At 44.2% G+C, this 144179-nt stretch overlaps 1 protein-coding gene and 2 pseudogenes across 1 annotated transcript; all 3 read left to right on the top strand.

Annotated features, from left to right (window-relative positions):
• Window positions 1–38256: 38256 nt before the first annotated feature.
• Window positions 38257–76231, top strand: LOC121443196 (annotated as a pseudogene).
• Window positions 76232–92152: 15921 nt separating this feature from the next.
• Window positions 92153–103632, top strand: LOC121443177 (annotated as a pseudogene).
• Window positions 103633–118830: 15198 nt separating this feature from the next.
• Window positions 118831–122674, top strand: LOC121443197 (uncharacterized protein C2orf78 homolog; the record flags this gene model as incomplete). Its single annotated transcript, XM_041644870.1, has 2 exons — window positions 118831–119590; window positions 120807–122674. Coding segments are annotated over 2 exons (2628 nt in total), but the record flags the coding sequence as incomplete, so codon positions are not given.
• Between the last annotated feature and the right edge of the window lie 21505 nt (window positions 122675–144179).

Genomic DNA, 144179 nt, shown 5'->3' on the forward strand with positions numbered 1-144179 from the left:
ACATTTCCACTCATTCAGGGTCCCATTTCTCAACTTCTCTAACTTACTTTTGCTCTCCTTGGAGATGCAATCCATAATTTTCAGGCACTGTGACGATACCACGGTACCACCGACGATAAGAAATGTTTCGTACACATGTGAGCAGGCTCTGTGCAGACCTGCCAATGCCAATTCTATCAGGGGATAGCCTTTGTGCAAAGTCACACACTAAGCAGATTCTCTAAATAGGGAGGGCAGTCTATTCCACTGCAGCTTGCAAAGATCCCCTCTCATGGAATTTTGTAATCTAGATAATACAACAAGTCCCTTCAGCTCCTAGTTTTCAGGATTCTCATGGGGCCAGGGCACATCATAACAGCTCTTACGCATCTGGTAGTATCAAACCAATCTCTTTACACTGACTCAAAGACAAGAACATGGCCATCATATACCCATCCACATGAATGCAGTGTTGAATTTACTTGAGTGTATTATTGAACACAGCATGGTCTGTGTTTTAGTTTGCTCTCACCTATATACTTGGCACAACTAAGAGTTTTGTCATTTTGAGTTAAAGACTTCAGGAGTTCATTGACAGGGTATGTGGATTTTAGTTAATTTCTTTCATAAAATGCAGTCAGCGTGAGTAATGTCACCTAACAATGTACATTCCTACAGAATGGGAGAACAAACACCTTCTCACCCAAGTCAACAGTAATGATCTTGTGGGATTACCCACGTTACTTGAAAGTGAAGGAATGTTGGGTTACAAGCACTGGGCATCATTTTTATATGTAGATGTGTAAAATAAAGCAAAAACTCACATGGATATGGTATATGGGACAGGAAATCAAAGTCCCTAGGGCTCTTTCATTAATGGAAGCCAGCAACACAGCTATGTAAAGTGCTCCCCTAGTAATGGGGCAAGGCACAAGAAAGACATCAGAGATCACCCACAATGCACTATTCCATTGACACCTCTGGACCATGTTATTAATGGGAACCCCAAAATTGAATAATAATGAACAAATTGGTCAGAAAAATGCTTACTTTGCGATGCTACTTGGAGCACAACTGAGATACAACAGAGGGGCAATAGTGACGACTTCAAGTACCAATGCACACACTCCTATTTAGCTTATATAGCATAAAACAAACCAGGATCCGAAGGAAAGAGGATAGTTCAATTCAGTGGTTGCCTCCCGGAAGTAGCCTCTCAGACTGATTGTGAAACATGATCTTTTTTTTTGAATATTTATTTATTATGTATACAATATTCTGTCTGTGTGTATGCCTGCAGGCCAGAAGAGGGCACCAGACCCCATTACCCATGGTTTTGAGCCATCACGTGGTTGCTGGGAATTGAACTCAGGACCTTTGGAAGTCAGCAGGCAATGCTCTTAACCTCTGAGCCATCTCTCCAGCCCCTGGAACATGATCTTTATCATTAAATGACAGAGAAGGACCTAGTCTATGCTCGGCAATACTATACAAACACAGTGGAACTTGGAATATATAAGAATGTTGGCTGAGCAAATCTAAAGAGTGCCAGGAAGGAGAAATCCCCTGTGGTCTCTGATTTACCTCTTACCTCAATGTACTGCCTTGGTCTCCTGTTCTGGATTGCTTAAACAATGGTCTGTAAAGCATAACATGAAAGACACTTGATCCTGCACCAAGTTAGCTGAGATTTCTCTGTTTAGGTCTGTATCTCATTTTTTAATTGGGTTATTTGAAATGTTGATGTCTAATTTCTTGAGTTCTTTACATATTTTGGAGATCAGTCCTTTGTCTGATGTGGGGTTGGTGAAGATCTTTTCCCATTCAGTAGGCTGCCTTTTTCTCTTATTGACTGTGTCCTTTGCTTTACAGAAGTTTCTCAGTTTCAGGAAGTTCCATGTATTAATTGTTGCTCTCAGGGTCTGTGCTACTGGGGTAATATTTAGGAAGTGGTCTCACGTGTCCATGCATTGAAGACTACTTCCCACTTTCTCTTCTATTAGGTTCTGTGTGGTCAGATTTATATTAAGATCCATTTAGACTTGAGTTTTGTGCATGGGGATAGATATGAATGTTCAACATCCTTAGCAGTCAGGGAAATGAAGATCAAAATAACTCTGAGATACCATCTTACACCTGTCAGAATGACTAAGATCAAAAACTCCAACGATGCTTATGCTGGAGAGGATGTGGAATAAGGAGAATACTCATCCATTGCTGGTGGGAAAGAAAACTTGTACAACCACTTTGGAAATCAGTATGGTGGTTTCTCAGAAAATTGGCCATCAACCTACCTCAGAATCCAGCAATGCCACTCCTAGGCATATTCCCAAAAGATGTTCAATCATACTCTAAAGACGTTTGTTTGACTATATTCATAGCAGCATTATTTGTAACAGCCAGAACATGGAAACAACCTCAACCAATGAATGATATCTTGAAATTTGCGTGCAAAAGGGTGGAACTAGAAAACACCATCCTGAGTGAGGTAACCCAGACCCAAACAGATGAATATGGTATGTACTCACTATGTATGTATGTAAAAAAGTGGATACTAGCTATAAACAAAGGATATTGAGGCTATATTTCATAATCCTAGTGAAGTTAAGGAACAAGGTGAACCCTAAGAAAAACGTATATAGATCCACCTGGGAAGGGGAAAGAGCCAAGATCACCTGACAAAATTGGGAATATCGGTGTAGAGGGGAGAATGGAGGATGGAAGGGGAAGAGGAAAGTAGAAGGGGAGGGGTGAGGAGAACTTGAGGGAATAGGATAGTCTAGATGGAGGAAGGTCAGAGATGAGAGCAAGGAAAGAGATATTTTGATTGAGGGAGCCATTATGGGACTAGTATGAAACCTTCGCTCTAGAGAAATTCCCAGGAATCCAAAAGGATGACCCCAGCTAAGACTCTAAGCAACAGAGGAGAGGGTGCCCGAACTGGCCTTGCCCTGTGAACAAACTGATGAATATTTTAAATATCACCATAGAACCTTCATCCAGCAATTGATGGAAACAGAGGCAAAGACCTGCATCAGAGCACGGAACTGAGCTTCCAAAGTCCAGTTAAAGAATGGGAGGAGTAAGAATATGAGCAAAGAGGTCAAGACCATGATGGGGACACCCACTGAAACAGTCTACCTGAGCTAATGGGAGCTCACCAAATCCAGCCATACTGGGAAGGAACAAGAAGCTAAATAAGGTGAACCCAAAGAAAAACATATAGTTATCCTCCTGGATATTGGGAGTAGACAAGATTGCCGGGCAAAAAACTGGGATCTTGGGAGTAGGGTGGGATGGGGGTAAAGGGAGATGGGGAGAGAAAAGTGAGAAGGGGAGGATGGGGGGTACTTGGGGGAATGGGATGGTTGGTATACAGGAAGGGTGGATATGGGAGCAGGGAAGTATATATCTTAATTAAGGGAGGGATCTTAGGGTTGGCAAGAGACTTGAACTAAAGGGGCTCCCAGGTGCCCAGGGAAATGTCCCCCGATTAGTTCCTTGGGCAGCTGAGGATAGGGAACCTGAAATGGCCCTATCCTATAGCCATACTGATGAATATCTTGCATATCACCATAGAACCTTCTTCTGGCGATGGATGGAGATAGACACAGAGACCCACATTGGAGCACCGGAATGAGCTCCCAAGGTCCCAATGAGGAGCAGAAGGAGGGAGAACATGAGCAAGGAAGTCAGGACCGCGAGAAGTGCACCCACCCACTGAGACAGTGGGGCTGATCTATTGGGAGCTCACCAAGGCCAGCTGGACTGGGACTGAAAAAGCATGGGATAAAACCGGACTCTCTGAACATGGTGGACAATGAGGGCTGATGAAAAGCCAAGGACGATGGCACTGGGTTTTGATCCTACTGCATGTACTGGCTTTGTGGGAGCCTAGCCAGTTTGGATGCTCACCTTCCTAGACCTGGATGGATGGGGGAGACCTTGGACTTCCCACAGGGCAGGGAACCCTGACTGCTCTTCAGACTGGAGAGGGAGGGGGAGAGAAGTGGGGGGACTGGGAGGGAAATGGAAGGCTGGGAGGAGGCAGAAATGTTTTTTTTTCCATAAAGAAATAAATAAATAAAAAGAAAATGTAACACCCGATTTTGTGTTACACCCTCGGTACAGTTCGCGAGCCACTGTACCGAACGCGAGTCCAGCAAGAGCATGGAGATTGAAAAGAACAACACACAGAGACCAGTGTCATTCAAAGGAAGATCAGCCAAATGCCATTTATTCAGACTTGGGGAGATCTTTATGTTCCTAACTACTGCACAAGCATCTCTGCCCAGGCAGGTGGGAAATGACCATATTAACAAAGGAGTAAATGCCCTGCAGCTAATCACCAGGCAGGGCAGGGAGAGCACAGAAACACACAGGAAGCTTAGTTAGCTGATCATAAACTGTCCCCAGGAATAGGGGGACCAGGACCCTACAAGAAAAGCCAAAACAAAAAGAAAAATAATAAAAGAATAAAGAAAAGAAAAAAAAAGAATAGGACCAAACTAGTCCCTCTGAAAGTCGTTGCCAGTTGCATGGCTGGGGCAGACTGAGGGGCCACTGACAATAGCACCAGAATTTATCCCTACTGCTTGGGCTGGCATCTTGGGAACCCATTCTCTTTGGATGTATACCTTGCTCAGCTTAGATATAGTAGGGAGGGCCTTGGACTTTCCACAAACCAATGTGCATTACCCTCTCTGAGGACTGGATAAGGGTTGTGTGGGAGGATGTGAGGAGGGACTGGGAGAAGGGAAGAAGTGGTAACTTGGATTGGTAATTTTTTAAAACATAATCAATTAAAAACCATTCAGAGTAGCTGAGTCTAGGCAGCACAACAGCAACAAGAGACTGAAAAGGGGAACAGTTGTATCCATGCCCACCTTCAGCCATTATGTTGCCTGTTCCTACCAGCAGCATCCAAATAAAAGCATCTTCATGATACTCAGTGGACCACTGATCTGGAAGATCAAAGTGGCATCACCCATGAGTGTAATGATGAAGGGTCAGGCTGGTCCAAGAGTAAAAACATACAAAGAAGGGATGAAAGAATACGAGAGAGTTGTCAGTCCAGCATGGGCCAGCACAGAATAAGGAAGGACTGTAGGAGAAGCTGTTCTTCCTTTTGGAGACTACAGCTCCCAGCATCCCCCTGGACTGGAAGCCCCAAAGGCACAGGGCATTTCTCCCAGACGCCCCTGAGTTCCCCGTTAAAAACAGGGGTCACCACGAGCTCTCTCTCTCTCTCTCTCTCTCTCTCTCTCTCTCTCTCTGCCCTTCTCTCCTTTCATCTCTGCACACCTGTCCCTTACTTGTTGTTACCCCCCCATTAAAGTGCACCCACGTGGGACCGCCGCGTGTCTGTGTCTCCTTCCTAACCCCGCATCGCCCTGTGTCTCGCGTAATGTCTCCACTCTCTAACCCCACAGACAGACAAACAAGACAAAAAAGAATAACAGAAGCAACAAGAAGACAAGTGTCTTAGAGTTCATCAACATGCACGCAGCACACTGAGCCCTGACCTTGCACATAGTCACAAAGGAACACTTTGATCTCTTCCTTGGGTCATGGACAGATGCTGATGGCACAAAAGCCAGACGCACTGCAATGGCCTATCACCTGAGTTCCCTCAACAGCAGTTCTCCCTCCTGCCCAAGACTACTCACTGTATGTAAGTGTAGGCTGATGGGACACTTTCTGTTGGAAGGTGACGCATCATGTGTACATTACACACCGCTTCATCAGTGAACCTTATGAGAGCACTGCCATGATAGCCTAGGCTAAACGCCACGGGAAGTGGCACGTCCATGCCATGACTGCCTCTTTCACTAGCCCACACCTCAGCCTCCATGGCTACTGTTGGTCTCCTGGCATCTTCTCCAACCAATCCCATCTTCTAGTTAGGAATCGAACCTTCCCATTGGCTGTTGCCTCATTTATGACATCATTCTCCCTCCAACCCTACCAGCACCTGGTAGAATCTTGGTGTTTCCATGGTGATGACTGTAAACAACTTTGGATCATCACAGGTCCAGGTGACCAGTGACCAGTGAGTGCTGTCTGATACTGGACACACTTGCCACTGAGGTCAGCTGATCAGAAAAAGCCGACCGATTATCTTGCTCCATTGTACTTTGGATTGCTGATCCTCTCCCCTTGACCATGTCAGGTAAGGATAGAGACTTTAAAACATGTGATCTTCTCCATTGACTTTTACTATACTAGTAAATCTTTGCTGAATGTGGATAGTATTGATGTTGATATAGATATCTAGATTTGAATGTCACATTTAGCTTTGGTTCTTACTAAGTAGGTGATTTTAGACAAAAAGTTTATTCTCAAGTGTTTTCCATCCGCCTCAAGGAGTGAACAGTGTCACTATGCTTGGGTCCTGTACTGTTGGGTTTTCAGAAGAAAGTGAAGAGGGAATAAAATCAGGCTCTTTTGGATGGTATTAAACTACAGAGACACGGGAACATGAACAAGGCACGCAGAGATCTAGCACTCCACACCACTAATGAGACAGTCTCCCCCCACTACTGTTTCCAGTCTTAGTTTAAAATTCAGGGCGACTCTAACAGTATTGGTCACACCACGGATGGTGGCACACAACTATAATCACAACATAGAGAGAACTGGGTGGGATGGAGAACAGTTCAAGTCTGACATGCTCTACACTGGCTTCTCTCCATACTCACCAAATGAATATTGACTATGGACAAAATGGCGACTGCCATGTTGTGCAGTCACTTGGACTTCCCTGGATTAAACATGGAGAGTGGAAGAGAATAAGAGGACTGTGGAATCTGAGAAGGCAGTTGTTGTACTGAAATTAATATTGACAGTGTTGCTGGAAGGACAGACCCACAGGAAGTCAGGGAAGGGGGCAAACACAGTACGGGTCTAGAAAGTATATAAATATATGAAGGCACACTGCAGAGGGGACCCTGGTGGTCCACAATGGTAGTTTAGAACACAATGTTGAAGACGACCACAGATTATAATCAAAACAGACAAGGCATTGTCATTTCCCAAGCCATGTTTAACCAAACGTACTGTTCAGATTAGTCTGTACAAAGGTTCCCTGGCACATATAGAAAGAATATCCTGATCTGGTCCCTGGCTCTTACACTCCATCCAGACCACTTTCTGCCCAGTTCCCCATGTCTCATGTGCACTGGTGGTGTTGGATAGGACCAACTGGGGCTGAGAAGTCCAGTCAGTTAGAGTCTGACCATGGCAACTGACACGCTGTTGTGAGGGGGGATTCTCACAAGGATTACCCCTTAGAAGAGATATAAAAATTAACAGTTACTGAGGAGCTGTTAAGAAAACAATTTAATCAACAGATATTAAATTGAGAAGCAATCATATTCAGAGATGAACCCCATAAAACATTAGCAGTCTAAAGAGGACACACTAAACTGGTGCAATCACGAAGAAATGTTGTCAGTAGGTTGTATTTCTGAAATCATATTTGAATAATGCTTAAAAGTTATAAGATTATAAGAGATCCTCAATTATACAAGAAATGCAAGGGGAAAAAAGAGAGAGGGGGAAGGAATAATTACCGCAATTTGGTACACATTTGTTAAACATCATTTCAGAAAAAAACTCAATAAAATAGAGATTGGCCTGGTGGACATGGCAGGGGCTCCAGCACCAGCACTTTAGAGGCAGAAGCAGACCTGTCTGTGTGATTTCAAAGCCAGACTGATCAACGTAGAGTGAGTTTAGGTCACTCTATACTGTAAGATCTGCAGAGAACAGGACAAAGTTCCAGGTATGGAATATGCCTATGGGTCTCTTCCCAATAAAAACCTCTGTTGTAGAATATATTTGCGAGGAAGTGTCCCAACAGGCACTATTATATTACAATCAGGAAAAAGGAGCATCGTGTCTAGATCTGAGAGAGCATTAAGCCAGATTGACCAGGATTTCCATGCCCACACAGGAAAAAGCAGACAGTTCATCTAGTGATTGTCATCCTTCAAAGCCCCACCGATCAATCTTAACCCATTTGCTTGGCATATGTAAGGGAACATAGATGCTAGACTCTCCCACTCAGTACATACAACCTGGAGATAACACAGTCCCTCCCAGGGGGTAGAAAGCCTCCATCTCAACTTTTTCCAACTCTCTTCTTGCTTCCTACAGAAAATTGCCAAAGTGCACCTTTCACTGGGACAGAATGTGCTCTGCAACCCTCTGTGCCTGTGCTGAGGAATGCCACACCCTCAGCAGGAACTGTGTGCAATTTCTATGGGGTCTGCACCCCAGCTGTGAGCTCCGCATGGCTCCTGTCATCAGACTCCAGCACATGCTGCCAGCAGCTCATGGACAGTGCCTGTCTTTACCAACGAGCTGGCACGACCATGCTGACTGAGCCAACTGACCAGAACCAGATCTCTACTTCGACATTTTCCTATCCAGGTGTTCTCCACTGGGATCTCAGAGAAAGCACCACCAGAAGGGAAGCTCCATTCCTGGATGCCCCTGTAACTGTCATTGACCAGAATACCACCCCCTCGTCTAGGTCTATAACAGCCCAGTGTGACAATACTTTCCATATCAATGCATTACCGCCATCCTATCCAACACTGTCTGCCTGCCTTGTACAGGCAACGCCATCAAATCTACCAGATCAACGATATATCCTGGCACCTTGCTACCTGGATGGAAGTCAGGTCTATTACAATGACCAGAACAGCCTGGGTCCTCCGATGGCTGAAGAATTCTGGCAGTGCCTGCAGGCCTATGGCTCTGTGTCCTGCTCTGGGAATCAGGCTTCCTCTCTGCACCCAGGGATGGTGATGGCACTACAGGAGATTCAGCCAATGAACATCCAAACACCTTTCTCCACCTGTCCCATCTACTGGCCCACATCTGCTCAAACCATGCCAGACACCAGTCTTCAAGGTGAGTAAAGCCAGGAAGGGAGGTGTGAGATCAGCCCTCAGAGGAGACACAGCTCTACCTTTCAGAAGTGGATGTCCACACAGAGGAAGAATGGGAGTCCTGACATGTAGGCTGTGGCTCAGGCTCATTACCCCTAAATTCAGTCTCTATAATGAGAGAGAATACAGGAAAGTGAGTGACATTCAACCTTCATTAAGACATGTCCAAGGACCACACCACAGGAACGCATTTCACTGCCAAGGCTAATCAGGCCCATGCAGCAGCTCACTAAAATCACCTCCTTCCTAATCTATGTCTCCAGATTCTAGATGACATCGAGAATTTTATCTGTTTTTGTACAACTAAGTTTCCCCTGAGTTGAAACTAGTATCCAGAGAAATGGAACCCTGAATCTGACCTGGAGGAAGTCTTCTCCCACACTCCAAGTGTCTGCTGTGACATTCTCTAACACTTAAGCTCTAGTGACAGTCTGCTTTGACCTGTGTAATATTGATAAGCAGGGTTGAAGCATCTCACCCTATCTGTAACAGTCAACCTCTCTCTCTTTCTCTGTCTCTTTTCCTCCTCTACATCTCTCTTCCACTTTCTCTTTTTCTTTTACTCTTTCTTTCTGAATCTTCAGCAGTGACCCAAGGCCAAGACTATGTAGACATGTTCTCTGTTACAAAGTTGATGCTCAAAGCTTTCGCAGTCTTACATTTTGACATCACTAACAAAAATTCTGTGAAACGTGAACCTTAAGGAATGTCAGGGCTTTTGAACCGCTTGCCTTTCAGAATTGAGGAACTCATATGGATACCTAAACCCAAATAAAAATCCAGGCTTCAGGGGCCATATGAGTAATACAATGAACAGAAAGAAACTGGTGGAGATGAGTAAGATTAGGAAACAGTGAGCAACACAACCTGTCTCAGAGCAAACTCCCAAGGCAATGAGAGGCACTGTTTCAAAGGAAAATGGGGGAGAAAGGGAAGAGCGCACACCAAGGAATTCTGTCACCTCCCCATGATCACTAAGCATGTACACACCACACAAACACAAGAGAAAACGTGATCTCACACGGTCATGAGAAACAAATGAGTAGTTACTATGTGTCTCCAAAGAGGGCTGCTTTCCCTGCTCCTCCAGCAGAGCTCATAGCAATGCCTGCAACACTGCTGCAGGAGCCTCAGTGCTCAGGTGCACTGAAAGCGGGGGTAGCATCTCACTTACCAGGCACTGACTTCGAACTTCCTCTTTTTCAGTGGTGGAGAGGGAGACAACCCTGGGGTTGACACCTTCAGGGCAGACACTGTGTCTGCTGCAGAGTCCAGACCTCGGCAATGCCTGCACCCAGGATGCCCAGATGAAGACAGCACCTGTCAGTGGGAACAGGTCATTAATTGCCCTCATGCACAGTCCTTCTGAATTCCTGGCCTTGCCTCCAGCCGCAAGCCTGGAAAAGACACAGAAGAACAATGCAGATGAGATGAATGCTGAGCAATCAACACCTCTGGATTCCTATGAGGGCACAAAATGTAACCAAGACGCATCACCCCTCCCTTCAGCATACCCTGGCATGCAGCAGCCCTTGAACTACAGTGATGTTGGGAGCCTGAGGCAGAAGCTAGCTTCTCAAAATGTCACTTTGGGAAACAGTAGCCTTGGTCTGGAAGACCCTGAGGCTCTGCAGAGTGTCATGGAGTCTAGCAATGACTTTGCAGACATGACTACTCTGGTGGCAGATATTCACCTTCCCCAACTCTTAAACTTCAACACTGGCCTTGACCAAATGGAAGATCACACAGCAAGCCAAACCAAAGACTCCAAAGACATCAGGAGGGACCAGGCCCAGTCACGCACCAGCATCTTTAGTGGACTATCTGAACTGGGCATCAAGAAAAACCAGAAAGTCTCTGATGTGTTTCATGGAGCTCTTCAGGCCAGAACCCATCACGAGGATATGCTGAAGGAAGATGATCCTGGAACCATAGACAACACGGCCAACCACGTGCAGAGCAAATCTCAGATATTTGTACCCAAGAGGCCCAGCGTAGCAAGGGCACAGGGGAAAGAAAAGGCCAAGGACACCAGAGGAAACAGCTCCAAGAAAACAGAGGAGCTGGAGCCATCAAGTCACAGAGTCAAGGCAGAAGAGAAGCCCGCCATCCCAAAGACCAAGAGGAAGAGGAATCCACCTGAGCTCAGCCATGACAGCTTTAAGAAGCCTCGAACTCACCTCGGCATGCACATGCTGGCGTCTGTGCAGGTCTTTCACCCACTGGGGAAGAAGAGTGAGAGGAAAACTGGCGTCTCCTCCTCCCGGGCTCTGCTGAACTTGAGCAGCAACAAAGATCCCAGGACAGGCCCAACCGCCACATCCCTGGGAGATGCGCCCCGTGAGGGTCGAGGCCCTGGTAGAATCCCGGGCAATGCTCAGAGAACAGAGAGCAGTGCTCCCAAGCGGTGTCCATCTCTGTGCCTGGATGAGCTGTCCCCAGCTGGGAAGGTCAAATTAGTACCTCTGCCTTTCCTAGCCCTGGACAAGCCTCAAGACAGACCTGTTTCCAGAAAGCTTCACTGCCTGGCTTCGCACAGGCCCACTACAGCTTACCCAGTGAGGTCTCAATCCCACACTGCTAGGCAACCCAAACTCAAGTCATCCCAACCAGCTCCTGCCAGCACATCACTGATGGCCTCTGACAAGTCGGCTCTGCCAGTTGCCACCAGTGCCACACGTCCAATTAGAAGCAAGCCCATCCAGTCTTGCCCTGGGCCTCAACCGCCTGCCTCTTTGCCTGCACCCTACAGAGCATCATCTCACACTTCACTCCACAGGGAGCCTCTTTCTTTTGCCACAAACAAGACCCTAGATCCTCCCCAGCCTCAATCCCAATACCTGCGGCAAGATTTCAGCCACTTACCAATTCCTTGGAAGAAAGTCAACATTCCGGGGCCAGTCATCTCACAGCCTATCACTGAAGAGCAGAGGCCAGAGAGGGAGGCCATGAAGAGGCGGGCTCAACAGGAGAGAGAGAATGCTGCCAAGTGTACCTCTCTGGGAAAACCACAGCTTTTCCTTCAGAGGGAGAAAGATATGGAAATTTCGAGATATTATGGCTATGCAGTGTAAGTGCTGCCCAAACCTTTGGGACACAACGCTATTCATCACACACAGGTAAGATGTAGATACACATAGATATTCATGCATACATGAAGTTTAGAGGCTTAGCTGAATGTGTAGATATGTAGATACATACATAGTAATGCAGAATAATATTTAGATATATGCATATATGTGAAGGGAAAGAAATAGTTTATAAATTTATAAATACTTGAAGACATTATAAGTGACTGTAGAAACTTAAGACTGCGATTTTATCCATGAGTATATAGAGAGGGCTTTGATGTCTTCCTTAGAACTTTACTATTATTAATTTATGTTTCCTAATTATGTAATAATACATGTGACATAGATACAACATATGCTATAAGTCAGTGGTACTACTTATTTAATGTTATAGCTGTAGCAAAAAGCTCTAGTGGCAATAAGATTATTTTCCTGGAATTTAATTTTCAGGATTCTAGGATGATGTGGGAGTCCCCTCTGTATGCTGTGAATATGTTTTATTACCACTGGTCATTAATGAGTAAATCTGTTTCAGCCAATGACTGAGCAGGTCAAAGCCATGTAGGATATTCGAACTGAGATGTAGAGAGAAAGCAGGCAAACTCAAAGAGATGCCATGTAGCTGCCGAAGGAGAAAGATGCCTCAATGCCCGAACATTGCCAATAGGTCACAGACTCACGGTGATAACAGGTTAATATTACTTGGCTTTATTAAGATGTTAGAGTTAGCCAGGAATATGCTGGGGTCATTGGCCGAACAGTACTGTAATTAATGTGGTTTCTGTCTGATTATTCACGTCAGAGTTACTGAACATGGTAAGTTTCCTAGAGTGCATACTGTAAAGTGAACACACTACTGCTGTCGCCACATCTCCTCCCATTTCAAACCTCAAACACGAGCCCTTTAGACATCAGTACTCTGCCTGCATTTCATGATATGAAACATAGGGTCCATGTGTGCATAATCAAGATCCTACCTTGAAAGAAATTCTACAAGGCGGAGTATCTTTCTGAGATGGGTTGATTTGGATTACTGGGTTTGTCTCAAATTGTATCAATCTTTGAAATTATCCATTTAACATGTTTGTTTTTCGTGTGTGTGTGTGTGTGTGTGTGTGTGTGTGTGTGTGTTGTCCACATGAACTACTGCGTAACAAATGTATGGAGTGCCCAGAGAGGCCAAACCTGGGCATCAGTTCTCTGGAGTCTGTAATTAAGAGAGACTGAAAACCATCATGAGGTGCTCTGAATTCTACCTGGGGATTCTGCGAGAAAATCAAGTGTTCTTCTCTAAGGAGCCATCTCATCGAACCCGAGTTGAGTACACATAATGGACTGACATTTGATCGCCTGATATTTTCCTCCATCCTGACCTGTCCCTGAATCTTAACCTCCTTTCCCTATTCTGTGCTCTAACTGTTTCAGAGTTTGTAACACATTGTCCTCTGAGGCATATGGCATTAACCTTGTATGGGGTGGCACATAAGAAATAGAATTAATTTATATATAAGTTTAGTTTCTTGAGACAATGTTTCTCTTCATATCACTGAATATTTGGGAACTGACCTCGCTAATCAGGCTAGCCTTGAAATCACAAAGATCTGCCTGACACTGCCTTTGTAATGCCTTTGCCTGTGTCCCTGCCTCAAGAGTGCTGGGACTAAAGGAATGCACCAAAATCCCAGGTGAAAGCACCTTCCTTTCTGTATATGTGGGTCACCGATTTCCCCACCATGATTATGTGAGGATGTATGTTAGCAACAGTACATTTTTGATAGCTACCAAAAGTCACAGAGGCTGAACTGCTTGCGCTTACAACTGTAATTCAACACAGGTTCATTGTTCTGAAAAATTGCTACTCAAACAGAGATCATAGGAACGCCTTCCCCATCACTATAAGGGCCTAAGTGGAGAGGGCACAGAAGGAGGGGAGCATCTCACTTACCAGTCACTAACTTCTTCCTTGACTCTTTTTCAGTGTTGGAGAAGGGGGTGTCCCTGGGACTGATACCTCAGGACAGACAGTCCATCAGTTGCAGTCCACAATGTTGCTAGTATTCCACCCTGGATTCACAGATGAGGATGCCACCTGTTGATAGGGACAGGTCATTGACTGCCCCTATCCAAAGGTCTCCCAAATTCCTGGCCTTGCCAACAGCTCTCATCCTAGGCGGAAAAAAGGGAAAACAATGTGAATTAGACGACAGCCAATCTATCAATGCTTAAGGATCCCTTAAAGGCACACAGGAAACCTAGTCCCATCACTTCTCCCTTTAGCACAACCCAACTTGCAGCACACGCTGTGCTTTACTGACACTAACACCCTGAGGCAGAAGCGTGCTGTTGAACATGTCTCCTTGCTAAGCAGCACCTTTGGCCATCATGAGCCTGGCACATGCACACTGTGATGGTCTCCAGCATAGACTTTGCTGACATGACTACACCGGGGCCAGATATTCACCTTCCACAATTTTTCAAATAACTCAATGTATTAAACATATTCAGAGATGCACAGCATCCTTATCCAAAGACTCCATAGTCATCAGGAGGGAATAAGCTGGGGCTCATGAGCAAGACAAAACCAAGAGGACCAGAGGAAACAGCTTCAAGAAAACAGAGGAGCTGAAGCAGTTTAGGAAGAGTCAAGTCAGAAGAGAAGCACACCATCCCAGGACCAAAAGGAGGAGGAATCCACCTGTGCTCAGCCACCACAGCTTTAAGAAGCCTCGAACCCACCCCAGCATGCACACACGGGAGTCCGGGAAGGGCTTTCACCTCTTGTGGGGGAAGTGAGAGAAGAAAACTGGCCTCCCCTGAACTCTGTCAACTCTTCCTGCTTCTCTGTACTCTATTATTACAAGAGTTTATTGAACTTTGATCTCTGGGGAAGTGGCATTGGATATTCGCAGGGTGACCTTTATTCACTTTCTTTTAGTTCCTTGAGAGAGACTTCTCTCCAAAGCACTATATGTCCTGGCAATAACATCATAGACCAGGTTAGCCTTGAACTCAGTGATCTGCTAGACTCTGCCTCTGCCGCTTCCTCTGTCTTTTGAGTCCCTGCCTCAAGAGTGCTGCGACTAAAGATGTGCTTCAACAATGCAGGTAGAATCAAGATTCTTTCTGTACATGTGGATCACCAGGTTTCCCAGCATGATTTGATGAAGAGTCCATGTGTAGGCAAGGCGAGTCTTGCTACTGACCTAAAATCACAAGAGACTTAACTGAATGTATTGACTTAGCTGTATGTATTTACAACTGCAACTCAACTCAGATTCTTTTTTCTGACAGTACCTTTGTTTCACTTGTAGGCTGGACTTCTGACAATGCCTATCTACTTCCAGATAGTACAACATCTGGATTTGACTCAAGGAATGTATTCAACCTGTCCCTAGATATTTATGGTGTTTGTATTTTCTCAATAGGTAATCCCCAGCTACTGTGTAGACACAATACTGTCCATTCTAACAAAGCCTATTTGCTGTCCAGAGTCACTGGTCTAGATAAATATAACACAGCCAGCCGGAAAGGATCCCACAACCTGTATCCAAGCATCCTGACAGGGGCACGAATAACTACAAGAGAATGAAGGAAAGCAATAGTTTAGGGAGGTCTCTGGTTTGATCACTCTCTCTGTGTTTTTTAACTACAGAATTTGGGACTCCGTGATTCTACTGGGCTTCACTGTACTCCTCAGAAAAAGAGAAAGGCATTTGAATGGATATACATTCATGTTAAGATGATTATTTTAATCTTTATGTTTTCAAATTAAGTGTCTTGTAGAATAACACTTGTTGAACAAAGCTCAGGAATTATTTTACATATTAAAGCAATTAACAAAAAGATGTACTGAATTCTTCTCATGGACTTTAAGTCTCATTGTACTATTTATTCAATGAACAGATTTTATTCTGTATATTGTATACTGACAACAGCACTCAGTTCCCACCACCTGGCCATTCCTTAGCTCTCACCAAATATCTTAGGCAATGTTCTTCTGCTTTATACTACTGCTTACAATTTCATGAATGTCTATATGTAGAGATGTGTCACCAAGGAACCTCATAGTGAGACAGGATAAGAAGATGTTTCTGTGGGACTGGATACATTTGGTACAATATAATTATCTCGAGTTCCAAGGATTCTCCTGCAATCACCTTGACTGCATTCATTGTTTTTACTGTAACCAGTTCCACTGTGTGCAGACGTCACGTATTTCTTATCATTTGCTCTGCTACTGGACACCAAGTTCAGGCCCTAACACAGGTATCCGAATCCTGAACAAACTGCAATGTACAGCAATGTGCAGAGCAATAACCCATCCAACGCCTTGGAACAGCATGGACAGGAGGAGTGGTAGACCTGGTTTGGTGTTTAAAGACACTGTATACTGAAATACACAGAGGGTACAATACTTCACATTACACCCACCAACTGACCCTACGGAAGCAATACTTGCAAGTCCCCAACTTTCAGATAACTCTCCACTTCTTATATTCTGTACCATCTAGAAAGATCAAGTCCAACTGATCTTAGCTAAAATATCTCGATGGGATAGTCATTTTATTCTAGGGTAAAACACCAGGCTACACTACTCTACCTGACTGCATTAGCTCTTACACTGCATTCCTGCTTGCATGACAGCCCCTGATATTTGGATGGACTGCATTGTACATGATCCATTTTGGCATAAGAGGCAATCATCTCACCACAACAGCAGCCACAGCCACTGAGTATCAGCAGCCAAAACTTTTACAGTTTTTCCATCAGCACCAAAAGCACACAGAAAAGGAAGTCGAGAAAGGAGACAGACTGGAGCAGTTCCATCAACACTTGCAGCTACACTAATCTCACGCAGAAGCACAAAGGTTTAGAAGGGAAATACAAAGGCCCGTCCATTCCCTTCAATAAAGCAGTAGGAGTTCCCTTCCCACTGTGACCTGTGATCCTCTGAGTCACAGGAGATTCTGTTGTGCATCACGGTACAACATAAAAATTCCCTTCTATGAAAGCCAGCCTGCTAGCAGGAAGGGAGATTACAGTTCAGTCCAAGTCTGACTTCTAGATATCCTACATCTGAAACAGAGGGACGGGACAATCATCTACTTCTTACTCATACCAAATAAAAGGATCCAAAGAGCTTCATCTTTTGGGAGGTCTTGAAGAGTTTCTTGACCGACATCTCCTGAGTCTTAAGATCATTTCTGGGACATAGAATATAGCAGGCATATGGCTTCAGTGAGTGCCACATTTCCACTCATTCAGGGTCCCATTTCTCAACTTCTCTAACTTACTTTTGCTCTCCTTGGAGATGCAATCCATAATTTTCAGGCACTGTGACGATACCACGGTACCACCGACGATAAGAAATGTTTCGTACACATGTGAGCAGGCTCTGTGCAGACCTGCCAATGCCAATTCTATCAGGGGATAGCCTTTGTGCAAAGTCACACACTAAGCAGATTCTCTAAATAGGGAGGGCAGTCTATTCCACTGCAGCTTGCAAAGATCCCCTCACATGGAATTTTGTAATCTAGATAATACAACAAGTCCCTTCAGCTCCTAGTTTTCAGGATTCTCATGGGGCCAGGGCACATAATAACAGCTCTTACGCATCTGGTCATATCAAACCAATCTCTTTACACTGACTCAAAGACAAGAACAGGGCCGTGATCTACCTATCCACTTGAATTTATGCACATTTCTCACACGCTTTACATGAACACTATTGAACACAGCATGGTCTTTGTTTTAGTTTGCTCTCACCTATATACTTGGCACAACTAAGAGTTTTGTCATTTGAGTTAAAGACTTCAGGAGTTCATTGACAGGGTATGTGGATTTTAGTTAATTTCTTTCATAAAATGCAGTCAGCGTGAGTAATGTCACCTAACAATGTACATTCCTACAGAATGGGAGAACAAACACCTTCTCACCCAAGTCAACAGTAATGATCTTGTGGGATTACCCACGTTACTTGAAAGTGAAGGAATGTTGGGTTACAAGCACTGGGCATCATTTTTATATGTAGATGTGTAAAATAAAGCAAAAACTCACATGGATATGGTATATGGGACAGGAAATCAAAGTCCCTAGGGCTCTTTCATTAATGGAAGCCAGCAACACAGCTATGTAAAGTGCTCCCCTAGTAATGGGGCAAGGCACAAGAAAGACATCAGAGATCACCCACAATGCACTATTCCATTGACACCTCTGGACCATGTTATTAATGGGAACCCCAAAATTGAATAATAATGAACAAATTGGTCAGAAAAATGCTTACTTTGCGATGCTACTTGGAGCACAACTGAGATACAACAGAGGGGCAATAGTGACGACTTCAAGTACCAATGCACACACTCCTATTTAGCTTATATAGCATAAAACAAACCAGGATCCGAAGGAAAGAGGATAGTTCAATTCAGTGGTTGCCTCCCGGAAGTAGCCTCTCAGACTGATTGTGAAACATGATCTTTTTTTTTGAATATTTATTTATTATGTATACAATATTCTGTCTGTGTGTATGCCTGCAGGCCAGAAGAGGGCACCAGACCCCATTACCCATGGTTTTGAGCCATCACGTGGTTGCTGGGAATTGAACTCAGGACCTTTGGAAGTCAGCAGGCAATGCTCTTAACCTCTGAGCCATCTCTCCAGCCCCTGGAACATGATCTTTATCATTAAATGACAGAGAAGGACCTAGTCTATGCTCGGCAATACTATACAAACACAGTGGAACTTGGAATATATAAGAATGTTGGCTGAGCAAATCTAAAGAGTGCCAGGAAGGAGAAATCCCCTGTGGTCTCTGATTTACCTCTTACCTCAATGTACTGCCTTGGTCTCCTGTTCTGGATTGCTTAAACAATGGTCTGTAAAGCATAACATGAAAGACACTTGATCCTGCACCAAGTTAGCTGAGATTTCTCTGTTTAGGTCTGTATCTCATTTTTTAATTGGGTTATTTGAAATGTTGATGTCTAATTTCTTGAGTTCTTTACATATTTTGGAGATCAGTCCTTTGTCTGATGTGGGGTTGGTGAAGATCTTTTCCCATTCAGTAGGCTGCCTTTTTCTCTTATTGACTGTGTCCTTTGCTTTACAGAAGTTTCTCAGTTTCAGGAAGTTCCATGTATTAATTGTTGCTCTCAGGGTCTGTGCTACTGGGGTAATATTTAGGAAGTGGTCTCACGTGTCCATGCATTGAAGACTACTTCCCACTTTCTCTTCTATTAGGTTCTGTGTGGTCAGATTTATATTAAGATCCATTTAGACTTGAGTTTTGTGCATGGGGATAGATATGAATGTTCAACATCCTTAGCAGTCAGGGAAATGAAGATCAAAATAACTCTGAGATACCATCTTACACCTGTCAGAATGACTAAGATCAAAAACTCCAACGATGCTTATGCTGGAGAGGATGTGGAATAAGGAGAATACTCATCCATTGCTGGTGGGAAAGAAAACTTGTACAACCACTTTGGAAATCAGTATGGTGGTTTCTCAGAAAATTGGCCATCAACCTACCTCAGAATCCAGCAATGCCACTCCTAGGCATATTCCCAAAAGATGTTCAATCATACTCTAAAGACGTTTGTTTGACTATATTCATAGCAGCATTATTTGTAACAGCCAGAACATGGAAACAACCTCAACCAATGAATGATATCTTGAAATTTGCGTGCAAAAGGGTGGAACTAGAAAACACCATCCCTGAGTGAGGTAACCCAGACCCAAACAGATGAATATGGTATGTACTCACTATGTATGTATGTAAAAAAGTGGATACTAGCTATAAACAAAGGATATTGAGGCTATATTTCATAATCCTAGTGAAGTTAAGGAACAAGGTGAACCCTAAGAAAAACGTATATAGATGCACCTGGGAAGGGGAAAGAGCCAAGATCACCTGACAAAATTGGGAATATCGGTGTAGAGGGGAGAATGGAGGATGGAAGGGGAAGAGGAAAGTAGAAGGGGAGGGGGTCAAAATAACTTGAGGGAATCTTATAGTCTAGATGACTAAGGTCAGAGAAGAGCAAGGAAAGAGATATTTTGGTTGAGGGAGCCATTTGGGACCAGTATGAAACCTTCTCTAGAAAATTGGCCATCAACCTTCCTCAGAATCCAGCAAGACCAATATTAGCAATTCCCAAAGATATTCAATCATACTCTAAAGACATGTGTTCAACTATGTTCATAGCAGCATTATTTGTCATAGCCAGAACCTGGAAACAACCTCAACCAAAGAATGGATAAATAAAATGTGGCGCATTTAATCATTAGAGTACTACTCAGTGGTAAAAACAAATGACGTCTTGAAACTTGCACACAAATGGATGGAACTAGAAAACACCATCCAGAGTGAGGTAACCCAGACCCAAAAAGATGAATATGGTATGTTCTCACTATATATGTATGTGACTAAGTGGATACTAGCTATACACAAAGGATATTGAGCCTATATCTCATAATCCTAGAGAAGCTAAGGAACAAGGTGAACCTTAAGAAAAATATATATAGTTCCACCTGGGAAGGGGAAATAGACAAGATCACCTGACAAAATTGGGAACATCGGGGGTAGAGGAAAGAATGGAGGATGGAAAGGGAAGAGGAAGGAAGAAGGGGAGGGGTGAGGAGAACTTGAGGGAATGGGATAGTCTGGATGGAGGAAGGACAGAGATGTGTAACAGGAGGGCCCGCCTGTTGAGGTTTCTGTTCCACCCAGTACTCCACAGCCAGCAAGTCCCAAAGAAAATCACACAGAGATCTCTATAAGTTATAAAACTGATTGGACTATTGGCTCAGGCTACTTATTAGCTCTTGTAGCTTATATTTAACCCATTGTTCTATGGGCAGCATGGGCTAGCCAGGCAGAAATGGCTTCTATCCTCTAGGCAGGAATGGTAGGAATGGGCTCCTCCTGCATTCTCCTGTTCTCATTGCCACACCTCTACTTCCTGCCTGGTTGACCCACCTATAGCCAATCAGCATTTATTTAAAACATGATTGACAGAATACAGACAATTCTCTCGCACCAGAGATGAGAGCGAGGAAAGAGATATTTTGATTAAATATGAGCAAAGAGGTCAAGACACCCACTGAAACAGCCTACCTGAGCTAATGGGAGTTCACCAACTCCAGCCAGACTGGGAAGGAATAAGAATAGGACCAAACTAGTCCCTCTAAATGTTGTTGATAGTTGCATGGCTGGGGCAGACTGAGGGGCCACTGACAGTAGCACCAGGGTTTATCCCTACTGCTTGTACTGGCTTGTTGGGAACCCATTCTCTTTGGATGGATATCTTGCTCAGCCTGGATACTGTAGGGAGGGCCTTGGACCTTCCCCAAAGCAATGTGCTTTACCCTCTCTGAGTGGATGGGGGTGAGGTAGGAGGGTGTGTGCAGGGATTGGGAGGAGGGGAGGAAGTGAGAACTTGTTGTCTTTGAGACAAACATAAACTAGATCATAACGCCTGGTGGGAACTGCCGTGATCCATCTTTCCGGTTCTCTTGCTCATGTTCTCCATCAGACCTCACATCCTTGATATGAGAGTCCCCTCTGTGTGCTGTGATTACCATTAATGAAAAAAGAAACTGTCTTGACTTATTGATAGGGCAGAACTTAGGTAGGTGGGGAGAACTAGACTGAATGCTGGGAGAAAGAAGGGCGGAGTCAGAAGATGCCAGGATCCACTGCTGGAGATAGATATGCTGAAATTTGCTGGTGAGCCACAACCTTGTGGTTATATAAAGATGAATAGAAATGGGTTAAATTAATATGTAAGAATTAGCCAATAAGAAGTTAGAGCTAATGGGCCAAGCAGTGATTTAATTAGTACAGTTTCTGTGGGATTATTTCAGGGCTAAGTTAGCTGGGCCCCGGGAATGAAAAAGAGGCCTTCCTGGAACTAGCTCTGTAGACCAGGCTGGTCGCGAACTCACAGAGATCCGCCTGCCTCTGCCTCCCGAGTGCTGGGATTAAAGGCGTGCGCCACCACCGCCCGGCTAGGGCCCTTCATTGTTTCATCAATGGTGGAACCACCATTCAGCTGCTTGTTGTTTTACATCATGACCAAAAGTATCTAAGGGAGGAAAGGGTTTACTTAGCTTGTGAATCCCAGTCAAAGCCCATCTCTGAGGAAAGTCATGGTAAGAACTCAAGCAGAAGAAGCAAGCCCCTTGGGGGAAAATAACTGACTTGTTCTCCATGGCTTGCTCAGCTTACATTGTCATATGACTCAGGACCACTGACAAGGGCTGGCATTGCCCAGAGTGGGCTGGAAGGACCTCGTCAACGATGAAGAAAGTGGCCCATGGACATGCCCACAAGTCAAAGTGACGAAGGTAATTTCTAGGTTGAGTTTCCTCTCCCCCATTTGTGTCAAGTTGACAGAAACCAACGAGTACTCCTGCCCTCTCTCAGTCAGTCTACTTCCTTCCTGTCCTGCAGATTGAGAAGTGACAGTGGCTCTAAGAAGTTGGTGGCTCCAGCATCAAGATGTACTTATTATCCACAGTGTATCTCTTGGAAACATCTTCCCTGGCAGAAGCGGACTCAATTCCTCTGGAGTTTTTTCAAATCTACCTTTTGTGCCCTCCCCTACCCTCTGTAAGCCCTCCTGTGTCTTGGCCTGAAGTGATTTTTCTGTCATTTATTTCTGCTCTTTAAGTGCACCTTAGAGTCCCAGACCTGAACCTGCTCTGGGTACTATGGCAGGCTCTAGGTTTGCTTAAGAGGCATGCTCTGAGGGTCTTTCTGGAAGAGGTGTCTTTGAGTTAGTAAGACCCATCCTGGAGGTGATGTGTGCGATGATTCAAAGCATTGCCAGCTTTGAAACTGAGAAAACAACGGGGGCATCAACATTCAGTCTGGGATTCCTGACTATGGACACAATGCTACCAGTTGCTCCCACTCCTTGTCCCTGCTTTCCCCACCATGAAGTACTGTGCCATCAACGTCCGAGCCAGAACACTCTCTCCTTCTTAGGTGTCTTCTCACCTAAGTGGGAAGTAAAGTGAGTCCCAGAAGTCCCCAACAAAGCTGGAGTCATTACTCTCGCCCTTCATCCTTTCCCTTTCCCAGGTCACAAAGGGATCCCCAGTGCCTCTCTGACTGTGTGAAGAATCTCACCCTTTGAGACCACTCACTTTTCCACTGACTTCCCTCCCTCACCCTCTCTTCACTGTCCCTGAGGCAAGTCTGCTGAAGACCCTGACTTGGTTCCACATTTGAGGTGGATAAAGGAAGGTGCTCACATCTTGAGCTGAATTCCCTCCTAGACTGCAGTGTCTGTGTGATTGCCTGCACGCATGCTTGAGGGTCTCCCAGGCACTAATGCCCTAGAGAGGGAGGCAGATGGCCCACTAGAGAATTGGACAGCTGGTTAGTGCTTTCCTCGTTCTGCCCTCAAACGTCTAAAATTCAGGTATGAAGTGTGGAATAGGATCATTTTAGAAACGGGGAAGACCCATCGCTAGGCAGGCAGCAAGACTCAACAGCAAAGCATCCCTCTTCAATGAGCTATTTACTCCAGCCATGGATGCAGTGCTGAGAAGTCATGACCCTCTGATGTCACAGGAGCCCCGAGAAGCCCATTACTCCCACCTGTGCGCTCTTGGCCACGGCCCTTGGAGGGGCTGCAGAGCTCAGCAGAGGTGGAAGAATGGGCTGGAGATCCAGCTCAGTCAGTGAGGACAATGGCAGTGTCCGCTGTTTGTGTCCCGGGGAAGCATCAGGATAAGGACTAGTAGACAGAGGCTGGTTTCTCCAAGACATTGCAGATCATGATAAAAGGTTTGGATGTGTGTGTGTGTGTGTGTGTGTGTGTGTGTGTGTGTGTGTGTGTGTATGTGTGTCTGGATGTATATGCATGAGTGTTTTTTAGCCTATGTCCACTCAGTGGGGCCCAGGCATCTGTGAACATGGTAGAAGTACAAGGAGGCTAAGAGCATCCCAGAGTCCTCCCTCTGGCTCCTTGCAATAAAGACAACTGCGGGGGGACAGCCCAAGCAACTGACAAGAGGCAATGAATAGGCAAGGTAAGAATTTAGTAAGGTCACTGATGCTCAGGAGACTCTCAAAGACTGACTGACTGGCTGAAAGTCAGGGTGCTTCTTTATTCATATAGAACTTCTTTATTTCTATAGAACTCAGCAGTTTCAAAAAATAGATCATATCATTTCTGTTTCTGGACACGTGTTTAACTTTGTCTTGTGTAGCACAATTAAAAACACCAAGACAGATATTGGGGTTCAACCTGAAGACCAGAAAAGCAAAAACAGCCAGACACTGACTCTTACCTCTACCTCCGTGGGAAATGGTGATCCTGCCTCCTGGAATCATCAGAATGAGACTGTGTGAGAGCCGTCTCCTCCCATCTTAGATTTCTCTCTAGGGCTGGGATTAAAGGCATGCACCACTACCACCCAGTTTCTATGACAAACTATCATGGCTACTGGGATTAACGGTGTCAACGCTGCCTGGTCGGTAAGGTTGACCAGGGTGGTTGTTTTACTCTCTGATCTTCAGGCAAACTTCACTTATTAAAATGCAAATGAAATGTCACCACAGTCCTGCATGTCTGAGGTCATATGATTAGTCATCGTTAATAAACTGTGAAGAACAGAGGTGCCGTTTACAGTCACTTTCCCTCACCAACCCTATAACGCAGCTTCTAGGCCATTCTTGCTGTTTCAAGGTTGCTAGACACAAAGAAAGTCTCCAGCAGCCCGGCAGATTGTCATGTCCCAAGAAGTGCATTATTAACCCTGAATGGTCAGAGTGACAATTGTCAATAGACCCAAGAAAAATCCTCAGGCCAAAGGTGCTGAAGAAATTATTCAGTTTCTGATATAATACAGTGTTTACATTTTATGTTTATAGAACGTATCTATATGTCTAATCCTAATATTCTTCTGTTTCTACAAGCCAATCCCAGATTTCTCAAGAAAGAAATCAGGAAATCCAATCCTACTCACAATTTTTACAGAAGGAAAACTACAAATAAGTCTAACCACAGAGAGAAAAGGGCATAGATAAAGAAAACATTCAGACACTGTGGAATCTGAAGAAGGCTCTGGAAAGACCTCTTGAGCATGTGGCTCTAGTGCTGGAAGTGATCAGCTGTTAAAACTCAATCTGCACTCCTACTCCAGCCACGTTCTTCACAGACCGAGGGAGAAAATCTTCTTACACATGGAAAGAACCGGAGCAGTCCTAAAGCAGAAAACCGTCCTGCCATGTAGGGATATCTTACTTGTCTTTTAATAAATGAAGTTTGCCTGAAGATCAGAAAAGCAAAGCAGTCAAGCCACTGGAGACCTATTACCTCCACCATCAAGACTCAGACAAACAAAAGGTGATACAGTCCTCAGAGTGACTGTAGACTGCAGTGCTCCTGCCTCCTCCTGCCTTATATGCCTTCTCCACCCAGCCAAGTCACTCCTGACTCCACTTCCCTAGTGCTGGGATTAAAGGCACTGAGTTCTATTTCCCTTTTTAGACAGATTCAATCTTATGTAGCCCAGGATGGCCTTGAGTCCTGGGATTAAAGGTGTGTGCCACCACTCCCTGGCCTCTAGTGACTTAGCTCTGGACTCAGATCTTAAAGGAAGCTTTATTTATTAAAACACAAAGTATCACTATACTGTCAGGAGTGTTGGCACAGGCCATTCATCCCAGTACTTGGAAGGCAAAGCAGGTGGCACATCCTTGAATTTGAGGACAGCCTGGTCTACGGAATGAGTTTCATAACAACCAGAGCTTTACATTGACACCCTGCATCAAACGAGAGAGAGAGAGAGAGAGAGAGAGAGAGAGAGAGAGAGAGAGGAAGAGAGAGAGAGGAAGAGGAGCAGAGGAAGAGGTGAAGAATGAAGGAAGAAGAAAGGAGGGAGGGAGGGAGGGAGGGAGGGAGGGATGAAGAGGACTAGGAGGAGCAGCAGCAAACACTGGCGGGATCCCAATACTGCACATCCATAAAATCGAGAAGAGTGTAGTAGCAGCAGAGGAACACACGTGCAGGTCACTGGAATAGAATGAAGAACTAAAAGTAAACCCACATAGCAAGAGTCACCTAAATCTATATAAAGGTGGTGGTGTAAATCTGTGGGAAAGGAACAGCTTTGTCAACAAATGGAGATCAGCATGGAGGAGACTGAAAGCCGTCTCACCCCACACAGGATCATTCCAGATGAATCAAAGCCACAAGGATGAGAGCTGAAGTGCTACAGAGTCAGAGCACACTGTACCACATAATGTAGGAAATAACCTCAGGGATTCACAAGCAGGCTTATGGGAAACTAAAAGCTTCCATACAACAAGGGGAAAGTGACCACACTAAAGGGTCACCTGTTGAACAGGCACAAAATAAATCCAGAAAGTTGTCAGCTCTAGAGCTGATTGACACTCCCAATGCATGGAAAGCTGGAAATGACACGGCAGAGACCACTTCATCTAACCCATGAAGAGGGCAGTGAACTGAGGAGATGGTCCTCAGAGGAAGAGACACAAACCTAAACAAGTGTTCACCAAACTCCCCATCTGTGATAGGGAATAAAGAGTGTTTGCAAGTCACCTCTCACCCCGGTCACAATGGCTAGTACCGAGGAAACTGAGGCCCACAGGTGCTGGGCAAGGTGTGGAGTAGTACGGATGCTTACACACTGCTAGTGGGAACTGAACCTGGGCAAGCCTCCGTGACTGCCAGCAGGAAGTTCCTCATAACAACTAAAATAGGATGCTGTCTAACCCAGCAATGTATGGCAGGGACGCTTACACAGCCAGGTTCCTTGTTGAACTCTTCACAATAGCTGTTCCCAATGGCTCAGAAAAGGAACCAGCCAGGATGTTGGATGTCTACCAACACATGAATGGGGACAAGAAATCAGGAACATAACACATCGGTACCTGCAGAGGACAATGAGATAAGCAGGAAGAGATCATTATGTTAAAGTGAACTAAATAAACCAGACTCAGAGACAAATGTCAGGTTTTCTCCAATAAGCAGAAGCTAGATGTGGTTGATGTATACTGTGCGCCTTTCTGTGTGAGTGTCGTGTGTGTGTGTGTGTGTGTGTGTGTGTGTGTGTTTGTATGTGTGTGTCTATCCTTAGGACAAGAAAGCAAGAGTGGGCCAGTGTGAGAGGGGAAGAGAGGATGAGATGTTTTGGAAAAGAAGCAGGAAGCATAGTATTAATAAATAAGATATAAATTCAAAAAGAGGAAATACTTGGGGATGGAAGGAAACCCACACAGGTCAGGAACAGTGAACAGAACAAGCAGAAGAGGACAGAAAGAGCGAACGTAATGGTGCCCGCGAAGGTATACACACATGCACAGACACTACCTTAATGAAGCCCTTTTTTTTTTTTTTTTTTTTTTTTTTTTTTTTTTTAATAATTTTTTTATTAAGAAAAGAAGAAAAAAAACATAAACAAAAAACAAGTTTCCACCTCCTCCCAGCCTCCCATCTCCCTCCCCCTCCTCCCACCCTTCTCCCCCTCCTCCCACCCTTCTACCCCTCCCCCCACTCCTCTCCCCCTCCCTCTCCAGTCCACAGAGCAGTCCAGGTTCCCTGCCCTGTGGCAAGTCCTAGGTCCTCCCCCCTCCGTCCATATCTAGGAAGGTGAACATCCAAACTGGCTAGGCTTCCACAAAGCCAGCACATTAAGTAGGATCAAAACCCCGTGCCATTGTCCTTGGCGTCTCATCAGTCCTCATTGTTCGCCATGTTCAGAGAGTCTGGCTTTATCCCATGCTTTTTCAGTCACAGTCCAGCTGGCCTTGGTGAGCTCCCAGTAGATCAGCTCCACTGTCTCAGTGGGTGTGTGCACGCCTCGTGGTCCCGACTTCTTTGCTCATGTTCTCCCTCCTTCTGCTCCTCATTGGGACCTTGGGAGCTCAGTCCAGTGCTCCAGTGTGGGTCTCTGTCTCTGTCTCCATCCATCACCAGATGAAGGTTCTATGATGATATGCAAGATATTCGTCAGTATTGCTCTCGGATAGGGTCATTTCAGGTTCCCAATCCTCAGCTACCCAAGGAACTAACTGGGAACCTCATGTTGGGCACTTGGGAGCCCCTCTAGGGTCAAATCTCTTGCTCACCCTAAAGTGGTTCCCTTAACTAAGAATTGTGGTTCCGTGCTCCCCTATCCACCTTTCCTTTATCCCAATTCTCCTGATTCCCCAAGTCCCCCCTCCTTCCCTTCTACCTTTTCTCTCCCCATCTCCCCTTACCCCCATCCCACCCCACCCCCAAAATCCTAATTTTCTCCCCGGCAATTGGGTCTACTTCCCTTAGCCAAGAGGATAACTATATGTTTTTCCTTGGGTTCACCTTCTTACTTAGCTTCTTTAGGTTCACCTATTGTAGACTCCGTGGCCCTAATTTATGGCTAGAAACCAATTATGAGCGAGTACATCCCATGTTCATCTTTTTGGGTCTGGGACACCTCACTCAGGATTAATTGGTTTGAAAAAAGAACATAAACTGTAATACTCTATTTAAAAATATCTTTACGGTTAAAAAGAGAACAAGAATATGAAGATGATGGTCGCCCAAGCCTAAGTGCTTATTTTACAACCCGAGATCCCAAGTAGAAAATCTTTTTTTTTTTGGGGGGGGGGTCACATGTGTGATCCCTATAGCAGAATGGGAGGGCAAGATGGAACGGCCTGCAAGTTCGCAGGCCAGACAGACTGAGATACGCAGCCCCAAAAGAATCAATAGACTTGGCTCAACAAGGAAGGGGAGAACTTACTTCCAAATGTTTCCTCTGACCACCACATGTGTGCCTTGGGAAGTCTGTAGGTCACTGAAGGTCCTCAGTTCTGCTGCCAGCTGCTTCCTGACACTTTGGCATTCTACCTGGACACCTCTGGGGTCCCTTCCCCTGGATCTAGCATTGATCCTTCTGTTTCTGTGGTGCTGTATGTGACAGTCACTTGTCAACTTTACACAGCGGGAGGCATCTAAAAAGAGAGGACCTCAACTGAGAGAGCGCCTCCATCAGATTGCCTGTGGGGAAGTGTGGGGGCATTTTCTTTATTAATGAATGAGATACAAGGATGGTAGCATAGGGTAAAGGGGCCAAGGAAAGAACACCCTGACCCTGAATTGACTCCTAGTCTCAGACTTGGATCAAGAGGGGAAAAAACACAAACAAAAAACACCAACCCTGAGCACAAAATCCCTGAACTTCAAGATCAGGCCACAGAAATGCTCCAATCCCAGGTCACCCTGGAAAACCCTGCTCTCACCCCCAGGAAAACCTGCATTGATGCTGCCTTCTCTTCAGTTCACTGCTTCTTCTCCATGCAGCAGGGGCAGCCTCCCTCCTGGCTTTTTCCCTCCCAATAGTCAATCTCCAGTGTGAGGTTTTCTGTAGTGTGTGACAAAGGTGGTTTCTTGGCTCCTGAGCCAGGATAGCTTTCCACCTAAGCTGTAACAGTTACAGGTAGCCCACTGCGGATTGTGACAGCAGTGGGCAGGATGCCCTGGGCGGTATAGAGCTGGCTCAGAGGGCCTGTGAAAACAAGACTGTCAGGAGCTCTCCTCTACAGCCTCCATGTCATTTCCTGCCTCCAGGTTCCCGCCCTGCTCGAGCTCCTGCCTTGACTTCTCTTCCTGATGGTAAATTGCAGTGATATTTTGTATCTATTTTTAACAAATAAAGCTTCCTGAAGATCAGAGTAGAAAGCTAAGCCACTAGATACCAGGCATGGTGACTCACACTCAGTACTTGGGAGACTCACGCCTTTAATCCCAGCACCAGAGACGTAGAGACAGGAAGGGATATGGCTGGACAGAGAGAGATATATAAGGAGTGGGGAGATGAGAGCGCACTGCAGTCTGAGGTTTGGTGGAGACAGATGCAGTCTGGAATGCAGTCTAAGGACAGGATCACCCCACCTTCGGAGCATAACGACTCTCTAGTGGCTGGCTGCTTTGCTTCCCTGATCCTCAGCATTAACCCCCTATATCTGACTCCGGGATTTTATTATTAAGACCATTTATAACTCGTGTTACAGTAAACGATTAAGATGTGTGGACTAAATATACCTCCATCCAAGTTGCTTTTGGTGGTGTTGTGTGTCACATCGATACAAAGTAACCTAGGACAGACATATACTTTGTCCATTGGTCCTGCTCAGGGGCAGGCAATGCTTTGGTGGCAGAGAATGAAGATGAAACAGAAGCTGAGAGACACGCCCCTTTTGAGAAAGGTGGTTGGTAGCTAGAATTTAGGGGGATGGGCAGGCCCTAACTGCCACAAACTGGGGTTTAACTTATGTTACACAGCCCACTTCTGGAGATGTAGTCCTCAGATAGGGGGCCTGTATCTGCTCACCATGATTTTTTTTTTTTTTAGACGAGGTCTCAAGTCACGGTTTCTCTGTGTATCCCTGGATGTCCTACAACTTGCTCTGTACACCGGGACTCCAATTTAGAGATACACCTGTCTCTGCCTCTGAAGTGCTGGGATTCAAGGTGTGTACAAACATCAACAGGCTTCCTCATGGGGTTTCTAAGAGCTCAAAACACAAACACAAACCGGCCCAGCCATCAGGAGCACAGGAGAAACAGCTGAAGGGAAGCAGGCTCTATGTTCAAAGGAAACACTGTTTCAAATGGGCAGGAGTAAAACATTCAGCCATTCTGCACAGCAGGGTGATGGTCTCCTCAAGCAGGCTCTCCTAAGATGTTCAGAGCAGCTGCCTGTGGGCTTCATGTGGCCCTGGCATCTTAAGAAGACAGCATGGAGTCTCAGAACATTGTGGTTCTGAGGAAGTTGGGTAGGGACGCAGGCAAGTTTAGACTCTTACAGCTGTAGGTGGAGTCGAGGCAGAAACAAGAGTTGGTACCCCAGGCCTCAGCCTATTCCTCTCCCTAGCTGGACCGTCAAAAAGCAGGAGGGACAGAGGCTGCAGTTGACCGTGCCCATTGTCCATTTTACCATATTAGTTGAAAGTCACTGATTATGCCCTGGGGGAGGGATAAGAAACAGATCTGGGAATCATCAGTACTCTTCCATAAGGCTGTCTGCAAAGCTGAATCAGGAGGCTAGAGACATGCCTGTCCCGTATTGTTATTTAAAATGGAACTGCTGTTCTCCTCAAAGCACAGGAATCCTCAAAGCCAAAACGTTCTTAAAGTAGAGGCTGCCATCCAGACACTGAAGAAGATCATACCTCAGAGCGACATGTGGAGGGCAGGATGGGCACTATGCCCGCATTAATCTCAGCCTGGGCTACATGTCCATGGGGTAGGACCCCAGCCTTGCCTTTGTATCTACTGTTACCACATCCCACAATGTCCTCGGGAATGACGCACACAGATACCGAGACATAGACACCCTGTGGTCTCCTCCATGTCCTTCTACACTATGCTCGACCGCAAGGCTCTGCTCACTGAAAGGGGTAGCTCAACTCATCCAGACACCTCAGAGCCCTCCTGATACCTCCTGCTTTCCCCAGATCTAAGCCCTCCCAACCACCCCCTAGCCACGTCTGGCATTGCTCTTCTGAAAATGGAATTCACTGCTCCCCAGCTTCTCTGTCTCACTCCATCTTCTCCAGGAGTCCCCTAATAGCTTCCAGCCACATGCAGTGTCCCCAGGGAATGGCTCCCGCCATCACTTCTGCCTGGCGTGTGCACCAATGGTGACTACTTACAAGGAAGTCCCTGCCTGCCATACTCTGCACACTCATCCCTCTTTGTCTCTCCTCAGAAGGCTGAAAATAACAGCACACCATACTTTACAAACGCCTGAGAGCAGGACCCCACCATGGTGTCTATGGGACTCAGGGAATCCTAGCTCCCGTAGTGTAGCTGATTGAAGAAGGAACAGCTAAAACTGTCCTGGAGAGGGAGCCTGGCTCTCCAAATCATGACTCTTCTATTGTCCAGTAGATGGAGTCAGACTCTCCTACAACCTCTAGTGAGTGGTCTTTGTGGTTAGAAAGCAGAGTTTAGACTTAGGCTCCTGTGGAAGCAGAAAGATGAACTGCAAGGCGCAAGGACACCTCTATTGTCTGAGGATCTCATTGCTCATATAGACTCTAGCTAGTATACACAGGGAGAGTGGGGTGCTAGACAAGAGAGGGAGCCTGGGGATTTCTATGGCTCCTTTCACCCAGCAGGAACCTGGGCTTTCTCGAGATGCCTGTCACCATATCCACACACCACATTGGTGATATTTCTCCCATATCTCCAAGTTAGCAAACTCTTTTGAAATAAAACCTTAGTGTGTGTGCTGGAGCAGCAAGAAACACAGGCATGGATTTTGAAACTCCCTATTTCGTCAAGATGTGTGGGCCCCGTGAATTTGTAACCATATCAAACAAGATGATTGGGATGTGGTGCTTGCCTAGTTGCTGCCTCAAGGCGAAACCCCAGAGAGCATCTCTTACCACTCATCAGATGCTGGTGCCTCATCATAAGTTCCACTGAAGGTTTAAACATCAGTGAAGGATGCTTCCCACTGGGGAGGAGATGAGATGGAAAGAATTTGAACATCCTTAGAAGCTGTCCTGCAACTTATGAAAAGTGGTCCCTTTAAATAGAGGCCATTGCCCCTGAAGCAAGAAGGCAACAAGAAAGCAATGAGCTGGGATGGCCACCTTGGGTTCATCATATGTTCAAAACCACAAATTTCTCTCTCTCTTTCTCCCTCTCCCTCTCTCTCCTAGAAGGATAATGTACCTAGAATGTCCCCAACTTCTCTTGGTCACAAGCCTAGTCTCCAGAGTCACACATTTCATTTTTCCTTCATCCTGTAGGAGAATGTTATTTGCCTTTATGTCTCTAGAGATCAATGCTCGGTTTCATGCCTAGGCACGTACTTTGCCAGACCGCTGCCTCCAATAGTACATAGCAAAAGGGACACTCTGCTAAGCTCTTCTTCACTTTCCGGATTCTTTACCTTGGTGGGATCACACTCCCTTTCTTCAACTGAGCTTTGTTTCTCTTTATCTACTGGGACATCCCAGTGATGATGTTGGAGTGATGTAGTCCTTTTGTTAAATCCTTGGGGAGTCCGACTGCTCTGGAAAGACCCTTGAGGAATTCTGAAGTTAGTCTTCATATATCACTGGGAACCTAAGATTTGGGAAAACTCTTAAGGCTCAGCAAAGTTGTCAAGGCCTGTCCTTTAGACCAGCCTCTCTAGAGCTGTGGAGTGTCAAGCTGTCCAGCATGGGCAGGCTGGTAGGACCGCTATAGGCACCCACAGGGATGATACCAGGTCAAGGGTTATTGTATAGTTGAGGACATGAGCACAATAGTAGTGAGATGCATTCCTGGGGACTCTTTAAGACTGGGTTCAGGCTGAGCCCCCAGTAGTGCAAGGGAGAGAACATGCAGGAAACTGGGGTCATGCTCTGAAGATAAGAACAGGGACCCCTGCCCTGAAATGCTGTCAGTCAGCCCTGGAGGGACAAGTTGGAGGGATGGACGACATGGAGTAAATGGGCTCAGTCTAGGTGGGCTGAGCGCTTGGACCTCTGGGTTGTAATACAGACACAGGTACTCGGACATACCACATAGGCTTTTATATTAAAGAGTAATATATAATTATCTATCTGGCATCCTCCACCTGCAGCCTTCAAGAGGAGGCAGAGCAAGCATTCTGACCAGGAACTTGCATATTAAGGAGCTGAGGTTCCATGAAGTGACTTGACAGAGATCACGTAACAAATGAGGTTTCTGGGTCTCTTTGTTCCTCAGCAGACTGGCCCCTTTGATCAGCTGCATCAATTACTCTCCATTTGCATTTCCCTAGGACCCTGGTAGTGTACACCTGGCTCTACACTTTGTCTCCAGACAACTATCTATGACCTTGGTGTTGTGGAGTGCATCTAACAGGATGCTCAGATTCTGTAATGAAATCAAGGTGTTTGGCCGTTGTTTCCATCAGCTATGACAAGTGGATGACAATCCTACAACTTAAGCTTGGGAACAGGCTTCAATATCCGTAATTTTCTCTTTCGAGAGTCTGACTTTTTGAGACAGGGATGACTGGAGATGGCTTGAGAAGCAGGCGAGAGGCTGCATCCCCACTATAGCTGCTGTCCTGAGAGTCCCTGTTCACTGGTTATAAGGCCAATCAGCACCCAGGATAAGAAGGGAGAAATCCAGATCTCCTATATGTAAGAATCAAATCTACACAGTGGTTTCCCTGAACTCCTTAAAGTGAATATGTATGGCAAAAGCCTAAAGTTCCTCCCTCCAACCATCACTGCCTCCCCTGGAGGAGAGTAACTCCATGCCCAAAAGAACCCAGGTCACCTCCTCTCACTTTCTGAGCATTCACGCTTCAAGTGCCCTTTAATCCACCCTGGAAGCAAGCCCTTGGACCACATATTTGACAGGTTCAGGCTGGAGAGTGGCCAAAAGTTCCCCATGCTATGTATCTTTCTGCCGTTATTCCCCCTGGTCCCAAGAATGAAAGACTGTAAACGCGGCTTTGACAAAATCCTCTAATGACTTTGTCTCTTTGTAGGACACATGATCAAACTGTACCTCAACCTCAAAAGGTCAGAAATGGTTTGGGAGACTCAGGATCCAGCTATAAAGGCCACTAAACACTGTTCTAGCTGTAATTTCTAAATGAAGAAATATCTGTCTGTCTCTTTGATTCTATGAAGCAGAAGCTAGCAGACACTAGTACTTTCATAAGAAGGGAGACAGGTCTCTGTAAGCTATAGCCCGCTGTGATTGGTCCATTTCCTGCTCTGACCTCACAAACTGCCACTGTGATGGGAGAAAGCATGTCCTGTATATAAGGCTGTTGGGCAGACTGCATTTCTGTCTCTAGAGACCGGAGAGGTGATCTCAATGCCTATGGGGCTCCTTACGAGCTACCTACTCAAATAGCTGTTGGTTTGAGGCTTCCCCACAGCCTATGTACAGAAAAGCACAGTGTCCACATAGCCTTATGTCCCGCCTCCCCCAAAAGAGGAACCTTAAGAGTCAATAAAAGATTTTTTTATAATGTTGGTCGAGGTGCATTTGGTTCTGTAAAACTGGCCTATCATTGTCCTACAGGCACCCTGGTGGCCATAAAAGTCGTAGACAACATAAAGAACTTTCAGTCTATCGTGTCAGAGATGGCAAAACTCAAATAAATCATTCTAAAATAATTCACCTCTTCCAGGTTCTAGTAACATCAAAACATTAATATTTTATTTCTGAATACAGCCCAGTAGGAAACTTCTTCCAACTGATAATGGAAGAGAGCAGGCAACAGGAGGAAAAGCCAAGAAAATATCCAGGCAGCTACTGTCAGCCATCAATACTGCCATGACCTTGGCATTGCCCATTGAGACTTGAAACCCTAAACTTCCTGCTCATTGCAGAGGGCAACGTGAAACTGTCAGGCTTTGGTTTTAGCCACCAAGTGTAGAGCTGGCATGAGCTGCGATAGTGAAGAGGGACCAAGAGCTTCTATGACCCAGAAAAAATCACCAGGTTCAGTGCTAACAGCAGACTAAAGGGATGAGTCTACCCAAATCTAGCTCACTCAATCAGTAGGCTTACTGAAGCTCCTTGCAGAAGTGTGGGTGCAGAATCACTTTAAAGAAGGGGTGACTGAAGGGCAGCTGCACCTTTCAATGCCCGTGACCACCTAGCCTCATGGCCTGCCTCTCCCCCCCCCCCAAAAAAAGCCTTAAAAGGCAATACTAGGTTCTGTTTACATTGGTCAAGGTGCACTTGGCTCTGTGAAACTGGCCTATCATTGCCTCTCAGGCAACCCGGTGGCTTTTATAGTTGTCGACAACATAGAGAAGCACCTTCAGTCCATCATGTCAGAGACGGTGACACTCAAAATGCAACAGCATCCCAACATCATTAGCCTCTTCCAGGTTCTGGAAACCTGAAAACATTTTTTTTTTAATTTTCAAAGATGTTTTCTGGCTGTTGGAACTTTTGCTGTGTTTTTATTTTGGAAGCAAACATTTATCCACCCACCCCTATGCCCCACCACAATCTTCCTTTCATGCATCACCCCTCTGTCACTCCGAAAATGCATAGCTTTTGCATAAACTGAAAAGACTGAAATAAACACAGAAGAGGCAAAGGAAGTGTACTTTGTCAAAGACTATGTCCCTCCTTTTTTGGGATGGGGTACCATTGTAATGTCCAGGCTGGTCTTGAATTCTTGGGCTCAAGAGACCCTTCCACATCAGCCTCTCAAGTGGCTGTGGGTAAAAAGGTGTTTTTCACCATGCCCAGCTGAAATGTTCGCACCCTCAGCAGGTGATAAGATGAAGCCCATGAATTAACCATGTGGGTGTCTTTTTCCAGGAGGTAAATGGTGGCTTTTTACACTTTAATTCTCAGACACTACAGTCTATTCTTTACCCTTAACATCTGCAGTTTTGGGGCACCAGGGACCTATTGCAATCCTGAGTCACCAGGGACACTATTTGCTGATCCTTTTCATAGTCTTCATGGTTTCTGTGACCAGAAAACTTAGCCAATCTGGGCTTTGCTTTCCATCCCCCAGTTGATCTCTGCAGCTTAGAGATGGGCAGAGGAGGTGAACAGAGGTGAAAGACCTGTTCCAAGACAAGAAGGAAGGGCAGGGAAGTCCACTAGCTGGCCTGAGATATGGGAGTGGGAGCCCAGACGCAGGCTCTGCGCCAGGCCCCCAGCATTCTTATTTCATTACAGAACATGTCCTTCAAGGTTACCTGTTCCAGCTGATAAGAAGATGGCAGGCTTCAGGAGGAAAAGGCACAAAAATCACTTGGACAGAGTGTGTCAGTCATCAAGCACTGCCAAGAATGACCTTGACATTGTCGCTCCAGACCTGAGGTCCCAAAACAACCTGCTAGATACAGAGAGCAATGTGCAGCTCGTAGACTTTGACCTTGCCTCCAGGTGTAGAGCTTGCACTATGTTGCAAGTGCAATGTGTGACACCAAGACCTTCAATGTCCCGGAAAATATTAGGGTACCCCAGATCTGGTACTAACAACAGACTGGAGAAGTTATTGTTTCCAAATCTAGCTAATGGCTTTGGTGGCTGGATCTAGCCCATTTCTTAGCTTTCCAGCCTCATGGAGGAGGTACCCCTGGAGCCATTTTTATTGCTACAACTTTGTGGCATTTCAAGGTCCTTGCCAGCAAGCAAGCTGCAGCATTCTGCTCACAGACCACATTCAGTTGGCCTGCCTGTCTGAAAGAGTCAGAGTCTGCCCTGGAAGTTTGGACCAGAACACCAGCATTTCAAAACAGCACAACTTTTTTTCCTGCTACAGCTGAAAACAAATAAGCATGCAGTCAGCTTTTATCAACACCATTTAAGTGTTTCATAGCAGGACCTCTTAAGAGGTGCAGGGTTTTGCAGCTAAACCTCAGTCAGGAAGCCTCTCTTAGATGAGAGCACTTGCTTGCTTGCCTCTAGCAAGCAGAGCAGACCCAATAATTGCTGCCAAGAAAACATGCTTTACTCTATTCTTTCACTCTATTCTTTCCCAAGCTTTCTCAGGCTTTCTGTGGATTCAGTTATCCACGTTGGGCATCATTTGTAGTAAGGAGCTGCAGGCTGCTTCCGGCCTCCCAGCTCCCGGCCACTGGCTAGTTTTATACCTGAAATAACAACACACAAATTGTATTCTTTTAAACACTTCCTGGTCCATTATATCTAGCCTCTTGTTGGCTAACTCTTACATCTTGACTAACCCATATCTAATAATCTGTGTAGCACCAAGAGGTATTGTCTTTCTGGGAAGATTCTAGTGTATGTCTATCTTGGGCTGGAGCTTCATCATGTCTGCCCAGAGAGGAGAGGCATGGTGTCTGGCTCACTTCCCTTCTTCCCAGCATTCTGTTCTGTCTACTCCACCTACCTAATTTTCTGACCTATCAGACCAAGCAGTTTTCTTTATTGATTAACCAATGAAACAACAGATTGACAAATGACCTTAGCACATCATAGCTCAATGACCTCCATCCCAAAAAATTTAGCCTGAAAAACCAGTACAAGGGTCCTATTAACCATTGGTCAAGGTGCATTGGGCCCTGTGAAACTGGCCTATCATTGCCTCACAGGCAGCATGCACGGTGGCCATAAAAGTTGAAGACAACAGAGAAAAGCACCTTCAGACAGTGACACTCAAAATATTAGAGCATCCTAATATCATTTGCCTTCTCAGAGTTCTAGTAAAATAAATACATTCTCATTTTATAACATAATATGCCCTGGGAAGAAATTAGGTCCAAGTTTTAATGAAGGATGGGCAGGCTAAAGGACGAAAGGTCGCAGAAAATATCCGGGCAGCAAGTGTCAGCCATCAAGTACTGCCATGACCATGACGTCATCCATCGAGACCTGAAGCCCCAAAATATCCTACTAGATGCAGATGGCAATATGAAGCTGGGAGACTTTGGTCTTGCCACCAGGTGTAGAGCTGGCACTGTGCTACAAGGGCGCTGTGGGACTAAGAGTTACAGCCCCAGAACTGGTACTGAGAGAAGGCTATGATGGGAAGAAGGCAGGTGTGCAAAGTCTGGGAAGTTGTTCTATTTTATCACCACTGGGCACCACCCCTTCAGAGGAAGCACCCTGAAAGAGTCCAAGAGGAATATCATCACCAATGGGACCTATGACATCCCAGCTCACGTCTTGGGGCAACTTGAAAACCTAATTCACCAAATGCTCACAGTTGCCTCAGACAGGAGGCCCTCCATTGAAGACCTTCAGCAACATCCATGGGACATGAAATATGAAGAAAACATCTCAAGTGACACCAACCCAGATTCTAGCATTCTTGAAATCCTCTCTGGTCTTGGGTTTAATGCAAATACCAGCTTGGAATCCCTATAAAAGAGGAAATATATAAAGAACTCAAGAAACTAGATTTTAAAATGCTAATTGATCCAATTAAAAAATGGGGCACTGAAATGAACAGAGAATTCTCAACAGAAGAAGTTTAAATGGCCACAAGACATTTAAGGTCATGTTTAACCTCCTTAGGGATCAGAGAAATGCAAATCAAAACAACTTTGAGATATCATCTTACACCTGTCAGAATGGCTAAAATCAAAAACACCAATGATAGCCTTTGCTGGAGAGGTTGTGGAGGAAGGGGTACCCTCATCCATGGCTGGTGGGAATGCAAACTTGTGCAACCACTTTGGAAATCAGTGTGGCGGTTTCTCAAGAAATTCAGGATCAACCTACTCCAGGATCCAGCAATACCACTCTTGGGAATAGACCCAAGAGATGCCCTATCATACTACAAAAGCATTTGTTCAACTATGTTCATAGCAGCATTATTTGTAATAGCCAGAACCTGGAAACAACCTAGATGCCCTTCAATGAAAGAATGGATAAAGAAAGTGTGGAATATATACGCATTAGAGTACTACTCAGCAGTAAAAAACAATGACATCTTGAATTTTGCATGCAAATGGATGGAAATAGAAAACACTATCCTGAGTGAGGTAAGCCAGACCCAAAAAGATGAATATGGTATGTACTCACTCATAAGTGGATTCTAGTCATAAATAAAGGACATTGAGCCTACTATTCGTGATCCTAGAGAAGCTAAATAAGGTGAACCCAAAGAAAAACGTGTAGTTATCCTCCTGGATATTGGAAGTAGACATTATTGCCAGACAAAAGTTGGGAGATTCGGCGTGGGGGTAGGGTGGGTGTTAGGGGAGAAGGGGAGAGAGAAGTGAGGAGGGGAGGATGGGGAGAGCATGGGGGAATGGGATGGTTGGGATGGAGGAAGGGTGGATATGGGAGCAGGGAAGTATATATCTTAATTAAGGGAGCCATCTTAGGGTTGGCTAGAGACTTGACTCTAGAGGGGTTCCCAGGTATCCAAAGAGATGTCCCCAGCTTGTTCCTTGGGCAGCTGAAGAGAGGGCACCTGAACTGGCCCTATCCTATTGCCACACTGATGAATATCTTGCATATCACCATAGAATCTTCATCTGGCGATGGATGGAGATAGAGACAGAGACCCAAGGTCCAAATGAGGAGCAGAAGGAGAGAGAACATGAGCAAGGAAGTCAGGACTGTGAGGGGTGTTCCCACCCACTGAGATGATGGAGCTGATCTAATGGGCGCTCACTAAGGCCAGTTGGACTAGGACTGATGGAGCATGTGATCAAACCGGACTCTCTTAACATGGCTGACAATGAGGGCTGACTAAGAAGCCAAGGACAATGGCACTGGGTTTTGATTCTACTGCATGCACTGGCTTTGTGGGAGCCTAGTCTGTTTGGATGCTCACCTTCCTAGACCTGGATGGAGCGGGGAGGACCTTGAACTTCCCATAGGGCAGGGAATCCTGATTGCTCTTTGGACTGGAGAGGGAGCGGGAGTGGGGGAATGGGGAGGAACATGGGAGGAGTGGAGGAGGTGGAAATTTTTAATAAAAAAAAAAAGAAAATATGATTAAATGGTAGGGACATACCTTATCATCAAAAAGCAGATACACAAGGAACTAGAGGTTGGCTCTACCACCTCAGCCAAGCCCGCGCACCTTGGCCATATGCCTTTTCCATCTCCAATACATCCTATATCTCTCGTCTTCCCCCAAAACAAAGAACCAGCGAGCCCACCTTTAGCCTCATTCACACCCAGCCCTCACAACAGCACCTGCCTGATGTCCTGGCATTATCAGGGCAGAAGATAGTCAGAAGTGCCTCCAAGCTTCTGTGTTATCCCCAGAAGAAGAGCCCCACTTATAGCTATACCCTCCATCCAGAGCTGTGGCTGCCCCATGTGTCTGCTTGGATAACTTCATCCATATAGAGATAAAGAGAAGGAGAGACAGATTTGCAGTGATAGGAGAAACAGCCTAGAGAAATCCTCTACAAAGTTTGGGGAATCAGCGTGAGGAGTTTGATAGCCTGTAGGTGCAGAGTTGTCTGTCTGTCTGTCAGGGAAACCTGTTTTGCACCCAAGTGAGGAGCAGTGGGGGCAGCTGAGCTCCCTGGAGCAGGGTCTAGGGAGTTTTAGAGCAAAATTTAACCCTTTAGCTTCCAGGAGTCATAGTAAAGAAAGCCTTTTGGAGATTGTGGCAGAAACATCATTGGTCCTTGCTGCGTTCTCAGGGGGTCTTGTTAAATGGTTCATTAGAAGTAACAAGGAACACCAATTAGGTTTGTAGTGTTTCACTGCCTCTCTGTTAGACCCCAAGTAAAAGAGCAGCAGCCTCTTTTGTCTGCATTTGACTTTCAGTTATATCCTCAAGGTAAAGTTTTCTATGCCTGATGTATCAGTATCATCTATGGAACTGCTAATCTGAACAATTGCCCATTGCATTGTAGTTTTTTTGACCTCTAGTAAGAGAGAAAATTACATAAAGTGAACATTTTAGGAGGGTTAAGGAGGGAAATCATTCATCCTTAACAGGGCATTTATGTCCTTCAAACCAGTAGCTTTCTACTGGTGAGGACTCTCTGAAAAGTTGCCGATACTGGAAGTGTCCCTGGGATGCTTCCAGAAGAGACCTCTCTAGGGTATTCTCTGAGGGGGTTTATTCAATCCTACTCACCAGTTCAACAAGGGGGTCAGTGTCCTCGGGGTCTGAAGGACACTTGGTGAAATCTTATTTGTGAGGTTGATGCTTTAGGGTCTCCTGATCATCCCTCAAAAAAGATCTCCTGTTCCTTCAGCGATATTTCCTGATCAGTACCTCCAGGAAGCTTCATCTATGGGAACAGTTCCAAATGAGTGACACCTCTTTCTCCGGGGGTGTTTTTATGCCTACTTCTTTTGAATCCTGAGTACATAGTTCAAGGTGACAGGTAATGGGGTCCCTAAAAGTTCAGCTTCTAGAGACCCCTCTCAGGATATTTTTTAAGATTTATTTATTATACAGTGTTCTGCCTGCATGTATGCCTGCGACCAGAAGAGGGTACAAGATCTTATTATAGATGGTTGTGAGCCACCATGTGGTTGCTAGGAATTGAAATCAGGACCTCTGGAAGAGCAGCCAGTGCTCTTAACCTCTGAGCCATCTCTCCAGGAACCCCCTCAGCATTTAAAAAAAAAGGTCTCCACAATAAGTGAAAGGGAACTAGAAATCTGTTCAGGAGCCAGTAAGTGGGAGTCTTAAAGTTCTAGCCTGTAAGGCTTCCGTTCAGGGTTCAATTAAAGGTGCCAGAACTGAGGTCTTTAATGCATTTGGACTTGAGTTTTGTGCATGGGGGTAGATACGGATCTGTTTACATTCTTCTACATGTTGACATCCAGTTATGCTAGCACCATTTGTTGAAGATGCTTTCTTTTTTTCCATTGTATAATTTTAGCTTCTTTGTCAAAAATAAGAGGTGTTCATAGGTGTGTGGATTGATAGCCAGTTCTTTGATTCTATTCCATTGGTCAACCTGTCTGTTTTTAATGACAATACCAGGCTGTTTTTATTACTGTAGCTCTATAATAGAGCTTGATGTCAGGGATGGTGATGCCTACGGAAGTTCCTTTATTGTGTAGGATTGTTTTGGCTACCCTGGGTTTTTTGTTCGTTTGTTTGTTTTCCCATGTGAAGTTGATTATTGTTCTTTCAAGGACTGTGAAGAATTGTGTTGGGATTTTTATGGGTATTGCATTGAATCTATAGATTGCTTTTGGTAGGACTGCCATTTTTACTATGTTGATCCTATTTATCCAGGAGCATGAGAGATCTTTCCATTTTTCTAGTATTTTCTTCTGTTTCTTTCTTCAAAGACTTAAAGTTCTTGTCAAATAGGTCTTTCATTTCTTTGGATAGTGTTACTCAGAGATATGTTATTTGTGGCTACTGTGAAAGGTGATATTTCTCTGAATTCCCTCTCAGCTTCTTTATCATTTGTATATAGGAGGGCTACTGATGTTATTGAGTTGATTTTTTATCCTGCCACATTACTGAAGGTATTTATCAGCTGTAGAAATTCCCTGGTAGAGTTTTTGGGGTCACTTATGTATACTATCATATCATCTGCAAACAGTGCAAGTTTGACTTCTTCCTTTCCAATTGGAATCCCCTTGATCTCCTTTTGTTGTCTTACTCCTCTAGCCAGAACTTCAGGGACTATATTAAATACATATGGAGAGTGTCGACAGCCTTGTCTTGTTCCTGACTTTAGTGAAATCACTTTGAGTTTCTCTCCATTTAATTTGATGTTGGCTGTTGGCTTGCTGTGTATCGCCTTTAATATGTTTAGATATGTTCCTTGTATCCCTGCTGTCTCCATTTGCATTTCCCTAGGACCGTGATAGTGTACGCCCGGCTCTACACTTTGTCTCCAGACAACTATCTATGACCTTGGTGTTGTGGAGTGCATCTAACAGGATGCTCAGATTCTGTAAGGAAATCAAGGTGTTCAGCAGTTGTTTCCATCAGCTATGACAAGTGGATGACAATCCTACAACTTAAGCTTGGGAACAGGTCACTTCAATATCTGTAATTTTCTCTTTTTGGAGTCTGACGTCTTTGGCCACAGGATTCCTTGTGAGGACATGGCGAGCTGGCTTTGAAGAGTCAGACACTGCATTCTTCCCTCTGTCAGGCTTCTTCTGAGGATCGATGGGCTTTGTGCCCGGCCCCTTTCCCTTCCTTGATGTGTCCTGGGCTTCAGTTCCTCAGCTATTGCTCAGGGACTAGAGGAAAATGCATTTGCAGTGAGTACTCATCAGATAATAGAGAGTGGGGTCCCAGTGAGGCCTCTTCCAGCTCTGCAGGGGCTGTTGCTCTCTGGGTCCTCCTATGATGGGGACTTCTTTCTAGCTGCACTTAAGTGCATGCTGAAAGCCTGTCCCTATGACAAAATCTACAGAAGGCCTGTCACCAATCACCATCAGGGGGAAGGGTCTTGCCATCAATCTGGGAAGATACCAGTGTCCACACACCATCAGACAGGGGGAAGGACCTTGCCATCAATCTGGGAAGATACCAGTATGCAAACACCATCAAACAGGGAGAAGGCCTTGCCATCAATCTGGGAAGATACCAGTGTGCATTTATTTTGAGCTGCAGGCAGCAAAAGAATCATGGAAGGCATGCCTTCATCCCCCTCCCTGCCTCTTCTGGGCTCCTTTCAGTGTGGAAGCAGTTTGCAAAATCAGGGTGCTGCCCCAGGTGGCAAGGGCATTGCTTCTGAGAGTTTGCTGAATCTCATGCAAAGGAAAGGCACAGCTGAACATGGGGGGAACTGGGCACTACCGGTGGAGGTGGATGGCTCTACTTCTTGGGACAATAGAAGAAGACAAAAAGCATGGAGACACTTCTCTCCCCTGTGACATGTCCTCAAACAGGTGCTTACCTGAGAGCAGATGCCCTAAAGGCCAAGGGCAGGATACTGGCTCTTGGTTTCTGTAGGAAAGCAGAAGGGGTAGAATTTGTGTGGCACCGGAAGGTATATGATCTTTGCAGAGGTATTTCAGACAAGCCCAAGGTACTGGACACCCTTTCAGGGTGAGAAATATCCCCATGTTTCTTTTTCTCAGAATCTCTCTTCTGCACTGAGGCACAGATCATATTCATGTCATGCCCAAGAGCGGAGAGCACAGTGCTAAGTTGCTGTGGCCTGGGCAGATCTCACTTGGAATAGTCTGTGGACTTTGCTCATATTTAGTGAACCATAGGAGTTTCTGAGTATCTTGTAGTGGGTGACCTCTGTGGTACAACTGCCAAAAGTTGGTGCATGAGGGTTTTTAGCTGCCCAGAGGCATGACCTGGAATTTTGTATGTCCCTATTAGGATGCATTGCACTCTGTGAATGCTGTTCCCTAAGCAGGGGTGGTGTCAAGTGTTCAAAACTCAGAAAGCATCCTGCCCAAATTCTACCCATTATTTTCATCATATCCTTTTCTGAGAAAGGGTTTGGGAGCATTAAAGAGCTTAGTTCATGCCCAACTCTACCCTTAGAATTGAGACCAATGGCAATGACCTTGACATTGCTGTCTGCATCCAAGTGGGTGGTTCCAACTTTGTTTTCTGGCAGCATTTGATCGCTGTTATGATCTGTTCAGATTGTTTCTTGACCTCTTCTGCTAGCAGAAATCAGAATTCCTCCCCAGCACATTCAGTTCTTAATTAAAAACAGATGCCGTCATGATATGGAGCAAGCAGGTTGCATGCAAATGCTGTGACCTTTGGAAAACAGGCATTTCCAACAACAAAAGAAAAAAAAACATAGCACAGATACTTCTCTGTGCTTTCTAAGATAAGATTTGTGTGCCTGCTGGGTCCCTTGCGAGGCCAGAAGAGGCTAATTTTACAGGGTCAAGCCCACACAACCTTAGTAAGAAGTAACACCTACTTTCTCCTGAGGCTCTTTTTCTGAAGGGGCTGGCCTAGAAGTGAGGCAGAGCAGCTGCCTTGCTCCTCTCCTGACAGGTCCTGGGAAAATCTCAATCCAACAACTGGAAATGAAACCAACATAGGTACATATGAGTTCCTTAGGTTGCAAAAAGAACAGCTTCCTAGAGTGTAGGGACAAAACTCAAACCCAGAGCACAGACTTATATACATGTTCACGACTGTTCCCGGTGAACAAGAAACAGTTCCCACACTGCTCACCTTAACCCACAGTGACTGTCACCTCTTTTGCCCTCAATAACTTTTTCTGTTCTTGTGATAATGCTAAGGATCTCTGAAGTGATTGAAGGAGAACAGTTCCCATAGTCTCCTGTGTCATTACTTGGTCCTCAGTCCATGGAACTCTTTGAGAAGGATTAGGAGGTGTGGCCTTGTTTGAGCAGGTGTGTCACTAGGGGTGAGTTTGGCAGTCTCAAAAGCCCATGCATTTCCCAGTGATTGCCTCTCTGCCTCCTACTTGTAGGTCAAAGCATGCTCTTAGCTGTTCCTACCATCAAGGACACTAATTCCATAAACTGTAAAACTAAATTAAACTCTCTCCTTTACAAGTTTCTTGCCTTCTCATGGTGTCTTATTACAGCAAGAGTAAAGAAATGAGGGCACCATAGTAGCTTCTGCCTCAATGATCAAAAAGGCCGACATTTCCTTATTCATGAGTCTAAGCCAATATGACGCTTCAGTGGCCTTTGCACTTGAGGATCTCAGATCATTTCAGGCTTTTAGGAAGGAGGCTCTCAGAGGGAGGAGCCATAAATAGTCGTACCGAGCTGGGATGTCTATGAACCACAATGGCCAGCAGGGCATGATATCCAGGTTGTCAGAGAGCTCCAGAAATGCAACTTTTTTCAGCTGAAGCCAGTGCTGGGACAGGCATCGCGATGCAACTGCCATGAGTCACCCCTTCTTGTAAGTCACTCCACACCCACACTTCTGCAAGGAGCTCCAATTGTCTGAATGAGCTGGACTCGGGTAGAATCCTTTCTTCAGTTTGCTGTTAATACCGGATCCAGGTACACTGATATTTTTCATGCATCTCCAAGGAAGGCCTCTGAACACACATTTAAGGAAGGCAGGGGGCGGGGCTGGAGAGATGGCTCAGAGGTTAAGAGCATTGCCTGCTCTTCCAAAGGTCCTGAGTTCAATTCCCAGCAACCACATGGTGGTTCGCAACCATCTGTAATGAGGTCTGGTGCCCTCTCCTGGCCTGCAGGCATACACAAAGACAGAATATTGTATACATAATAAATAAATAAATAAATAATCAATCAATCAATCAATAAATAGAAATAAAAAAAAGGAAGGCAGGGGGCATCAGTCCTGCCTCATGGTTTCTCCCAGTGGCCACTGCCTGACTGCGTTGTTAGCAGATGACTTCACTTAGTAAGCACTCAAATTTTGACTCTAATTTAAAATGACCCATGAGAGGCCACGGGGATCATCAGCCTAGCCCACAACAAAAGCACCTCTGGTGAGTTTTCTTCCCAGGCCCCTGGGGAACAAACCTGGACAAACTCTGTTTAGAAGAGAGGCTGTGCCCTCAGATTCCCCGTCCCAAGGCTCCTCCTACTTTTTCACTTATGCCATGTGTTCAGGTTGGTATTGGGGCCAATTCTGACAGAGTTCCACACCCAGGACTTCTTGAACCCTAATCAGAAAGGTAGGAGAGGGGAAGTTATCTGTCCCACCATCCACCTCTCCGAGGATGGCTGTCCAGGCTGTCACTAGTGTGGTTGAGCTCAGTGGCCAGCATCCCCCAATGTGTCACTTCATGTTCCTACGAGTGGACTGGCCTGGGGCAGACTCTCAGAGCACAGCTACTAGTCACCATTGGACCAATCAGGGTTGAGCACATCCTGAAGGGTAGCACAAGGCCTTGCTGCTATAACAAGATGGCCCCATGCCTTTGTCTACCCCATGGTGCTCTCACGCTGTGTGAACCTGCCGACCTGTTGAACAGCACCAGAAAGGGGCCTGAGGACTAAGAAAGAGATAAAAGACAGAAGATAGAATCAGGAGAGCTTCAGTGAATACTGCAGCAGCCCCAAGTTCATTTCTCAAAGCCCTTTTATACCCAAAGTGAAAGAGGTTCTTACCATGGTTCAAAGAACAAACAAGCATAATCACCTCCTTAATTCGCAAAACATCTAATAACCACATCTTTGGTCAGACATCCTGTTATTTGGCCTTGAGGAGCAAGAACAAACTTGAAGTCTCTGACCTTGAGTCAAGATGGAATGGAGATACTGTAGGCTCCCCCATTACTCTATCCCCACTCAATAATAGGCAATGTCTTGTTCAGGCCAGCATTTTGAGAGGTCCTGCTCCTGCACCATGACCACTAGTCCTCATTCCTGATCGTTAATGACCTGCCTTCAGTGTTCTGTTAATGCAAAAATTACAGCTCTTACCTCAAAAGGGATGAAAGACCATTCTGGAGCAAAATTTGATTTTGTTTCCCAGGAAACACAGAGTCCAGTTAACCTAGGTTCCATGTCCCCACATGGAAGCAGTTTCAGAGCAGTAACAGAACAAAGAAAGTTACAAATCATGGCTCTGAAAAAATGCAGCTTTTGGAACCCATTCACTTTGGAAGGACACTTACTCAGCCTAAATATAGTGGGGAGGCCTTACTTTGTTGACCTCCCATGGGAAACCTTACCCTCTCTGATGGGGCTGGGAGGAGGGAAGGGAGTAGGAACTGAGATTGGTATGTAAAATGAAAAAAGATAGTTTTTAAAAACAATTTAATTTTTAAAACTGCATTGGTGGAAACATTTAGAAAGCAGTTACAGAAGGCAGTGGAGTGGTGTGTAGGGATGACTCCTAAAACAGGATGAAGTGTAAAATTTGACAAAGCTACAGTAAGGGATGTTCAGGAATCTTTGGGTTTTTTTTTCTTTTTGCCTTGGAAGTTTCTCTTTATTACAAAAGGCAATGTGAGGAGCTAGTCTACAGCAACTTGATACACCATGCTTTGTTGATACCCATTCCAGAACAGAAACAGAGTAGATGGGTGGGGGCAGAGGAGAGGTGGGGGGAGATAGGAAGAGTAGAGGGGGGGAGAAATTGTGATTGGGATGTAAAATAAATAAATTTAACAAAATAAATGTTGTTGCTTGGATTATTTTAGGGATGTATCTCTTCCTCAGGATTCTTTAGCTGTAGATAAGAGACATTGTCTCCACCTCTTTTATGCAGGAAGACACAGCTTTACTGATAAGAACTTTAGATCTCAAACTTGGCCATCTTCTTGTGTTATACCCATGTCATAAGACCCTCAATGAGACCAGCAAGGACTTGGTTTCCAGTGCAAACACACAAGGGTCTTTATTGACAAGCTCAAGCCTGGTCTGCAACCCAACACTCCAACACAGCAGATGGAAAAAATATGACCCCAAACTCAGAGAAGGGTAAGTTTTTAAGGGGAACAACCACAAGCAGGGAGTTCCATGTCTTGGCATTTCAGGATTGGGTCGAGGATATGGGGCCAGGTGATTTTTAAAATCATTGGTCAGGCTATTGCCCAAAGACACAAATGCCAACAGGATATCTGACCATCCGGACCTTGTAAAGTTCATTGTCCTATCTTCTAATTGGCTGTGTCTAGGGGTCAGTGTTTAAGTTTCTCTGCCACTGCACATTTTGTTGTTTTTTTTTTCTGGAACTGAATTCAACCCCTGGTTACCAGATGTCTAAAGATGGAGGCCCTTTTTCAAAATGGAGTCTATGAGGCCAAGTCGATTTTCTTAGGTCCCCACACCTCTACCCATTCTGCCTCAGATCTGATTACACTGAGTGAGGAATGGAAGCACAGAGATGGGGAAGACAAGGCAAGGATGCTGAATAGGGGCAGCTCTGTATTCACAGCAGGTCAGGCAAGTGGTTTCTAAAATGGAGTCTGCCTCACAGGTGGAGTTAGGGTACTTTAGTAGTCAGAGAACAACAGAGGCATGATTAGGCTTGGTTGTCATAAACACCACAAGTGGAGCAGGGGGAGGGAAAGAATAGGTGGTTTTGTCAGGATCATTCTGAAGTTGAGGGACCTGGTGTTTTCCCTCATATTGAGTAGGAGAGATATGAGCATCAAACAGCAAGCCCTAGAGTTAAGGGATTTGGAGGAATGGAGCTATAGGTGAGGGAGGTAGGAAGAGGCAGTGGAGGGAGAGTCTATCTATGATCAGCTCACAGTTAGATGTTTCTACCAAGAACAGCAATGAAATCCTTATGGAAATATATCCCAAATTAAAAGAATTCTCCCTCCACTGCCTCTTCCTACCTCCCTCACCTATAGCATACATCAAATCCCACACTCTAATAGTAGGAGATTTCAACACTGCTCTCTCACTAATGGACAGGTCAACCAAACAGAAGCTTAACAGAAAAATAAAAAAACTAACAGATGTAATGAACCAAAAGGACTTAACAGATATCTATAGAACATTCCACCCAAACAGAAAAGAATATACCTTCTTCTCAGCATCGCATGGAACCTTCTCAAAACTTGATCACATAATTGGTAACAAAGCAATATACAGCAAGCCAACAGCTAACATCAAATTAAATGGAGAGAAACTCAAAGCCATTCCACTAAAATCAGTAACAAGACAAGGCTGTTCACTCTCTCCATACCTCGTCAATATAGTGCTTGAAGTTATAGCAATGGCAATAAGACAACATAAGGAGATCAAGGGGATTCAAATTGGGAAGGAAGAAGTCAAACTTTTGATATTTGCAGATGATATGATAGTGTACAGAAGTGACCCCAAAAACTCTACCAAAGAACTCCTACAGCTGATAAACACCTTAAGTAATGTGGCAGTTGCCCTCCTATACACAAAGGATAAAGAATCAGAGAGGGAAATCAGAGAAGCATCACCTTTCACGATAGCCACAAATAGCATAAAGTATCTTAAGGTAACTCTAACCAAGGAAATGAAAGATCTATTTGTCCTACAGCACGTACTGGCTTTGGGGGAGCCTAGGTAGTTTGGACGCTCACCTTACTAGACCTGGATGGAGGTGGGCAGTCCTTGGACTTCCCACAGGTCAGGGAACCCTGATTGCTCTTCGAGCTGATGAGGGAGAGGGACTTGATCGGGGGAGGGGGAGGGAAATGGGAGGCGGTGGCAGGGAGGAGGCAGAAATCCTTAATAAATAAATAAATTTAAAAAAAAATGTACCACGTGCCAACACTCTAAGTCTAAAAAAAAAAAAAGAAAAGAAAGATCTATTTGACAAGAACTTTAAGTCTTTGAAGAAAGAAATTGAAAAGGATAACAGAAAATGGATCTCCCATGCTCTTGGATTGAGAGGATCAACATAGTAAAAATGGCAATTCTACCAAAAGCAATCAATAGAGTCGATGCAATCCCCATCAAAATCCCAATGAAATTCTTCACAGACCTTTAGAGAACAATAATCAACTTTATATGGAAAAACAAAAAACCCAGAATAGCCAAAACAATCCTATACAATAAAAGTACTTCTGGAGGCATTATCGTACCTGACTTCAAACTCTAATACAGAGCTACAGTAATGAAAACAGCTTGGTATTGGCATAAAAACAGAGATGTTGACCAATGGAATCGAATTGAAGACCTGAATATTAACCCACAAACCTATGAACACCTGATTTTCGACAAAGGAGCTAAAAGTATACAATGGAAGAAAGAAAGCTTCTTCAACAAATGGTACTGGCATAACTGGATGTCAATCTGTAGAAGAATGAAAATAGATCCATATCTATCACCATGCACAAAACTAAGTCCAAATGGATTAAAGACCTCAATATAAATCTGATCACAATGATCCTGATAGAAGAGAAGTAGTCTGCAATGCATAGACACACGAGACCATCTCCTACATATAACCCCAGTAGTACAGACAATAAGAGCAAAAATGAATAAATGGGACCTCCTGAAACTGAGAAGCTTCTGTAAAGCAAAGGACACAGTCAATAGGGAAAAAAAGATAATCTACTGAATGGGATAAGAACTTCACAAATCCCAAACCAGACAAAAGACTGGTCTCCAAAATATATAAAGAACTCAAGAAACCAGACATTAAAATTCTAAATAACCAAATTAAAAAATGGGGTACTAAACTAAACAGAGAATTCTCAACAGAAGAAATTCAAATGGCCAAAAGTTACTTAAGGACATGTTCAACTTCCTTAGCTATCAGAGAAATGCAAATCAAAACAACTTTGAAATACCACCTTACACCTGTCAGAATGACTAAGATAAAAAAACACCGATGACAGCATATGCTGGAGAGGATGTAAAGTAAGGGGAACACTCCTCCATTGCTGGTGGGAATGCAAACTCGTGAAATCACTTTGGAAATCAGTGTGGTGGTTTCTCAGAAAATTGGGAATCAACCCACTTCAGGATGCAGCAATACCACTCTTGAGAATATACCCAAAAGATGTCCAATCATACTATAAAAGCATTTGTTCAACTATGCTTATAGCAGCATTGTTTGTAATAGCCAGAACCTGGAAACAACCTAGATGCCCAACAATGGAAGAATGGATAAAGAAAATGTGGCACATATACATATTAGAGTGCTACTCAGTGGTAAAAAAACAATGATATCTTGATTTTGCATGCAAATGGATGGAACTCGAAAACACTATACTGGGTGAGATAACACAGACCCAAAAAGATGAATATGGTATTTATTCACTCATTCATGGATTCTAGCCATAAAGAAAGGACATTGAGCCTATAGTTCATGATCCTAGATAAGCTAAGTAATAAGGGGAACCCAAAGAAAACCATATAGAGAGAGATCTACCTGGAAACTGAAAGCAGACAAGATCGCCTAGCAAAAGTTGGGAACATGGGGACAAAGGAGAGAGAGAAGGGGAGAGAGGGAGGGAAAGGGGAGAAAAGGAGGTTTGGAGATAGCTTAGTGGAATGGGATGGTTGAGATGGAGGAAGGATGGATATGGGAGTAGGGAAGGAGATATCTTAATTGACGGAGCCACTTTGGGGTTGGCAAGAGGTTTGGCTCTGGAGGGTTTCCCAGGAGTCCATAGGGATGACCCCAGCTAGGACACTGGGCGGTGGAAGAGATGGTGCCTGAACTGGCCTTGTCCTATAGTCAGACTGATGATTATCTTGAATATCACCATAGAACCTTCATCTGGCGATAGATGGAGACAGACAGAAACCCACATTGGAGCACTGGACTGAGGTCCCAAGGTCCAGTTGAAGAGCAGAAGGGGGGAGAATATGAGCAAGGAAGTTAGGACCATGAGGGGTTCACAAACTGAGGCAGTGTGCCTGAGCTAATGGGAGCTCACCAACTCCAGCTAGACTGGGAATGAACAAGCATGGGCTCAAACTGGTCCCTCTAAATGTGGTTGACAGTTGGGGCAGACCGAGGGACCAATAACAATGCCACTGGGATTTGTCTCTACTGCATGTATTGGCTTTTGGGGATCCTACTCTCTTTGGATGCATACTTTGCTCAGCCTGGATGTAGTGAGGAAGGCCTTGGACTTCCCACAGAATAGGGTGCCTTGCCCTCTCTTAGGACTGGAGGCGGTGAGGAGGAGAGTAGGGGGGTTGGGAGGGAAGCGAGAGGAGGGGAAGAAGTGGGAATTTCTTCTAAAGAAAATTTAGAATTAGATTGGTATATTTTTAAAGTAATAAAAAATATAATAAACACTGAAAAAAACAAAATTAACAAAACCAGAATTGAAAAGGACAATACAACAGACACTGAGGAAATGCAGAGAATCATTAGGTAATACTACAAAAATCTATACTCCACAAAATTGGAAAATGTAAAAGAAATTGACAATTTTCTGGATAGGTATCACATACCAAAATTAAATCAGGACCAGGTGAACAATAGACCTATAACCTACAAAGAAATAGAAGCTTTCATCAAAAGCCTCCCAACCAAAAGAAGCCCAGGAACAGTGCAGAATTCTACCAGAACTTCAGAGAAGAGCTAATACTTATACTCTTCAAAGTGTTCCACAAAATAGAAACAGAAGGAACACTGCTAAACACTTTTGATGAGGCTACAGTGTAGTATTAGGAGCGGCGGGGCTGCGTCCTCAGCACCCCAGCCACCTGCTAGCTTACGCCTCGAAATAATTACACGGACACTGTTTACTTTTAAACACTGCTTGGCCCATCAACTCTAGCCCTTACAGGCTAATTCTCATATCCCGATCAACCCATCTCTAATAATCTGTGTAGCATCAGTCTTACTGGGAAAGATTCTAGCCTACGTCCATCCTGGGTCTGAGCTTCATGCTTTTGCCTGGGAGAGGGGAGCATGGCCTCTGCTCCAGAGAGCAGAGCTGTCGAGTCTGAGCTCACTTCCTCTTCCTCCCAGCATTCTGTTCTGTTTACTCCACCCACCTATGTTCTAACCAATAAAATGGGCAAAGGCAGTTTCTTTATTTTTTAACCAATGACCTTCCTCCATCACTATAGTTACCCTAATACCAAAACCACACAAAGACTCAACCAAGAAAGAGAATTACAGACCAATCTCATGCATGAATATAGATGCAAAAACACTCAATAAAATGCTGACAAACTGAATCCAAGAATATATCAAAAAAAAAAATCTTTCACCAAGATCAAGTTGGCCTTATCCCAGAGATGCAGGGATGGTTCAGCATATGAAAATCTATAAATGTAATCCACTATACAAATGAATTGAAAGAAAAAAACCATATGATCATCTCATCAGCTGCTTTAAAAGGATCCAACAAAATCTAATAGCCCTTCATGATAAAGGTCTTGGAGAGATCAGGGATACAAGGAATATACCTAAACATAATAAAGTCAATATATAGCAATCCAACAACCAACATCATATTAAATGGAGAGAAACCCAAAGCAATCCCACTAAAATCAGGAACAAGATGAGGCTGTCAACTCTCTCAATATCTATCCAACAAAGTTCTTGAAGTTCTGGCTAGAGCAATAAGACAAAAGGGGATCAAGGGGATTCAAACTGAAAAGCAAGAAGTCAAATTTTTGTTATTTGCAGATGATATGATAATATACATAACTGATACCAAAGACTCTACTAGGGAACTTCTACAGATGATAAATACCTTCAAAAATGTGACAGAAAACAAGAACAACTCAAAGAATCAGTAGCCCTGCTATATACAAATAATAAAGAATCTGAGGCAATCAGAGAAGTATCAACCTTCACAACAGCCACAAATAACACAAAATATCTTTGGGTAACACTAGTCAAAGAAATGAAAGACCTGTTCAACAAGAAACATATCTAAACATAATAAATGCAAAAAACAGCAAGTCAACAGCCAACATTGAAATAAACAGAAAGAAATTCTAAGTGATTGCACTAAAAACAGGAATAAGACAAGGCTGTCCACTCTCTCCATATCTATTCATAAGTGATCCCAAGAATTCTACCAGGGAACACCAACAGCTGAAAAACATTTTCAGTAATGTGGCATAATACAAGATCAACTCAAAAAAAAATCAGTAGCCCTCCTGATAGATACAAATGATAAAAAAAGCTGAGAAAGAAATCAGAGAAATATCGCCATTCACAATAACAACAAATAACATAAATTATCTCAGGGTAACACTAACCAAAGAAGTGAAAGACCTGTTCTACAAGAAGTTAAAGTCTTTGAAGAAAGAAACTGAAAGAGATATCAGAAAATGGAAAGATCTCCCACACTCTTGGATAGGTAGGATCAACATAGTAAAAACGGCAGTCCTACCAAAATCAATCTACAGATTCAATGCAATCTCCATCAAAATCCCAACGCAATTCTTCACAGACCTCGAAAGAACAATACTCAACTTCATATGGAAAAAAAAAACAGGATAGCAAAAGCAATGTTGTATAATAAATGAACTTCCAGGGGCATCACTATCCCTGACATCAAGCTCTATTATAGAGCTATGGCAATGAAAACAGCTTGATATTGGCATGAAAACAGAGAGGTAGACCAATGGAATTGAAATGAAGACCTGGGTATTAATCCACACACCTAGGAATTCCTGTTTTTTGACAAAGAAGCTAAAATTATGCAATGGAAAAGAGAAAGCATCTTCAACAAGTTATGGTGCTGGCATAACTTGATGTCAACATATAGAAGAATGAAAATAGATCCAAATCTATCTCCATTCACAAAACTCAAGTCCAAATTGATTAAACACCTCAATATAAATCTGACCACACTGAACCTGATAGAAGAGAAAGTTAAAAGTAACCTTCAAGGGAGCCACTTTAGGGTGGGCAAGCGACTTGACCCTAGAGGGGCTCCCTAGTGCCCAAGATGAGGTTCCCAGTTAGTTCCTTGGGCAGCTGAGGATTGGGAACCTGAAATGACCCTATCCTAGAGCAATACTGACGAATATCTTGCATATCATCATAGAATCTTCATCTGGTGATGGATAGAGATCGAGACAGTGACCCACACAGGAGCACTGGACTGAGCTCCCAAGGTCCCAAGGAGGAGCAGAAGGAGGGAGAACATGAGCAAAGAATTCGGGACCACGAGGCGTGCATCCACCCACTGAGACAGAGGAGCTGATCTACGGGGAGCTCACCAAGGCCAGCTGGACTGTGACCGAAAAAGCATGGGATAAAACCGGACTCTCTGAACATGGCGAACAATGAGGGCTGATGAGACACCAAGGACAATGGCAGGGGGTTTTGATCCTACTTAATGTGCTGGCTTTGTGGGAGCCTAGCCAGTTTGGATGTTCACCTTCCTAGATATGGACGGAGAGGACCTAGGACTTACCACAGGGCAGGGAACCCGGACTGCTCTGTGGACTGGAGAGGGAGGGGGAGAAAAGTGGGGGGAGGGGGAGAAGGGTGGGAGGAGGGGAAGGGAAATGGGAGGCTGGGAGGAGGTGGAAACTTGTTTTTTGTTTATGTTTTTTTTTTCTTTTCGCAATAAAAAAAAATAAGTAACAAAAAAAAAGTAACCTTCAATACATGGGCACAGGAGATCACTTCCTAAATTTAACATCAGTAGCACAGACACTGAGAACAACAATAATTTAAATTAGACCCCCTTAAATTGAGAAGCTTCTATAAGACAAAGGACACAGTCAATAAGACAAAAAGACAGCCTACTGAATGGGAAAAGATCTTCACCAACCCCACATCAGACAGAGGACTGATCTCCAAAATATATAAGAAATTCAAGAAAATAGACATCAAAATATCAAATAATCCAAATAAAAAATGGGGTACAGATCTAAACATAGAATTCTCAACAGAATTTCAAGTGGCTGAAAGACACTTAAAGGAATGTTCAACATCCTTAGCCATCAGGAGAACACAAATCAAAATGACTCTGAGATACCATCTTACACCCGTCAGAATAGCTAAAATCAAAAACACCAATAATAGCTTATGCTGGAAAGGATGTGGAGTAAGGGGAACACTCCTCCACTGCTGGTGGGAATGCAAATTTGTACAACCACTGTGGAAATCAGTATGGCAGTTTTTCAGAAAATTGGGAATCAACTTACCGCAAGGCCCAACAATACCACCCAAAGGATGCTAAACCATATTGAAAGACATTTGTTCAACCATGTTTATAGCAACATTATTTGTAACAGTCAGAACCTGGAAACAAATGTAGATGCCCCTCACTTAAAGAATGGAACAAGAAAATGGGGGTACATTTGCACAATGGAATACTACTCAGTGATTAAAAAAAGTGATACCTTAAAGTTTGCATGCAAATGGATGGAACTAGAAGAAACCATCCTGAGTGAGGTAGCCAGACCCAGAAAGATGAGCATGGTAAGAACCCACTCATAGGTGAATACTAGCTCTAAAGCAAATAATAAGGAGCCTATAATCAATGACCCCAGAGAAGTTAAGTAACAAGAAGAACCCTATGAAAAACATGCATAGATCCCTTGGAAGGGGAAATAGATAAGATCTCCTGAGAAAATTGGAAGCATGGGGGTGATAGAAAAGGGAAAGTAGAAGGGGAGGAGGGGAGAATTGGAGGGAGAGGAGAACTTAGAGGGAATAGAAAGCTGAGATGTGGGGAGGACAGAGATGAGAGCAAGGGATGAGATATCTTGATTGAGGGAGCCATTATGGGGTTAGCAAGAAGCCTAGCACTAGAGAAATTCCCAGGAATCCACAAGGATGACCCCAGCTAAAACCCTAAGCAATAGAGGAGAGTGTGCCTAAACTGGCCTTGCCCTGTAGTCAGATTGATTACTATTTTAAATGCCATCATAGAACCTACATCCAGCAACTGATGGAAGCAGATGTAAATAACCACAGTGGAGCATTGGTCTGAGCTCCCAATGTCCAGTCAAAGAGAGGGAGGAGTGAGAATATGAGCAAAGAGGCTAAGACCATGATGGGGATACCAACTAAAATAGCTTACCTGAGCTAATGGAGCCTTCCAACTCTGGCCTGACAGCAAGGGAACCAGCTGAATGTGGGTGACAGTTATATGGCTGAGATGACTGTAGGGCTACTGGCAGTAAAACCAGGATTTATCCCTACTGCTTGTTCTGGCTTTTAGAAATTCATTCTCTCAGAAGGGATACCTTGTTCAACCTAGATACCCTGAGGGCCTCAAAGCAATGTGCTAGACTTTGTTGACTCCCCATTGGAAGATATACCCTCTCTGAGGAGTGGATAGGGGTGTGATGGTGTGTGGGAGCAGGAAAGGTGGAGGGAGCAGGAGGAGGAAAAGGAGAGGAAAATGGATTTGGCATGTATAATTAGAAAAAATACTTTTTTAAAAAAATTAAAAATAATAATAAAAACCTGGAGTCAGATATAAGGATTAATACAAAAAAATCAGGGAAGCAGAACAGTCAAACACTAGAGAGTTCTTATCTCTTTCAATGCTCAGACCAAAGGCATGATCCTGTCTATTCAAATCCTCAGACTGCTGCTGTCTCTATGAAACCTCAGACTACATTTGGCTCAGTGAATCCTCAGACTACATCTGAGTTCCTATCTCCTTCACCTTATATTCAGTCCTCTATTTGCCCATCCATATCTCTGTCTCCACCTTCCTAGTGCAGGGATTAAAGGCATGTGATCCCAAGTGTTGAATTCAATCTCATGTAGCCCAGCGTGTTGAACTCACAGAGATTCAGCTGCCTATGTCTTCTGACTGCTGGAATTAAAAGGTGTGTACACCAAAGCCTGGTTACTATAGATAACTACTGGCTTAACTCTGCACTCTGATCTTCAGACAAGCTTTATTTGTTAGATTACAAACAAAATATCACTACAAAAAAGTCCTTGGAGCGTGGCTAGAAGAGACCTTACAATCATCATGACAACACCCACAGTGTGAATCCACGGGCTGATTTGGAGGTCTACCACACTCCAGAGAGAGTCAACATTGGACTTTGGGGAGCCATTGCATGCCTACAGGACCCTCTAAAACTGAGAATGCAGAAAGTCACTGATGCAGCTAAGTGATGGACTTGTCCCTGTGCTTCCTTAGTACAAACCTGCTGGGGTTTCCAGTCAGGCCATCAAGGGGGACAACAACCACCACCTATCCTTGTTCTCACATGGAAGATCATAAACACTGACTCAGAAAAGATCCTGGGCCATACTTCCCAAGAAGCCTCTTTAGGGACTGACTCTCCTGATTTGTACTTTATCTTGGGGATGCTTTATGGTTGGACTAAGATATCTGATGCTAAGTTATAAGAAGTCACCCATTTTTATGTTTGCCCTGGACATGATAGAGATAGGCCCAGATAGGGAATAGTGGGGGGTCAGCAACTATTTCTGTGCTTCATGGAGCTGTCTCCATGGGTCACACATGGTGGAAGGCCCCCAAGAGATAGAGACTTTATCAAACTAAAAAAGGTGAATGAAACAATGTGGGAGCTTGATGGTCTTAATTTTCTGGAGAAGGGGCATGCAAATCTAATTCAATTCACTGATGCTGGTAAGAAGACATATGGTTGGAGTCAGGAAAACCTGGGGCCTTAGGTTATATCACCAAATGAAAGGATCAATAGGGAAAGACCTAGAGGCATTATTCACCCTGTAATTAGAATTTTGGCCCCTACAGCCATGAAAACCCTTGAGCCACAATAAGGTAATGGTTACCCAAAAGCCTAGAAAATTAGGTCTAAGAAAGCTAAAACAGTGTCTTTGACAAGGACTGACCTCACAAGCCTGCCCTTCAAACCAGGTCACTTTAACCTATTGAGACACTATGGGAGCTCCTTCTGCTCCTTCAGGTAATAGCTTTAAGATACCAGTCCACTTAGGCATGGTCTCTTATACTATAAATGCAGCTGTAAATCATGCGCTCACTTTCTTGCTTCCAGCTCTCACTTCCAGCTGCTAGACTCTGTTCCTGTTCCCCATTTGTGAAGAAAATTGTGATTTAGGAGAATGATCTATAAGTATTCCCTAAATAAATAACCCTTTATCATACATAATTCTGAACTAGTGTGGGATTATTTTGTATCTTCCTCCATCATCTGGCTCCCAAATCTGGGGACCAGTCCACACTTTTTGGGATCAGTCCACCAACCATGTGGTGCATTACAGACTGACTCTCCTGTCCACGGCTTTAGCCAGCCCTCAGACTCAGCAGGCTGCAGCTCGAGGATCCCAGTTCATGACCCACACACCAGCCCACACACTGCTGCCTGCGATCCTTGAAGTGTACACAGCCCACAACTTGCACTAACGGAAAACTTTGAGTCATCTCTTTATCCTGGGCCCCAACTCTCAGAATCATTTGATTGCATTAATAACTGTTCTTAATTTGTTAAACAAAGCATATTTTCCATACCTAAGTAAGCAACACATGCTGTTCACTGCTGCTAATGTCTCTCGGTCACATGGCTGCGAGTGCGACACCTGCTGGCCGCTAACGATTATTACACCTGCTCCAATTCATTAGAATTACTTTACGACAGGTAAGATCTGAAAAACTACAAAAAATGACTGATAACATCTAGGATTTCAATAATTATTTTGCTTATATTATGGAAGATATTGTACAAGACTTAGGCTATTTTCCTTCCTATTTTTTGATTCTAGGGATTTGCTTTGTTTTCAATATTATCTCATTAAAAATGGTTCAATACTATGGAGAGGGATAATATCAGATTGGCAAAATTTTCTGAAAAAATTTGTGGTGTTGAATCTGTCAGAATCTGTTGAAAAGTTATATGTCCAAGGATGAGACATTATCTTTACTGGACAAGTCGGAATCCTCATTAGAACAGACCACTGGACAGGAGATTCAGACTTTTAAAAAGGCAGTAGTAAAAGATTTGAAAAGATTGAAGAATTTATTGAAATTGATGAGCAGGGACAGAAGGTACAAGGACAGGATTTAGCCTCATCAGTACATGCCAAACCCCTGGATGAGTTATACAGAGTTTCAAGAGCATGTCGAGTAATTTCCTCAGAGAAACCATCTAGTACAAAGAATGCTAAGGTAGTCAAAGAATATGCATGGGAACCAATACATATGAGTGAACTAAAAGAAGTAAAATAAGCACTAGTTTCTTATGGGCTACATTCACCATTTGTCAGGGAAGTGGTGAAAATGTGGTCTTTAAGCACTAAAGCAACCCCACAAGACTGGCTTCAATTAATCTCAGCAGTCCTAGAAAATGGACCTTAGCTGCTTTGGAACTGTTATTGGAGAGAAGAGGCAAAAAAATTTAGAACAACAGGGGAAAGTAAAAGGATTGAGACTTCCCAAGATAAAATTCTTGGCAAGGGTCATTACTCTGATCCTCAGGAACAAGCTCGCTATGATGAACACACCTTGTCCCTATATAGTACAACAGCTTTAAACGCATGAGATGGGATTCAGGAACCAGAAAAGAGGACTGAGTCATATATTAGGGTTAAACAGGGCCAGAGAGAATTCTTTACTGACTTCCTGCAAAGATTAACTAAGGCTGTGACAGACCCTGAAGCTAGACATGTAGTAATTGAATTCGTGGCTTTTGAAAATGCCAGCATAGAATGTAAGATTATCCTTGGACCTTTAAAGGTTAGATCAGCACCCTTAGATAAATGGATCTTGCATAAAATTAATGTTTAAACATTTGATTGTAGTACTGAAGCTTGGGTAGGAGAAGTGATTTCCAATGGTATGAGAAGACAGCAAAATGCCAAATGTTTTAATTGTGGAAGAATGGGACATCTAAGAAGGGACTGTAGATAAGAAATTCCTAGGAATAATGTCTCCTCTAGGAATGGCAAAAATAGGAGGATTCACCCTTTTGGTATATGTAGGTGTGGCAAAGACCAACTGAAGCTTGGGTAGGAGAAGTGATTTCCAATGGTATGAGAAGACAGCAAAATGCCAAATGTTTTAATTGTGGAAGAATGGGACATCTAAGAAGGGACTGTAGATAAGAAATTCCTAGGAATAATGTCTCCTCTAGGAATGGCAAAAATAGGAGGATTCACCCTTCTGGTATATGTAGGTGTGGCAAAGACCAACATTGGACTAATGAATGTCAGTCAGCAAGAGACAGACAAGGCAAACTGATACCACTGGGAACTCCTTGGGGCACCTCTCACAGGCCACTATGTCAAACAAGGCCCAGCCATTCCCATGAACTGTGGAGAACATGTCTCACCAGAAATATTAAACAATCCAGTGAATACTGTAAAAAAAAAAACATACCATAGTTCTGGACGATGGAATAGACCTGGAGGACTAGTCAAAAATTCCAGTGGGAAATAGGAAACGTATATTTTGGCAGACTTTTATAAATGATCAGAGACCAAAGGTAAGAGTGCATATAAATGACATTGTAATTGAGGAATTACTAGACACAGGTGCAGATGTGACTATCATTACTCCAGAATCTTGGCATCCAAATTGGCCTATTCAAGAGGCAGATATTCAATTCCAAAGAATTTGAACCCTATCTCAAGTAAAACAAAGCATGAGGTGGGTTGAATGCATAGGGCCAGAAGGACAGAAAGGAAGGCTAAGGCCATATGTAGCTAATATTGCAGTTAATTTATGAGGCTGAGACCATTTGCAGCAATGGAATACACAGGTTGACAATGCTGCAGTCCCAAAAACTCATGTTTCTGGGAAGGATATAAGATATTATAAAGGAAGGTCACCAGCCATTCAGGCTGGACAAGAACACAAAGTAACTATCAAACCTTCAGAGGTACTAACAGCCTTGTACTGAGAAACCCATATAGGTTAAAAAGTAGCATTTAATAGAAGACAAACTGCAGGCTTTAGAAAAGCTGGTACAGGAGCAATTAGATGTTCACCATATTGAAGAATCAAGCAGCCCTTGGAATTCTCCTGTATTTGTTGTTAAAAATCTGGAAAATGGAGAATGGTGACAGATCTAAGAGCTCTCAACAAGGTTACCCAACCTATGGGCCCTCTACAATCTGGATTAAAAATTGCTCCTGAAAAAATATAAACAGGAGATTCTGTCAATTACCTAGGTTATAAAATAGGTTTATAGAAAATTAGAACACAAAAGAAACAGATTAGGAGAGAATGGTTGTGGACTCATAATGACTTTTAAAATTTTTTAGATGATATTTCCAGTCTATGGCTGGCTGTTGGGATAATACCTGACTTAATAGTTAATTTAAACAAAACCTTAAATGGTGACAAAGACTTAAGTAGTCCCAGAGAATTAACAGCTTACGCTGAAAAAGAATTGATAGTCATTGAAGAAAAATTACAGGAGGCACATGAAGATAAGAGTAAATCCAAAATCTTAATTTTATTCTAGTCATATTGCCTTCCAGAACATCCCATACAAGAATCTTAATGCAGAGGGAAGATATCTTATAATAGATAATTTTACCACATAAGCCAAGTAAAAAAAATTAAAAACTTATGTGGAAAAAGTATCTGAGTTCATTATAAAAGGTAAATTGCAACTTCATCAATTAGCAGGCATAAACCCAGCAGAGAGTATAGTTCCTTTTACTACTGATGAAATAAAAAAAAATGGGAAGACAAAGAACCTTGGCAAAGAGCTTGTGCTAAATTTTGGGGAGAAATTAATAGCAATTATCCCAAAAGCAATAGACTTAACCTTATAAAGAGAACTACTTAGATTCTTCTCTGAATTGTACATGACGCACCAATAACTAGGGCCTGTACATTTTATACAGATGCAAATAAACCAGGAAAGGCAGGTTACAAATCAGAAGATTAAGGTGGAACAAAGCCCTTATACTTCTGTCCTAAAGGCCGAATTATATGCTATTCTCATGGTACTAAGGGATTTTAAAGAACCTCTCATAGAGTTACTGATCGCAATATTCAGAAAGAGTTGTCTTGCATATTGAAACCACTGAATTTATACCAGATGATGCAGAATTGAGTTTATTATTCATATAGGTTCAAGATATAATCAGGAATAGGCTTTGTTCTATATACATAACCAACATCTGATTCCATACAGGTCTGCCAGGTCCTCTAGCACAAGGTGATGCAGAAATTGATCAATTATTGATTGGAAGTGTATTTCAGGCCTCTGAATTTCATTTTAAAAACATCATGTCAATAGCCAAGGCTTAAGAAAGTTTTCTATTACATGGCAACAAGCTAAGGAGATTATAAAGAGATGTGCTACTTGCTCTTTCTATAGTCAAACACCATTGCTTGCAGGGAATAACCCAAAGGGTACTCAGAGGAATGAGATACGGCAGATAGATTTGTTCCACTCTATGAAATTTGGTAAATTAAAATATGTACACCACACCACAGACACGTACGTATTCAGGTTTTCAATGGGCAACTGCCTTGAACTCAGAAGTTTCCAGGAAGAAGATGGGGCCTGACAGCAAGACCTCTGCCTGACTGAGATGATAGCATGATGCTGATAGCGCTCTATAAGACTGGTATTTATGGGTACCAGCTTCTGAAATGGTGCGCCTTCTCATGATGTTCTGGCCAGAACTCCAAATAAGATCTTCAGGAAAATAAAAAAACAACCCTATCAACTGCTCAGAAATCATTTGCATCTATACATCTAGTTAACCATCACTTTACTTTTGCAGGATCCCATTAGGATAACATTGCCCCCATGATAGTGGAAAGCAATCCTAGGAGACAACTCCCCCATACCCCCCTAAAAAAAGTTTGTCCTTAGGGTTGGGAACACTGTTTAGGGGTTGTTGATTATTACTTGTACTAGATAGAGGGTTGGGGTGAAAACTGTGTTTGTAGAAAATAAAGGGATAATAATAGTTGATAATAGAGTGAATAATTGTGAGCTATTATTTATGGATAATTTACATTGGTATGGTTTTGTATATTGATACAAGTTCAAATTATATTTATTATTTTTGTTTACATTATTTGTATACCTATGCAAAGTTATTCTGTCAGATTGTATATATGCATGTTTCTACCTCTTTTAGAACATTTTGTATATTGATACAACTTTTAGAATATTTTCTCATATTGCATTTAGCATGTGTTCCTTGCTTAATATTGTTTATGCTGGTTGTAATTCTAATTATACTTGATATCTGTTCCTAGTGTATATAGTTTTGTATTGGGTTTGGAACTCTCTTATTAAAACAAAAGGGGAAGGTACTGTGCAAGCACATTCCACTTCTTCAGCCAATAGCCTTTAAGATACCAGCCCAATTGGGTATGGTCTCTGATACTCTAAAAGCAGTTGTAAAGCATGTGCCTGGTCTCTTGCTTATGGCTCCCACTTCTGGCTGCTAGACTCTGTTCCTGTTCACACAGAGGACTGTTATGTAGGACAGTGATCTGTAAGTTTTCTTCTTAAATAAATAACCCTTTTATTATTCATAATTCTGAACTGGTATGGGATTATTTTTGTGACTTCCATCATCAGCTAACCTCACAATGGAAACCAGGATGGCATAGGTGGGTCTTCTATCTATCTGTTGTTTCATTGGTTAATTAATAAAGAAAACTGCTTGGTCTGATAGGTCAGAACATAGGTGGGTGGAGTAGACAGAACAGAATGCTGGGAAGAAGGGAAGTAAGTCAGACGCCATATCTCTCCTCTCCGAGATGGATGCAGGTTAGAATCCTCCCAGTAAGCCACCACCTCGTGGTGCTACATACATTAATAGAAATGGGTTAATCAAGATGTGAGAGTTAGCCAGTAAGAGGTTAGAGTTAATGGGCCAGGCAGTATTCAAATGAATACAATTTGTGTGTTATTATTTCGAGTGTAAAGCTAACCATGCGGGAGCCGGGCGGGACAAAAAGCAAGCCTGCTCACCTCATCACTTCACCAGGAGATGTGCTACATTGGGGAAGGGGTTTTGAACTTGTTTCCACAGGGGAAAAAGCTATGGATACCATCAAAATTGATAAAGATTCAGTTTGAAAAGGAGAAACCTCTTGAGAAATAGAAATGATGGTTCATACACAAAGATGACAATTATGCAGGTGGTAAGAAAACCTCATAAGGATTGGGGCAGGGTTCTGTTCTTGTCCTTGCAGGAAAATATTCATCTTCAAAGAGTAGAGAGACCTTGAACATCTAGATGCCTAAAGATAAAAAGATAGCTATCCATAAAGAATCAACAAGCAAAAAGAAATCTGCTTTATGATGCTGTATTATCAGCATTGTAAATTTTGATTATTTAGACACATATACATCTCTACTTAAAAATAAGAGCTGGCTTTGGAGCTGGACAATGGCTATCCTTCTCTAAATCCAAGCAAGGAGTTAAAAGAAAAGTTCAGAATTTCTGTCTCATGTCAAGAACCATCTGGTATGGTACAGAAAGAAGATATATTTAAAGGAAATATTTTACTTTCTCCGTGACCATTTTATTTATATCATATCTTTCATTGAACATATGTCTATATGAATAATGCTTTAGTTTTCCCACAATGAACAGTAGATTTTCCTGCCATAACATTTGAAGCTTCCAGGAAGAAGATGGTGCCCCACAACAATGACTCCACCTGATTGATATGACGTCATGATGCTGGTAACGCTATTATGAGACTAGTTTTTGGGTACCACCAGCAGAAATGGTGCACCTTCTTACAACATTCTGGCCAGAACTCCAAATAAGAACTTCAAAACAAACAAACAAAAAGACCCTATGGACTACTCAGAGACCATTTGCACAAAACAGTAATCTTGAAACTTAACCATCATTTTATTTTTTACAAGATCCCATTGCCCCATGACAGCAGGAAGCAATTCCACAAAGCACAAAGTTTGTTCCCTCTCCCCACAAAGTTTGTCCTCACGGTTAGAGACACGATTTAGGGTTTGATTATTACTCACATAGGATTGAGGGTTGGGGTAGAAATTATGTAGGCCTAGAGATAAAAAAAGGAAGATTGAATAGGATAATAGGTAATTTAGTGTGAACTTATTCATACTGATAATAGTAATAATAGTGAGTAATAGAGTGAATACTTGTGAGCTATTATTTATGGAAAATTTACACTGGTATAGTTTCTTTTTTTATTTATTTATTATTTATTTATTATCTTTACAGTGTTCTGCCTGCATGTATCCCTGCAGGCCAGAAGAGGGCACCAGATCTCATTACTGATGGTTATAAGCCACTACGTGGTTGCTGGGAATTGAACTCAGGACCGCAGGTAGAGCAGCCAGTGCTCTTAACATCTGAGCCATCTCTCCAGCATGGTATAGTTTCTTGTATATATTGATACAAGATCAAATTATATTTGTTATTCCACTTTACAACATCTGTACACCTACGTGAAGTTATTTTGTCATATTGTATGCATTCATGCATGTCTCTACCTCTGTTTAAGACATTTTGTATATTGATACAATTTTAGGATGTATTTATCATATTGCATTATATATTTCTACCTCTGATTAAGATATTTATACATTGTAACTCTAACCAAACAAGTGGAAAACTTCTATGACAAGAACTTTAAATCTTTAAAGAAAGAAATTGAAGAAGACACCAGAAAGTGGAAAGATATCCCATGCTCTTGGGTAGACAGAATTAACATGGTAAAAAATGGCAATCTTACCAAAAACAATCTACAGATTCCATGCAATGCCCATCAAAATCCCAGCAAAATTCTTCACAGACCTTGAAAGAACGGTATTCAATTTCATATGGAAAAGCAAAATAACCAGAATAGCCAAAACAATCCTATGTAATAAAAGAACATCTGGAAGCATTACAATCCCTGACTTGAAACACTACTACAGAGCTACAGTACTGAAAACAGCCTGGTATTGACATAAGAAAAGACAAGAGGACCAATGGAAACAAGTAGAAGACCCAGATATCAATCCACACATCTTCAAACACCTGATCTTTGAAAAAGAAGCAAAAAATATCAAACAGAAAAAAGAAACCATATTTAACAAGTGGTGCTGGCATAACTGGATATCAACATGTAGAAGAATGAAAGTAGACCCATATCTATCACCATAAACAAAACTCAAGTCCAAATGGATCAAAGACCTCAACATAAAGCCAGCCACAGTGAACCTCATAGAAGAGAAAGTGGGAAGTACACTTGAACACATTGGCACAGGAACCACTTCTTAATAGAACCCCAGCAGCACAGACACTGAGAGAAACAATTAATAAATGGGACCTCCTGAAGCTGAAAAGTTTCTGTAGAGCAAAGGACACGGTCAACAAGACAAAACGACAGCCTACAGAATGGGAAAAGATCTTCACTAACCCCACATCAGACAGAGGTCTGATCTCCAAGATATGCAAAGAACTCAAGAAATTGGACACCAAAAGAACATATGATCCAATAAAAAAAAAGGAGTACACACCTAAACAGAAAACTCTCAACAAAGGAATCTAAAATGGCTGAAAGACACTTAAGGAAATGTTCAACATCCTTAGTCATCAGAGAAATGCAAATCAAAACAACTCTGAGATTCCATCTTATACCTGTAAGAATGGCCAACATCAAAAACACTGATGACAACTTATGCTGGAGAGGTTGTGGGGAAAAGGGAACACTTCTGCACTGCTGGTGGGAGTGCAAGCTGGTACGTCCCCTTTGGATGTCAGTGTGGCGATTTCTCAGAAAATTAGGAAACAACCTTCCTCAAGACCCAGCAATACCACTTTTGGGTATATATCCAAAGGATGCTCAATTGTGCCACAAGGACATGTGCTCAACTATGTTCATAGCAGCTTTGTTTGTCATAGCCAGAACCTGGAAACAACCTAAATGCCCCTTGACCGAAGAATGGATAAGGAAAATGTGGTACGTTTACACAATGGAGTACTACACAGCAGAAAAAAAAATGACGACAGCTTGAATTTTGCAGAAAAATGGATGGAGCTAGAAAACATTATTTTTTGGGTGTGGTAACCCACACCCAGAAAGACAATTATCATATGTACTCACTCATAGGTGGTTTTTAAACATAATGCAAAGAAAGCCAGCCTACAAACCACATACCCAGAGAACTTAGACAACAATGTCAACATGAAGGGAGACTTACATAGATATAATCTACACGGGAATCAGAAAGTAAAAAAAGAAAAGATCTCCTGAGTAAATTGGAAGCATGGCCGGGTGGTGGTGGCGCGTGCCTTTAATCCCAGCACTCAGGAGGCAGAGTCAGGCGGATCTCTGTGAGTTCGAGGCCAGCCTGGTCTACAAGAGCTAGTTCCAGGACAGGAACCAAAAAGCTATGGAGAAACCCTGTCTCGAAAATCAAAAAAAAAAAAAAAGAAAAGAAAAGAAAAGAAAAAAGAAAAAAAGAAAAAAAACATAAATTGGAAGCATGGGGGCCTTGGGGGAGGATTGAAGTGGGAAGAGGAGAGGAGGGAGGGGAGCAGAGAAAAATGTAGAGCTCAATAAATATCAATAAAAATGTATAAAAGAATAAAAAGCTATGATATGAATCTCTATTCACTTGGTCACCCTGGTTAATTACTCTCCTGTCATCATTGGCTGTGCCTTTGATCCACTTAATGTTGGCCTTAACCTATGGACCTTGCATCATTAACGCGCTAGTCAAATTTATAAAGAAGCAGATCTCTATGGTCCAACTAGTGGTTCTAAAAAACAATACAAGCCTATAAATTTAGAAGAAAAACATCTCAAGGATTTTAAATTCTACTCAAGGGGGGATGAGAGGGCCAGGGAGCCAGACCACAGGCATGACAGGTTTCTAACAACCCCTGTCAGTGACCAGGCCTTAGTTTTGGTTTACTGGAACTGGCTGGAGTTGAGCAAGCAGTTCTTGGAAAAATCACAACTCAGGAGCAACCAGTCACCAGGGACCCCACAGCCTTCTACTAGCTCAGCAGATGCCCCACAGCCTCCTACTAGCTAAAGATAGCTTTCCCTACCCTGCTGTTGCAAAGTTCCTAGAGCCACCTGCCAATCCCATGAAAGTTTGATTTATACCCACCAACCATCCCTCAGAATAACCTCTCCTCTCTAGAATTCCCTCACGCTGTATAAAACATATGTGTGAGCTTCTCTGGGGATTGCCATTTGCCACCCCAACATGTTGGCAGTTTTTTTAATAAATGTTCTTGCTGACTGCATACATGACAGGTGGTCCTTTATGGGACTTCTCTCGGACCCTAATAGACAGCTCATAAAGCAGATCAGCTGAAATGGTTTCCCACCTGAGTTCCCTCAACCTAGGTGTTCCTCTCCTTCCTGCCCAAGGCTACCGACTGTATGGACAGGGTAGGCTGATGGGGCATCATGCACAGCTTCATCAGTGAACCTTAGAAGAAGCACTGCCATGATAGCCTAGGCTAAACACCATGGGAAGCAGGATTTCTGTACCATAATTTCCTCCTTTCATTAGCCCAATTTCAGCCTTCATGACTGCTGTTGGTCTTCTGGCATCTGCTCTATCCAATCCCATCTTTTAGCTAGGAATCAGACATCCCCATTGGCTGCTGCCTATTTATGACATCATTCTCCCTCCTACCCTACCAGCACCTGGTAGAATCTTGGTGTTTCCATGGTGATGCCTGTAAACAAATTTGGATCATCACAGATCACTTGTGACCAGTGACCAGTAAGTGCTGTCTGATACTGGACACACTTGCCACTGAGGTCAGCTGATCAGACAAGGATGACCTTCCTCCATTGTACTGTGGATTGCTGATCCTCTCCCCCGACCATGTCAGGTAAGGAAAGAAACTTTAACATGTTTCTTTTGATCACTTCTCTTACTTTCACTATGCTTTTAAATCTTTGTTTAATGGGCACACTATTCATGTTGATATAGATATCTCCGGTTGAATGTTACAGTTAGCTTTGGTTCTTACCAGGGGTTAGAAAACAGAAATAAAAGAAGATAAACTGCACAGATGGCTGTAGAGGTACATGTAGGTAGTTGGGAATTGAATGTTACAGACAGCCAGAGATTTTAAATCTAAAGGCACAAGATAGCATTATATTCCAAGCCATTTTTAGGCAACCACACTGCTGAGATTCCCTATCAAATATAGAAAACAACATCCCACTCTGGTCTCTGGCTCTTAACATCTACCCAGCCCAACTTCCAGAGCATTCCCAACACCTTATGTGCACTGTTGTGCTGGATGATTTCAACAGGGGCTGGGTACTCCATGGTCAGTTGTTCTCTGGACAAGAACTGACACATGGGGTGGGGGGAATTCTCACAAGGATGCCCACTAGAAAGAGTTACAAGAAATTAACAGTTACTGAGGAACTGATCATTTAAGATTCAGTTACCAACTATTAGATTAAGAAACTATCTTGTTCAGAGAGGAACCCATACTACATTAGCATTCCCAAGATGTCACATGAAACACAGGCAAGCAACGTGAAATGTTATCACCAGGCTATTCGTGCAGTCATATATGCATACGCACTCAATGGCTATACAAAATAAGACATCATGACTTATACAAGAAGTAGAGGGAAACAGGAGGCGTTAGGGGAGGAACATATAATTACCTAAATATAGTACTTATATATGAAATTCCTGATACATCATTTACTTAAAAAGCTCAGAGTAGAGACAAGCCCGGTGGACATGGCAAATGTCTATGGAGCCAGAACTCTGGATAGAGAAGCAGGCCTATCTGTGTGATTTCAAGACCAGAATGAGACCCTGTGTCTACACAGAGTAAAAATCTGCACAGAATAGGGTAAAGATACAGCCATGAGAAGCTGTTAAGGTTCTCCTACCTCTAAACACTTTTGTTCTAGGACACAGTTGTAAGGCGGTGTCAAAGCAGGTATTAGAGCAAGACAAAGCAGGGGAAAGAACAGTGGTGTCTAGAGCACAGTGAGAGTTAAAGCAGATCAACTGGGAATTACAGTTCCACACAGGAAGAACCGGCAGCTTATTAAATGAGTGCCATCCTATATAGTAACAAGAATCATTCTGAACCCATTTGTCTGGGATATGTGAGGGGACATAGGTGTTAGACTCCTCCGGATAGTACAACCTGGAGACAGCACTGCTCCTCACAGGAAGCGAGAAAGCTTCCATCTCACCATTTTCCCACTGTCCTCTTGTTTCCTACAGAAAATTGTCAAAGTGCACCATTCTTTGGGGCAGAAAGTGCTCTGCAGCCCTCTGTGCCTGTGCTGAGGAATGCCACACCCTCAGCAGGAAGTGTGTGCAACTTCTATGGGGTATCCACCCCAGCCGCGAGCTCAGCATGGCTCCTGCCATCAGACTCCAGCACTTGTTGCCAGCAGCTCGTAGACAGTGCCTCCCTTTACCAACGAGCTGGCACTACCACGTTGACTGCACTGACCAACCAGAACCAGATCTCCACCCTGGCACTCCCCTATGCAGGTGTTCTCCAGTGTGATCTCACAGGAAGCTCTGACAGGAGAGAAACTGCATTCCAGGACTTCACTGTAACTATCATTGACCAGAATACCACACTCTCCTCCCTGGCTATGACAGCCCAGTGTGATAACATTCTAGATCCCAATGCCTTAGTCCCTCTTTATCCGAGACTCTCTGCCAGCCTCGTCCAGGCCACACCATCAGAGGTGCCAAATCAAGGATACAACCTGGCACCTTCCTACCAGGATGGCAGCCAGCTCTATTACTACAGCCTCAACAGCCTGGGCCCTCTGATGGCTGGAGAACTCGAGCAGTGCCTGCAGGCCTATCGCCTTGTGTCCTACTCTGGAACTCAGGCCTCCTCCCTGCAACCAGAGATGGTGATGATGCTAAGGGAGTTTCATTCAATGAACGTTCAAACACCTTTCTCCACCTCTGCCTTCTACTATCCCTCATCTGCTCAAGCCATGCCGGACAGCAGCCTTCAAGGTGAGAACAGAGCCAGGAGGGGAAGGAGTGAGATCAACCCTCGAACAAAGAGGGCACAACTTACCTCTCAGTAGTGGACAGTCCATACAAAGGGAGAATGTAAGTTCTGATAGGTTAGGTTTGCCTCGGGCTAATCATCGCAGTCTTCAGTCTCTATAATGAGAGAATGTAGGGCAATGAGTGGCATCCATCACTCATTAAGACATGTCCAAGGACTACCCCCACAGACACGTATGTCACCCTGCAAGCTAATTCATCCCATCCATCAACACACAGCAGTCACCTCTTTCCTAATTTATTGCTCAGGGCTCTAGAGGACACAAAGGCCTTTCTGTTTCCATAACACTTGATTTTCCCTGTGTTGAGATCTGACTCTGGAACAATGCAACTCCAAACCAGTCCTGGAGGAACTACTCCCAGATTCCAAGTGCTGGCCCTGCAATTCTCTTACAAATATAAGTGCATCCAGAGTCCAGTATAACCCATGTACAATTGCTAAGTTGGGTAAAGCTTCTCTCTCTCTCTCTCTCTCTCTCTCTCTCTCTCTTTCTCTCTCCCTCTCTCTCTAAGACCATGATCATTAGGACATGTTTTCTACAACACAGTCACACTCAAGCCCAAAGATTTTACAATTTTGTTTGTTTGTTTGTAGTGATGAGATGAGCAGGCCTGCTTTTCATCCCGCACAGCTCCTGCACGGCTAGCTTAGCTCCAGAATAATTACACAGAAACTGTATTCATTTAAACACTGCCTGGCCCATTAGTTCCAGCCTCTTATTGGCTAATTCTCACATCTTCCTTCAACCCATATTTAATAATCTGTGTAGCACCACGAGGTGGTGGCTTACCTACGTCTATCTTGGGCCAGAGCTTCATGGAGACTGCCCCATTGCCTTCTTCCCAGCATTCTGTTCTGTCTACTCCACCCACCTATGTTCTAACCTATCAGGCCAAGCAGTTTCTTTATTAATTAACCAATAAAAGCAACACATAGAAAGAAGACCCACCTACATCATTTATTCTCTTTGCTTTGCTTTTCGAGACAGGGTTTCTCTGTTCCACCCTGACTGTCCTGGAGCTTGCTTTGTAGACCAACCTGGCCTCGATCGTAGAGATCTGACTGCCTCTGCCTCCTAAGTGCTGAGATAAAAGGTGTGTGCCACCATTCCCTGGCTGATTTTACTTCTTAAACCAATTTTTTGTCACTACTAACAAGACTTTGAAATGTTGGGTTGGAGGAAATCCTGGGTTGTTGAACTGCCTGACTTGTAGGAGTGGAGAAACTTGGTTTGGATACCTAAAGCCACATAAAAAGCCAAGATTCTGGGGGTATTTAAGTAATGACAAAAACTTAAAGAAGTTGGAAGATATGGATTAAGTTCTTAAAAATGATGGACCAGACAACCTGCCTAATAACAAACTTGCAAGGAAATGAGGGGTACACTTTCAAAGACAAAGGGTAAAGCAAGAGAGGGGCACACACAGGGAATTCTGTAACCTCCCCATGGTGAAGACGCGTGCACACACCACACAAACACAAAGGAACACACAATTATCTGTGAAAACATGACTTTGCATTATCACCAGAAAGAACAGAGCACTCACTACGAGTCTCCCAAAAGAGGTGCTGCCCCTTGCTATTCAAGCAGAGCTCATAGGAATGCCTGCCCCACTGCTGTAGGGTCTCAGTACTGAGGAGCACTAAAAGGAGGGGAAGAGGAGGGGAGCATCTCACTTACCAGGCACTGACTTCTTACTTGACTCTTTTTCAGTGGTGGAAATGGAGACACCCCTGGAATTGACACCTTCAGCTCAGATATTCTGTTTGCTGCAGAGTCCAGACCTTGGCAATGCCTGCACCCATGACACCTGGATGAGGACACCACCTGTCAGTGAGGACAGGTCATTAACTGCCCCCATCCACAGTCCTTCAGAATTCCTGCCCTTGCCTCCAGCTCCAAGCCTGGAACAAACAGAAAATAACAACTTGGATTTCAAGATAGCCAATCTATCAACACCTCTGGTTACCTATGAGGGCACAAAAGAAAACCAAGAACTAGCACTTCTACCTTGAGTGCACACCAACATGCAGCAGACCCTGAAATACACTGATGCTGAAAGCCTACAGCAGAACCTTGTTCTTGACAATGACACCTTGGGAAACAGCAGCCTAGGTCAGGAAGAGCCTGGGGTGCTTCAGAGTGTGGTGGGCTCCAACATGGACTTTGCAGACATGACTGCACTCGTGGCAGATATTCACCTTCCCCAACTCTTCAACTCCCTCACAGAGCTAAACCAATTCCAAGATCCCAGAGCAGCTCAATCCAAAGACTCCACAGTCATCGGGAGGGATCAGGCCCAGGAAAGCTCCAGCGTCATCAGTGCACTCTCAGACCAAGTAAGAAAGAATGACCAGAAAGTCTCTGAGCTGCCTGATGGAGCTCCTCAAGCCAGAATCCAGCTCCAGAAACTGGTGGAGGGAGAAGAGGCTGTGGGCAGTGCTGGGTTCAGTGAAGGGGCTTTCGACAACGTGGCCAAGCACTTGGAGGGCAAAGCTCAGAAAGTCACACCCAGAAAGCGCAGCAGAGCTAGGGCACATGGGCAAGACAAGGCCAAGAAGACTAGAGAAAACAACTCCAAGAAAACAGAGGAGCTGAAGCCATCAAGTCACAGAGTCAAGGCAGAAGAGAAGCCCGCCATCCCAAAGACCAAGAGGAAGAGGAATCCACCTGAGCTCAGCCATGACAGCTTTAAGAAGCCTCGAACTCACCTCGGCATGCACATGCTGGCGTCTGTGCAGGTCTTTCACCCACTGGGGAAGAAGAGTGAGAGGAAAACTGGCGTCTCCTCCTCCCGGGCTCTGCTGAACTTGAGCAGCAACAAAGATCCCAGGACAGGCCCTGATACCACATCACTGCTGGATATGCCACGTGAGGGCCAAAGCCTTGACAAAAGCCTGGGCAAGATTCAGAGACCAGCGAGCAGTGCTCCCAAGCGGTGTCCATCTCCATCCCAGTATGAGCTGCCCCCACCTGGGAAGGTCAAATTAGTACCTCTGCCTTTCCCAGTCCCGGACAAGCCTCAAACTAAACCTGTTTCTAGAAAGCTTCTCTGCCTGGCTTCACGCAGGTCCACTATGGCTTACCCAGTGAGGCCTCACTCCCACTCAGCTCAGCCTCCCACGCTCAAGCCATCCCAACCAGCTCCTGCCAGCACATCTTTGATGGCCTCTGACAAGCCAGCTCCGCCAAATGGCACCAGTGCCACACGAGCCAACATAACCAAGCCTTGCACTGGGCCTCAGCCGGCTGCCTCTTTGCCTGCACCCTACAGAGCATCATCTCACACTTTACTCCACAGGGAGCCTCTTTCTGCTGCCAGGAACAAGGCCCTTTCATCTCCCAAAGCTAAAACCCAATACCTGCTGCTAGACTTCAGTTGCCAACCCATCCCATGGAGGAAAGTGGACATTCCAGGGCCAGTCATCTCACAGCCTATCACTGAAGAGCAGAGGCCAGAGAGGGAAGCCATGAAGAGGCGGGCTCAACAGGAGCGAGAGAATGCTGCCAAGTGTACCTCTCTGGGAAAACTGCAGTTTTTCCTTCAGAGGGAGAAGGATATGGAAATTTCAAAATATTATGGGTATGCAATGTAAGAGCTAGCCAGGTTTTCAGAGTAAAGTGCTGTTCAATGTGACTAAGAAGAGATATAAGTACCAAAACACAGGCATACATAGGTTTTAAAGACTTGTGTGAATATATTGATACATTGGCACAAGTATAGGCGTACAGATGACATGTAGATATAGATGGATATGTAAAATATTTCTATTCACACATAATTGAGTACTTAGTAAAACTCTCTAAAAATCTTGTCTGTTATTTTATTTGTGAGTAATGAGTGGTTGAATATTTCTCTCTGATAATTTAACATTTATGTTTTCTAATTGCAGTATCATATTCTATATGAAATAAAACTCACAAAATATGTATTTAATCTTGGATCAATTAATAAAAAGCTATAGTGGTATTAAAACCGTTCTCCTTGTGACTTCATTCACTGGACATGGGATGTCTTGAAGCACATACTGAGTATGAGCACACTCCTTGTTACCACAGTCCGCCCAGCTCTCATCTCTCCCCGCAGTGCTTTGTCATCATTTTCCGCTACAGAGCTTTGCCTCTAGTCTCCTGAAACATATGCACACAGGAGCTCATTATGTAAATATAATCTGGGAACCACATCTGCTAGAAAACATGGATAGCTTATGGAACCTGGCTAACTTATATGACTATCTCCACTCAATTTTTTTCCTGCAAAAAAAAGCATAATTTCCATTCTTTTATGAATAAATAATTTTCCATTATGCTGATACGTCACATTTTCTTTATACCTTTCTCTGATTCTGACACCCAGACTATTTTCCTAATGTAACTACTGCGTACTGTCGCAATGACTACTGTTGGTGTCAACCTGAACACATGTGGAATTAACTAAAACCCAACTGATTGGGTACACCTGTAAGGGATCTTTCTTAATTAAAAAATTAAATCATTTGAAGTAGGAATACCCAACTTAATCCAGCTCTTTTGAAATGGGAAGCTTTGTTTTTAACTTTGGCCACATCTTCAGGTGGCAGCCTACATAAAGGATAAAGAATAAGAAAGCCCTTTGCTCTTTGCTGGCTGGCCCTTTCTCTTGCTAGCATGTCCATTCCTTCACTGGGATTAGAGCCTACTTCTTCAGAATTCCAGAATATACCGAAGACCAGCTGAGATATCTACCCTCATGGTGTGAACAACTACTCTACTCTTGCCATCTCTGATGGTAGACAGCCATTATTGAAATAGGTAGACTATGACCTATAAGCCACGTTAGTAAATCACCTTTCTATAAATACACAGATGGATAGATTCTATCAGTTCTGTTCCTCTAAGGAAGCCTGACTAGTTTAAGTATGCTGCAATCAATATTGATGTGCAGATATGCCTCTAATATAAAGAACTGAAATGCTGTGTGTATATACCCGTGAGTGGTATAACTGATTCACTTTTAATTTTTTGAAGAGCCTCCACTGTGATTATGTTGTGTGGTAATTCTAACAAAGAACACACATGGACACTCTTAAAGTTGAGTACAAAGTCTTTATTTCTGGCCAGCAGCTGCCTGGGAAACTTGCATAAATGATGCAGCCCCAAGACTCACTGCCTCTGATCTTCTAAGCACAAAAACTACCTCCTGGGTTGACATAATTTAGTTAGCAAGAAGCAGAACTATAGAAGCCAAAAGGTAAGGCTAATACATTTAGACTTTCCTGTATCCTGGAACTATTGACTATGTCTTTGAGGATTAGGTCTTTGTTCCCATTTTAGCAGGTGTTGGGACCCACTTGCTGGGTTCTAGGGTCAGAATGGTCCCTACAACATGGTGTCGGTTGTGCTAAGGTCAGGGGACTGATATCCAAGATATATAAAGAACTCAAGAAAGTAGACATCAGGGGCTGGAGAGATGGCTCAGCGGTTAAGAGCACTGATTGCTCTTCCACAGGTCCTGAGTTTAATTCCCAGCAACCACATGGTGGCTCACAACCATCTGTAATAAAATCTGGTGCCAACTTCTGGCCTGCAGGGACACATGCAGGCAGAACATTGTATACATAATAAATAAATCTTTAAAAAAAACATTTAAAAAAAGAAAGTAGACATCAAAATACCTAATAATTCCATTTTTTAAAGGGAACAGATCTAAACAGAGAATTCTAAACAGAAGAATCTCAATTGGCCGAAAGACATTTAAAGAATTACTCAACATCCTTAGTAATCAGGGAAATGCAAATCAAAATGACTCTGAGAAGCCATCTTACTCCTGTCAAAATGGCTAAGATCAAAAGCACTGATGACTGCTTTGTTGCAGATGTGTTGGAGTAAAGGGAACACTCCTCCACTGCTGGTGGGAGTGCAAACTTGTACAGGCACTTTGGAAATCAGTAGGGCTGTTTCTCAGAAAATTAGGAGTCTCTACCTCAAGAACCAGTGATACCACTCTTAGGTGCTCAATCATAGCACAGGGACACTTGCTCAATGATGTTCATAGCAGCATTGTTCAGAATAGCCAGAACCTGGAAACAAGCAAGATGCCCTCAACTGAAGAATAGTTAAGGAAAATGTGGTACATTTACACAATCGAGTATTACTCAGCAAAAAAGAAAAAAGGAAAAAAAAAGACATTTTGAAATTTGCTGACAAAAGGATGGAACTAGAAAAAAATCATCCTAAGTGAGGTAACCCAGACCCAGAAAGACAAAAACAGTACGTACTAACTCCTAAGTGGATATTAGATGTAAATCAAAGAATAACCAGGATGCAATCCACAGTCCCAGAGAAGCTAGGTAACAAGGAGGACCCTAAGAGGGATATGTGGATTGCCCTGGGAAGGGGAAACCGATGAGATCTCCTGGATAAACTGGGGCTGAGGGAGACAGAGGGCAGGGAATGGGAATGGGAGCGATCCGGATTGTCCATAGGGGGAGTGACAGAGAGGAAGAGCAATGAAAGAGATATCTTGATAGAGGGGTCATTTGGGGGTTAGAGAAAAACCTGTGCCAGGAAAACTTCCAGGAATCCACAAGGATGACTCCAGCTAAGATTCCTAACAATAGTGGAGAGGGTACCTGAACTGGTCTTCTCCTGTAATCAGATTGGTGACTGCCCTAATTGTCATCACAGACCCTTCATCCAGTAACTGATGGATGCAGATGCAGAGATGCACAGCCAAGTACTAGGCCAAGCTCTGGGAGTCCAATCGAAGAGACGGAGGAGGGATTAGATGATGGGGGGGGGGGTCAATATCATGATGGGGAAACCCACAGAGACAGATGACACAAGCCTGTGGGAGTTCACAGACTCAAGACCACCAGCTAGGCTCTCTGTATGTGAGTGACAGTTGTGAAGCTTGGTCTATTTATGGGACCCCTACCAGTGGGACTAAGATCTGTCCCTGGTGCATGGAACCCACTCCCTAAGGTGGGATTCCTTGCTCAGACTTGATGCAGGGGGAGGAGCTTGGTCCTGCCTCAACTTGATAGTCTATGCTTTGTTGATTCCCCTTACTTTCTGAAGAGTGCATGGAGGGCAGAAAGGTGGTGGGGGAGGAATGGCAGGAGAGGAGGGTGGGGAAAGTGTGGTTAGTATGTAAAATAAATTAAAAAATTAAAATAAAAAAAGTCAAAAAGGAGCCAGGATCTTACACTCCTCTTTATGACCTAACTTCTCCCATGTCCCCAAATCCTAAAAGTTTCATTGCCTCCCAGTAGTGACTCCCATCTGGATCAGAAGGGACAGAGGCTCCTGCCAGCTCTGCACTGTCATTTTCTTGTCACTGGAACCCAGAGAGCATAAATGGTCATTCATGTGACATAGGGAACAACTTTTAAACATCTGTCTTCAGGACCAGCTACAAGGAATGTTTCCCCATTTCATTACCTGTTAGCTAGGTGGGTAAAAGCAAACCTCCTGGACACCCTTTAAGTGTGTGTCTTTCCTAGATCTCACACCGTGATCCACCACACAGCTTTATCCCTTCCAATCAGTGCCTACTGCAGAAATCGTGTGCTGAAAATTAGCATCACTGATTACCATCCATCCAGGAACATGGTCAACAGGCAGAGTTTTTTCATCCATGTTACTGATCAATCTCCTAATTAAAGAGAAGGAAGAGCCTCTCTGCCCACCAGAGTGCATTTATGGGCAGTTCTCATATCCATTGGGGCTGCCTCTCTACTGGGGTTCAGCATTAACAGGGATCACTTTGCAAGAACAGTGAGAAAGATGTGTGCTCTGTGGCTCCAAAAGAGAGTGCATCTCCAGGAAGTGGGGGGGACACTTTGAAAAGTACAGTGTGTGGGACAAACAGAACTCAGCTTGAGTAGACAGAACTCAGTAGGCAAAGTAAAGTGGTCAGTTCAGGGAGGTGACAAACAGGGGTGAGCTCTTCAAACTGTGTCTCCTCACATCCCGCCTTCCTGCAACCTTTTGTGGGGATCCTTGGTGGGTGGGGCCCAGTGGATAAGAAGACAAGCTACTTTTCCCTAGTTACACACACCAGAGATGAGCCAAGCTCCCAGAGGCTCTGTCCTAGTCAGGTGGAATCTTATTGTCCTTAGGGGGAAAACTGGAATCTGTGTGTGTAGCTTGTCTGATCCTCAGTCCTCCCCACCCCCAATCGTGATCTTTACCTACTCACTTGCTCCCTCCACATCCTGACTCTATCAGCGATACAGGCTACAGATGTACCTTGGGTACGGCTCACATCCTGACTCCATCAGTGATGCAGGCTACAGATGCACCTTAGAACACAGCTCACATCCTGACTCTATCAGTGATACACGCTACAGATGTACCTTGGGCACGGCTCACATCCTGACTTCATCAGTGATGCAGGCTACAGATGCACCTTAGAACACAGCTCACATCCTGACTCTATCAGTGATACAGGCTACAGATGTACCTTGGGTACGGCTCACATCTTGACTCTATCAGTGATGCAGGCTACAGATGTACCTTGGGTACGGCTCACATCTTGACTCTATCAGTGATGCAGGCTACAGATGTACCTTGGGACACGGCTCACATCCTGACTCTATCAGTGATGCAGGCTACAGATGTACCTTGGGACACGGCTAACATTCTGACTCTATCAGTGATACAGGCTACAGATGTACCTTGGGCACGGCTCACATCCTGACTCCATCAGTGATGCAGGCTACAGATGCACCTTAGAACACAGCTCACATCCTGACTCTATCAGTGATACAGGCTACAGATGTACCTTGGGACACGTCTCACATCCTGACTCCATCAGTGATACAGGCTACAGATGCACCTTGGGACACGTCTCACATCCTGACTCTATCAGTGATGCAGGCTACAGATGCACCTTGGGACACTGCTCACATCCTGACTCCATCAGTGATGCAGGCTACAGATGTACCTTGGGATACAGCAGGGTTCTTTTTGTACCCGCTCAAGAGCATGTGCATTCCAGAATATGACCCTGAAGAAAGCTGGCCACCTCTGCTGATGGAAGGACTCTCCTCTCTGCTGTTGGGAACTTGGGCCCTGCAGTTCCTTGGAACAAGAGCTTGCTTGTTACTATGCTGATAGAAACAGGGAATCTGACATGCTATGGTGCTCCCTGGAATCACACCACTTAGGAAGCTACCTGAGCATGGGCCAGTCACTCAGTCATTGCTACACTCCTTCACAAATGCTGTCTGCACCCCGCACACACCTCAGCATTTTGGGATCCTGCCATCACACATGTCTGAAGCCCCTCTCACAAAAACTTGTCTCTCATGTTGATGAAGAAGGAAAATTGAAATCCCAATGACATGACACCAATAAATGTCATCATATACACACTAAGTGTGAAAATAGATAATCTCATTTGGCAACAATTTCCCTGTGACTGCTTGAGTTTTACTTGTCACAGGAAAATAACACCAGCACCTTAAATTCATGAGCTTGTGGACATACATAATACACAATGGTGGACACATATATACTGTTCAATGCAGAGAACTTTGCAGATATGAATGTCCTTCCATGGCCATAACAAAGTCACCAGGCAGAGAAGCCTTTCATGGGAAAAGAGAAAAGGATACCATCAAAAATAAATAAGAAATAAACACGAGATGAAGCCAGAGTGACAAGTCAAGCCCCTTGGGTTCATAGGAGCAGCCCTGTGTTGGGCTCACTAAGATCTACCTGTGCATCCTCTCCTCTGGGATGGCTGGCCGCCTGCTCTTCCAACACCTTGAGCAGCCACCAGTTCATGAATGTCATCTGCAAACATGCCTCTTCTCCTTTTTAACATCTGTTAAACTGAAGCCACCTAGCTGTTGAAGTATTAAATCAAAATCCAATCAGGATGTGGACAGAGAAATAATTCTGATCCTGAATGTCCACAGCTCCTTCTCACAAGAACCAGCTGCATTCCTCAGAAATGGTGGGTGATCCTGACTTTAAACAGGCACAGAGGAAAATCACTCTCTTCCCCAGGAAGGGACTGGTCTTATTTCAATTCCTGATGCTACACTGACATCTAGTGGGCAACTCGAGTATTATTCTGAAGACCCTCCTGCGATTTTGCAGGCTTGTATTTATTTCTCCAAGCTGAGCACTTCGATGTCCCAGAGGTTCAGGGAAAGATCTCAGAGCTGGCAGAAGATAATTGTTGCTAGGCCCGGTGATGCGAACTGTTTTCCAGCCTACTTGAGAGGCTGAGGCCGGGAAATCACAACTTCAAGAGTAGCCTGGGCACCTACCCTGGGCTCCAAATAAAACGCATAAAGAGGGTAGAGATCAAGCTGGGTGGCAGAACATTTGCCTAGTACACGTCAGCTGCTAGGGTCAATCGCACATATAACTGTTTATCAAACGACTGAGCATGAAGTGTGTCTGTGACTTTAGGGTGGGTTTATGCTCAGTAATAATCCATGAGCTTACTTTATGCGTGCAGCCACCAATGAGAACAAGGAGCAAGGTCTTTAGCATTTCTGAGGATCATTTGCTCACCTATTCAGCCATCTTTTCCTCTAAGCTGTTGATGTGTCTGTCGTAGTATTTCATGGATCCTTCCGGTTCAGGCATCTCAGATGTCCACAGCACTGTTCAATCCTGGTCTAGCCTGCAGATTCCTTTATCTGATAGCACTGTCCTCTCCTGGTTTAGACTGCAGCTTCCTGCATCTGATAGCACTGTCCTCTCCTGGTCTAACCTGCAGCTTCCTGCATCTGATAGCACTGTCCTCTCCTGGTCTAACCTGCAGCTTCCTGCATCTGATAGCACTGTCCTCTTCTGGTCTAACCTACAGTTCCCTGCATCTGATATCACTGTCCTCTCCTGGTCTAACCTGCAGATTCCTGCATCTGATAGCAATGCCCTCTCCTGGTCCAGCCTACAGTTCCCTGAATCTGATAGCACTGTCCTCTCCAGGTCTAATCTACAGTTCCCTGCATCTGATAACACTGTCCTCTCCTGGTCTAACCTGCGGTTTCCTGCATCTGATAGCACTGTCCTCTCCTAGTCTAACCTACAACTTCCTGCATATGATAGCTCTGCCCTCTCCCTGTCTAGCCTACAGTTCCCTGCATCTAATATTACTGTCCTCTCCTGGTCTAGCCTACAGTTCCCTGCATCTAATATTACTGTCCTCTCCTGGTCTAACCTGCAGTTTCCTGCATCTGATATCACTGTCCTCTCCTGGTCTACCCTACAGTTCCCTGCATCTAATATTACTGTCCTCTCCAGGTCTAACCTGCGGTTTCCTGCATCTGATAGCAATGCCCTCTCCTGGTCCAGCCTACAGTTCCCTGAATCTGATAGCAATGCCCTCTCCCTGTCTAGCCTACAGTTCCCTGCATCTAATATCACTGTCCTCTCCTGGTCTAACCTGCAGTTTCCTGCATCTGATATCACTGTCCTCTTCTGGTCTAGCCTGTGGTTCCCTGCATCTGATAGCACTGTCCTTTCTGGTCTAACCTGTGGCTTCCTGCATCTGCATCATTTTCTCCTTTGTTCTTTTTTATATATTCTCCTATACTGCTTTTTATATTTTAAGCTGCATGTTGCACATTACAGGACAGAAGAAGCAGGAGAAGCTAAAGGTATTTCCTCATCTCAGAAGACACAGGGCTTTTAAACTGTTGCAAGCAGCTATGCTGAGGGGCTCTCTTCTTCACAGAACCAGGCTAAGGTAGCTCCAAGTCTACTGTGGCCTGAAGGGGAGGTAGGGCTCTTCCTCCCAGCTAGGTGTTAGGACACATCACCACAGCCGAACTTCAGTCTCTGCTTCCACCACTTTCCCCCTCTCTCACTTGCCAGTATTAGGAACCACCATGGCAACATGCACAGGGAACTCTTGAGGCCTGCAGCCAGTGCCAACTTCTCTGAGACTGAACTTGTGAGAAAGGGAAGTACAGTGTGAACTGAGTGCATACCCTTGCAGCCTACAGTGCGACCCTTGCAAACTCCTCCAGTGTCTCAGGAATAGCCCCCAAATCCAAAGAGCCTCAAATTTATGTGAGCCCTGCACAGAAAACCAAACCAAGTTTTACTCAATGGGATCAACACACAGCAAGACCCTTCAGCTCACCTAAACAATCTACTGAAAATGTAAAGTAGTGGTTCATACTATAATCCCAGTACTCAGGAGGTAGAGGCCAGTGGATCCCTTTGAGTTCAAGGCCACTCTGATCAACACACAGTGAGGACCAGGACAGCCAGGACAACATAATGAGACACTGCCGTGGAACAGAAATCTACCAGAGCCCTATTGTATACAACATGGGGTCAAGATAGCCTGAAAAGTCACTTTCACAAGTTGAAAGACCAGGGAATTGAATCTGACAAACTGATGTTGGGCTATACATGTTATGTGCCAAAGCTTCTAATGTTGATAATTCCAAATATTAAAATACAGTGCCACCTCTTGACCAGGGGGGTGCATATAATCAGGCCTGGAATTTCTATATCCAGTGTGTCTACTTATTCAATGCAGGAAACGGTCTGCCCAGGAGAAATGCTCAATGTGGAGCTGGGCTAGAGTTCAATAGTAGATCTGTTGCATGGAAAGTGGGAAAACTGGGTCCATCCACAACATTGTGGGGACTAACAAGATAAATGGATGAACGTAAAGTCTAACTAAGGTCAGTCTCTTGATTCTTCAGTGGCATCTGGAGACATTATTAAACTAGAAGACCATGGCCAGAAAAGTGGGTCAGTGGGTAAGAGAGCAGCCTGCCACGCCTGATAACCAAAGTTCAATATCCTAAACTAGATAGAAGGAAAAGAGCAACTCTTCTGAGCTGTCTTCTGACGTCCACATACATGGCATGGTGAACATACACACGTATACTCCCAAACACAATAGGTAATCACCAACCTGAAGCGTGCTGGTGCCACTGTACCCATGCTCTCCTCTATCCACAACCTCCAAGCCCTGCATGGCAATCCTCTGTACTGAGGCCAGTATTTGGATCAAGTGCAAAGCAGGGCCAGGAAGTTCATAATCTGTGTCTTAATTGTTGAGGGCATAGATAAAGCTGGGTATCCTGTCAGGCAGTGTTGTATCGCAGAGTACTCCAAGTCAGCTATGAAGCAAGCACAGGAGAATTCACAATTAAAATCGGAAGTAACCCAGAATCCAAAGTATCTTGAAAAACCATCAGATTTTCAGGACAATTTCCAGCTTCGCGTTTTCAGATTAAGATACTTCAATCAGCAGATTCATGCCAATATTCCCCCAGTTCAGAAAACTCCAAAGAAAGAGGCACTTCTGGTCCCAGACATTTTGGATAAGATGGGAAATATTCACCCTCTGTTGTTCTCATGCTGTTACACAAGGGGATTTCTTCTGTGAAAGCACAAAAAGGCCTCTCTCTCTCTCTCTCTCTCTCTCTCTCTCTCTCTCTCTCTCTCTCTCTCTCTCACATGCATATTCAAAAGAGCCAGAATTGGACACAGTAGTGATCTACAATCCCATCACTGGGCAGGCTGAGACACATGTATGCATGGGTGTACACACATTTCATACAGCAAATGAAATAAAAGAGTAAGGAAACTTGGTAGATTACACCTCTGATGATTAACCAGGCCTTCTGGCTCTAATTGCACGCTTGGAGGTAATTCATCTAATCCCTAAGTTTTAAGTGGTGTTGGGAAACTCCTGTAGAAATGTGATTCCCTAATTTGAAAGTGAAGGAGGCTACAGAAAGTAATTCCCACCGTCACCAGAAGTCATTAGATAAACGGATCTCCGTCACCTACGGAACACATGGCTTGAATCTGCAATGTCCCCCAGAGGCTCATGTTTTGAGTACTTGTTCCCTAGCTGGTGGTAATATTTGGGAAGGCTATGGAACCCTCAGGAAGCCCAGCCTTCCTGGAGGAAGTGGATAAGTAGGAGTGGCCTTTGAGTTTAGAGCCCAGACAGTCCTAGCCGCTCTGCTTTTCTTGGTCAGCCATGACATAAGCAGCCACTGCCACACACTTCCGCTGCCATGAACTGGGCCACTCCAGCACGCCCACTCTGCTGTGACAGACTGCAGATCACAGACCCTGAGCCAAAGTTAACCTTCCCACCCTATTTTCTGTGTGTATGGTGTCACGGCAGCAAGAAATAAACTAAGGGGCTAGCAAGTTGGTTCTGTGAGTATGCTGGCTAGTTTTGTGCCAACTTGATACGAGTTCACCCGACTGCAGGGTGAAACTGAGGTTTCAGTTGAGAAAATGCCTCCAGAAAGCATTTTCTAAATTAGTGATTGATGTAAGAGGCCCACCTCACTGTGGCTGCTACCACTCCTGGGCAGGTGGTCCTAGGTTCTGTAGGAAAACAGACTGAACAAACACTGAGGGGTTAGCCAATAAGCATCGCTCCTCCATGGCCTCCGCATCACCCCTACCTCCAGACTCATTCGCCTTTGAGTTCCTGCCTTGGCTTCCCTCAACGGCCTGTGACTCAGGATGTGAATAAATTTATATAAACCCTGTCCTCTCCAAGTTGCTTTTGGTCGTAGTCTTCATCACAGCAACAGAAATCCTAACTAACACAGTGGGTGAATATGCTGCTGCCAAACCTGATGGCAGGGCTTCGATTTCAGGGGCACAGAGTGAACGGAGAGAACTGACCCCTACACCGGTCCTTAGACTTCACACATGCGCTGTGGTGCGCACATACAAACACACACAGACACACATAATAACTGTAAAAGAAAAAAAGGGGGCTGGAGAGATGGCTCAGTGGTCAAGCGCTCTGGTTGTTCTGGTGGACGTGGGTTCAATTCCAAGCACCCACACGGCAGCTCACAATTCTAACTCCAGTTTCAGGGTACCTGATGCCCTCATATAGATACACATGCAGGAAAAAAACCAATGCACATAAGTAAAAATAAAAAACAATAATAAAATAAAAAGGGAAAAAAAGAAAGTAATTCAAGTCAATCACTTGATTTTCAAATACTCATGTGTTTAATGACTGAAACTTACTCTTGATTTTCTATATGAAAAATTCTTCAGTCTTCAGTATGGCAAGCTGAAGGTCTTAGGGCAGCAAGCAAAATAATCTAGCTATAGAAACATTTACAGCCTGGAGAGGGTGAGTGTAAACGCTGGTACACGCGTGTCATGGCATGTGTGGAGGTCAGAGGTCACTCTCTGGAGTCAGTTCTTTTCTGTCCTAGTGGAATTTGTCGATGAAATTCAATGGTCAGATTTAGATGGTAAACACTTTACCTGCTGAGCCAACTCACCAATCCTACTTCAACTTTTCCATACTAAGTTGTTGGAGGTGGGTGGAGTCACTGTCATGTCACTGAACCGCAACTTCTCGCAGAATTTCCACAGATTCGCTTGTGGAAAAATATGTGCACATCCATGATGCAAAGGTTACCGCTCATTGCTATAAAGGGGAAAGTTAAGGTGTCACTTCTATAAGATGAATTTTTTAAATGAGCAAAAACATTTCGTAACCCATTATGATATCTTTCAATGTAATTGTATAATTTTTCAGTGTAGATTTGGTGTCATTTACCATTTTTCCATAACCATCCTAAACATTGTGATTATCTAACCTGTAAGGTGACCCTACTTCAGCTGTTCTTTAAGAACACCTCACCTGAGAACATCCTCTAAAAATACAGATTCTGGGCTGCAAGATGGCTCAGGGGTTAAGATATCTTGCTGTTCATCCAGAGGTCCCAGCACCCACAGCAGGTGGCTCCACAAACTCCAGATTCAGTGGAACTCTTCTCTAGCCTCTATGACTACTGGCACAGGTACAGTGAGCACACACGTGCACATGTGTGTGTACACACACACACATGCACACCACACACACACAAACATGCAAATTTGTTTTGTTTTGTTTCGAGACAGGGTTTCTCTGGCAAATTTTTAAAATCCTTTTTAAAAACAGATTCTAGGTACTCATCTGCTAGGCAACTCTCATAAGAGACGCCTAGGAATCAGAATTTTTGAAGCCTTTCATTTGTTTGCTTTTTCAAACAGGGTCCTACTGTGTATGCTAAGAGGGTCTCAAACTCTCTACCCTCCATATAGGCATCCTCCTGAATACTAACCTTCATCAGGCGATGACAGGAGACAGAGACAGAGACCCACATTGGAGCACCGGACTGAAATCTCAAGGTCCAAATCAGGAGCAGAAGGGGAGAGAGCACGAGCAAGGAACTTAGGACCGCGAGGGGTGCACCCACACACTGAGACATTGGGGATGTTCTACCGGGAACTCACCAAGGCCAGCTGGCCTGGGTCTGAAAAAGCATGGGATAAAACCGGACTCGCTGAACATAGTGGACAATGAGAACTACTGAGAACTCAAGGACGATGGCATTGGGTTTTTGATCCTACTGCACGTACTGGCTTTGTGGGAGCCTAGGCAGTTTGGATGCTCACCTTACTAGACCTGGATGGAGGTGGGTGGTCCTTGGACTTCCCACAGGGCAGGGAACCCTGATTGCCGGTTGAGCTGATGAGGGAGGGGGACTTGATCGGGGGAGGGGGCGGGAAATTGGAGGCAGTGGCGGGGAGGAGGCAGAAATCTTTAATAAATAAATAAATTTAAAAAAAAAACTCTCTACCCTCCTGGCCTAGCCTTCTGTGTGCTAGGATTATAGACATGCCCTCTATCACCTACGTGATAAATTTACCAAATAAATTAGCACATATTTTATTTGCTCAGCCCATGACTGTCAAATATTGTTCTGAGACTTTGCTATCATAAAGAATAATCACAAGAATTCTAATAGATATTTCTTGTATTGCACTGTTTTCTGAAGATGATAAAGTGGGGGCATCTCCTTCTTAAAGAGCAAATATTTAGTAAGCAGACAACTGTGCTCTAGGGAACTCATTACCCTACTGTAATCTGAGTATCACAGGGAACATTGGCAGATACCCAAAGCTATGCTGGCTATCTGAAAAGAGTTCATTAAGTGGTTTCTAATAACTAGGCTAGAGAGAGGGCTCAGCAGCTAAGAGCACCTGCTATTCTTCCCAAGGATCAGGATCAATGCACATGGAACCCACAAAGGGTTACAACTGTCTGTGTTAAGTCCAGTTCCAGAGAATCTGGCTCCCTCTTCTGGCCTCTAAAGGCACTGCATACACAGTGCGCATAGCTACGTAAAGACAAAAGACTATAAAATTGAGCCAGGCATGGTAGTACACACCTTTAATCCCAGCACTTGAGAGGCAGGCAGGATGATCTCTATGAGTTGCAGACCAGCCTGGTCTACAAAGTGGATTACAGGACAGCTAAGGCTGTTACACAGAGAAACCCTGTCTTGGAAAACCAAAGCAAAACCACTCACAAAATAAAAATAGTTCTTTTAAAAATAGAAACTCCTAAGATCCTGAAAGAGACTGGCCTTTGCCTCTGTCACTGTGTCCACGGAAGTCATATACGACCCACAAAATGACTGCTGCTTTTGTTGTCTAACCCAACCTCATCCCTGCAGCTCTGGGAATCAAACTCAGAGCCTCATTGTACAAAGCAAGTGTTCTACCACTGAGCTACACACCTAGTCCGCTGTTGTCTTGTGCTTCTCTAAGTTCATAACTGTGAGGAGGAATAGTTTAGTGGTATACAGCATAAGTTAGTCCTGGGTTGATCCTAAGCATCAATAATTAATTAATTAACTTTTTAAAGAAAACCAAAAGTTCACATATAATATTCTAATTATGTCATAGTAACTATAGCAACATCATTTGCTTGAAAAACATCACTACAATTTTAAATGTCTCACCACAAAAACAATTATATGAGGGTATTGGGTTAATTGGTCTGATTTAGCTATTCTTCACAATATATAAATTTGAAAGTGTCATTTTAAATGTCATACATATATACAATTTTTGTCAAATAATCTTTTAAAATGTTTTAATCCCAGCACTCTTGGGATTGAAGCAGGTAGAGTTTGTGGCCAGTTTGATCTACATATCCAGTTCCAGGACAGTCAGGCCTACAAAGACCCAGTCACAAAAAGAAATCAAGTGGTACAATACTGAGTTCACATGTTGAGTCCCCAAGGGCACTTTCTCTCCACAGTCTTATAGATGCTAAACTAGTCACAGGCCTTTGCGAATGCCACACAGAATGTCCATCCTGTTGCTGTCAGGCTGGCCTCAAGCTCTAAACCATATGTGTGTTAGCATGTCCTATACTGCCTAAGATCAAAATGGCACACAACTATCACCCAAAGAGATACAAAGCCTATGTTTCTTAAACAAGGATGTGGTGGTGTTTGCCCAAGTTTCTCTGAGAATTCTTTGTCCTTCTTTAAAAGGAGGTTGTATGCATAGTACTCAGTATTAAAAAATCACTGACTTAAGAGAGTACAGGGACAATAACTTTGCTTTCTCTCACCCACCATCCAAGTTAGAGGCAGCACTCATGAGAAGTTAAGGGCAGTGTCTGGACAGAACCCAAGCAACCTGAGAAGGCTGGGCTGGGCCTCTGTGTCCCAGATCTCTAGCCATGAGAATTACTTGTTGTCTTTTATCTTACCGACAGAAATTAATGTTCCCAGTCTCAAGAACGCTGTCTGGGTTAGAGGCAGTCAGAGAGGCAGGGAAATTCTAGTGCTCCAGGAGCTGTGACAGGACTGACACTTCCATCCTCAGTCTGGGCTACATAGCAAGTGTCTGGGCTCCACAGGGAGACTTTTGTCTTCACAGGGGAAAATTAATTTAAAAAAGCACGCGTTCTGAGAGCAAAAGCAGATAAAGCTACTCTCCTTCTTTACTCATAGAAAAGAGACCCTTAAACGGGATCATAAAACTTAGTAGCTGTCCTTAGTAGACAGAAGGAAATTCCCGGACACCGTTACAAGATGGGAATAGTATCTGTGAGGGAATTCTAGACCAGTCAGCGTCACAAGAGCCCCTTGCTAAACAAACAAACAAATAAACAGTTGGCGGTGGTTCACGCCATAATAGAGAGAAGAGAGAGAGCGAGAGCGAGAGAGAGAGAAGGGGGGAGGGGAGGGGGAGGGGGAGGGAGGGAGGGGGAGGGAGGGAGGCAGGCAGGCAGGCAGACAGACAGACAGACAGACAGACAATCGGGGCAGTAGTGGTCAGGCCTTTAATCCCAGCACTCAGGGGGCAGAGGCAGGCAGATGTCTAAGTCTTAGGGCACCAGGTCTACAGTGAGTTCCAGGGCGGCCCGGACTGTTACACAGAGAAACCCTGTCTCAAACACGCTGAAGGAATCCTAAGACCTCACTACAGCCATTACCTCCACTATTTCAGACCCATTTCTGCCCTCCCTGTCCCCAATCTCCCTTGCGTCTCCTCCATGACAGCTTGCCTCGCTGTACTTCATTAATTCTGACCCGTGACCAGACTCTTTCAACCGGTGAGAGACTCAAACGAAAGATGACACAACGAACGGACTCCTCCCGGCACAGAAGGGGCGGTTAGCTCGCCCCTCCCTTGGCCGCGGAGCTAAACCTAAGGCGCATGTACCGCCAGACGACAACGCGCGTTGATGACGTCACGCAAGGCGCCATCTCCGAAATCTGGTCGCAGTCCACTGTTGCCCGCTGGAGCAAGTCTGTTTGTGTACTGTGCCTACGTTGTTTCTTGGTTTTCTAGCGGAAATTTAGACAAGAAAGAGTCCTGGTGACCGAAAGCTGCAGAACAAAACGAAGAAAAAGAAAGAATCGTGAGGCCCGAAGGAGACGTCATCAGAGCGCTCCGGAAGTGTTCCGACGATGAAGGGTAAGCGGGATGAGAGACACGAAATTGGGCACGGATCACAGTATAGAAAGGGTCGGGACTGGAAGATGAATCAGGGATACCTGTCCCAAAGAGTCCCAGGACAATATCCATGGAGTTGACTCAGCACACAAAAGAAATCGAGACCCAGAGTGTGAATCGGCCCGACTCTCTCTAAGCTAGGAATAGATGTCACGATCGATCGAGTGTGTTCTCACCCGGGAAACTAGAAGAGGTGGATCCAAGGCCTTGGCCAGAACTAGGCATTGCCTGCCCTGATAACTGTGGCCAAGTGCCTGCTCCCCTCTACAGCCTGGCTTTTCACGCTTCATCCTGTAAAAAAATCTTCCCAGGCGCAGTATCTCAAACCTAAGGCGGTGGTATTTGATCAGAACACAGATGTGTCAGGAAGGGGAAGCAAGCACTGGAGCACTATTAGAGGGGAGAGTGGATACGATCAAGATGATTCGCACTCCTGCCCTGTCCTGTTCTCAGAGATCGCGTGCCTTGGCATATCTCGACTTCAGTATTATGTGCATAGAGAAATTCCCAGGAATCCACAAGGATGACCCCAGCTAAGACCCTAAGCAATAGTGGAGAGGATGCCTGAACTGGCCTTACCTGTAGTCAGATTGATGACTATCTTAAATGTCATCATAGAACCTTCATCCAGAAGCTGATGGAAGCAGATGCAGAGATCCACAGTGAAGCACTGGTCTGAGCTCCCAATGTCCAGTCGAAGAGAGGGAAAGCGATAATATGAGCAACGGGGTCAAGACCATGGTGGAGATACCCACTGAAACAGCTTACATGAACTGGGAGCTCACCGACTCCAGCCTGACAGAGAGGCAACCAGCATAGGACCAAACTAGGCCCTCTAGTTTATAGTGACAGCTGTATGACTGGGGCAGACTGGGACCACTGACAGTGAGACCAGAGTTTACCCCTACTGCTTGTACTGGCTTTTGGGAACCCATTCTCTTTGGAGGGATACCCTGCTCGGCCTTATACTGGGGAGGGCCTTGGTCTTGCTAGACTTTGGTGACTTCCCATGGGAAGTCTTTCCCTCTCTGAAGAGTGGATGGTGGTAGGGTGGGGGAGAAGGTGAAGCGAACGGGAGGAGGGGGATGGGGTAGAAGCTGGGATTGGTATGTAAAATGTAAAGAGATGGTTTTTTAAGAAAATAAATTTGGGCTGGAGAGATGGCTCGGCGGTCAAGAGCATTGCCAGCTCTTCCAAAGGTCCTGAGTTCATTCCCAGCAACCACGTGGTGGCTCACAACCATCTGTAATGAGGTCTGGTGCCCTCTTCTGGCCTTCAGGCATACACGCAGAAAGAATATTGTATGCATAATAAATAAATAAATACTTTTTTTTTAGAAGATTAGGGGCTGGAGAGATGGCTCAGTGGTTAAGAGCACAGGCTGCTCTTCCAGAGGTCCTGAGTTCAATTCCCAGCAACCACATGGTGGCTCACAACCATCTGTAATGAGATTTGGCGCCCTCTTCTGGAGCACGGGCATACATGGAGGCAGAATGTTGTATACATAATAAAAGTAAATAAATCTTTTAAAAAGAAAAAAAATAAAAAATAAATAAAATTTTGAAATATTATGGGCATAGTTAGGAATAACTAATTTAAAATTGCTTAGAAGAATTAATGAGACTAAAGTAAATGTGCACACACACTTCTGAGTGTATTTGTGTCCTTTTAAATCAACTGCTTGACAAGCAATGAGTATACCAGAGCTGTTACATGTGTACTGATGCATAAAGACTTCTAATCCTGATGATAGGCATCTGGCGTAGGTAAAACAAAGTTATTCCTAGGGTCCCAGGCCCTGCACAATTTTCTCAGTAAACAAACTCAATCTACAGTTCAAGGGAGAACCAGATTCTCCATGTAAAACTGCTAACTACCTTGGTTTGTTTACTTGGGCAAACATGTACTCAGGGAAGCCCAAGAGAACAGAGATGGGTTTTTGTTTCTTTGTTTGTGTTGTTGCTGTTGGGATAAGGCGAGCTATGTGGTGGAACTCACAGTGTAAACTAGGCTGGCCTCTCCCTCTGAAGTGACAGGATTAACCATGTGTGTCACTACACTCACCTTAGAAATAAATGTATAGGGGGTCGTGTGAGCTACATTTTCTGGTCATTTGCTCTTTCTTATCCCATTTACTCCTGTACTCTGTCCCCCAGTGCCACCATGATGGTTTCCTCCAAACAAATAAGAAACAGGAGCATGGATGGTTAAAGGGACTTCAGCATCATGCTGGACATATTTAGAACTTGAAAAAAAGACTGTTGTATTTTATCTTGTCAGGATTCTGAACTGTGAAAAATCTGTTTCGAATTTCTTGTAGTCAGCAAATTGTAGTATTTCAACCAACCACATGCCCTAGCCATTAATGTCACCTCACCTTTAGAGTCTTCACTACTTAGTGAGCGCTGCCCACGTGTAACTATAACCAGTATTTTAAATGAGATCAACTCTAGAGTGCTCCAGTGAGGACTTCTTTTAGACAGGCAGAATCTGGAGTAGGAACTAAACCCATGCTTTAATAAGATACCAGTGATTCTTAAACATGTTAAGCTTTGAGAAGTGTTCTTTTTAAACCTCATCCTGGGAATTTCTAGGACAAATCCAGCCAGAGGAAAGAGGAAGAAGTATGTAAGACAGTTGAGGTGGTACATGTCTATTATCCCAGCAACTAGCACTGGGAGCCTGAGACCAGAGTGTTGGGGGATTAAGGCCACTGTGGGCTCCATAGCAATTTCTAAGCGAGCCTAGGATACAAAGTGAGGCCTTGTTTAAGTAATATGTAACTAAGCAGTGTTCAGTAGGGTCAGGACATGGATCCAAGGTGAAGCACTTGCCTGGCGTGTATAAAACACCACTGAGTTTAACCCCCCAACACTGCAGAGTAAAACAGGAGGATCATCCAAGAAAGCTTTGCCGTTTCCTACTAACTCAGTATTCCTTCTCTAAATAAGTGTAGCTATTGTCATAGTTAGAAAAGCCTTGGGTATTATACTCATTCCTAACAGAAGTAATCGTCTATTTTTGTGTTTGTCCCCAGCTGTGATTTACCGTGCATTTCCTCACAAAGAAGCCAGAGAGCACGAGGTGCAGGTACAGTCGTTCAGAGGAGGCTGGGAGCAGTAGACTTGACAGCAGAGCAGGCTCAATGTCTTCTTAGACTCATCTAGCTGTTCTTTTCCATGGATTACTCATCTGCACAGGTCGTACTTTAGGCCAAATCAAGGTCTTTTTGGTTGGTGTCTTCATGTTCTAGGCTCCTTTCTTAGGGTACCGGAGTCAGCTCTTAATTTCATGTCATCTCCCACTCTGTATGGAACGACAGACAGCCTGTGCTTACCAGAAACCTGTCTTGATCTTGCTTCTGTGCCCCATTCAGTGCTCAGCCCATTCCATAAGTGGATGTTACAGATTCTCTCTGGATGCTTCACAGGCTTTGTCAATTGGGCAGAAGCTTTACCTGTGGCTCCTATCCTGCCAGGTTGTGTGGGGCACGCCTTTAATCCCAGCACCTGGAGGCAGAGGCAGGCAGCTCTCTAAGTTCAAGGACAGTCAGAGCTACAGAGAAATCCTGTCTCAGAGAGAGAGAGAGAGAGAGAGAGAGAGAGAGAGAGAGAGAATAAGAGAGAGAGAGAGAGAATGAATATCCTTTAAATCAAGATGTTAAAAGGCCAGTTAACCACCTTTAATTGTATTTCCCCTTGAAAGAGAGACCACATATGTATTTAAAAGAACCAAATTGTCCTTCTATTGATGATGAATGTTTAGCCATCCCTGACTTGAACTACCTCAAAGATTATGTATTCTTTTTATCTCCTGTATTAGCACAAAGAGGGTATCATTTACTATTGATATGCTAACCTAAAGCTGGCAGTTAGCCTCAGACTTGTTTTTACTGTCTGGGTGATGCAAAAAGAACCCAGCAAATGGCCCAGCCAAGAGGTAGGTGCTCAGGAAAGAACACTGCCCAGAGCTGCAGCAGATGAAGGCCAAGCGAGGTACCTGCCGGCCAGTGTAGAGTAGACTGTTGCTACCCCAGCCTGAGAGGTGGGAAACGAAGCATGTTTCAGGACTGATGCGGCTGTGAAACAGTCTCCCAACCTTCCCCAGGAGTCCATATAACTCTGTATATGTCCTGTGGTTGAGAGTGAGTGTGCCCGAGATGCACTTCACAGTTTCTGCCTCAAAGTGGGCCTGGAGCAGACCTCTCCAAGGGCAGCCGCGTGGAGTCCACAAGGCTGAAAGCAAGGGAAGAGGACTGTGCTGCTCACTGTCAGAATTTCTCCTCCTTGACCTACCTGGAACCCCCAGACAGTTTCCCCTAATACTGAAATGGCTCATTTCCCTAACAACCCCAGTTCTCTTTCACTTCAAGATAGTCTTGTGGTCATGACTTATTAAATAACCTGTGTAGTTCATTTCTCAAGCTTCCTTCCCCACAAGGATTAGAGAAGATTTGCATTACAAAGGATTTTGAATGCTCAGTAGAGTAACCTCAAGGAAGCAGGACTGGTCAGCGTTTGACCTGGCTGCAGTGTGGGGCGGTGTCACAGTTAGCACATGAGTGTGACTTTTACATTTTGGTAGTTGTGTGTAGGAAACACTAGGCAGACAGGAGATGTGTGAGCCTAGCTCAGCAGAGATGGTGGCTCTCAGGAACGGGATGAGTGCCCTGGTGTCTGAGAGCGGAACAGTGAACCACACCACCCTGTCTCTGAGCAGGAGCTGGGAACCCAGCGGGCTGAGGCCTTTGTGAGGGCCTTCCTGAAGCGGACCATCCCTCATTTGAGCCAGCAAGACTGTGAGAGCCATCTGCAGCGCAAGGCTGTGGTCTTGGAATACTTCACTCGCCAGAAACCAAAGCAGAAGAAGAAATCCAAAGGCCTCTCTTCCAAACAGAGGAGAGACAGAGGCTCTTTGACTTTAGCCCAGAGCAACAGAGGTACTCCAGTCTTCCCATGGCCTTGCCACTCACCATTGCCTAGCCTTCCTGGTAGGGCTCTGGACTGGGGATCCCAAGGATTCCCTGGACAGCTCTGCCCCATTAGTCTCAGGGGCTTCTTCGCCATCTGCCACAAGGGGGCGGCTTCCCGATACCAATTTTCTTATGTCATAGTTTGGCCTCTAAAAGACAGGCATTGGTCAGACTGAGGACTTTTCATCATTTAACTTCTCTCCTAGCCTCACTAGTAAGTGTCTCTGTTTCCCATAGCAACAGGCTGATATTCTTTAATATGTGCTTTCCTATACCCTTTAACATCACCAGACAGAATCATCCACTAAGAGGTTGCTGCCAGAGAGAGGTCCTGCCTTGGCATTTCAGAAGTTTCTGAAAGGAATGTGTCACTGTTTTGTGGAAGGATGTCTCCCTCGAGATGGTTCTGAGTTTGTGTTTACAGCCACTATGTTTAGGCTTTGTATAACACTCCATAGCCACGCAGCCTTTCTTGTCCCAGAAGGCAAGAGAGTGTCACTTTGCACTGGGGCTGCCTTCCTGGAGTCCTTGCAGGAAGTGCCTGTTTCAGATTCGAGCCTGGTGTTCCTGACTCTGATCCTGGATTGGTATGAATGGGCACCAAGACAAAGGATAACCCCAGAGAAAAGCTCTTGGTCCTTTACCCTCCCTTCCAGACGATCCTGCCACCTTATACAAGGGCCTGCCTGGAAACCTGCACCTGGGTTGTTATGGCTGAGGCTACATCACCACCTTCAGATGCTCTCCTGCTCAGAGCCAGGGGCTCCTCCATCATGTCTACAACTGGCCAGGAGGAAGGGCATCAAGGCAAAGGGCCCCCTCTTCCCTTCTCGAGAGCAGTAATTTAGCCCTGAAAAGGTTCTGCCAGGGAAGAAATTGAGGTTCAAGGAGGGGAATGTACTTGGCCTTCGTCACATTGTCGTCAGGGCACCTACGGCTTCCACGCAGTCTCGGGTATTCCCTCGTGCTTACTCTCGGCCTTGAGCCCAGCTCAGGTTTGCCGAACACTGGAAATCCCAAGCTCGTGTTTCTGACTCTGACAGATACAGTCTCTTCCTCCCTCTGCATGAACTCTGGAAGCAGTACATCCGTGACCTGTGCAACGGGCTCAAGCCAGACACGTGAGTTTTATTTCTGATGCCTGCCATGGGATTAGATCCCAAGTCTTGCGTGCACTAGAGACGCAGCCTGGGAAACCAGCTGGCTGTGGGCGTTTGTGATCCTGTTTGCTTTGTTACCAGCTCTTCTTTGTGGGCTCTCTTGACCTCCTAGGCAGCCACAGATGATTCAAGCAAAGCTCCTGAAGGCGGATCTTCACGGTGCTATTATTTCAGGTAATTTCTGTGAGAGCATATGGTCATCTGGAGACTGCTACTCAGTGGCAGTACTCAGCCTGGCATCTGTCACTTGCCATCCTGAGGTTTCTCTAAGTTACAAGCAGTGAGGATCTAAGGTGGTTGTGTCCTGACCCGTGCTGGGACTTGTTAAACACGCACTAAGTGGTGTCTGCATGCCGTCAGCTCATACTGTTGTCACCTCGCCTCTAGTGCAGACTCTGGGGGACAGATCCCCCTCTTCATGTTTCCAGGGTGCCATCACCAGTGCAGACTTTTTCCATGATTGCCAGACTCATTCACCCCATGGCACCCAACAGCTACTTGGACAGCCAGGAGGGGCCTCAAAGTACCTCACACAGAGCCCTTGGTCTCCCCTGAGGTCAGCTCTCTGATTATGACACATCTCCATATCAGTTTGTTCAGGCTAGAGACCTAGAAGTACATACACATTACCTCTTTCCTAATCCTGCACCTCAAGTCGGTTAACACACCTAGTTCCTGAATCTGACCTGCCTCTAACTCCCTCAAGCTGCTGTGGAAGCTTCTCTCACCCTCCCCCGGCTCACATACTGTTTTATTCCCACATACACACCAGAAGAAATACACAGAATGAAGGCTGTCATCAGACATCAGACTCCCGACTGCCATTTGCCTGTCCTAAGCCTCCAGCAGCTTCCCATCCAGTCAGAGTAAAAATCTATGGTGTCCTTTGGCTGCCCTCTGTGTGACTTGCACACCTGGTACCTTGGCTTGGCTCCTTCTCTCCACGAAGGGGCTCTGAAGGTTCGTGCATTGACTCCTGCTGTAACTCAGGTCCCTTTCCTAATGTCACTTCCTGAGAGTCTACCACCACTAAGGTTTCCCCTCCACTCTCATTGTGCTGTTCTTATTTTCCTCATAGCCATTATCAGTATCAAGAAATAGAATAGCCCGTGCTGTCTATCACTGTCCTCCATGAGAGCTTCAGCTCACAGGAGCAGGATACAGGCCATCACGTTCAGTGTCCTGTCCCAGCACTGACCTAGCACACTAAGCACATAGTTAGCTCCAAGTGCTGATTACATGGAGGAGGCAGGGCCCTGCCAGTGAGGTGAATCGCCTGTCACTTCTGGGCAGCTCTACAGGAGGACTGCATTCAAGGAAATGTTCAGGAGAGTCAAAAGTGAATGATGGATGTCCTGCCCATGGCACTTACTCCATCAAAGCAACACGACTGGACTTAGTTCTTTATGTGTATGGCCTTGTGGCTCCAGAACCCTGCATAAAACCCAAAGGATACCTGAGAACAGCCCAGAGATTGCAAAGCTCAGGACTAAGAGTTGGGAATCCTGGGCTCTTGCTGGCTTGGTCATTGCCCAGCTACAGAGCCACTATCCTCTGGGCCTTCTCTTCCTCAGCTTAGAAGGGCCAGGCTCCTAGTCCCTGAGGCCAAGCTGTGACTGCTGGCACTACCCAGGCCTTACCCTCATCTGCTTTTCTCCTTTGCAGTGACAAAATCCAAGTGCCCCTCCTATCTGGGGGTCACAGGAATGCTCCTGCAGGAGACCAAGCGTGTCTTCAAGATCATCACCAAAGAAGACAGACTGAAAGGTGTGTGCTGTGTCCCTAGGGGGAGAGAGAGAGAGAGAGAGAGAGAGAGAGAGAGAGAGCGCATTATCCTTTCCTTGAGGTTTTCAGGTTCTACTTGACAATGGAGTCAGAGTCTGCAGGTTCTTGCTATGTTATGAACTGCAGAGAGAGGCCCCTGCCCCTATGGCTACCAAGAGACATCATGAACACAGCAGCCTGTCCATCAATAGGACAGAAGAACTGCTTATCTGGGTCTTCGGCACTCATTGCTAAGGTCACCACCTCTCAAATGAATAACTAAAAGATAGGCAGAAGAAACCAAAACAGCCTGCCACTGGAGTTCTGAAAACTGCACCCTTGCTGGAGATACTCTTGAGTTTTAGTGTTGTTGGGAGGAGAGAGCCATTTGTTCATCCCTAGCCACTTATCCCTGAAATAATCACACATATTTAAATCACTGCTTGGCCCATTAGCTCTAGCTTATTGGCTAATTCTTACATGTTAATTTAGCCCATTTCTCTTAATCTGTGCATTGCCACAAGGCTGTGGCTTACCAGGTAAAGTTCCCAGAGTTTGTCTCTGGCAGAGGCTCCATGGCTTCTCTCTGACTCAGCCCTTCTTTCTCCCAGCATTCAGTTTAGTTTTCCCCACCTAGCTAAGTTCTGCCCTGCTATAGATCCAAAGCAGTTTTTCTATTCATTAATGGAAATCATAGCATACAGGGGGAAATCCCACACCATAGCATGGTTATTGCCACTCCAGCAGGTACTTTTGAATCTTCCAATACCCCAGTACCTGACCTTGCCCACAAATCCAAAGTTCAAACAACAGTTGAGGGGTTTGTACTCATTTCTGTTGATGCTAGAAATCAAGACCAAGCTAATCCTGGGCTCTACGCCTGAGCTACCCCCACAGCCTTGCTTCATTGTTTTTCCATTTCCCTGTATGTTCTTCTGCTCACTTTATAAGTCTAAGGAAGTAATGTAGAAGTTTCCCCACTCTGCACAAATCTAAGAACCAATTCAAGACTGTATGGGAAATTGGCTTTGGTGGTGTGAGAGCCCTCAGTTCTGGGAATTAAGTTAATCACCCCTAAATCTGGAAATTAGGCAGTGAGTTATATTTAGACTGTGAATCAAATAGCCCAGGTCTTTTTTGCGTACTTCTGGCATGGGTCTTCTCATTCCTGTACACTTTTTTAAAGACAGTCTTAGATGCAGTCCTGGCTAGCTTGGAGCTTGCTATGTAGACCAGGCTGGCCTTGAACTCTCAGATCTGCCTGTTTTGTCTCCTAAGTGCTGGCCATAAAGGTCTAGCATCACCTTAATAATGTTGTGGGAAGTCCTTTTGTATTGTTGCTTTTATTGGTTAATGAATAAAGAAGCTATTTGGGCCTATGACAGAGCAAAACAGAACAAGGCAGGAATTCCAAGCAGAGATAGAGGAGAAAAAGCAGAGTCAGAGAGATGTCGTGTAGCTGCCGAAGGAGACAGATGCCAGAACCTTACCGGTAAATCACAAGCCTCATGGCAATAATAGAATTAATAGATTAATAGAAATGGGTTAATTTAAGATGTAAGAGTTACTTAGTAAGAAGCCTAAGCTATTGGCCAAGCAGTGTTGCAATTAATATAGTTTCTGTGTGATTATTTTGGGTCTTGGCAGCTGGGAAGTGAACAAGCAGCCTCCGACTACTTTAATACAATTTAAATTGTAAACGTGCATGAATCATGCTTACATGAACATGAACGCACTGTCTGTATTGTTCCTCATTCTTTTTCCTTTCTTCTTTTCCATTCAGTTATCCCCAAGCTAAATTGTGTGTTCACCATAGAAATTGATGGCTTCATTTCCTACATTTATGGAAGCAACTTCCAGCTTCGGTCAAGTGAGAGATCTGCCAAGAAGTTCAAAGTAAAGGGAACAATTGACCTGTGAACTCTTTGCCACTGGCTACAGATGTACCTGGCAGCTGAGAACTGGAAACACCTTAAATACACACTTTTCCATGAAGCACTTTCTGGCTGTGGCTCGTCTTGACTCCAGGGAAAAAAGAGTGGCTAAAGAACATTGAACAACAAAGGAAGAAGTCGGGGATAGAGATTTGTCTCTCCAGGGAGGAAAGACTAACAGAAAATATACCAGGACTAACCTTGGGTGATTTGAAGAAGGTGGCCATTAGGTTCTGTCTTTCATACTTTCCTGTGTTTCTGGAACATTCTGTGCTAATAATGATAAATTTGGACATCTTAGTTCCATTTTGGCTGCTATATTTTTAACATTTCTACTGTGTAAGACCAGATGAGGTCTTTCTGCACGTGGCCATTGGAACTACAGGTCAGGACCAGCATTAAAAATGGCTGGGGTCCAGCTACTCTGTGCCAGTAGCCTTGAGGAGGCCTTGTCATTGACACCTAGTTCGGAGGGGCCAGTTGCCCCTTGTTTGTAAGAGGTGTGTGACTGCTGGCCGGCTCAGAAACTGCCCTGGCAATAGTAGGTGACGGCACATCCAGCACTCACCCCAGGTCAGCAGTGGTGCTGGGGGTCTTTGCTCGGTGCCTCCCACTCAGACTGCACTGGATGGAAGAGGAATGAGTGAGCCTGATGATCTTTATATGACAGAAAAACAGAAAGCCTACTCCCTCTCAGAAACCAAAGTGCTCCCCCAAGTCCCCGAGATTATCTAGGCCCTGGTTCTGTCAACATCATCTAGACATTCCTCATGGCACTGCGCCATCCCACCTGGCCCCCGTGTTATCACAGTCCTTGCCACCCAGGTTCAGGGCACACATGACCTCTCAGCCTGAAAATGATCATTGTCTTACGGACTGGTAAAGAAAGGCTAAGATCTGAACCAGAAGAGCTGGCTCCAGAGTCAAGTTCTTCCCAGGAGGACAGCCACAGGGGGGTGAGAGAGACAGCTAAGTGTGTGTGTATGTTCCTTATTTACCCAGCGCTCTACCAAGGAACTCTTCTGTGTAGAGTGACTGCTGTTCTAGCTGGCTCAAAGTGCACAGGTGCTGCACCTTCAGAGCAGACCTGTCCAGCCCCACCCTCTGTGATGTAAGGGGCGCGCTATGTTGCATAAACACAGTTGCTTCCCAGAAAAGCTGCTGGTGCCACTTGCCAAGTGAAGCATGTTACTGCTGGCCCCAACTCAAGTGTCCATTAACTCGCTAAGGACATTCTCCCTCAAGGGAGACAATGTACTGCTCACCTGAAATAGAGTCTCTGCTCTTTGCCTTGTCTGGGATGTGCTGCTGTTGTCTCCCTGACCTCCCCAGCATCCTCCAGACTCTGGTCCTGAGGAAACTGCACTTGGTATTACATACAGCATGACTATCCAAGTCCCCACAACTTCATGGAGGGGGTATGGTACTGGTACTTGTGACTGTCTCCAAGGAATAGGACTGGTAGAAATGAGATTTGGGGTGTAGAGAGTCACATGACAACCAACTCTGTTGAATGTAAACCATGCACTACAGAAACATGAGCCCCATGCAGAGTGCCATAGAAGCCAATGGGAAGAACAGTTGGCACCTCAAGAAAGGGCTCAGACTGCTGTCTAAATTGGTTTCTGCTAAGGCTTCCTCCTGACTGGTCAACAGCTACCTCTCTGTGCGCATGGTCTGTCCTCAAGAAGGGAGCTCTAGTGTGCCTCTTCCGATGGTGTGATGAGATGAGATAACACCTCATCTATGACCCGTTTATCCTTTGTTACCTCATAAAGATCCTATCTCCAAACAGTCGTGTTGGAGGTTAGACCTTCAACATGGGAATTTGAGGGTAGTTAGTAACGACTGTAAAATGTTCCTAATTAGAAAAGTTGGCTTTACCTCCAAGGAAGGTGGCAATGTCCAGTCTGGACCCCATCCACAGACAGTGGCCTGGGTTTCTCTGCTGGTTTTTTTGCTGTATGCTATGCTTGGGACACCAGGCAGCTCAGCCTAACTGCTAGGCTACGAGCTCACATTTTCCTGAATTTCATGGGCTTTGACTTAAGGTGCACGCACAGTATCCAGAGTCCCGAAGTTGTGAGCAGCCAAACTCCTCCCTCCTTGTTCCACTGGAGCCAGCAGAGTCCGGGGGGAAATGTGTAGAGGGAGGGGATGGTTAATGTCTACATGGCTGGATTGGGAAATGCTTTGAAAAGGGCACTTCTTGGTGTGTTTCTGAGGCTTCCAGAGAGGATTAACTGAGGTGGAAGATCCACCCTATACATGGGAAGTTTCATTCCCTAGGGTCAGGAGCTGGAAACAATAGAAGGAAGCTTGCTCTCCACTTCTCTGTCACGTGTCCTGTCCCACTGTGCCTTCCCTGCCATAATGGCTGACGGCTGTAGCAAAATAATGCCTTCCTCATGTCACTTGTGTCAGGGATTTTATCACAGGGACAAAAAGTCCAACATGGGAGATGGGCAGAGTTGGCCCCTGAGGGGAGCTGTGGAATATGAAGAATTAAATCACACCCAGGTCAGAAACCTGAAGAACCCAGGAAATCAGAGCAAGGCTTGGGAAGGTCTATCTAGGGGAGGAGAAATGGGAAGGGGACATGTGACCACTGGCCTCAATGGCGATGCCTCAGGTTGCACCCAGCTCTCTAATGGTGGGGAAGACACAGCAGGAACTAGCTTTGTAAACCAAGGGGCAGGTTACAAAATTCTGATCAGTTCATCAACACCTGAAATCTTTCAGGGTCTCCAAGCTACCTACCATCTGTCAAGTGAGACAACTTACTGCATGAAGGCCTCCTAGATCAGGGTGCTGGGATTCCTGCAGCAGCATAAGCAGGCACATGTCTGCAGCAGCTGTCCTATGCTGCACTTCAGCCATACAGAGTCAGGTCCCAGGAGTGGAACTCGCATGTCTTTGTGTTTGTGTAACACCACCTGCTTCCTCCAGTCACCAGTATTTGAAGATGGTACATTCCAGATGGCATCTAAGTCTCTCAGTCCTGACATCTGATTTGACCATAGATTCTTGGGCCAGTCTTTTCTGGATGCGGGAAAGGATCATCCAGTGACCAGGCTCTCAGATTCTGAATAATAAACATGAAGATTCTTCCCAAATACATAATTATGGTAAAAAGGCTCACTTTCTGGACAATGGGTTTTGTATTAATTTAGTTTGCATTTCTTATCTATAATGACTCATTAAGACATCTGTTAAATGTCTATAATATTAATTTAATTCTAATAGAACTGTATTGGAATTGTCCGTTTAATTAACCTCATAGGCCTTTAATGGGTATCTTAAATAGACATCATTAACAAGACTGCTAGACAAATTAGAATTAGAGTCAATAACATTCTTGGTAATTTCTCATGAGCCGTGAAGGACAAGCATTGCTAAGTAGGCAGAGACGACTGCAAAAGAAAAAGTGTTAGAGCGGCAGGAAATCCAGAATGGACAGGACCCCGAGGGTTCACCATTCTGTGTCCCAGGAGATTTCGGCAAAGATGTTTCCCGGCCACCAAGATCGTACTCAGGAACAAAGGCTTCAGCTTTCATATGCATTTCCAGAAAATATTCTGTGTTCCCTTGGACTGAGCTCCAGGTAGGGAAGAGAGGAAAGAGATGGGGAGCATGAAACGAATGGAGAAAGAGAAGTGTTAGAGAGGGGAGGGTCATGACATTGTATGATAGAGCAGGGGAACTGGGACTCACTAGGATAAGGCAGGTTGGTTGGGACGGAGTGTGGAATGGGATGAGATGTAGAACACTACTCCATTCCTCACCCGGGCACTCCTCTTTATCCCCACCCTCCTAACTTTCACCACTTTCTTGGCCACTCCCTCTAGAGTCCTTCAATGGACCTTATATTCCAGATGCATAAATGTTGAGCTGCCCTCATTCCAATTGTTAGACTTCTCTCCAACTTCCCTCCCTATCTGGTCACATGGCCACAAACCCAGGTACACCTAAAGTTCTCACAATCATATTTTCAAGCAGAGAGGAAGTATGTTCATTGTGTTCCTCCCCCAAGTTAAATTAAAAGCTCAGTAACAATAAAGCCTGTGTTTTGATCATTCTGGATCCCAAGTTATCTAGAAAGAACCTGACCCATGATAGAGTCTCATTGAGTGCTGGTGTGAAAACACTGCCCTTTGACCTCTCCATGTAAGTACATCAACCCCCACCTCATGGAATTGTCTCATTGCCTCTGAAACTCAGGTACAAGATCCAGTTATGCCTTGCTTCTTCTCCTTTGCCACAACCACATCCGACCTTTCTTGAAGTCCTATTGGACATCAATAAGAACTGAAGTCTCCTCCCACCTCTGCTCACGTCTTATCTCTTGACCTCATCCTCCCACAGCAACTGCCCAGCCAGCCCCAGCCCCAGCTCTCCCATGGCTTCCCTGACTCTATACTCAGCCACGTACAAACAAGATGGCCATTGGAACAGGACTCAGACTGTGCCATCCTTCAACTTAAAACCCACAAGTAACTTTCCCCTAAGTTGATGTTAAGTCATGCTCCTGACCAGAATTCCCAAATCCCTCCCTGATGGCGCTATGCTCCCCCTCCCCAGCACCTGTCTTGTCCACTCTGGAACCCTCAAGTGTGCACTGCTCCACTCTCAGTGTTTGCTCTTGAGTTCTTTGTGGGATTTTCTTTCTGTTGTCCCTCAACCCACGTCAGCCTTATCTTCTGCATTTGTCTCTGTTCTACTGGAAGGTTCTCTCATGACCTTCCTAGATCACTCCCACCTTCCTAGCTTTGCAGCCCCTCCTCCACCAACCTATCACTTCTTATGTGCACTACAACCCTTGTCAGCTGGGACTTTGCCTACCTATTTGTCATTAGAGCCATCAAACATCCCCATATTGTGTCAACACTGCTTTGCATAGTCACTGGGCATGGTGGCACACACCTGTAATCTCAGGCAGAAGGATCATGAGTTCCAGGGCAGCCTGAGCTACATAGAAAATCCTGTCTCAAAAACCACAAAGAAGACCTCAAAGTGTAGTCCAGTGGTAGAGAGCCTTGTCTAACATGGTCAAAGCCCTAACACCCACTCTCAGCACAGGAAGAAAAACATGTTCATAAGTATTTGTTGTTTATCTAGTTGTAGTGGCTCATACTAGTAGTCAAATCACTTGGGAGACTGAGACAGAAGGAGAACCATGAGTTCAAAGTCAATAGTGAGTTCTAGGCCAGCCTGGGCTACACAGGCTGTCTCAAACACACACACACACACACACACACACACACACACACACAGACTTATATGTGCATTGTCTTGTTAGAGAGAGGGAGCCAAGGGTGGACTATGATGAATGAGTGGGCATTGGTTCTCACAGCTGCCACGATGACAGCAGTGACTCCATCCTTGTGACTTGTCCAGAGCATGTCCATATGCTACCCTCCCATACAAGCAGGCACTGCATCCAGCAAGAGTCCCCAGATGCCACAACTTCCCTGTGTCATCAGACCCTGCCCCCAACACACAAAGATAATCACAAGTCTACACTCCACAAACAGCAGGACCATGTAGCAGTCCAGCATTATATGCCTTAGCTCCACCCATTGAAGCAGAGTGTGAGCCTCTGTGCTGTCATCTTTGATAGTCAGGAAATCAGAGGTCAAGGCCAACTCACTATCCACCCTCATTTTCAACAACAGAAGATGAGGAATAAGGAGTAGTGTCTACTACAGAAGCATTTAGTATGCACACATTAACTTGTACCTTCAGCCAGAAGTGAGGGAGAGAGAAATGTCTTATTGAATGCTTCCATGGGCCCTCCACAGAAAGCTTGCCTTGCAAGGATCATGAGGTGGAGAGCCCTTGGCTGCCTCAGTTTCCTCCTCCAGTGTATTATACTGTGTTCCATGACCACACAGCGCACACAAACATATTCTACAGGTGTGTGCCTCTCTTCCTGACACATGTTTGTGGTGACAGCATGGAACTGACATGGCAGGACTCTCAACATTACAAATTATACAAGAACAAATGGGGTTCCTTCCAGATGTTGCTGTTTGGAAATTGGGTTGTATCCCTGCCCTCAGCAGAGGTTGTGACAAGGTCAAGCCAAGAGCAGGAGCCCTGAAGCCCCAGGATCAGCTGTTGCCATGCCCTTCCTGTTTGGACCTGAAAGGTTGCCTTCAGACTTAGCCCCACAGACAGCCCAATGCTACAGTTCAGGGGCTGAAAACACGGGTTATATGCTGGTGGGAAATGGAGAGAATTATAAACTTAGTATTTGTGCTTTCTCTGACTCCCACCCTTCTCCACTGGAACAAACAGCAAGCCTTCCTTGCCATGATGGACAGAGTCCTCTGAAACTGAGACAAAACAAATCCTTTCTAGTTATATTGCTTCTGTCAAGTATTTTGTGACCACAGGGGAAAATGTATATATACGTGAATGAAAAAGTGTTAGCCAGGTAAGGTAGTTCATGACTGGAGGAGGCTCGGGCAGAAGGATCACAAGTGAAAGGCCTGCCTATGATACCGCTAAGACTCAAAGTCAACCTGGAAGACTTAAACACTGTTTTGTTAAAGGAAAAAGGATGCTGGGGTTTGTTGCTGCAATTCCTTTTCTTCAGGAGATGTAAAGAATGTCTACCTCCTCCTCCTAAGGTGCTAACAACAACCCAAGAGGTGATTCAATCAGAGCTTGCACTGGGGAACCAGTGAGTTGTTAGACTTACTTACAGAGCCATGGGAGAGTGGAAAACAGCCACATTGAAAGTTCTGCATCCAGTATGGAGATCCCTCCCCCATAGCTGTGTGCATGGTGTCCCCTTTCTTAAGTAGATTTCTATTGCTGTGATAAAGCACTGTGGCCAAAAGCGACATGAGAAAGAAAGAGTTTAATTTCACTCTCGTGCTGGCTAGTCTTCTGTCAACTTGACACAAGCTAGAGTCATTTGAAAGGAGGAAACATCAATTGAGAAAATGCCTCCATAAGATTCAGCTATAAGCCTGTCAAATTATTTTTTAAATCTTTTATTTATTTATTTTGGTTTTTTCAAGACAGGGTTTCTCTGTAGCTTTGGAGTCTGTCCTGGAACTAGCTCTTGTAGACCAAGCTGGCCTCGAACTCATAGAGATCTGCCTGCCTCTACCTCCCGAGTACTGGGGTAAAAGGCACGTGCCACCACCGCCCAGCTTAATTCTTTTTATTTTTAAAACAATCTTATTTTACATACCAATCCCAGTTTCCTCTTCCTCCCATCCTCCAGCTTCCCTACCTTCTCCCCTCTCCACCCCCCATACACTCATCAGAGAGGGTGAGGCTTCCCATGGGGAGTCAACAAAGTCTGTTGCATCACTTGAGGCAGGACCAAGATCCTCATCCCTGTATCTAGGCTGAGCAAGGTATCCCTCCATAGGGAATGGGCTCTAAAGAGACAGTTCACGCACTAGGGATAAATACTGGTTCCTTTGCTAGTGGCCCCACAGACTGCTCAAGCCACACAATTGTCACCCACATTCGGAGGGCCTAGTTTGGCATTATGCGTGTTCCCCAATTGTCAGTCTGGAGTCAGTGAGTTCATACTTGCTTGCGTCAGCTATTTCTGTGGGTTTCCCCCATAATGGTCTTGGCCCCTTTGCTTATAATTATTGCCCCTCACTCTCTACAATTGTAATCAAGGAGGTCGGCCCAGTGCTTAGCTGTGGATCTCTGCATCTCCTATCATCAGTTAGTGGATGAAGGTTCTACGATGACAATTATGGTAATCATCAATCTGATTACATTTTAGGTACTCTTCCCACTATTGCTTAGATTCTTACCTGAGGTCATCCTTGTGGATTCCTGGGAATTTCTCTAGTGTATTATGCATTTTAATTAGTAAATGATGGGAGAGAGCCCAACCCATTGTGGGTGGTGCCATCCCTGGGCTGATGGTCCTGAATTCTATAAAAAACCAGGCTGAGCAAAGCATGGGAAGGAAGCCAGTAAGCAACACTCCTCCATGACCTCTGTATCAGCTCCTGCCTCCAGGTGCCCGAGTTCTTGTCCTGAATTCCTTCAGTGATGAACAGAATTATGGATGTATAAGCCAATTAAACCCTTTCCTCCCCAACTTGCTTTGGGTATGGTGTTTTGTTGCAGAAATAGAAAACTAAGACAGCCCACATTGAGCTGTGGTCCATCGTGATGGGAAGTCAGGGCAGGAACTTAAGGCAGGAACAGAAGCCAGGAAGCAGAGAGAATGTTCCTTAGTGGCTTATTCCTCATGAGTTGCTTACTCTGCTTTCTTATACCATCCTGGGCCTCCTGCATCAATCTTTAAGCAAAAGAATGCCCTACAGACAACCCAATGGGGGCATGTTTTTTAACTGAAGTTGCTCCTCCCAGATAATTATACATTGTGTTGAGTTGACAAAAACCAACCAGGAAAGTCTTTTTCCTGACTCCTTCCCTCCCTATGGTGATATCCTAGAGGGCTTCGGTCCTCTAGCCCTTTCTAGAGACCCAGAGGCCACATGAAATAGGGCAGAATTAGACAACTAAAGATGTGAATAGTCAGATGAGGGCTCCACGAGCATCCTTAGCCCCTCCTTCTAAGAGGAAACATCAACAGCCAACAGGCCAGCTGTGATGATCTTTGAAGAGAAAACCCAGACAGGCTAAGTGAGAGGGGATGGAAGGGGCTCTCTAAAAGGTGACACCCAGCTTCCATCCCTTTGAGGCACCGACAGGAGCTAGACAGACTGCTGAACCCTGAATACTTGTGTTCCCTCAAAAGTCACATGCTGAAGCCAATCCCGAAATGTGATAATCAACTGGTTACATGATTGTAACAAGGATACCTGACAGAAACACTTAAAGGAAGGGATGCATTGCTTTAGCTCATGAGTTGAAGTATTTCAGACAATGTAGTGGGTATGATGGGGCAGCATGGTCTGTGTGGTGGGAGATTGTGGCTGTTTCTTCACATGGTGCAGATCTGGGTGCAGACAGCACAAGATGGAACCAAAGTCAGGCTATAAAGTTCAGATCTCAGATCTCGCAAAATGGCACCTCTGCCTGGGAACTGGGTAATAATCAAACCCATGAGTCCATGGGGGGCTTTTAAGACCCAGTCTAACAGATGGTGTTAAGAGACTTTGTTGTTTGTGGTAATTTACTGCCTGGAATCCCAGCTGATGCAAGAGGTTTAACAGGAGTTTGGGGTCATCTTGGCTTGCTTAGTAATTCAATCAGAGGTCCATTGCAAAATCCTGTCTCAAAAACAAACAACAACAACAAATGATGGAGGGGGTAGGGCCTTTAGGGGAGATTGGGTCAGGATTGGTGAGCACTGTGTCTTATTGAAAGATTGGTGAGCACATGATTAGAGAATGTTGTGTCTTTTTGAAAGAGGCCCAAGAGACCACATTGACCATTGACCAAGTGAGGTCTCAGCCAGACAGCTATCTTAAAGAATGGGGCCTTACTTAACATCAAATCTTTTGAAACTTTGACCAGCATCCAGAGTCATGCTGTGGTATGTTATGGACTTTGAACTCAAAGAAATCTACCAGTTACCCTGATACCAAAACCACACAAAGACTCAACCAAGAAAGAGAATTACAAACCGGTCTCATTCATGAACATCGACACAAAAATTCTCAATAAAATACTGGCAAACCGAATCCAAGAACACATCAAAAAAAATTATTCATTATGATCAAGTAGGCTTCATTTCAGAGATGCAGGGCTGGTTCAACATACGAAAATCTATCAATATAAATAAAATCATCATATATAAATAGACTGAAAGACAAAAACCATATGATCATTTCATTAGATGCCAAAAAAGCATTTGACAAAATTCAACACCGCTTTATGATAAAGGTCTTGGAGAGATAAGGGATACAAGGGCCATACCTAAATATAATGATGTTAGCCGACAGCTAACATCAAATTAAACTGAGAGAAATTCAAAGCCATCCCACTAAAATCAGGAACACGACAAGGCTGTCCACTCTCTCCATACCTCTTCAATATAGTGCTTGAAGTTCTTACAATAGCAGTAAGACAACATAAGGGGATCAAGGGGATTCGTATTGGAAAGGAAGAAGTTAAACTTTCGTTATTTGCAGATGATATGATTAGTATACATAAGCGACCCCAAAAACTCCACCAAAGAACTCCTACAGCTGATAAACACCTTTAGTAATGTGGCAGGATACAAGATCAACTCCAAAAAATCAGTTGCCCTCCTATACACTAGGGATAAGGAAACAGAGAGGGAAATCAGAGAAGCATCACCTTTCACCATAGCCACAAAGAGCATAAAATATCTTGGGGTAACTCTGACCAAGGAAGTGAAAGATCTATTTGACAAGAACTTTAAGTCTTTGAAGAAAGAAATTAAAGAGGATACCAGAAAATGGAAGGCTCTCCCTTGCTCTTGGATTGGGAGGACCAACATAGTAAAAATGGCAATTTATAGATTCAATGCAATCCCCATCAAGATCCCATCAAAATTCTTCACAGATCTTGAGAGGACAATAATCAACTTTATATGGAAAAACAAAAAGCCCAGGATAGCCAAAACAATCTTATACAATAAAGGAACTTTTGGAGGCATTACCATCCCTGACTTCAAACTCTATTACAGAGTTACAATATTGAAAACAGCTTGATACTGGCATAAAAACAGAGAAGTCGACCAATGGAATCGAATAGAAGACCCAGATTTAACCCACAATCCTATGAACACCTGATTTTTGATAAAAGAGCTAAAAGTATACAATGAAAAAAAGAAAGCATCTTCAATAAATGGTGCTGGCATAACTGGATGTCAACCTGTAGAAGAATGGAAATAGATCCATATCTATCACCATGCACAAAACTCAAGTCCAACTGAATCAAAGACCTCAATATCAATATGAATACACTGAACCTGATAGAAGAGAAAGTGGAAAGTACTCTACAACATATGGGCACAGGAGATCGCTTCCTATGTATAACCCCTGCAGCACAGACATTAAGGGCAATATTGAATAAATGGGACCTCATGAAACTGAGAAGCTTCTGTAAAGCAAAGGACACTGTCACTAAAACAAAAAGGCAACCTACTGACTGGGAGAAGATCTTCACCAACCCCGCAACAGACAAAGGTCTGATCTCCAAAATATATAAAGAACTCAAAAAACTAGAATTTAAAATGTGAATTAACCCAATCAAAAAATAGAGCACTGAACTGAATAGAGAATTCACAACAGAAGAAGTTCAAATGGCCAAAAGACACTTAAGGTCATGCTCAACCTCCTTAGTGATCAGGGAAATGCAAATCAAAACAACTTTGAGATACCATCTTACACCTGTCAGAATGACTAAAATCAAAAACACCAATGATAGCCTCTGCTGGGGAGGTTTTGGAGTAAGGAGTACACTCATCCATTGCTGGTGTGAATGCAAACTTGTGTGACCACTTTGGAAATCAGTGTGACGGTTTCTCAGGAAATTCGGGATCAACCTACCCCTGAACCCAGCAATACCACTCTTGGGAATATACCCAAGAGATACCCTATCATATTACAAAGGCATTTGTTCAACTATGTTCATAGCGGCATTATTTGTAATAGCCAGAACTTGGAAACAACCTAGATGCCCTTCAATGGAAGAATAGATGAAGAAAATGTGGAATATATACATATTAGAGTACCACTCAGCAGTAAAAAACAAGGATTTCTTGAATTTTGCATGCAAATGGATGGAAATAGAAAACACTATCCTGAGTGAGGTAAGCCAGACCCAAAAAGATGAACATGGGATGTACTCACTCATAATTGGTTTCTAGTCATAAATAAAGGACATTGAGCCTATAATTTGTGATCTTAGAGAAGCTAAATAAGAAGGTGAACCCCAAAAAACGCATATGGGCATCCTCCTGAATATTAACCTTCATCAGGCGATGAAAGGAGACAGAGACAGAGACCCACATTGGAGCAACAGACTGAAATCTCAAGGTAAAAATCAGGAGCAGATGGAGAGAGAGCACAAGCAAGGAACTCAGGACCGCGAGGGGTGCACCCACACCCTGAGACAATGGGGATGTTCTATCGGAAACTCACAAAAGCCAACTGGCCTGGGTCTGAAAAAGCATGGGATAAAATCGGACTCGCTAGCCAGGCGATGGTGGCACACTCCTTTAATCCCATCACTCGGGAGGCAGAGGCAGGCAGATCTCTGTGAGTTTGAGACCAGCCTGTTCTACAGAGCTAGTTCCAGGACAGGCTCCAAAGCCACAGAGAAACCCTGCCTCGAAAAAACCAAAAAAAAAAAAGGACTCACTGAACATAGCAGACAATGAGGACTACTGAGAACTCTAGAACAATGGCAATGGGTTTTTGATCCTACTGCACATACTAACTTTGTGGGAGCCTAGGCAGTTTGGATGCTCACCATACTAGACCTGGAAGGAGGTGCGTGGTCCTTGGACTTCCCACAGGGCAGGGAACCCTGATTGCTCTTTGGGCTGACAAGGGAGGGGGACCTGATCAGGGGAGGGGGAGGGAAATGGTAGGCAGTGGCAGGGAGGAGGCAGAAATCTTTAATAAATAAATAAATGAATGAATAAATAAATAAATAAATAAGAAAGAGATGTCATGATTGAAAGACACATTGGGGTTAGCAGAAACGTAGCTCTAGATAAATTCCCAATAATCCACCAGGATGACTCCGGCTAAGACCCAAAGCAATACAGAGGTGGCCTGATCTTCACTTGTCCTGTAGTAAGAATGATGAATATCTTAAATATCACCATAGAAACTTCATCTACCAACTGATGAAAATAGAGGAAGACACCATCGGAAAACTGAGCTGAGCTCCCAAAGACCAGTTGAAGAGTAGAAAGAATAAGAATATGAGAAAAGTGGTGAGGACCGTGATGCGTTCACCCACTGAAACAGTTTACATGAACTAATGGAAGATCACCAACACTAACCGAACTGGGAAGGAACAAGCATGGGACCAAAATAGTCCCTCTGAATGTAGCTGAGAGTTGACTTGCTGGGGCAGACTTGGGGGTCACTGGCAGTGGCACCAGGATTTATCCCAAATTCATGTCCTAGATGTGTGGGATCCTATTCTCTTTGGATGTATACCTTGCTCAACCTAGATATAGTAGGGAGGGCCTTGGACTTTCCACAAACCAGTGTGCATTACCCTCTCTGAGGATTGGATAAGGGTTGTGTGGGAGGATGTGAGGAGGGACTGGGAGAAGGGAAGAAGTGGTAACTTGGATTGGTAATTTTTTAAAACATAATCAATTAAAAACCATTCAGAGTAGCTGAGTCTAGGCAGCACAACAGCAACAAGAGACTGAAAAGGGGAACAGTTGTATCCATGCCCACCTTCAGCCATTATGTTGCCTGTTCCTAAAAGCAGCATCCAAATAAAAGCATCTTCATGATACTCAGTGGACCACTGATCTGGAAGATCAAAGTGGCATCACCCATGAGTGTAATGATGATGGGTCAGGCTGGTCCAAGAGTAAAAACATACAAAGAAGGGATGAAAGAATACGAGAGAGTTGTCAGTCCAGCATGGGCCAGCACAGAATAAGGAAGGACTGTAGGAGAAGCTGTTCTTCCTTTTGGAGACTACAGCTCCCAGCATCCTCCTGGACTGGAAGCCCCAAAGGCACAGGGCATTTCTCCCAGACGCCCGTGTGTTCCCCGTTAAAAACAGGGGTCACCACGAGCTCGCTCTCTCTCTCTGCCCTTCTCTCCTTTCATCTCTGTCCCTTACTTGTTGTTACCCCCCATTAAAGTGCACCCACGTGGGACCACCGCGTGTCTGTGTCTCCTTCCTAACCCCGCATCGCCCTGTGTCTCGCGTAATGTCTCCACTCTCTAACCCCACAGACAGACAAACAAGACAAAAAAGAATAACAGAAGCAACAAGAAGACAAGTGTCTTAGAGTTCATCAACATGCACGCAGCACACTGAGCCCTGACCTTGCACATAGTCACAAAGGAACACTTTGATCTCTTCCTTGGGTCATGGACAGATGCTGATGGCACAAAAGCCAGGTGGACTGGAATGGCCTATCACCTGAGTTCCCTCAACAGCAGTTCTCCCTCCTGCCCAAGACTACTCACTGTATGTAAGTGTAGGCTGATGGGACACTTTCTGTTGGAAGGTGACCCATCATGTGTACATTACACACCGCTTCATCAGTGAACCTTATAAGAGCACTGCCATGATAGCCTAGGGTAAACGCCACGGGAAGTGGCACGTCCATGCCATGATTGCCTCTTTCACTAGCCCACACCTCAGCCTCCATGGCTACTGTTGGTCTCCTGGCATCTTCTCCAACCAATCCCATCTTCTAGTTAGGAATCGAACCTTCCCATTGGCTGTTGCCTCATTTATGACATCATTCTCCCTCCAACCCTACCAGCACCTGGTAGAATCTTGGTGTTTCCATGGTGATGACTGTAAACAACTTTGGATCATCACAGGTCCAGGTGGCCAGTGACCAGTGAGTGCTGTCTGATACTGGACACACTTGCCACTGAGGTCAGCTGATCAGAAAAAGCCGACCGATTATCTTGCTCCATTGTACTTTGGATTGCTGATCCTCTCCCCTTGACCATGTCAGGTAAGGATAGAGACTTTAAAACATGTGATCTTCTCCATTGACTTTTACTATACTAGTAAATCTTTGCTGAATGTGGATAGTATTGATGTTGATATAGATATCTAGATTTGAATGTCACATTTATCTTTGGTTCTTACTAAGTAGGTGATTTTAGACAAAAAGTTTATTCTCAAGTGTTTTCCATCCGCCTCAAGGAGTGAACAGTGTCACTATGCTTGGGTCCTGTACTGTTGGGTTTTCAGAAGAAAGTGAAGAGGGAATAAAATCAGGCTCTTTTGGATGGTATTAAACTACAGAGACACGGGAACATGAACAAGGCACGCAGAGATCTAGCACTCCACACCACTAATGAGACAGTCTCCCCCCACTACTGTTTCCAGTCTTAGTTTAAAATTCAGGGCGACTCTAACAGTATTGGTCACACCACGGATGGTGGCACACAACTATAATCACAACATAGAGAGAACTGGGTGGGATGGAGAACAGTTCAAGTCTGACATGCTCTACACTGGCCTCTCTCCATACTCACCAAATGAATATTGACTATGGACAAAATGGCGACTGCCATGTTGTGCAGTCACTTGGACTTCCCTGGATTAAACATGGAGAGTGGAAGAGAATAACAGGACTGTGGAATCTGAGAAGGCAGTTGTTGTACTGAAATTAATATTGACAGTGTTGCTGGAAGGACAGACCCACAGGAAGTCAGGGAAGGGGGCAAACACAGTACGGGTCTAGAAAGTATATAAATATATGAAGGCACACTGCAGAGGGGACCCTGGTGGTCCACAATGGTAGTTTAGAACACAATGTTGAAGACGACCACAGATTATAATCAAAACAGACAAGGCATTGTCATTTCCCAAGCCATGTTTAACCAAACGTACTGTTCAGATTAGTCTATACAAAGGTTCCCTGGCACATATAGAAAGAATATCCTGATCTGGTCCCTGGCTCTTACACTCCATCCAGACCACTTTCTGCCCAGTTCCCCATGTCTCATGTGCACTGGTGGTGTTGGATAGGATCAACTGAAGCTGCGAAGTCCAGTCAGTTAGAGTCTGACCATGGCAACTGACACGCTGTTGTGAGGGGGGATTCTCACACGGATTCCCCCTTAGAAGAGATAAAAAAACTAAGTTACTGAGGAGCTGTTAAGAAAACAATTTAATCAACAGATATTAAATTGAGAAGCAATCATATTCAGAGATGAACCCCATAAAACATTAGCAGTCTCAAGAGGACACACTAAACTGGTGCAAACAAGAAGAAATGTTGTCAGTAGGTTGTATTTCTGAAATCATATTTGAATAATGCTTAAAAGTTATAAGATTATAAGAGATCCTCAATTACACAAGAAATGCAAGGGGAAAAAAGAGAGAGGGGGCAGGAATAATTACCTCAATTTGGTACACATTTGTTAAACATCATTTCAGAAAAAAACTCAATAAAATAGAGATTGGCCTGGTGGACATGGCAGGGGCTCCAGCACCAGCACTTTAGAGGCAGAAGCAGACCTGTCTGTGTGATTTCAAAGCCAGACTGATCAACGTAGAGTGAGTTTAGGTCACTCTATACTGTAAGATCTGCAGAGAACAGGACAAAGTTCCAGGTATGGAATATGCCTATGGGTCTCTTCCCAATAATAACCTCTGTTGTAGAATATATTTGCGAGGAAGTGTCCCAACAGGCATTATTATATTACAATCAGGGAAAAGGAGCATCGTGTCTAGATCTGAGTGAGGATTAAGCCAGATTGACCAGGATTTCCATGCCCACACAGGAAAAAGCAGACAGTTCATCTCGTGATTGTCATCCTTCATAGCCCCACCGATCAATCTTAACCCACTTGCTTGGCATATGTAAGGGAACATAGATGCTAGACTCTCCCACTCAGTACAACCTGGAGATAACACAGTCCCTCCCAGGGGGTAGAAAGCCTCCATCTCAACTTTTTCCAACTCTCTTCTTGCTTCCTACAGAAAATTGCCAAAGTGCACCTTTCACTGGGACAGAATGTGCTCTGCAGCCCTCTGTGCCTGTGCTGAGGAATGCCACACCCTCAGCAGGAACTGTGTGCAATTTCTACGGGGTCTGCACCCCAGCTGTGAGCTCAGCATGGCTCCTGTCATCAGACTCCAGCACATGCTGCCAGCAGCTCATGGACAGTGCCTGTCTTTACCAACGAGCTGGCACGACCATGCTGACTGAGCCAACTGACCAGAACCAGATCTCTACTTCGACATTTTCCTATCCAGGTGTTCTCCACTGGGATCTCAGAGAAAGCACCACCAGAAGGGAAGCTCCATTCCTGGATGCCCCTGTAACTGTCATTGACCAGAATACCACCCCCTCGTCTAGGTCTATAACAGCCCAGTGTGACAATACTTTCCATATCAATGCATTACCGCCATCCTATCCAACACTGTCTGCCTGCCTTGTACAGGCAACGCCATCAAATCTACCAGATCAACGATATATCCTGGCACCTTGCTACCTGGATGGAAGTCAGGTCTATTACAATGACCAGAACAGCCTGGGTCCTCCGATGGCTGAAGAATTCTGGCAGTGCCTGCAGGCCTATGGCTCTGTGTCCTGCTCTGGGAATCAGGCTTCCTCTCTGCACCCAGGGATGGTGATGGCACTACAGGAGATTCAGCCAATGAACATCCAAACACCTCTCTCCACCTGTCCCATCTACTGGCCCACATCTGCTCAAACCATGCCAGACACCAGTCTTCAAGGTGAGTAAAGTCAGGAAGGGAGGTGTGAGATCAGCCCTCAGAGGAGACACAGCTCTACCTTTCAGAAGTGGATGTCCACACAGAGGAAGAATGGGAGTCCTGACATGTAGGCTGTGGCTCAGGCTCATTACCCCTAAATTCAGTCTCTATAATGAGAGAGAATACAGGAAAGTGAGTGACACTCAACCTTCATTAAGACATGTCCAAGGACCACACCACAGGAACGCATTTCACTGCCAAGGCTAATCAGGCCCATGCAGCAGCTCACTAAAATCACCTCCTTCCTAATCTATGTCTCCAGATTCTAGATGACATCAAGAATTTTATCCGTTTTTCTACAACTAAGTTTCCCCTGAGTTGAAACTAGTATCCAGATAAATGGAACCCTGAATCTGTCCTGGAGGAAGTCTTCTCCCACCCTCCAAGTGTCCGCTGTGACAGTCTGCCTTGACCTTTGTAATATTGATAAGCAGGGTTGAAGCATCTCACCCTATCTGTCACGATCAACCTCTCTCTTTTTCTCTGTCTCTTTTCCTCCTCTACATCTCTCTTCCACTTTCTCTTTTTCTTTTACTCTTTCTTTCTGAATCTTCAGCAGTGACCCAAGGCCAAGACTATGTAGACATGTTCTCTGTTACAAAGTTGAAGCTCAAAGCTTTCACAGTCTTACATTTTGACATCACTAACAAAAATTCTGTGAAACGTGAACCTTAAGGAATGTCAGGGCTTTTGAACCGCTTGCCTTTCAGAATTGAGGAACTGATATGGATACCTAAACCCAAATAAAAATCCAGGCTTCAGGGGCCATATGAGTAATACAATGAACAGAAAGAAACTGGTGGAGATGAGTAAGATTAGGAAACAGTGAGCAACACAACCTGTCTCAGAGCAAACTCCCAAGGCAATGAGAGGCACTGTTTCAAAGGAAAATGGGGGAGAAAGGGAAGAGCGCACACCAAGGAATCTGTCACCTCCCCATGATCACTAAGCATGTACACACCACACAAACACAAGAGAAAACGTGATCTCACACGGTCATGAGAAACAAATGAGTAGTTACTATGTGTCTCCAAAGAGGGCTGCTTTCCCTGCTCCTCCAGCAGAGTTCATAGCAATGCCTGCAACACTGCTGCACGAGCCTCAGTGCTCAGGTGCACTGAAAGCGGGGGTAGCATCTCACTTACCAGGCACTGACTTCGAACTTCCTCTTTTTCAGTGGTGGAGAGGGAGACAACCCTGGGGTTGACACCTTCAGGGCAGACACTGTGTCTGCTGCAGAGTCCAGACCTCGGCAATGCCTGCACCCAGGATGCCCAGATGAAGACAGCACCTGTCAGTGGGAACAGGTCATTAATTGCCCTCATGCACAGTCCTTCTGAATTCCTGGCCTTGCCTCCAGCCCCAAGCCTGGAAAAGACACAGAAGAACAATGCAGATGAGATGAATGCTGAGCAATCAACACCTCTGGATTCCTATGAGGGCACAAAATGTAACCAAGACGCATCACCCCTCCCTTCAGCATACCCTGGCATGCAGCAGCCCTTGAACTACAGTGATGTTGGGAGCCTGAGGCAGAAGCTAGCTTCTCAAAATGCCACTTTGGGAAACAGTAGCCTTGGTCTGGAAGACCCTGAGGCTCTGCAGAGTGTCATGGAGTCTAGCAATGACTTTGCAGACATGACTACTCTGGTGGCAGATATTCACCTTCCCCAACTCTTAAACTTCAACACTGGCCTTGACCAAATGGAAGATCACACAGCAAGCCAAACCAAAGACTCCAAAGACATCAGGAGGGACCAGGCCCAGTCACGCACCAGCATCTTTAGTGGACTATCTGAACTGGGCATCAAGAAAAACCAGAAAGTCTCTGATGTGTTTCATGGAGCTCTTCAGGCCAGAACCCATCACGAGGATATGCTGAAGGAAGATGATCCTGGAACCATAGACAACACGGCCAACCACGTGCAGAGCAAATCTCAGATATTTGTACCCAAGAGGCCCAGCGTAGCAAGGGCACAGGGGAAAGAAAAGGCCAAGGACACCAGAGGAAACAGCTCCAAGAAAACAGAGGAGCTGAAGCCATCAAGTCACAGAGTCAAGGCAGAAGAGAAGCCCGCCATCCCAAAGACCAAGAGGAAGAGGAATCCACCTGAGCTCAGCCATGACAGCTTTAAGAAGCCTCGAACTCACCTTGGCATGCACATGCTGGCGTCTGTGCAGGTCTTTCACCCACTGGGGAAGAAGAGTGAGAGGAAAACTGGCGTCTCCTCCTCCCGGGCTCTGCTGAACTTGAGCAGCAACAAAGATCCCAGGACAGGCCCAACCGCCACATCCCTGGGAGATGCGCCCCGTGAGGGTCGAGGCCCTGGTAGAATCCCGGGCAATGCTCAGAGAACAGAGAGCAGTGCTCCCAAGCGGTGTCCATCTCTGTGCCTGGATGAGCTGTCCCCAGCTGGGAAGGTCAAATTAGTACCTCTGCCTTTCCTAGCCCTGGACAAGCCTCAAGACAGACCTGTTTCCAGAAAGCTTCACTGCCTGGCTTCGCACAGGCCCACTACAGCTTACCCAGTGAGGTCTCAATCCCACACTGCTAGGCAACCCAAACTCAAGTCATCCCAACCAGCTCCTGCCAGCACATCACTGATGGCCTCTGACAAGTCGGCTCTGCCAGTTGCCACCAGTGCCACACGTCCAATTAGAAGCAAGCCCATCCAGTCTTGCCCTGGGCCTCAACCGCCTGCCTCTTTGCCTGCACCCTACAGAGCATCATCTCACACTTCACTCCACAGGGAGCCTCTTTCTTTTGCCACAAACAAGACCCTAGATCCTCCCCAGCCTCAATCCCAATACCTGCGGCAAGATTTCAGCCACTTACCAATTCCTTGGAAGAAAGTCAACATTCCGGGACCAGTCATCTCACAGCCTATCACTGAAGAGCAGAGGCCAGAGAGGGAGGCCATGAAGAGGCGGGCTCAACAGGAGAGAGAGAATGCTGCCAAGTGTACCTCTCTGGGAAAACCACAGCTTTTCCTTCAGAGGGAGAAAGATATGGAAATTTCGAGATATTATGGCTATGCAGTGTAAGTGCTGCCCAAACCTTTGGGACACAACGCTATTCATCACACACAGGTAAGATGTAGATACACATAGATATTCATGCATACATGAAGTTTAGAGGCTTAGCTGAATGTGTAGATATGTAGATACATACATAGTAATGCAGAATAATATTTAGATGTATGCATATATTTGAAGGGAAAGACATAGTTTATAAATTTATAAATATTTGAAGACACTATAATTCACTGTAGAAACTTAAGACTGCGATTTTATCCATGAGTATATAGAGAGGGCTTTGATGTCTTCCTTAGAACTTTACTATTATTAATTTATGTTTCCTAATTACGTAATAATACATGTGACATAGATACAACATATGCTATAAGTCAGTGGTACTACTTATTTAATGTTAAATCTGTAGCAAAAAGCTCTAGTGGCAATAAGATTATTTTCCTGGAATTTAATTTTCAAGATTCTAGGATGATGTGGGAGTCCCCTCTGTATGCTGTGAATATGTTTTATTACCACTGGTCATTAATCAGTAAATCTGTTTCAGCCAATGACTGAGCAGGTCAAAGCCATGTAGGAAATTCGAACTGAGATGTAGAGAGAAAGCAGGCAAACTCAAAGAGATGCCATGTAGCTGCCGAAGGAGAAAGATGCCTCAATGCCCGAACATTGCCAATAGGTCACAGACTCACGGTGATAACAGGTTAATATTACTTGGCTTTATTAAGATGTTAGAGTTAGCCAGGAATATGCTGGGGTCATTGGCCGAACAGTACTGTAATTAATGTGGTTTCTGTCTGATTATTCACGTCAGAGTTACTGAACATGGTAAGTTTCCTAGAGTGCATACTGTAAAGTGAACACACTACTGCTGTCGCCACATCTCCTCCCATTTCAAACCTCAAACACGAGCCCTTTAGACATCAGTACTCTGCCTGCATTTCATGATATGAAACATAGGGTCCATGTGTGCATAATCAAGATCCTACCTTGAAAGAAATTCTACAAGGCGGAGTATCTTTCTGAGATGGGTTGATTTGGATTACTGGGTTTATCTCAAATTGTATCAATCTTTGAAATTATCCATTTAACATGTTTGTTTTTCGTGTGTGTGTGTGTGTGTGTTGTTCACATGAACTACTGCGTAACAAATGTATGGAGTGCCCAGAGAGGCCAAACCTGGGCATCAGTTCTCTGGAGTCTGTAATTAAGAGAGACTGAAAACCATCATGAGGTGCTCTGAATTCTACCTGGGGATTCTGCGAGAAAATCAAGTGTTCTTCTCTAAGGAGCCATCTCATCGAACCCGAGTTGAGTACACATAATGGACTGACATTTGATCGCCTGATATTTTCCTCCATCCTGACCTGTCCCTGAATCTTAACCTCCTTTCCCTATTCTGTGCTCTAACTGTTTCAGAGTTTGTAACACATTGTCCTCTGAGGCATATGGCATTAACCTTGTATGGGGTGACACATAAGAAATAGAATTAATTTATATATAAGTTTAGTTTCTTGAGACAATGTTTCTCTTCATATCACTGAATATTTGGGAACTGACCTCGCTAATCAGGCTAGCCTTGAAATCACAAAGATCTGCCTGACACTGCCTTTGTAATGCCTTTGCCTGTGTCCCTGCCTCAAGAGTGCTGGGACTAAAGGAATGCACCAAAATCCCAGGTGAAAGCACCTTCCTTTCTGTATATGTGGGTCACCGATTTCCCCACCATGATTATGTGAGGATGTATGTTAGCAACAGTACATTTTTGATAGCTACCAAAAGTCACAGAGGCTGAACTGCTTGCGCTTACAACTGTAATTCAACACAGGTTCATTGTTCTGAAAAATTGCTACTCAAACAGAGATCATAGGAACGCCTTCCCCATCACTATAAGGGCCTAAGTGGAGAGGGCACAGAAGGAGGGGAGCATCTCACTTACCAGTCACTAACTTCTTCCTTGACTCTTTTTCAGTGTTGGAGAAGGGGGTGTCCCTGGGACTGACACCTCAGGACAGACAGTCCATCAGTTGCAGTCCACAATGTTGCTAGTATTCCACCCTGGATTCACAGATGAGGATGCCACCTGTTGATAGGGACAGGTCATTGACTGCCCCTATCCAAAGGTCTCCCAAATTCCTGGCCTTGCCAACAGCTCTCATCCTAGGCGGAAAAAAAAGAAAACAATGTGAATTAGACGACAGCCAATCTATCAATGCTTAAGGATCCCTTAAAGGCACACAGGAAACCTAGTCCCATCACTTCTCCCTTTAGCACACCCCAACTTGCAGCACACGCTGTGCTTTACTGACACTAACACCCTGAGGCAGAAGCGTGCTGTTGACCATGTCTCTTGCTAAGCAGCACCTTTGGCCATCATGAGCCTGGCACCTGCACACTGTGATGGTCTCCAGCATAGACTTTGCTGACATGACTACACCGGGGCCAGATATTCACCTTCCACAATTTTTCAAATAACTCAATGTATTAAACATATTCAGAGATGCACAGCATCCTTATCCAAAGACTCCATAGTCATCAGGAGGGAATAAGCTGGGGCTCATGAGCAAGACAAAACCAAGAGGACCAGAGGAAACAGCTTCAAGAAAACAGAGGAGCTGAAGCAGTTTAGGAAGAGTCAAGTCAGAAGAGAAGCACACCATCCCAGGAACAAAAGGAGGAGGAATCCACCTGTGCTCAGCCACCACATCTATAAGAATCCTCGAACTCACCCCAGCATGCACACGCAGGAGTCCGGGAAGGGCTTTCACCTCTTGTGGGGGAAGTGAGAGAAGAAAACTGGCCTCCCCTGAACTCTGTCAACTCTTCCTGCTACTCTGTACTCTATTATTACAAGAGTTTATTGAACTTTGATCTCTGGGGAAGTGGCATTGGATATTCGCAGGGTGACCTTTATTCACTTTCTTTTAGTTCCTTGAGAGAGACTTCTCTCCAAAGCACTATATGTCCTGGTAATAACATCATAGACCAGGTTAGCCTTGAACTCAGTGATCTGCTAGACTCTGCCTCTGCCGCTTCCTCTGTCTTTTGAGTCCCTGCCTCAAGAGTGCTGCGACTAAAGATGTGCTTCAACAATGCAGGTAGAATCAAGATTCTTTCTGTACATGTGGATCACCAGGTTTCCCAGCATGATTTGATGAAGAGTCCATGTGTAGGCAAGGCGATTCTTGCTACTGACCTAAAATCACAAGAGACTTAACTGAATGTATTGACTTAGCTGTATGTATTTACAACTGCAACTCAACTCAGATTCTTTTTTCTGACAGTACCTTTGTTTCACTTGTAGGCTGGACTTCTGACAATGCCTATCTACTTCCAGATAGTACAACATCTGGATTTGACTCAAGGAATGTATTCAACCTGTCCCTAGATATTTATGGTGTTTGTATTTTCTCAATAGGTAATCCCCAGCTACTGTGTAGACACAATACTGTCCATTCTAACAAAGCCTATTTGCTGTCCAGAGTCACTGGTCTAGATAAATATAACACAGCCAGCCGGAAAGGATCCCACAACCTGTATCCAAGCATCCTGACAGGGGCACGATTGACTACAAGAGAATGAAGGAAAGCAATAGTTTAGGGAGGTCTCTGGTTTGATCACTCTCTCTGTGTTTTAACTACAGAATTTGGGACTCCATGAGTCTACTGGGCTTCACTGTACTCCTCAGAAAAACAGAAAGGCATTTGAATGGATATACATTCATGTTATTATTATTATTTTAATATTTATGTTTTCAAATTAAGACTACAGTGAATACTGCACAAACCGCCTCTCTCTTCCTATACCATTCAGCTTACATCCAGATCCCCACATCCCCTGTCTCCCTCCCTCCCTCCCTCCCTCCTTTGGGGCATAGCGCCTCCCTGCCCAGCCTGCTAGGACGCTGGGACCGAATCCAAACCGGGAGGACAAAGGGGTGGCCGGTAGCTCCTTTGTTCCCATAGCCTCCCCACAGGGAGCGTGGTGGGCCCTTTGTTCGTGAGCTAACCAAGCAGCATGGAGTTTCAATCTGGGCACCAAGTGAAACATCATTGTGGTGAGTGAGTGCTGCGGCAGCTGGGAACATACCTCAGCCCGCCCACACTTCCTGGCCATCCTACAGGGGCTATACTGCCCAAACCGCCTCTCTCTTCCTATCCCATTCAGCTTACATCCAGATCCCCACACCCCCTGTCTCCCTCTCTCCCTCCCTCCTTTGGGGCATAGCGCCTCCCTGCCCAGCCTGCTAGGGCGCTGGGACCGAACCCGAACCGGGAGGACAAAGGGGTGGCTGGTAGCTCCTTTGTTCCCATAGCCTGCCCGCAGCGAGCAGGGTGGGCCCTTTGTTCGCGAGCTAACCAAGCAGCGCGGAGTTTCGATCTGGGCACCGAGTGAAACATCATTGTGGAGAAACATCTCTGGGGAGTGACATCACTGGGAAGGTACATCAGTGGGCAAGAAGACCTGATCCTGTAAAAGAAGATCCAAAGGGGAGTATTGGGAGGAAGAGATGGGCAGACGCCAATGCAGGAATTCTCCCAACAATCTGAAAAACAACACGAAACCACCAGAAGCCAGTGACCCCACAACAGGAGGACATGAACACCTTAATCAAGAAGAAGTAGAAAAAACTGACTTCATGAAAGTGATTGACACCCTTAAACAGCATATAAAAAACACGCTTATAGAAATGGATGAGAAGTATAATAGAAACTTCGAGGAATTGAGTAAATCAGTGAATGATACCCTAGGAAACCAAGGAAAAACAATCAAGCAGATAAAGGAAACAGTTCATGACTTGAAAACTGAAATGGAGGCAAAGAAGAAAACACAAACAGAGGGCCGGCTGGACATGGAAAATCTAGGTAAACGAATAGAGACTACAGAATCAAGTATAACCAGCAGAATACAAGAGATAGAAGAAAGAATCTCAGATTCTGAGGATAACATAGAGAAAATAAACACTCTGATCAAAGAAAACAGCAAGTCCAACAAACTCTCATCACAAAACATTCAGGAAATATGGGACACAATAAAAAGACCAAGCCTAAGAATAATTGGAGTAGAAGAAGGAGAAGAAGTGCAGCTCAACGGTACAGAAAATATACTTAATAAAATTATAGAAGAAAATTTTCCCAACCTGAAGACAGATGTACCTATGAAGGTTCAAGAAGCATACAGAACACCAAATAGGCTGGATCAAAAGAAAACATCCCCTCGCCATATAATAATCAAAACACAAAATATACAGAATAAAGAAAGAATATTAAGAGCCGCAAAGGAAAAAGGCCAAGTTACTTATGAAGGTAAACCTATCAGACTTACACCTGACTTCTCTATGGAAACCATGAAAGCCAGAAGGTCCTGGATAGATGTTCTCTAAAAACTAAGAGACCACGGATGCAAGCCCAGACTACTATATCCAGCCAAACTTTCATTCACTATAAATGGAGAAAACAAAATTTTCCAGGATAAAAACAAATTTAAACAATACGTAGCCACAAATCCAGCCTTACAGAAAATAATAGAAGGAAAATCACTAACCAAGGAGTCCAACAATGACCACAATAACTCAGACATCTAGAGACTCTTCACCAGCGCAAATCAAAGAAGGAAAACACACAAACCCTACTACTAAAAAAGTGACCGGAGTTAACAACCACTGGTCATTAATATCACTTAATATCAATGGGCTCAACTCACCTATAAAAAGGCACAGGCTAGGGCGGGGACCAACTGGGACAGGCTGGAACCGGCAGGGACCAGAGCGGCAGCAGAGGACACAGGCTGCTGGTGGCGGGAACCATCCCAGCAGCAGAAGCAGGCTGCAGGGACCGCGCGAAACACCGAGAACAGATCGCCCCACTACAATTAAACCAAAGAGGTAGGCATTCGGTTGGGGAGGTCCCTGGCAGAGGAGGAGCCCGGTCCTATTCTTGAAGACCCTTCTGAGGGGTGAGAGGGATCTTGCCCCCCCCCCCCCCCGGCAGGAACCAGGAAACAGAGCAAGGGCATTTTGTAAGAGGAGCCCCTGGCCAGCAGGGAAACCTGAACCAGTTTTAACAGACCCCTTAGATAGCATCGATAGGAGGAGATGGGCAGGCATCAAGGAAAGAATTCACCCAATAATCTGAAAATCAGCATGAAAACACCAGAACCCAATGATCTTACAACAGAAGGTCTCCAACACCCTAACACAGAAGAAGTGGAAAAAATTGACTTTTTGAAAGGAGTAGCGTCCCTTAAACAACATGTGAAAAATGCCCTTATAGAAATGGATGAGAAGTATAACCAAAAATTTGAAGAAATGAGTAAATATGTACATAATACCCTGGGAAACCAAGAAAGAACGATCAAACAGGTAATGGAAACAGTTCAAGAATTGAAAACTGAAATGGAAGCAAAGAAGAAAACACAAACTGAGGACCAGCTGGATATGGAAAATCTAGGTCAACGAGCACAGCCTACAGAAACAAGCATAATCAATAGAATACAAGAAATAGAAGAAAGAATCTCAGATTCTGAGGACACCATAGAGAAAATAAACACTCTGATCAAAGAAAACTGCAAAGCCAACAAATTCTCATCACAAAACATTCAGGAATTATGGGACACAATAAAAAGACCAAATATAAGAATAATAGGAATAGAAGAAGGAGAAGAGTCACAGCTCAAAGGCCCAGAAAATATTTTGAACAAAATTATGGAAGAAAACTTTCCCAACTTAAAGAAAGATATTCCTTTGAATATTCAAGAAGCATACAGAACACCAAACAGACTGGATCAAAGGAAAACATCCCCTCGCCATATAATAATCAAAACACAAAATATACAGGTTAAAGAAAGAATACTAAGAGCTGCAAAGGAAAAAGGCCAAGTAACTTATAAAGGTAAACCGATCAGACTTACACCTGATTTCTCTATGGAAACAATGAAAGCCAGAAGGTCCTGGATAGAAGTACTGCAGAAGCTAAGAGACCATGGATGCAAGCCCAGACTACTATACCCAGCCAAGCTTTCGTTCACTATAAATGGAGTAACCAAGACATTCCAGGATAAGAACAAATTTAAGCAATACGTAGCCACGAATCCAGCCCTACAGAAAGTAATAGAAGGAAAACCGCAACCCAAGGAATCCAACATTGCCAACACTGCCTACAATAACTCAGGCATCTAGCGACCCTTCACTAGCACAACTCAAAGAAGGGAGACACACAAATTCTACTTCCAAAAACAACAAGAATATCCGGCATGAACAACCACTGGTCATTAATATCACTTAATATTAATGGTCTCAACTCACCTATAAAAAGGCACAGGCTAAGAGATTGGATACGAAAACAGGATCCAACATTCTGCTGTTTGCAAGAAACACATCTCAACCACAAAGACAGGCATCTATTCAGAGTAAAGGGTTGGGAAAAGGTCTTTCAAGCAAATGGTCCTAAGAAAAAAGCAGGTGTGGTCATTTTAATTTCTAACAAAACTGACTTCAAACTAAAATCAATCAGAAGAGATCGAGATGGACACTTTATACTCATAACAGGAACAATTTGTCAGGATGATGTCTCAATCCTGAATATTTATGCCCCTAATATAAAAGCACCCATGTATGTAAAAGAAATATTACTAAAACTCAAGGCAGGTATCAAACCACACACACTAGTAGTAGGAGACTTCAATACACCTCTCTCAGCAATGGACAGGTCAATCAGACAGAAACCTAATAGAGAAGTAAGAGAACTACTGGAGGTAATGAAGCAAACGGACTTAACAGACATCTATAGAACATTCCACCCAAATAGGAAAGAATATACCTTCTTCTCTGCAGCCCATGGAACCTTCTCGAAAATTGACCACATACTCGGAAACAAAGGAAACCTCCACAGATACAAAAAAATATCAGTGTCCACCTGCGTCTTATCAGATCACCACAGATTAAAGTTAGAATTCAACAACAATCCTACCTCCAGAAAGCCGACAAACTCATGGAAACTGAACAGTCAACTACTGAACCACACCTGGGTTAAGGAAGAAATCAAGAAGGAAATTAAAGTCTTCCTGGAATTCAATGAAAATAGAGAAACAACATACTCAAACCTATGGGACACTATGAAAGCAGTGCTAAGAGGAAAGTTCATAGCACTAAGTGCCCACTTAAAGAAAACAGAGAAAGCATACATCGGAGACTTAACAGCACACCCGAAAGCTTTAGAAAAAAAAGAAGCAGACACGCCCAGGAGGAGCAGAAGACTGGAAATAATCAAACTGAGGGCGGAAATCAACAAAATAGAAACGCAGAAAACAGTCCAAAGAATCAATGAAACAAAAAGTTGGTTCTTGGAGAAAATCAACAAGATCGACAAACCCCTATCCAAACTAATTAAACGACAGAGAGAGAACACGCAAATAAATAAGATCAGAAATGAAAAGGGGGACATAACCACAGACACAGAGGAAATTCAGAGACTCATTAGATCTTACTACAAAAGCCTGTATGCCGCAAAACTAGAAAATGCAAAAGAAATGGACATGTTTTTAGATAAGTGCCACATACCAAAGCTAAACCAAAACCAGGTGAACGATCTAAATAGACCTGTTAACGTGAAGAACTAGAAACCGTTATCAAAAATCTACCTTCCAAAAAAAGCCCAGGACCAGATGGTTTCAATGCAGAATTCTACCAGAACTTCCAAGAAGAGCTAATACCTATACTCCTTAATGTATTTCACAATATAGAAACAGAAGAGTCATTGCCAAATTCCTTTTATGAAGCTACAGTTACCCTGATACCAAAACCACACAAAGACCCAACCAAGAAAGAAAATTACAGGCCTATCTCACTCATGAATATCGACGCAAAAATTCTCAATAAAATACTGGCAAACCGAATCCAAGAACACATTAGAAAAATTATCCATTATGATCAAGTAGGCTTCATCCCAGAGATGCAGGGCTGGTTCAACATACGCAAATCTATCAATGTAATCCAGCATATAAATCAACTGAAAGAAAAAAAACCATATGATCATTTCATTAGATGCTGAAAAAGCATTTGACAAAATTCAACACCCCTTTATGATAAAAGTCTTGGAGAGATTAGGGATACAAGGGTCATACCTAAATATAATAAAAGCTATTTACAGCAAGCCGTCAGCTAACATTAAATTAAATGGAGAAAAACTCAAAGCCATCCCACTAAAATCAGGAACACGACAAGGATGTCCACTCTCTCCATACCTCTTCAATATGGTGCTTGAAGTTCTAGCAATAGCAATAAGACAACATAAAGGGATCAAGGGGATTCGTATCGGAAAAGAAGAAGTTAAGCTCTCGTTATTTGCAGATGATATGATAGTATACATAAGCGACCCCAAAAACTCTACCAAAGAACTCCTACAGCTGATAAACACCTTTAGTAATGTGGCAGGATACAAGATCAACTCCAAAAAATCAGTGGCCTTCCTATACACTAAGGATAAGGAAACAGAGAGGGAAATTAGAGAAGCATCACCTTTCACGATAGCCACAAATAGCATAAAATATCTTGGGGTAACTCTGACCAAGGACGTGAAAGATCTATTTGACAAGAACTTTAAGTCTTTGAAGAAAAATTGAAGAGGACACCAGAAAATGGAAAGATCTTCCTTGCACCTGGATTGGGAGGATCAACATAGTAAAAATGGCAATTCTACCAAAAGCAATTTATAGATTCAATGCAATCCCCATCAAGATCCCATCAAAATTCTTCACAGATCTGGAGAAGACAATAATCAACTTTATATGGAAAAACAAAAAACCCAGGATAGCCAAAACAATCTTATACAACAAAGGAGCGTCTGGAGGCATTACCATCCCTGACTTCAAACTCTACTACAGAGCTACAGTATTGAAAACAGCTTGGTATTGGCATAAAAACAGAGAAGTCGACCAATGGAATTGAATAGAAGACCCTGACATTAACCCACAAACCTATGAACACCTGATTTTTGATAAAGGAGCTAAAAGTATACAATGGAAAAAAGAGAGCATCTTCAACAAATTGTGCTGGCAAAACTGGATGTCAACCTGTAGAAGAATGAAAATAGATCCATATCTATCACCATGCACTAAACTCAAGTCCAAATGGATTAAAGACCTCAATATCAGTCTGAACACACTAAACCTGATAGAAGAGAAAGTGGGAAGTACTCTACAACACATGGGCACAGGAGACCACTTCTTACATACAACCCCAGCAGCACAGACATTAAGGACCTCATTGAATAAATGGGACCTCCTGAGACTGAGAAGCTTCTGTAAAGCAAAGGACACTGTCGCTAAGACACAAAGGCAACCCACTAACTGGGAGAAGATCTTCACCAACCCCGCAACTGACAAAGGTCTGATCTCCAAAATATATAAAGAACTCAAGAAACTAGACTGTAAAAGGCTAACCAACCCAATTATAAAATGGGGCATTGAGCTGAACAGAGAATTCTCAACAGAAGAACTTCAAATGGCCAAAAGACACTTAAGGTCATGCTCAACTTCCTTAGCGATCAGGGAAATGCAAATCAAGACAACTTTAAGATACCATCTTACACCTGTCAGAATGGTGAAAATCAAAAACACCAATGATAGCCTTTGTTGGAGAGGTTGTGGAGAAAGGGGTACACTCATCCATTGCTGGTGGGAATGCAAACTTGTGCAACCACTTTGGAAAGCAGTGTGGCGGTTTCTCAGGAAATTTGGGATCAACTTACCCCTGGACCCCGCAATACCACTCTTGGGAATATACCCAAGAGAGGCCTTATCATACAACAAAAGTATATGCTCTACTATGTTCATAGCAGCATTGTTTGTCATAGCCAGAACCTGGAAACAACCTAGATGCCCTTCAATGGAAGAATGGATGAAGAAAGTATGGAATATATACATATTAGAGTATTATTCAGCAGTAAGAAACAAGGACTTCTTGAATTTTGCATACAAATGGATGGAAATAGAAAACACTATCCTGAGTGAGGTAAGCCAGACACAAAAAGAGGAACATGGGATGTACTCACTCATATTTGGTTTCTAGCCATAAACCAAGGACATTGAGCCTATAATTAGTGATCCTAGAGAAGCTAAATAAGGAGAACCCAAAGAAAAACATATAGGCATCCTCCTGAATAGTAACCTTCAGCAAGCGATGAAAGGAGACAGAGACAGAGACCCACATTGGAGCACAGGACTGAATTCTCAAGGTCCAAATCAGGAGCAGAAGGAGAGAGAGCACGAGCAAGGAACTCAGGACCATGAGGGGTGCACCCACACACTGAGACAATGGGGATGTTCTACTGGGAACTCAACAAGACCAGCTGGCCTGGGTCTGGAAAAGCCTGGGATAAAACCGGACTCTCTGAACATAATGGACAATGAGGACTACTGAGAACTCAAGAACAATGGCACTGGGTTTCTGATCCTATTGCACGTACTGGCTTTGTGGGAGCCTAGGCAGTTTGGATGCTCAACTTACTAGACCTGGATGGAGGTGGGGGGTTCCTTGGACTTCCCACAGGACAGGGAACCCTGATTGCTTTTCGGGCTGAGGGGGGGGGACTTAATTAGGGGAGGGGGAGGGAAATGGGAGGCGGTGGCTGGGAAGAGACAGAAATCTTTAATAAATAAATAAATTAAAAAAAAAGGCACAGGCTAAGAGATTGGATAAGAAAACAGGATCCAACATTCTGCTGTCTACAAGAAACACACCTCAACCACAAAGACAGGCACCTACTCAGAGTAAAGGGCTGGGAAAAGGCTTATCAAGCAAATGGACCTAAGAAACAAGCAGGTGTGGCCATACTAATTTCTAACAAAGTTGACTTCAAACTTAAATCAATCAGAAGAGATGGAGAGGGACATTTTATACTCATAACAGGAACAATTCATCAGGAAGAAGTCTCAATCCTGAACATCTATGCCCCTAATATAAAAGCACCCACGTACGTAAAAGAAACATTACTAAAACTCAAGGCAGCCATCAAACCGCACACACTAATAGTAGGAGACTTCAACACTCCTCTCTCACCAATGGACAGGTCAATCAGACAGAAACCTAAAAGAGAAATTAGAGAATTAATGGAGGTAATGAAGCAAATAGACTTAACAGACATCTATAGATTATTCCACCCAAAGAGGAAAGAATATACCTTCTTCTCTGCAGCTCATGGAACCTTCTCGAAAATTGACAACATACTTGGTAACAAAGCTAACATACACAGTTACAAAAAAATATTAGTAACCACCTGTGTCTTATCAGATCACCATGGATTAAAGTTAGAATTCAACAACAATGCTACCCCCAGAAAGCCTACAAACTCATGGAAACTGAACAGTCAACTACTGAACCATACCTGGATTAAGGAAGAAATAAAGAAAGAAATTAAAGTCTTCCTTGAATTCAATGAAAATAAAGAAACAACATACTCGAACTTATGGGACACTATGAAAGCAGTCCTGAGAGGAAAGTTCATAGCACTAAGTGCCCACCTAAAGAAAACAGAGAAAGCACATATTGGAGACTTAACAGCCCACTTGAAAGCTCTAGAAAAACAAGAAGCAGACTCACCTAGGAGGAGTAGAAGACTGGAAATAATCAAATTGAGGGCTGAAATCAACAAAATAGAAACACAGAAAACAATCCAAAGAATCAATGAAACAAAAAGCTGGTTCCTGGAGAAAATCAACAAGATTGATAAACCCCTATCCAAACTAATCAAACGACAGAGAGAGAACACGCAAATTAATAAGATCAGAAATGAAAAGGGGGACATAACCACAGACACAGAGGAAATTCAGAGACTCATTAGATCTTACTACAAAAGCCTGTATGCCGCAAAACTAGAAAATGCAAAAGAAATGGACATGTTTTTAGATAAGTGCCACATACCAAAGCTAAACCAAAACCAGGTGAACGATCTAAATAGACCTGTTAACGTGAAGAACTAGAAACCGTTATCAAAAATCTACCTTCCAAAAAAAGCCCAGGACCAGATGGTTTCAATGCAGAATTCTACCAGAACTTCCAAGAAGACCTAATACCTATACTCCTTAATGTATTCCACAAGATAGAAACAGAAGGGTCATTACCAAATTCCTTTTATGAAGCCACAATTACTCTGATACCAAAACCACTCAAAGACTCAACCAGGAAAGAGAACTACAGGCCAATCTCACTCATGAATATCGACGCAAAAATCCTCAACAAAATACTGGCAAATCGAATCCAAGAACACATCCGAAAAATTATCCATTATGATCAAGTAGGCTTCATCCCAGAGATGCAGGGCTGGTTCAACATACGAAAATCTATCAATGTAATCCAGCATATAAATAAACTGAAAGAAAAAAACCATATGATAATTTCATTAGATGCTGAAAAAGCATTTGACAAAATTCAACATCCATTTATGTTAAAAGTCTTGGAGAGATTAGGGATACAAGGGTCATACCTAAATATAATAAAAGCTATATACAGCAAGCCGACAGCTAACATCAAATTAAACGGAGAGAAACTCAAAGCCATCCCACTTAACTCAGGAACACGACAAGGCTGTCCATTCTCCCCATACCTCTTCAATATAGTGCTTGAAGTTCTAGCAATAGCAATAAGACAACATAATGGAATCAAGGGGATTCGAATTGGAAAGGAAGAAGTTAAACTTTCGTTATTTGCAGATGATATGATAGTGTACATAAGCGACCCCCAAAACTCCACCAAAGAACTTATACAGCTGATAAACAGCTTTAGTAATGTGGCAGGATACAAGATCAACTCCAAAAAATCAGTCGCCCTCTTATACACAAAGGATATGGAAGCAGAGAGGGATTTCAGAGAAGCTTCACCATTCACGATAGCCACAAACAGCATAAAATATCTTGGGGTAAATCTAACCAAGGAAGTGAAAGATCTATTTGACAAGAACTTTAAGGCATTGAAGAAAGAAATTGAAGAGGATACCAAAAAATGGATGGACCTCCCTTGCTCTTGGATTGGGAGGAACAACATAGTAAAAATGGCAATTGTACCAAAGGCAATTTATAGATTCAATGCAATCCCCATCAAGATCCCATCAAAATTCTTCACAGATCTGGAGAAGACAATAATCAACTTTGTATGGAAAAACAAAAAACCCAGGATAGCCAAAACAATCCTATACAATAAAGGATTGTCTGGAGGCATTACCATCCCTGACTTCAAACTCTATTACAGAGCTACAGTAATGAAAACAGTGTGGTACTGGCATAAAAACAGAGAAGTCGACCAATGGAATCGTATAGAAGACCCGGATTTTATCCCACAAACCTATGAACACCTCATTTTCGATAAAGGAGCTAAAAGTATACAATGGAAGAAAGAAAGCATCTTCAACAAATGGTGCTGGCACAACTGGATGTCAACCTGTAGAAGAATGAAAAGAGACCCATATCTCTCACCGTGCACAAAACTCAAGTCCAAATGGATTAAAGACCTCAATATCAGCCCGAACACACTGAACCTGATAGAAGAGAAAGTGGGAAGTACCCTACAGGAGATGCGCACAGGAGATCGCTTCTTATGTGTAACCCCAACAACAGAGACATTAAGGGAAACATTGAATAAATGGGACCTCCTGAGACTGAGAAGCTTCTGTAAAGCAAAGGACGTTGTCACTAAGACACAAAGGCAACCTACTGACTGGGAGAAGATCTTCACCAACCCCGCAACAGACAAAGGTCTGATCTCCAAAATATATAAAGAACTCAAGAAACTAGACTTTAAAATGCTAATTAACCCAATTAAAAAATGGGGCACTGAACTGAACAGAGAATTCTCAACAGAAGTTCAAATGGCCAAAAGACACTTAAGGTCGTGCTCAACTTCCTTAGCAATCAGGGAAATGCAAATCAAAACAACTTTGAGATATCATCTTACACCTGTCAGAATGGCTAAAGTCAAAAACACCAAGGATAACCTTTGCTGGAGAGGCTGTGGAGGAACGGGTACCCTCATCCATTGCTGGTGGGAATGCAATCTGTGCAACCACTGCGGAAGTCAGTGTTTCGGTTTCTCAGGAAATTCGGGATCAACTTACCCCTGGACCCAGCAATACCACTCTTGGGAATATACCCAAGAGATGCTCTATGAAATGACAAAAGCATTTGTTCAACTATTTTCATAGCAGTATTATTTGTAATAGCCAGAACCTGGAAACAACCTAGATGCCCTTCAATGGAAGAATGGATGAAGAAAGTATGGAATATATACACGCTAGAGTACTACGCTGCGGTAAAAAACAATGACTTCTCGAATTTTGCATGCAAATGGATGGAAATAGAAAACACTATCCTGAGTGAGGTGTCCCAGACCCAAAAAGATGAATATGGGATGTACTCACTCATAATTGGTTTCTAGCCATAAATAAGGACCACGGAGTCTACAATAGGTGAACCTAAAGAAGCTAAGTAAGAAGGTGAACCCAAGGAAAAACATATAGTTGTCCTCTTGGCTAAGGGAAGTAGACCAAATTTCCGGGGAGAAAATGGGATCTTGGGGGTGGGGTGGGATGGGGGTAAGGGGAGATGGGGAGAGAAAAGGTAGAAGGGAAGGAGGGGGGACCTGGGAAACAGGAGAATTGGGATAAAGGAAAGGTGGATAGGGGAGCACGGAACCACAATTCTTAGTTAAGGGAGACACTTTAGGGTGGGCAAAGACTTGACCCTAGAGGGGCTCCCTAGTGCCCAAGATGAGGTTCCCAGTTAGTTCCTTGGGCAGCTGAGGATTGGGAACCTGAAATGACCCTATCCTAGAGCAATACTGACGAATATCTTGCATATCATCATAGAATCTTCATCTGGTGATGGATAGAGATAGAGACAGACACACAGAGGAGCACTGGACTGAGCTCCCAAGGTCCCAAGGAGGAGCAGAAGGAGGGAGAACATGAGCAAAGAATTCGGGACCACGAGGCGTGCATCCACCCACTGAGACAGTGGAGCTGATCTACGGGGAGCTCACCAAGGCCAGCTGGAATGTGACTGAAAAAGCATGGGATAAAACCGGACTCTCTGAACATGGTGGACAATGAGGGCTGATGAGACACCAAGAACAATGGCAGGGGGTTTTGATCCTACTTAATGTGCTGGCTTTGTGGGAGCCTAGCCAGTTTGGATGTTCACCTTCCTAGATATGGACGGAGGGGGGAGGACCTAGGACTTAACACAGGGCAGGGAACCCGGACTGCTCTGTGGACTGGAGAGGGAGGGGGAGAAGAATGGGGGGAGGGGGAGAAGGGTGGGAGGAGGGGGAGAAGGGTGTGAGGAGGGGGAGAAGTGTGGGAGGAGGGAAGGGAAATGGGAGGCTGGGAGGAGGTGGAAACTTGTTTTTTTCTTTATGTTTTTTTTTTCTTCTTTTCGCAATAAAAAAAATCAAATTAAGTGTCTTGTAGAATAACACTTGTTGAACAAAGCTCAGGAATTATTTTACATATTAAAGCAATTAACAAAAAGATGTACTGAATTCTTCTCATGGACTTTAAGTCTCATTGTACTATTTATTCAATGAACAGATTTGATTCTGTATATTGTATACTGACAACAGCACTCAGTTCCCACCACCTGGCCATTCCTTAGCTCTCACCAAATATCTTAGGCAATGTTCTTCTGCTTTATACTACTGCTTACAATTTCATGAATGTCTATATGTAGAGATGTGTCACCAAGGATCCACATAGTGAGACTGGATAAGAAGATGTTTCTGTGGGACTGGATACATTTGGTACAATATAATTATCTCGAGTTCCAAGGATTCTCCTGCAATCACCTTGACTGCATTCATTGTTTTTACTGTAACCAGTTCCACTGTGTGCAGACGTCACGTATTTCTTATCATTTGCTCTGCTACTGGACACCAAGTTCAGGCCCTAACACAGGTATCCGAATCCTGAACAAACTGCAATGTACAGCAATGTGCAGAGCAATAACCCATCCAACGCCTTGGAACAGCATGGACAGGAGGAGTGGTAGACCTGGTTTGGTGTTTAAAGACACTGTATACTGAAATACACAGAGGGTACAATACTTCACATTACACCCACCAACTGACCTACGGAAGCAATACTTGCAAGTCCCCAACTTTCAGATAACTCTCCACTTCTTATATTCTGTACCATCTAGAAAGATCAAGTCCAACTGATCTTAGCTAAAATATCTCGATGGGATAGTCATTTTATTCTAGGGTAAAAAACCAGGCTACACTACTCTACCTGACTGCATTAGCTCTTACACTGCATTCCTGCTTGCATGACAGCCCCTGATATTTGGATGGACTGCATTGTACATGATCCATTTTGGCATAAGAGGCAATCATCTCACCACAACAGCAGACACAGCCACTGAGTATCAGCAGCCAAAACTTTTACAGTTTTTCCATCAGCACCAAAAGCACACAGAAAAGGAAGTCGAGAAAGGAGACAGACTGGAGCAGTTCCATCAACACTTGCAGCTACACTAATCTCACACAGAAGCACAAAGGTTTAGAAGGGAAATACAAAGGCCCATCCATTCCCTTCAATAAAACAGTAGGAGTTCCCTTCCCACTGTGACCTGTGATCCTCTGAGTCACAGGAGATTCTGTTGTGCATCACGGTACAACATAAAAATTCCCTTCTATGAAAGCCAGCCTGCTAGCAGGAAGGGAGATTACAGTTCAGTCCAAGTCTGACTTCTAGATATCCTACATCTGAAACAGAGGGACGGGACAATCATCTACTTCTTACTCATACCAAATAAAAGGATCCAAAGAGCTTCATCTTTTGGGAGGTCTTGAAGAGTTTCTTGACCGACATCTCCTGAGTCTTAAGATCATTTCTGGGACATAGAATATAGCAGGCATATGGCTTCAGTGAGTGCCACATTTCCACTCATTCAGGGTCCCATTTCTCAACTTCTCTAACTTACTTTTGCTCTCCTTGGAGATGCAATCCATAATTTTCAGGCACTGTGACGATACCACGGTACCACCGACGATAAGAAATGTTTCGTACACATGTGAGCAGGCTCTGTGCAGACCTGCCAATGCCAATTCTATCAGGGGATAGCCTTTGTGCAAAGTCACACACTAAGCAGATTCTCTAAATAGGGAGGGCAGTCTATTCCACCGCAGCTTGCAAAGATCCCCTCTCATGGAATTTTGTAATCTAGATAATACAACAAGTCCCTTCAGCTCCTAGTTTTCAGGATTCTCATGGGGCCAGGGCACATCATAACAGCTCCTACGCATCTGGTAGTATCAAACCAATCTCTTTACACTGACTCAAAGACAAGAACATGGCCATCGTATACCCATCCACTTGAATGGAGTGTTGAATTTACTTGAGTGTATTATTGAACACAGCATGGTCTGTGTTTTAGTTTGCTCTCACCTATATACTTGGCACAACTAAGAGTTTTGTCATTTTGAGTTAAAGACTTCAGGAGTTCATTGACAGGGTATGTGGATTTTAGTTAATTTCTTTCATAAAATGCAGTCAGCGTGAGTAATGTCACCTAACAATGTACATTCCTACAGAATGGGAGAACAAACACCTTCTCACCCAAGTCAACAGTAATGATCTTGTGGGATTACCCACGTTACTTGAAAGTGAAGGAATGTTGGGTTACAAGCACTGGGCATCATTTTTATATGTAGATGTGTAAAATAAAGCAAAAACTCACATGGATATGGTATATGGGACAGGAAATCAAAGTCCCTAGGGCTCTTTCATTAATGGAAGCCAGCAACACAGCTATGTAAAGTGCTCCCCTAGTAATGGGGCAAGGCACAAGAAAGACATCAGAGATCACCCACAACGCACTATTCCATTGACACCTCTGGTCCATGTTATTAATGGGAACCCCAAAATTGAATAATAATGAACAAATTGGTCAGAAAAATGCTTACTTTGCGATGCTACTTGGAGCACAACTGAGATACAACAGAGGGGCAATAGTGACGACTTCAAGTACCAATGCACACTCTCCTATTTAGCTTATATAGCATAAAACAAACCAGGATCCAAAGGAAAGAGGATAGTTCAATTCAGTGGTTGCCTCCCGGAAGTAGCCTCTCAGACTGATTGTGAAACATGATCTTTTTTTTGAATATTTATTTATTATGTATACAATATTCTGTGTGTATGCCTGCAGGCCAGAAGAGGGCACCAGACCCCATTACCCATGGTTTTGAGCCATCACGTGGTTGCTGGGAATTGAACTCAGGACCTTTGGAAGTCAGCAGGCAATGCTCTTAACCTCTGAGCCATCTCTCCAGCCCCTGGAACATGATCTTTATCATTAAATGACAGAGAAGGACCTAGTCTATGCTCGGCAATACTATACAAACACAGTGGAACTTGGAATATATAAGAATGTTGGCTGAGCAAATCTAAAGAGTGCCAGGAAGGAGAAATCACCTGTGGTCTCTGATTTACCTCTTACCTCAATGTACTGTCTTGGTCTCCTGTTCTGGATTGCTTAAACAATGGTCTGTAATGCATAACATGAAAGACAGTTGATCCTGCACCAAGTTAGCTGAGATTTCTCTGTTTAGGTCTGTATCTCATTTTTTAATTGGGTTATTTGAAATGTTGATGTCTAATTTCTTGAGTTCTTTACATATTTTGGAGATCAGTCCTTTGTCTGATGTGGGGTTGGTGAAGATCTTTTCCCATTCAGTAGGCTGCCTTTTTCTCTTATTGACTGTGTCCTTTGCTTTACAGAAGTTTCTCAGTTTCAGGAAGTTCCATGTATTAATTGTTGCTCTCAGGGTCTGTGCTACTGGGGTAATATTTAGGAAGTGGTCTCACGTGTCCATGCATTGAAGACTACTTCCCATTTTCTCTTCTATTAGGTTCTGTGTGGTCAGATTTATATTAAGATCCATTTAGACTTGAGTTTTGTGCATGGGGATAGATATGAATGTTCAACATCCTTAGCAGTCAGGGAAATGAAAATCAAAATAACTCTGAGATACCATCTTACACCTGTCAGAATGACTAAGATCAAAAACACCAACGATGCTTATGCTGGAGAGGATGTGGAATAAGGAGAATACTCATCCATTGCTGGTGGGAAAGAAAACTTGTACAAACACTTTGGAAATCAGTATGGTGGTTTCTCAGAAAATTGGCCATCAACCTACCTCAGAATCCAGCAATGCCACTCCTAGGCATATTCCCAAAAGATGTTCAATCATACTCTAAAGACGTTTGTTTGACTATGTTCATAGCAGCATTATTTGTAACAGCCAGAACATGGAAACAACCTCAACCAATGAATGACATCTTGAAATTTGCGTGCAAAAGGGTGGAACTAGAAAACACCATCCTGAGTGAGGTAACCCAGACCCAAACAGATGAATATGGTATGTACTCACTATGTGTGTATGTAAATAAGTGGATACTAGCTATAAACAAAGGATATTGAGGCTATATTTCATAATCCTAGTGAAGGTAATGAACAAGGTGAACCCTAAGAAAAACATATAAAGATCCACCTGGGAAGGGGAAATAGACAAGATCACCTGGCAAAATTGGGAATATCGGTGTAGAGGGGAGAATGGAGGATGGAAGGGGAAGAGGAAAGTAGAAGGGGAGGGGTGAGGAGAACTTGAGGGAATAGGATAGTCTAGATGGAGGAAGGTCAGAGATGAGAGCAAGGAAAGAGATATTTTGATTGAGGGAGCCATTATGGGACTAGTATGAAACCTTCGCTCTAGAGAAATTCCCAGGAATCCAAAAGGATGACCCCAGCTAAGACTCTAAGCAACAGAGGAGAGGGTGCCCGAACTGGCCTTGCCCTGTGAACAAACTGATGAATATTTTAAATATCACCATAGAACCTTCATCCAGCAATTGATGGAAACAGAGGCAAAGACCTGCATCAGAGCACGGAACTGAGCTTCCAAAGTCCAGTTAAAGAATGGGAGGAGTAAGAATATGAGCAAAGAGGTCAAGACCATGATGGGGACACCCACTGAAACAGTCTACCTGAACTAATGGGAGCTCACCAAATCCAGCCATACTGGGAAGGAACAAGAAGCTAAATAAGAAGGTGAACCCAAAGAAAAACATATAGTTATCCTCCTGGATATTGGGAGTAGACAAGATTGCCGGGCAAAAAACTGGGATCTTGGGAGTGGGGTGGGATGGGGGTAAAGGAAGATGGGGAGAGAAAAGTGAGAAGGGGAGGATGGGGGGGTACTTGGGGGAATGGGATGGTTGGTATACAGGAAGGGTGGATATGGGAGCAGGGAAGTATATATCTTAATTAAGGGAGGGATCTTAGGGTTGGCAAGAGACTTGAACTAAAGGGGCTCCCAGGTGCCCAGGGAAATGTCCCCCGATTAGTTCCTTGGGCAGCTGAGGATAGGGAACCTGAAATGGCCCTATCCTATAGCCATACTGATGAATATCTTGCATATCACCATAGAACCTTCTTCTGGCGATGGATGGAGGTAGAGACAGAGACCCACATT

This window comes from Microtus oregoni, unplaced genomic scaffold (genome assembly GCF_018167655.1).
Source record: "Microtus oregoni isolate MIOR12 unplaced genomic scaffold, Mior012 000102F_ref0000329, whole genome shotgun sequence".
Classification (NCBI taxonomy): Eukaryota; Metazoa; Chordata; class Mammalia; order Rodentia; family Cricetidae; genus Microtus; species Microtus oregoni.